Raw genomic sequence first — 140787 nt, forward strand, 5'->3', positions numbered from 1 at the left:
AATCTCGGCTCACTGGAACCTCCGCCTCCCAGGTTCAAGCAATCCTCATGCCTCAGCTTCCTGAGTAGCTGGGATTACAGGCACCCACCACCACATCTGGCTGATTTTTTTTTTTTTTTTTTTTTTTTTTTTGTATTTTAGTAGAGACGGGCAAGTACCATCTTGCCCAGGCTGGTCTTGACCTCCTGAACTCAGGCAATCTGCCTGTCTCAGCCTCCCAAAGTGCTAGGATTACAAGCATGAGCCACTGAGCCTAGCCAACAAATTATACCATTGTTATTGTTATGATTCCTGTTTTCAGGGGAAAAGTAACCAGCTCCTAAGTTTTATAATTTTAAAGGAATGATTATTTAGAGGTAATGTCTGCCTTTTCTGCCGACCTTTGTCATTAAATAGGATTTTTGGTAGTTGGGAAACAAAAAATTGCCTCCATAGAGAGTGTGGTTACTATGTTTATGTGGGGAAAATGAAATTCTTAAATCTAAAACTTGGGTTATATATGTCAGCACAAAATAAAATTATAATTAAGAGAACTAGTTGATGAAAGCATTGTCAAAGATCACATACATAATAAAAAATGAAATCATAATCTAAGTATTGCAGTGCAGTATACCCTGAGTATTTTCTTTTATCCAAAAGTATTTCTGGGTGCTATAATCACATGTTCATGGATTTATTTTTAGCAAACTTTGGTGATATATTTAATCAAATGCTGTTGACTCAGGTATTCCAGTAGTCACTGTAGTAATTGAGATTCTTGGTATGTTTAGCACTTCAGATAATTTCATTTTGTTCTTCTCTTGCAAAGACCCGCTCTTAGAGCATAGAGCCCATTAAACGTCGCTGTTAGGCTACATGTGTTCTCTATTGTGAAGAGTTGGCTTCTCCCTTTCAGGGATTACCTAGCCAGCCAACTTCTTATCTTAAAAATACAAACTCCCTTAGTCATAGCTCCAAGTCGTTAATTAGAGGCAGTGTTGGCAGAATTTTATCATTGGTATCTTGTTACTCTTAGAAAAATTGACATTCGGCTGGGTGTGGTGGCTCACGCCTATACTCCTAGGACTTTGGGAGGCCAAGGTAGGTGGATCACCTGAGGTCAGGAGTTTGAGACCAGCCTGACAAGGTGGTGTATGCCTGTAATCCTAGCTACTCGGGAGGCTGAGGCAGGAGAATCGCTTGAACCCAGAAGGCAGAGGTTGTGGTAAGTCGAGATCACGCCATTGCACTCTAGCCTGGACAGTGAGAGAGAAACTCCATCTCAAAAAAAAAAAAATCTAACATTCATAACTATATGATGGTAATCATCTTGAAAATATTATAAAACTAAAAATGAGTGAATGTGAGAGAAATTAATTGCTCAAGAGCAGTAAGTAGGCAGTCTTATCCTTCTGCCTACTAAAAATGGGAAAAAACCCAATTCGTGTGTAATGTTTGTTGCACACCTATTGTTTGCCTCTTTAAATACCTTGTGTAATGGCAATGTGTTTTTTTTCTTTTAGGGGAGGGAAAATCTCCCTTTAATTCTACAGTTAAAATTTGTAATAATGTAAGAAGAAAGTAAATATATTTTATTTTTCTTTCTCACATTAGAAGTACTACAGGTTGAGCATTCCTAATCCAAAAATCTGAAACTTTGAGCACTGACATGACCCTCAAAGAAAGTACTCATTGAAGTATTTCAGATTTCAGATTTTTGGATCAAGGATGCTTAACCAGTAAGTATAATGCACACATTCCAAAATTCAAAACACTTCTGATCCCAAGCATTTCAGATATGAGATGCTCAACCTGTAGTTGGCTGGTTTCAGATAAGATAAGCATGTTCCACTGTGGCTTTCCCACTGAATGCATGGAGCAGCTATTCAAAGATTCTGAAAAGAATATAGTAGCAGGTGGATTGGGGAGGAAGATTAGAATTGGAAGTATTACTGAACCAGTGATGAGTCTACCATTTTTCCCCATCTGGTATTCCCCAGTCTGAACTCAACACATTGGAAACCTGGAAGTGAGTACTGGGATGCAGAGAAGAGTGCTAGAAACCTTCTAGGTCTGGCTCAAGGAGTAGAAAGGGAAATTCTACTATTTAGAGCTTGCAGAAACCCTTTTCCTCTGTTTGCTTTTTTTGTGTTCTCTTACATGCCACCCTCCAAGCAATCCTGTGGTGGTGACAGTGTTGACTGCTGGCAGTGAGAACATTCAGAAGTCAAACTCTGAGGGAGAAGATCCTTTATCTCTCTCCAGTAGAGCTGTGGTTCCAAGAGGGGAGAGCCAGCCTCCATGGCACTTTTTATTTCTGTCCTCCATCAGTATGGCCCTGGAAACAGGGAGTGGCAAAAGCACACAAATTTTTTTTTTATTGCATTTTAGGTTTTGGGGTACATGTGAAGAACATGCAAGATTGTTGCATAGGTACACACGTGGCAGTGTGATTTGCTGCCTTCCTCCCCTTCACCTATATCTGGCATTTCTCCCCATGCTATCTCTCCCCAACTCCCCACCCCCCACTGTCCCTCCCCTATTTCCCCCCAACAGACCCCAGTGTGTAGTGCTCCCCTCCCTGTGTCCATATGTTCTCATTGTTCAACACCCACCCATGAATGAGAACATGCAGTGTTTGATTTTGTGTTCTTGTGTCAGTTTGCTGAGAATGATGGTTTCCAGGTTCATCCATGTCCCTACAAAGGACACGAACTCATTGTTTTTGATGGCTGCATAATATTCCATGGTGTATATGTGCCACATTTTCCCTGTCCAGTCTATCATCGATGGGCATTTGGGTTGGTTCCAGATCTTTGCTATTGTAAACTGAAAAGCACACAAATTAACTAAAGCCTCAGTCTTTCTGCCAGAGAACCAGTAGAAGGAACTGGAAAGTATTGGGAAGATCACAGAGAGGAAGGAACTCTGTCACCAAAAACTGACACCAAAAAGTTGTTTATGAACTCCTGGGTTTGCCTCAAATCTGCACATGTGTGATCTTACTCAGCATAACAAGGACTTTGAGAAATCAACTAACAGACCAACACCCAGATCCAGAATGGCAACTTGGAGATGTTCACATGGGATAGATAATAGCAGTGCAACAGTTTTGAAAGTTGAACCAACATTGTAGTCACAGTTCACAAGAAGGTAGGGTGGGACTTGAGGCCTGAACCTAACCAGATTGCCTGCTGAATCAAACTCAATATTCTCCATAGTTTTAAATGACCTAGAGTTTAATAACTATTCAGAATGTCATGGATATAATGCAAAATTTCTCAGCATACCAGGAAATGGTAAAATATCAACTCTTAAGGGAAAAGACAACAGATCCCAGCACTGAGATGTCACAGGTGTTAGCATTATCTGACAAAGACCATTAAAGCGTTATTATAAAAGTGCTCCAACAAGTAATCATGAACTCTCAAAACCAACGGAGAAAACATTTTAGCAAATAGATAATGTAGAAAACAAAATGGAAATTTTAGAACGGAAAAAACACAAGAGCCAAAATTAGAAATTAACTGAGTAGTCTCTAGCAGAATGGAGGAAAGAAGCATTGATAAACCAATATAATTTATCTAATCTGAACAACTGAGAAAAAGACTAGGGGGAAAAGAAGATGAACAGAGCTTCAGAAACCTGTGGGACAAGAATAAAAGATCTGACATTTGTGCCATCGGAGTTCCAGACGGAGGAGAAAATGTGTTGAAAAAAAATGTTTGAAGAAATAGTCAGGCATCATTTAATGGCAGGAGAAATGCATCATTAGGCGATATTGTGTACATCACAGTGTATAGTTAGACCTAGATGGCATAGCCTACTACACACCTAGGCTATATGGTATAGCCTGTTCCTCCTAGGCTACAAACATGTACAGCATGTTAACTGTATTGAATACTGTAGGCACTTGTAACACAATGGCAAGTATTTGTGAATCTAAACATGGGAAAAATACAATAAAGATACAGTATTATAATCTTACGGGATTGCCATCATATATGCTGTCATTGACTGAAACGTGGCACGTGACTTTATTTTCCCGATTTTGTGAAAAATCTCTAGATTTAAGAAGCTCAAATCTACACCCAGACATCATAATGGAACTTGTGAAAACTAAAATGATACTGAAAGCAGCAGGGGCGGGGGGGAAACACATTACCTTCAGAGAAACAATGATTAGGATAACTGAGTTTCTCATCAGAAATCATGAAATGGCACAACATTTCTAAAATGTGGAAAGAGGCTAAGCGCAGTGGCAAACACCTGTAATCCCAGAACTTTGGGAGGCTGAGGCAGGTGGATCACCTGAGGTGAAGAGTTCAAGACCAGCCTGGCCAACATGGTGAAACCCCATCTCTACTAAAAATACAAAAATTAGCCAGGCTATAGTGGTACACATGTGTAATCCCAGCTACTCAGGAGGCTGAGGCAGGAGAATCACTTGAGCCTGGGAGGTGGAGGTTGTGGTGAGATGAGATCATGCCACTGCACTCCAGTCTGGGGGAGAGAGTGAGACCCTGTCTAAAATAAAAATTAAAAAATGCGGAAAGACCTATCAGCCCAGAATTCTATATCCAGTGAAAATAGCCTCAGGAATGAAAGTGAAATAAAGATATTTGTGGATCAGAGAAAATGAAGATGTTATCTAAAAGAATTGCTTTAAGAAGCTCCTTCAACAGAAGGGAAATGACATCTTAAGGAAAATTGAAATATTCAGGAATGAAGGAAGAACAACAGAAATGGGTTAAAAGAACAGACTAGGCCGGGCGCGGTGGCTCACGCCTGTAATCCCAGCACTTTGGGAGGCCGAGGCGGGTGGATCACGAGGTCAAGAGATCGAGACCATCTGGTCAACATGGTGAAACCCCGTTTCTACTAAAAATACAAAAAAATTAGCTGGGCATGGTGGCGTGTGCCTATAATCCCAGCTACTCAGGAGGCTGAGGCAGGAGAATTGCCTGAACCCAGGAGGCGGAGGTTGCGGTGAGCCGAGATCGCGCCATTGCACTCTAGCCTGGCTAACAAGAGCGAAACTCCGTCTCAAAAAAAAAAAAAAAAAGAACAGACTATTGAGTTCTTAAAATATGCTTAAGACATTAGTAACATAAAGATGGAGGGTAAAGGTGCCTAGATGGTAAGTTTTCTACATTCCACTTAAAGTGGTAAAATATTTATTCTAACTAGACTAAGAAGCTCATTGTACATATTCTAATCCCTCAACCAGCCACTGAACTATGCAAAGGAATATAATTTTTAAAAGATAAAACGAAATAATAAAAGGTCTTTAAGGCAAAGGCAAGAAAAGGGAAACAGGAAAAAAAAGGAAACAAATGCAAAAATAATAAAATAGTAGACGTAAATGCAAACATCAGTATTTCCATTCAGTGCATATGATGTAAGCACACAGAGGTCATCAGAATGGCAGAAGCATGAAACTGGACCCCTATTTCATGATATATAAAAATCAACTCAAGATGGGGACTGAAATGTAAGAAAATGTAAGACCTAAAACTATAAAAATGCTAGAAGAAAACCTAGGGAATATTTCTGGGCATTGATCTAGTCAAAAGAATTCATGACTAAATCCTCAAAAGCACATCCAAAACCAAAAAATAGACAAATGGGACTTAATTTAACCAAAATAAATAATGAACAGAGTGGACAACCTGCAAAATGGGAGAAAATGTTTGCAAATTATGCATTCAACAGAGGATTAATATCCAGAATTATCTATCTACCTACCTACCTACCTACCTTCCTACCTACCTATCTATCTGGAGTTTGAGACCAGCCTGGGCAACAACACAGCATGAGACAGTGTCATGCTACATGCCCAAGCTGGTCTCAAACTCCTGGCCTCAAGTGATCCTTTTGCCTTGGAATCCCAAAGTGTTGGGATTACAGGCATAAGCCACCACACCTGGCCTGATATCCAGAATTTAAGGAACTGAAGCAACTCGACAACAAAAAAACCTAACAATCCCATTAAAAAATGGGCAAAGGGCTGGGCACAGTGGCTCACACCTGTAATCCTAGCAAAGAGATGCACTTCAGCCTGGCCACAGAGCGGGACTTGGTCTCAAAAAAAAAAAAAAAAAAAAAAAGTGGGAAAGGACATAAACACACTTTTCTGTTTGTTTGAGATGGGGTTCCACTCCGTTGCCAGGCTGGAGTGCAATGGTGCAATCTCAGTGCACTGCAACCTCTGCCTCCTGGGTTCAAGCGATTCTCCTGCCTCAGCCTCCCGAGTAGCTGGGACTGCAGGCACGCACCACCATGCCCAGCTAATTTTTGTATTTTGGGGTAGAGATGGAGTTTCGCCATGTTGGTCAGGATGGTCTCGATCTCCTGACCTTGTGATCCACCCACCTCGGCCTCCCAAAGTGCTGTGATTACAGGCGTAAGCCACTGTGCCCGGCCAAACACATATTTTTTTAAAGGCATACAAATGGCCAACAGGCATATGAAAAAATGCTCGGCATCACTAATTATCAGAGAAATGCAAATTAAAACCAATGAGACTTCATCTTACACCAGTTATAATGGCTTTTAATAAAAAGACAAAAAATGACAAATGTTGGCAAGGATAGTAAAGAAGAGACAACTCTTAAACACTGTTGATGAGAATATAAATTAGTACAACCTCTATGGAAAACGGTATAGGATTTTTCAAAGTACTAAAAATAAAACTACCATTTGAGCCAGGAATCCCACTACTAGGTATCTACCCAAAGGAAAGAAAATCATTTCGAAAAGATACCTGCACTTGAACGTTTACTGCAGTACTAGTCACAATAGCAAAGATATGGAATCAACCTAAGTAAGTGTTCATCAACAGAAGACTAGGTTAAAACGTGTGTGTGTGTGTGTGTGTGTGTACACTATATATGCATATATACACACAATGGAATACTATTCAGCCATAAGGAAGAATGAAATCTTGTGTTTTACAGCAACATGGAGGGAACTAGAGGCCATTATTTCAAGTGAAACAAGTCAGTCACTGAAAAACAAATGCTATGTGTTCTCACTTAGAAGGAGAAGCTAAGTAATGTGTACACGTGAATAAAGAGCGTGGAATGATAGACAATGGAGGCTCGGAAGGGTGAGGGGGATGATGAGAAATTACCCAATGGGTATGTTATTTGGGTGATGGGCGCCCTGAAAGCCCTAACTTCACCACTAACATATGACAAAATCATACTTTACCCCATAAATGTATACAGAAGTGTTTTAAAGACTTTTTCAAACGATGTAACATTTTTCTTAGTTATAAATAATTCATAGTTATTTTGATAACAGGGAAATGTAGAATATTATAGAGCAAATATACAATTCACTTACAATCACTCCACCTGGAGATAAACCCTCATTAACATTTTGAGACATTTCTTCCTAATTACATGAGTGTGGCTAGGCCGTCTTTCAGCAAACTTTTGAGTACATGCTATGGGCCAGACACTTTGCTATGTAATAGTAATATAGCAGGGAACAGAACAGATTTTTTAAAAACTTTGCCCTTATGGTGTTTAGATTCTAGTGGATGATATTTAAAGACTGTAAAAATACAAAGTTTAAAACTAGGGAGAAAAACTCACTTCAAATATAACGATACAGGTAAATTAAAAGGATGGAAAAGGATATACCATGCAAACACTAATCAAAAGAAAGCGAAGTATGACTATATTATTATTCTACAAAGTAGGCTTCAGAGCAAAGAACATTTCCAGGGATAAAGAGGACAATATATTGATAAAAGGGTTAATTCACCCAAAAGGCACAATTCTAAATGTGACTGCGCATAAACAGAGCTTCAGATGCACAGAGCAAAAGCTGATAGAACTAAAAGAAGAAACAGAAGTCCACAGTTATCGTTGGAAACTGCAATGCAATTCTGACACTAAATTAGTCTGGAATTAACACAGACTTTATAGGTTAAGGGCAAAGTCTAACATGAGGCTCCCTCACTTCAGACACAAGCTGCAAGCTCTGGGATTCCCAGGCCATTCACACTTTTGACCAACAACCTACACATTTAGGTGTTCTTACTACCCCTTCAGGTTCAATACTTCAATAGAATGACACAGAACTCAGGAAATCACTATACTTATGGTTACAGTTTTATCATAATGGACACAAACCAGGAGCAGCCAAAAAAAAAAAAGAGACACATATTGTAAGGTCTTGGAGGGTCACTTAAATGCAAAGCTCCTGTATCCTAGGACAAGTCATCCTCTCACACTGATGTATCATGACCAACTAGGGGAGCTCACACAGCTTCAGGTGTCTAGACTTTTGACTGGGGTTTCATTAGGTAGGAATGATCGAAATCATTGGCCACTATTGAACTCAATCTTCATCCCCACTTTCCCTTCCTGGAGGATGGGCCGACACCACTTGGCTTAAAGCACCAACCCTCTAATCCTATAGTTGGTCTTCCTGGCATGGCCAGCCCCCATCCTGAATCATATTATTTTTGCTTAAACTCAGGTATGGTCCCAGTGGTCCCCCATGAATTTAAAAAAACACTTGTATCACTCAGGAAATTCTAAGATTTAGCAACTACCTCCTGGGAGCCAGTGATAAAGAACAGACAAATTACTATTGTATACATATTATAATATATAATAAAAGTATATTTTTATATATTAGAAATATATAACAAAATCACACTTGTACCCCATAAATGTATACAAAAATGTTTTAAAGATTTTTTATATATTATAAATATATGTATTTAAATATATTTATAATATATAATATAAATGCATATTATAATATTGTATATGTATTATACAATATATATTATAATACAATATATAATATATACTGTAATACAATATATAATATATATTATAATATGTATACTATATATAATATGTATACAATATTGTATAATAAAGCTCCTCCCAAGGGCCAGGCACAGTGGCTCACACCTGTAATCCCAGCACTTTGGGAGGTTGATGCAGGAAGGTCACCTGAGCTGAGGAATTCAAGGCTGCAGTGAGCTGTGATCACACCACTGCACTCCAGCCTGAGGGATAGAGTGAAACCCTATCTCAAAAACAAAACAAAACAAAATCTCCTCTCAGTAGTAGAACTAATTCATAGAAAATTAGCAAGGATGTATACAAAGTAAACAATACTATCAACCAAGTGGATCTAATTGACACTTACAGAACTCTCAACAGCAGAATACAAAGTATCTTCAGTGCATACTTTGAGGCGGAGGCTGCCGTGAGCCAAAATCAGGCCACTGCACTCCAGCCTGGGCAACAGAGTGAGAGTCTGTCTCAAAAAAACAAAAAAAAGAATATAAAAGACAGGATATTTTAAATATCATCAAAGATATATAAAACCTATGCGCTGAAAATTACAAAACATTGCTGAGAGAAATTAAGAAGACTTAAGAGTGACATATCTTATTCATGGGTCAGGAGAATCAGTATCATTAAGATGTCATTTTCCCAAAAATTGATCTATAGATTTGATGCAATCCCAGTGAAAATCCCAGCAGCCTCCTTTTTTTTTTGTTTAAATGGAGTCTCACTCTGTTGCTCAGCCTGCAGTGCAGTCGTACAATCTCGGCTCACTGCAACCTCCACCTCCTGGGTTCAAGGAATTCTTGTGCCTCGGCCTTCCAAGTAGCTGGGACTACAGGTGCACTACCACGCCCAGGTAATTTTTGTATTTTTAGTAGAGACAGGGTTTTGCCATGTTGGCCAGGCTGGTCTCGAACTCCTGGCCTCAAGTGATCCACCTGTCTCGGCCTCCCAAAGTGCTGGGATTACAGGCATGAACCACCATGACCAGCATAGCAGGCTTTTTTTTTTTTTTTTTTTTTTTTTTTGGTAGAAATTGACATGCTGATTCTGAATTCATGGGAAAGTAGAGGACCATGAAAAGCTAAAACAAGTCTGCAAAAGGATACTTCCAAAAAGTTGAAGGACTAACACTACGTCTTCCTTCAGGTCTTGTAACATAGCTACAGTTATTAAGACAGCATCGATGGGGCCGGGCGCAGTGGCTTACGCCTGTAATCCTACCACTTTGGGAGGCTGAGGTGGGTGGATCACCTGAGGTCAGGAGTTCAAGACCAGCCTGGCCACGATGGTGAAACCCCATCTTTTAAAAAATAAAATAAAATAAAATAAAAAATAAGACAGCATCAATGAAATCAAGTAGGTCAATGAAAAAGAACAGAACCCCAAAAGAGACCCACACACATATGGATAACTGACTTATTAAATATATCAAAGGTGTGAAGGCAAGTTAATGGAGATAAGAGTCTATTCAACAAATAGTGGTGGAACGACTAGATATCCAGATGTTTTTAAAAAGTGAACTTTGAGCTCTACCTGTACTATATACAAAAAATGTAAAACCATAAAACTTATAAGAAGAAAACAGAAATTTTGTGACCTTGGTTCGGCAAAGATTTAGAAACAACAACAAAAAAAATCTGTAAAAGGAAAAAAAAGATAAACTGAACTTCTTTAAAATTAAAATCTTCTGCTATTCTAGAGACACTGTTAAGAGAATGAAAAGACGAGCTACATATTAGAAAAAAATATTTGCAGCTGGGCACAGTGATGCACACCTGTAGTCCCAGCTCCTTGGAAGGCTGAGGTTGGAGGGCAGCTTGGTCAACATAGCTAGACCTTGTCTTTAAAACAAACAAAAAAAGAAGCCTGGCATGGGCTTACACCTGTAATCCCAGCACTTTGGGAGGTCAAGGCGGTCGGACACAAGGTCAACAGATCGAGACCATCCTGGCCAACATGGTGAAACCCCGTCTATACTAAAATTATAAAAATTAGCTGGGCGTGGTGGTGTGTGCCTGTAGTCCCAGCTACTTGGGAGGCTGAGGCAGGACAATCGTTTGAACCCAGGAGGCGGAGCTTGCAGTGAGCCGAGATTGCCCCACTGCACTCCAGCCTGGTGACAGAGTGAGACTCTGCGTCAAAAAAAAAAAAAAAAAAAAGAAGGCCAGTGTGGTGGCGGCTCGCACCTGTAATCCCAGCACTTTGGGAGCCCAAGGCAGTCAGATCACTTGAGGTCAGGAGTTCGAGACCAGCCTGGCCAACATGGCAAAAGCCCATCTCTACTAAAAGTACAAAAATTAGCCGGGTGGTGGTGGGCAACTGTAATCCCAGCTATTTGAGAGGCTGAGGCAGGAGAATTGCTTGAACCCAGGAGGCGAAGTTTGCAGTGAGTTGAGATCATGTCACTGCACTCCAGCCTGGGTGACAGAGCAAGACTTAGTCTCAAAATAAATAAATAAATAAATAAAAGTTATATTAATATATACATCTACCATGTGGCCCAGCCATTTTACTCCTAGGTATTTACCCCAAAGAAAAGAAAACGTGTTTTCTTGTACATAAATGTTCATAGCACCTTTATTTGTAATAACCGAAAACTAGAAACAACCCAAAAGTTTATCAACAGGTTTTTGGATAAACAAATTATGGTACTACTCAGTAATGAAAAACAAAAAACTGTTTATTGATACACATGATAAAGTAGATAAACCTCAAAATATGCTTAGTGAAAGAAGCCAGGCATAAAAGAGACATACTGAATGATTTCATTTTTATAAAATTCTTAAAAGTGCAAATTAATCCATAGTAACAGAAAGCATCTCCTCCCTTGGGGAATCAAGGTGTTGGCATGGTTGGATCCTTCTGGAAGCTCTAGGGGAGAATGTTTCCTTGCCTTTCCCAGCTTCCAGAGGCTGTCTTCATTCCTCAGCTCATGGCTCCACCTTGTACCATCTTTTCCACCCCTGCTTGTGTTGTCACACTGCCCCTGTCTTGGAAGGATCCTTGTGAGTACACGTAGCAGCCCACCTAGATAACCCAGGGTAATCTCCCCATTGTGATCAAATCTGCAGTTTCCTTTGCCATGTAAAATAACATTCACGGGTTCTAGGGATTAGGATCTGGATATCTTTGCGGGGAGCATTATTCAGTCTACTATGGATATCTTTTATTATACAGAACTGTCAAACTTTGGTATAGTCACTTAGACTCTTTTTAGACCATTCCTTTTGGCTTGACATGAATCTTAGCATTCGTGCGCACGCAGCCCAGAAATGCAGGGAAGCTAAAGCCTGTGAGATCACCCTTGCCCAATGTGGGATGGGAGCTGATACTTCTTTTTGTCTGCTGGGTGAACAGTTCTGAGACTCATTTTACGGAGCAGGAGATCCATCCCATAGAACCATGTACCAGTTGCCCAGAGCGTGGCCAGGTTGAAAGCACATCGTCGTATTGTCTTTTCCTCCCTTTACCTTTCACCCCCCCAAGCCCTTCCTCCTATTCCTGGGATCACTGCCTTGTATACAAGTCTTTGTCTCAGGATCTGCTTTCGGAGAAACCTAGATTAAAGAACAAAAGTCAGCTCTAAGAAATTAACATGATAGCTAAAATAAAAAAGTAGAAGTGTGAAAAAATGCAGAAATATCTCAGAAAATAGTACCAAAAAGTAAAAAGAGGTTACAAAAAAAAAAAAAAGAGAGAGAGAGAGAGAGAGAGAGAAAGAGGACATGAAAAGCCATTGAAGGTTTGGCTAACGAGAATTCCAGTAAAAGAAAATGGAGTGGAGGAAATCGCCAATACGGTTAAAAAATTTTGGCTGAAGACCAAGGTGGGCAGATTGCTTGAGGTCAGGAGTTCAAGATCAGCCTGGCCAACATGGTGAAACCCTGTCTCTAGTAAAAATACAAAAGTTAGCCAGGTATAGTGGCACACTTCTGTAATCCCAGCTACTTGGGAGGCTGATGTGGGAGGATCAGTTGAACCCTGTAGGCAAAGGTTGCAGTGAACTGAGATCACACTGCTGCACTCCAGCCTGGGTGACAGAGTGAGACTGTCTCAAAGACTACTGGTACTACTACTAATAAATAAATAATAAATAAAGTATGTGCATGTCCAGATTGAACATGTGCTTCTAGTTCCTTGCATGAAGGGTGAAAATAGATCAAAAATCAAGACCAATGATTCCAGAATTTCAGAACAGTGGGGATGAAGATAAAATCCTCTAAGCTTCCAGAAAAAAGAAGATTAGAAATCAGAGTGGCTTTGGACTTCTCAGTGGCAGTACTAGAAACTAGATGATTGTGAAGCAATGCCTTCAATATTCTGAAGGAAAATTCTGTTCATCCTGGAATTTTATATCCAGCCAAACTATTAATTAATAGGAGGCATTATCTAGAGACATTTTCCAGACACATTCAGATTTAAATTTTACTGAAGTAACAACCTCCAAAATCTCAGTAACTTGAAAAAATTTTACTTTTTGCTCAAATTCCAGGTAACTATGGCTCTAACGCCCTCCTCCTGCTCCAGTATCTTCATCCCAGGATCCAGGATGAAAGAGCAGAATCTTGGAACAGCTCTTAAAGCTTCTGTTCAGATGTGGCATCATATTCTATCAATCAAAGCAAGTCACATGTCCAAGCATGAAGTCAGCAGCATGGAGAATTCTATTCATCCACTGGGAGACACTGGAGGTCACATGGAGAAGGGCAGGAATATATAAGCAGTAACTCCCTGGGAACAATAATTTACACAGTGTAGGCCCAGCACTATGGGAGGCCAAAATGGGTGGATTACTTGAGGTCAGGAGTTCAAGACCAGCCTGGCCAACAGAGTGAAACCCTGTCTCTACTAAAAATATATAACTTAGCTGGGCTTGGTGGCACATGCCTGTAATCCCAGCTACTAGGGAGGTTGAGGCAGGAGAATTGTTTGAACCTGGGAGACAGAGGTTGCAGTGAGCTGAGATCGTGCCATTGCACTCCAGCCTGTGTGACAGAGCAAGACTGTCTCAAAAAAAAAAAAAAACCCCAAAGGCTGAGTGCAATGGCTTACACCTGTAATCCCAGCACTTTGGGAGGCCGAGGCAGGTGGATCATGAGGTCAAAAGATCGAGACCACCCTGGCCAACATGGTGAAACCCCATCTCTACCAAAAATACAAAAATTAACCAGGCGTGGTGTCACACACCTGTGGTCCCAGCTACTCGGGAGGCTGAAGCAGGAGAATCTCTTGAAACCGAGAGTCGGAGGTTTCAGTGAGCCGAGATGGCGCCACTGCACTCCAGCCTGGTGACAGAGCGAGACTCTGTCTTTAAAAAAAAAAAGCCTCAAAATACACAATGTAGCCCCAGCACTTTGGGAAGCTGAGGCAGGCAGATCGCTTGAGCCCAGGAGTTCCAGACCAGACTGGGCCACATGGAAAAACCCCACCTCTACTAAAAATACAGAAATTAGCCTGGCATGGTGGTGCACACCCATAGTCCCAGCTACTCAGAAGGCTGAAGTGGGGCGATCACTTGAGCCCAGCAGGTCTAGACTGCAGTGAGCCAAGATCACACCACTGCACTCCAGCCTGGGTGACAGAGTGAGACCCTGTTTCAAATAAATAAATAAATACTCTACACAATGTCTCAAAAATTTTCCCTGCCCCATGCCGTTTTCAAGAAGCCACTCAAGGATGTGTTCCTCTAAAACAAAGGAGTGAACCAAGGCAGAGGAAGCTATGGGATAGAGGAAGCAGGATACCTAAGACAGGAGGGAGCAGGAAGGATTCTGCAGGATGGTGGGGAAGGGAGAGCTTGGGGTGAGAGCTGTGGGCTGGGCATGGAGCAACCAGACCAGATGGGAGGCAAGCCAGAAGGCTCCAGACACACTTCTTTAGGAAAATGAAATTGAACAAAATCAGATGTTGATTGATTTACTATGAAGAGGTTTTTAAAAATAATTTAATTTTTTGCAGAGATAGGCTCATTATGTTTCCCAGGCTGGTCCTGAACTCCTGGGCTCAAGTGATCCCCCTACCGCCTCTGCCTCCCAAAGTGCTAAGATTACAGGGGTGAGCCACCGTGCCCGTCCCTATGAAATAACTGGTGGAGGTGTTAGAGTTGAAGTAGTGATTCATGCACAGAAAAGTAAACAAATGTTTAAAACATTAATTCTAATGAAAGCAAATTGTTATACAGGAAAAGAAAATTACTCATCATTTACTATGGATCAGCCCTGAGTTGCCTTCGTATTAAGAAAACACTGAATGTTAACGTTGATATGACTATGCAATGAAGAATGTGCCATCCCAAATATGTCAGATTAATATATTGATTATTCAAGTTGAAGATACTGGAGAAATTGTAGTTTCAAAAAGGGCGAGCTGACCTGTCTCTTTCTGCATGCAGCAAGCCATAAATAGATGCCTCTGAGCAGGGGTGCCCTCACCCTACCATGGGCGAGAAAATAGTCCTTATCACCCGAGACCTGGAACAGGCACCTGCAATGGACCTACATAAATCTATTAATGAAGTCATCCTTATCTCCCAACTGTTTCATACCCGCTCCTCCGTGTATGTCCCCAGTGACTCCCCTAGAAAATTTGCTGCTTAGGCCGGGCGCAGTGGCTCACACCTGTAATCCAAGAAAATTTGCTGCCCCAGCCAGATTTTCTTTGTTGTGCCATTTCTTCTCAAATGTATTGTTCTTTGTCTAAAATGTGTAAAAGCAAAAGCACCTTGCTTTGGCCACATCTTTGGACTTCACTCTCTTATGAAGAGCCCACGTACATGTAAACCTAATAAGTGTGTATGTTTTTCTCTTGTTAATCTGCCTTGTGTCAATCTGGCTTCTAAATTCAGCTAAGGGACACACTAAGAGCTAAAGTGGGGGATGAGGTGATCTCTGGCTCCCCTACACAGAAATAAACAATTTTGAAACACACAGGAAGATGGGAAATCTGTGCAGTGAGGTCAGTTGAGAGAGAGCTGGTTTCTATGTCTGTTGAGGTCTTCAACAGATAGTGCCTCAAATGAGGTTTAAAAAACAACAACTAGGCCAGGTGCAGTGGCTCACACCTGTAATCGTAGCTCTTTGGGAGGTGGAGGCGAGCAGATCACCTGAGGTCAGGAGTTGAGACCAACCTGGTCGACATGGTGAAACCCCATTTCTGCTAAAAAACAGCAACAACAAAAAACAAATTAGCCAGGCATAGTGGCAGGTGCCTGTAATCCCAGCTACCTGGGAGGCTGAGGCAGGAGATTTGCTGGAACCTGGGAGATAGAGGCTGCAGTGAGCCGAGATTGTGCCACTGCACTACAGCCTGGGTGACAGAGTGAGACTCCGTCTCAATAAATAAAATAAAATAAAATACAACAACTAAAAGGAACACTGCAAGCATGTTGTTTGGAAGTGTGGGAATAAATATCAAAAGAATCAGCTAAAAAGGTTACACATGGTTTTACTCTTCAAGAAGCGGAATGGGTATGGGGAAGCTGAGAATCACTATCGTCTTAAAAACCTTGTACAGCCAGTTGACACGTCAAACAATTGACAGATTAAAACGCGAAGTTTAAATTACAGCTTCCCCCTCCCCTCACTCCCTCTCAACCGACCCTCTGCAAAACAAGAACAAGAACAAAATGATTATCTTACTTAAATAAGGCATAGTCATGATGCAGCGTCCAATGCAGGCCGATAGGGGGCTCACTCAAGATGGGCTTTATCGTGGCCAATTGCCACAACTTGCAGTTGTGTTTACAGACTAGCTTCTTTATCTTTTTCTGTTGACCTTTCATCTTCACCCTATTATGTTGTTGACCACTTTTCTTCAAATTCTGGGACCACAGTATAGTGTGAGATATCAAGAATCCTGGGAGACAGTGATATGGAGAGTCAGTGTGAAGCCGTTTAATTTGCAGGATTGGGTAAGTAATAACATACCCTTCCTTTCTGTGGGCAGAGGAAAAGTGCTTAAAAATTCAACATTTTGCATCTTTCCTCTTCATTCACATCTTTTATAAACTATGAAATTTATGTAAAATCGAAGTTATTTTCCATGTGTAGTGATTCAGTTCATAGGATATGTTATTTTGTTAGTTTTCTTTTTGTTTTCTTTTTTTGAGACGGAGTTTTGCTCGGTCGTCAAGCTGGAGTGCAGTGGCGCAACCTCGGTTCACTGCAACTTCTGCCTTCCAGGTTCAAGTGATTCTCCTGTCTCAACCTCCCAAGTAGCTGGGACTACAGGTGCCCACCACCACGCCGGCTAATTTTTTTTGTATTTTTAGTAGAGATGGGGTTTCACCATGTTGGCCAGGATGGTCTCGATCTTGACCTCGTGATCCACTCGCCTCGGCCTCCCAAAGTGCTGGGATTACAGGCATGAGCCACCGTGCCCAGTGTTAGTTTTCTGATATTTCCCAACAGATATCTGTGTAAATTATCTTGGCCGTTTTACTGGGCAAATTTCTAGAAACTGGCCATTCTGCTTAACTTGTTATTTGTTGGTTGGTTGGTTGGTAGGACCACAGTCAAACAGGTCATTGGTAACTATACTGTACTTGATTACAAAAATATTGAGGAAACACAGATATGAAACAATTCTATGTAATTAGCATTCTTATAAAATGCTCTCACTTTAGGATATTTTGCAAAACAGCCATTTGGTATCCCTACCTCCACCCCTTTAATCTGCCAGTGGATTTGTAATTTGTTAATCTTGAAGTAGTTAATATTTTTCTAGTAAATAGCAACTGATATGTGCTTTTGAGAATCTAACCATGATAAGATGCGCAGAGTCTACTGCAATCAATGACCTTTAAATTGCCACATGGTAAGGAAGTGATTAGAAAGTATGGAGAGCCTCCAGAGAGGATAGTGCAGAGCAAGAGTCCAGTGGTGAATAAGAATGAAGGAGGCCAAGTGTGGTAGCTCACGCCTGTAATCCTAGCACTTTGGGAGGCCAAGGCGGGCAGATCATGAGATCAAGAGCTCGAGACCATCCTGGCCAATATGGTGAAACTCTGTCTTTGCTAAGAATACAAAAATTAGCTGGGCATGGTGGTGCCCACCTGTAGTCCCAGCTCTTTGGGAGGCTAAGGCAGGGGAATCACTTGAACCCAGGAGAAGGAGGTTACAGTGAGCTAAGATCATGACACTGCACTCCAGCCTGGCGACAGAGCAAGACTCTATCTAAAAAAAAAAAAAAAAGAATGAAAGAAAAGCCTGAGGTGAAGAACAGAAGGAAAGAGCAGGTTATTGAACTGATCTGAATGCTGGAATTGGAAAGAGTGCAAGACATGTTTTAGAATACAGACGAAAAAGAAGAAAACAATCAATACAGGGGTGTCTGCACCAGAAAACAATATTTTAAAATTAACTTTTCTTTCTACTCATGCACATTTTTTAAAAAAATCAAATAATCAAGCCTTAGAATAAAAATAATCCCCTGTTCCTCTTTTCCTATTCTACTTTCAAGTCTTTTGGTCTTTATCTCTGTATAAATATTATGCTTATAATTCATTTTTCTTACACTAAACCCTACTGCTCCCACTCCAACCTCGAAATATAGTAATAATTTTTGTAAAATCAATAAGGTCTTTTTTTTCATTTGAGACAGTCTCGCTCTGTCACTTACACTGGAGTGCAGTGGTGCAATCTCAGCTCACTGCAGCCTACACCTCCCAGGTTCAAGCAATTCTCGTACCCCAGCTTCCGGAATAGCAGGGATTACAGGCATGCACCACCAAACCTGGCTAATTTTTGTATTTTTAGTAGAGACAGGGTTTCACCATTTTGGCCAGGCTGGTCTCAATCTCCTGGCCTCAAGTGATTCACCTGCCTTGGCCTCCCAAAGTGCTGGGATTACAGGTGTGAGCCACTGCACCAGGCCTAAATCAATAATGCCTACATAATTATGATTATATAAATATTGTCCATTATAGAGCCAAGCAATGTGCCATTATTACATTTTCTTTCTCAATTTTTCATTTTTTCCTGTAGTTTTTTCCCTTTGCTTATTTTTCTATGTATTGTCTTAATTCTTCCCCCAATATACCGTCAGATGTGACAAATGTCCATTTATATTATTTTCCAAAAACTTTATCAGTTAATGCATTAATTCTTTCTTTCCCGCCTCACTTGAGACCTGCTTCCTGGCACCCTTTGTCTTTCTCTCCTTCCCCCTCCTTGTCTTCTTCTTCTAATCTGGACAAGTTGCTCTCTGCTCTTTCGGTACAGCTGTCAAGCTGAGACTCCCCTTTGCTGATAATCTGTGTTAGATCCTCTGTTTCCCAAAAACCACGTCTTCCCCTTTTATATTTTAACTTTCTTGTTTTGCTGGAGTATATCCTTTAGTAAGTTCCCAAGACAGAGTGCATGAGAAGTAAAAATGTTTTTAGTCCTTGAATGTTTGGAAATGCCTTTAATTTGCCCCCACACTTTATTATAGAATAGTTAGAAACACTTTGCCCGTAGACTTTTCAAGGCCTTGCTGCACTACTTTATGACAACCAGTGTTGCTGTAGAGAAGTCTGATGATCTTTGTGTTAACCTTTTTGAAAATCTTTCCCTCTCTCTAGAAGTTGTTAGGATCTTCCCTTTTTTTTTTTTTAACAGTCTAAAATTTCACAATATCTTGCATTGGTATGGGTTTTCTAACTTTTGAGTGTGCCTTTTCGATCTGGAGACACATGTCCTTTGGTTTGGGAAATATGATTGGATTATTTCTTTAATAATTTCCTTGTTTGGTATTCTCTTTCTCTCTCATAGAACTCACATTAGCCTGGGTGCTTCCTGGATTGGTAATCTATTTTCTTTTCCTTCCCATCCTCCCCACTGTCCATCTCTTTAATATAGGTTCTGTTTTTCTGGGAGAATTCTCAATTCTATCTTCTGAACTTTATATTAGAATTTTTATTTCAAAAAGTATTGTCTAATTCTCTGAATCTTTCTTTTTTTCAGATTATCTATTGTCCCTGTTTCATAGATACAATACTTCTCATATCTTTAAGGGCATTATGATTTCTTTGAAGATTTTTCTGCTTTTTGCCTTGTCTCTGTTGCCTGTGAGCAGTTTTTCTCTATTTTGGGCTTTGCCTTTCATATCGCAGGCTTTGCCCAAGTGTCTGGTGATCCTTCAATATTTAGAAGTGAGGCACTAAAACATCAGTTGGAAGTTGTGTGTGTGATGGGTAGTAACCTGATTGGCCTCAATGGCGGGTGATAAAATAGAGTCAGTTGTTTTGTTATGTGGTGTTCCAAATGCCAGTAGCCATGGGTAATGGTAGCTAATGGCAGTAAACTTGTAGTTATGTTGTGAGACTCCTATACGTGTTTTACCCAGACACTAATTATTAACACTTTGCTGCATTTGCTTTATAATTCAATATCACAGATATACAGTTCCTATGTATGTGTACATGCTGAACCATTTTAAATTTCAAACATAATTCCTTAAATATTAGGTTGGTGCAAAAGTAGTTGCAGTTTTTGCCATTGGAAGTCATGGCAACACTGCAATTACTTTTGCACCAACTGAATACTTCAGTGTATATTTCTTAAGATCAATGATATTCACTTAGGAAACAATTCGATTTTCAAAAACAAGATATTTAACATTAATATAATACTATTATTGAATCTACAGACCTCCTTCAAATTTTGCCAATTGTCCCAAGAATATTCTTTATGGAACCTTTTTCTTTTGGGCCAGGATCCAAGCTAGTACAGAGCACTGCAATGAGCTTTCATGGCTCTTTAGTCCCCCTTAAACAGAAACAGCTTCTCAGCCTTCCCTTATCTTTTATGACATTGCCCTTTTTTTCACACTGACATTTTTGAAGAGTGTAGGCCAGCGATTTTGTAGAATGTTAATGTGGGGTTTGTCTGATGCTTCCTCATGATTATATCCATTTTGTTCATTTTTGGCAATAAACAATGTTGTTTCCTTTTTGTTGAATCAGGAATTGGTCTAAATTTTTATCCAAGATTGCCTCCCACACATTATTTTTCATTCCACCTGATGTACCTGGAAATGCTCCAGACGTTTATGCAGAACAGCCTTGCTCTGATTTTTTTTTCTTTTTCCCATTATCTTTATCTTAAATTGCTCTGATTTTTTACAAAATATAATTTATTCTAAAGATCACACTATACTCATTCTTTTGCTCCATAAACCTTTCAATGGCTTTTAGCTAAAAGCAGTGAAAATCTGTCTAAATTTTGCCCTGCTGAGTTGGACTCTGCTGCATTTGCTTCTATACTGCCCATATGTAGACTGTACTTTGAAAAATCTTGCACTATTTGAGATTTCATAGCCCAATGCTGGATGGATGATTAACCAAGGAGGAGGGTATTAGGATACAAAGGTGAGGCTGCCGTCTCAACACAGTTTTTAAAAAACAACAGCTTTGGCCACACGTGGTGGTTCATGCCTGTAATCCCAGTACTTTGGGAGGCCAGGGCAGGCAGATCACTTGAGGTCAGGAGTTTGAGACCAGCCTGGTCAACATGGTGAAAGCCCATCTCTACTAAAAATACAAAAATTAGCCGGGTATAGTGGCAGTTTCCTGTAATTCCAGCTGCTCAGGAGGCTGAGGCAAGAGGATGACTTGAACCCAAGAGGTGGAGGCTGCAGCTGAGATTGCACCACTGCACTCCAACCTGGCCAACATAGTGAGACTCTATCTCAAAAACAAACAAACAAACAAATAAATAAATAACAACTTTATTGAGATATAATTCACATACCCATAAAAACTCACCCTCTTAAAGTATAAAATTTGGCTTTTTTTTTTTTTTTTTTTTTTATTTTTTTGAGAGAGAGAGAGAGAATAGGAAGGAGAAAAAAGGAAGAGAAAGAGAGAGAGAGAATGGGGAGGAGGGAGAAGGAAAAGAAAGAGGGAGAGAGAATGGGAGTATTGCTTTCTTGCCCAGGCTAGAATGCAATTTAGTAATGGGTATTGAAAACCTCTTTTATACTGATAATTATACTTAATGATGTAATCAGGAAGGAGTAAGGGAAGAAGATAACAAACAAACAGCCAACCAATATTTAATTTAAACCTATGAAATGCTATGCGATTACTGAGGAGTGATTTACTTCCAATTATATAGTCACCTTTGGAATAGGTGTGAGGTGGTAATGTATGTTTTGTGTATTTGAAGTGGAGAGTACTATAAATATTTATTAAGTTTACTTGTTCCGGGTCTGAGTTCAAGTTCTGAATATCCTTGTTAATTTTCTATCTCGTTGATCTATAGAATCGTTAGCTCTTCTTGTTGGATTGATCCTTTTGCCATTATGTAATGTCATTCTTCGCCTCTTTTGATCTTTGTTGCTTTAAAGTCTACTTTATCAGAGGTGAGAATTGCATCTGCTGCTCTTTGTTTATTAGTTTATTTTTACTCTCTGTTCAATTGGTAAATCTTCCTCCTTCTCTCTGAGTCTTTGTGTATTGTTTCATGTAAGATGGGCCCGGATGCAGCATACGGATGGGTTTTGGCTTTTTATCCAATTAAAATATATGTAAGTTTAATACCAGCATTTGATGCTAGCTGGCTGTTTTGCCCATTAGTTGATGTGAATTTTTTATTGTGTTAAAGTTCTTTGCTTTTTGATATATTTTTGGAAAGGCTGATATTGGTTGTTCCTTTATATGTATAGTGCTTCTTTCAGAAGCTCTTGTAAAGCAGGCCTGGTGGTGGTGAACTCTCTAAGTACTTGTTTGTTCGCAAAAGATTTAATTTTTCCTTCGCACATAAAGCTTAGTTTGGCTGGATAGGAAATTCTGGGTTGAAAGTTCTTTTCTTTAAGGATGTTAAATATTGGTCCCCACTCTTTTCTGGCTTGTAGGGTTTCTGCTGAGAGATCTGCTGTAAGTCTGATAGGTTTCCCTTTATGGGTAACCTGAACTTTCTCTCTAGCTGCCCTTAGTATTTTCTCCTTCATTTCAACCCTAATAAATCTGGCGATTATGTGCCTTGGGGTTGGTCTTCTTGAAGAATATCTTTGTGGTGGTCTCTGTATTACCTGGAGTTGAATATTACCCTGCCTTGCCAGGTTGGGAAAATTTTCCTGAATGATATCCTGAAGAGTATTTTCCAACTTGGATTCATTCTCTTCATCACATTCAGGTACACCTATCAAACGTAAATTAGGTCTTTTCACATAGTCCCATATTTCCTGGAGACTTTGCTCATTCCTTTTCATCCTTTTTTCTGCATTTTTGTCTTCTCGTTTCATTTCACTGAGCTGGTCCTCGACTTCTGATATCCTTCCTTCCGCTTGATCAATTCGACTGTTTAAACTTGTGCATGCTTCGCGAAGTTCTCGTGTTGTGTTTTTCAGCTCCATCAATTCACTTATATTCTTCTCTAAATTGTCCATTCTCATTAACATTTCGTTAAACCTTTTTTCAAGGTTCTTAGTTTCTTTGCATTGGGTTAGAATAAGTTCTTTTAATTCACAGAAGTTTCTTATCACCCACGTTTGGAAACCTGCTTCTGTTATTGGAATACCGGTGTAATCTATTAAGCCTTGTTCCGTTACTGATGAGGAATTGCGATCCCCTGTAGAGGGAGAGGCATTCTGATTTTGAGTATTCTCTACCTTTTTACGCTGGTTTCTTCCCTTCATTATATATTTGTCCGTCTGTCGTCTTTATAATTACCGACTTTCTAACTGGGTCTCTGACGTCCAACTTGTTGATTCCCTGCGCCGAAATCTGAGCAATCCACTGAGCCGGCCAAAAGAGCGGTGTTAAGATTGATGGTGCTTTTCTGCCCGGGAATATCCGGACTCTGCACCAAGAACTGGCGTGCTAAGGCACCAGCAAAACCGCCACGCCGGCCACAAGAGTCGCCCTGGCGACCCGTGGAGCTCCTCCACTGGGAATCTCATGGTCCGTGAGCAACTAATATTCGTCTGAAAGTGTGGCGTCCTCTCGTTCTTTGCGCTTTCACTGGGAGGTACGTGCCCGAGCTGCTAATCATCGGCCATCTTGGATCTCGTTTTTTTTTTTTTTTTTTTTTTTTTTTTTTTTTTTTTGAGACAGAGTTTTGCTCTTGTTGCCCAGGCTGGAGTGCAATGGTGCCATCTTGGCTCACTGCAACATCCGCCTCCTGGGTTCAAGTGATTTTCCTGCCTCAGCCTCGCAAGTAGTTGAGATTATAGGCATGCACCGCCACACCCGGCTAATTTTGTATTTTCAGTAGAGACTGGCTTTCTCTATGTTGGTGAGGCTGGTCTTAAACTCCTGACCTCAGGTGATCCCCCTACCTTGGTCTCCCAAAGTGCTGGGATTAGAGACGTAGCCACTGCGCCTGGCTGAGAAGCGTTTTCAGCTTTGTTCAGGAAAGAATTCAAGAGTCAGTGGTGGTGTAATATAGCAAGTTTTATTGAGGCAGTGGTGTCCAGCAGCAGCAGAGGCCCTGCTCCTGTAGCGCAGGGCTACCTCACAGGCAGTGTGCTGAGAGCAGCAGCTCTGGGCAATTCTGCAGTCATGTTTATTCCCACTTTTAGTTATATGCAGATTAAGGGGCAGTTTATGCAGAGATTTCTAGGAAAAGGGTAGTAACTTCTGAGTCGCTGCATCATTGCCATGGAAGGGGGGTGTTAACTCGGCAGGGCGTGCCATGGTACACTGACACAGCACACTGGTGGACACATCCCTGTTTTAGCTAGTCCTCAGTTTGGTCTGGTGTCCAAGCCGCACCTCTGGCGTTGAGTCCTGCCTCCTACCTGTTTCACCATCACTGCAGTTTTAAGATGACTAACAAATTTGAGTCCCCTGGTGAAGTGGCCAGAGGCAGAGCTTCTGTGTGAACTATTTGGGGGTGGGGGGGTGGGGAGGGCGAAGGAACTCTCCCAGACTGCAGGTTCTGAAAGGAGCACAGAGATGTCAGAGACTGCAGGCACAAGAGAATGCTTGTACGGGAGGGTGTCCAATTAAAGGACATGAGGACCCCATGTATGGAAGGAGGAGGGCATCCTGTCCAGCTGTACTGCAAGAGCAAAAGCTTGGAGGTGGGACAGAGGTGAGTGTGTCTGCTGGCCAGATAATAGCCTGTCTTAATTAAAATGGAGAATTCTTGGGCCAGGATGAGCAGCAAGTTTAGAGGCCAAGGGAAGGCGGGTGGGGCTGAACCTTATCCTGAAGTGCGCAGGGTGACAGCTTAAAACCCTAACCACAGGCCCTGCATGTGGCCTCCTAGCTGTAGTCTGTCAGCCGAGATCATGAGGAGGCTGGTGGTTGAAAGAACTGCACCTCTGAGCAGGCGTAGTTGGGGGGGGGGGGGCGGTGATGGCAGGGGTGACAGCAGAGGCGATGGGGCAGGCTTTCTAAAGATGAGGGGCTAAGGATCAATGCTCTCACGGAAGCCACAAGAGCCCCAGCAACCACCCGCCTGGGCCCTGAGCTCCCTCCAAAGCAAGAGCGGATTCACTAAGCAGTTGCTCTCCCGGCACTGCATTCAGCATCCTATGTTGGTCCTCATCATGAAGACCTCCAAGAGTGCTTCACACTATTGCTTCTCACATTGTAAAGACACAAATTTGTTTTTAAATTTCCGAATCTATCACAGACCAATACGTTTGTAAAATACACTAAAAATGAATTGCTAGAAAGATTAAAATTAAAAAGACATACAGCGCCAGGTGCAGTGGCTCACGCCCATAATCTCAACACATTGGGAGGCGGAGGCAGGTGGATCGCTTGAGCCCAGAAGTTCAAGATCAGCCTGGGAAACAAAGTGAGACCCCCGTATCTACAAAAATTTAAAAAATTAGCCAGGTATGGTGACATGGCCTGTAGTCCCAGCTATTCTGGAGGCTGAGCGGGGAGGATCATTTGAGCCCAGGAATCGAGGCTGCAGTGAGTCGAGATCGCACCACTGCATTCCAGCCTGGGTGACAGAGTGAGACCCTGTTTCGGAAAAAAAAAAAAAAAAAAAAGGACATACATCATCCAAGTTTGGATTTTTGTTTTTAGATTCAACTGACAAAGTTTCAGAATCAAATTGCCTTAAGAGTTGCTAAATGCTTCATTTCTGACCGCAGGGCCGCGGGCCGCCCTTTGACTAGCCCGTTTTATCTCTGGCGGAGGTGGAGCCTTGAGGCGAAGAGATTTTCCCGGGAACCGAAACCTGGTCGTCGAGGCCGGGGAACGCCCCGTGCGGAGGCCGGGCTTGGGCGGAGACTGCGCCACGGCGGCGGGAGAAGAGCCAAAGGGAGCCGGGTAGCCGGAGGGACCGCGCGCCTGCCGCCGCCGGAGCCTGCGAACCGAGACCGTAAGCGCCCGGGGCCGGCCAGGCCCGCTCTCTCTGGACGCAGATGCCGTTCGGGCTCCAAGCGGGCGGGGCGGCAGGGGCGGGCGGCGGGCCGGGGCGCCGAGGGTTCGGGCCCGCGGGGGTGCAGAGGGATTTGCAGGCGGGCCGGCCCCAGCGTCTGCCCCGGCCGAGAGACCGCGCGCGCCTCCGTCTGTCCGTCCGTCCTGCTGGCGCGCGGCCCGGAGGAAGGAGCCCTGCAGGCGGCCGCGGGTCACTCTTGCAGGGAATTCCGCGTCCCGACGGCGGGCGGACGCCGCAGGGCCGGACGCTCGCGACCCCGGGAGCGCACCGCGTCCCCTGGCCTGGGCGAGCTCCGCTTCCAGAGCCGTGGCGCGCTCCGCGGTGAACTGCACTTATTTGTCAGCCAAGTCCGAACACTGATCACACCTTTTAGTTGAAAAGCGCTTTCAGGCCGGGCGCGGTGGCTCAAGCCTGTAATCCCAGCACTTTGGGAGGCCGAGGCGGGTGGATCACGAGGTCAAGAGATCGAGACCATCCTGGTCAACATGGTGAAACCCCGTCTCGACTAAAAAATACAAAAAATTAGCTGGGCATGGTGGCACGTGCCTGTAATCCCAGCTACTCAGGAGGCTGAGGCAGGAGAATTGCCTGAACCCAGGAGGTGAAGGTTGCTGTGAGCCGAGATCGCGCCATTACACTGCAGCCTGGGTAACAAGAGCGAAACTCCGTCTCAAAAAAAAAAAAAAAAAAAAAAAAAAGAAAAGCGCTTTCATCTCCGCCTGCCGCCCCAGCGCGCCGTCCCGCACCTCCCGCTCTGGTCCCGGGAGAGGAGGCCAGCCCTCTCCGCTGGCGGAACAGGAAGCTTGCCCTGGAGTTCACCGTGTGGTCCAAGCCAGGGACTGTGGTCAACCTGAGCAGGAGCGCCACGGAGACCGAGTCGTTGCCTGCCTTCCTCCCGGGCAGGGGTTGGTTTTCCCTGAGCTTCTAGCTCCTTCCTTGCCCTGGCCGGCTTCCGAGGAGGGGTGCCTAGCAGTGTTGTAATCCTAATTTCGATCTTTTTTTCTTAAAATTGAATAGCCCTCCATGCCCCACCTCCCATTGTTTAAACTTCAGTTTCCACAAAGCCTGGATCCGCCCCCGCAGGCAATACTCGCTTCCCTGGCAGCTCTGTGAGGGCTCAGCTTGTGGCTGGAGGTGGGAGGTAGGGGGGGACCCGTGCACTTGGCAGGCCAGATTCCAGGACAGCCCTTTGCTGGGATTGATGAGCTGTTGGTGGAAAATTGTTGAGGACCTTGGGGCTGGTGCCTGATTCGGTACCATTGTGCAGCCTCCTCTGAATCAAGCATAATTTAAAATAAACATTTTCAGGAAGCCACACTTCTCCAGAAAGCAACATTGTTTTCTGGTGTAATGGTTGCCTCTTTCAGGGAGCTGGGCTTGGGAGATATTAAGGGGCCTTTCACTGTCCCCACTTGGTCTGACTTAGCAGCAAAAACTCTGGGAGTGTTCTGCAAGCAGTTTTTCTTTCCCAAATGTCCACACCTAGAGGGCCATATGTTCCCTGAGGAAGCGTGGGTGGTGCTTACGGCCAGCACACTGTGGAACTGGGGCGGGGGAGCTTGCCCTCATGGGACTTGCAGTTCTAGGGGCAGAGAGGATAATAAAGTACGTTTGTAAAACATAAAGTATGTTAGAAGATGAAGTGTGCCATGGAGATAAATACAACGTGAAAGAGGGAAGAGGAGTGCCAGGTGGAAAGAGAAGGCCTCACTAAGGGTGACATTGACACAGACCTGAAGAGTTAGGGAGCAGCCAAGCTGCTGCCTGGAGTGCAAGTACAAAGGCACGGGGGCAGGAGTGTGCCCGGCTTGCATGGCCTGATGTGTTTGCAGAGTGTGGGTCAAGCTGTGACCTACTGGATAAACTGAACTAGCTCAGCCTGTAAGCCAGGGGACTCCCGAGCTTTCTGCGGCCTTCTTCCCAATTCCAGGAAAGGAAGGACCTGCCACACAAAATAACTGCTCAGCAAGGCAGTCGGGGTGAGCCTCAGCACCATCTTCGGCAGGCCACAAGCTCTCTGCATGATCGCGCCTGCCTCTCAGCTGTGCCTGAAATACAGTAGCTGGCGCAGACTTAGGCGGGTGGAATATCTTCAGGAAGCCCTGAATGAGGGCTCTTCGGGCAGAGGGACCTTTGCAGAAAGGGCATCTTGACCACTGCAGGAGGCAGAGTGGCTCTCTGTTCAGGCTTCTCCTGGGGTGCCCTGGTTCTTGACTGATGTCTTAGTAACTGGCACTTTCAGGGAGCCCGGGGTCACCCATGCACAGTGCCTCTCCTCTTGCCCTGAGAGCCTGTTAATTGGTCACCTGGCACCTTGACTCCCATTCTGGTTTCTTGGCCCAGGCCCAGACACGTGAAGGCAGGGGCTACCGAGACTCATTTTTCAGTTCTTATGCCAAGAGATTCAAAAGCATGGAACACGACTGGGCATACCAGATATGGGAGGGCTAAGCATGAGTTGGTCACCTCTGCTGAAAAAATAGCTCGAAGCCCACCCAGTCGGGGTGGGAGTGGGCACAGATGGAGTAGACAGGTAGTGATGTGAAGGGCCTCTAGGATCTCATACTCAAAACCCACCTCTGCTAGGCCATAAATCCCATCAATAGCAATTCATTCCTTTGAGACCTAAGACAGTGATGTGGCAAGAGGACTGGGCTGGAAAAGAGACTTGGGTCATGTCCCAGCTCTGCCATTAACGTGTCCCGTCTCTGGACCTCATCTGTAAAATGAGGTTCTGCTCAGCCATCTGCAAGGCTCCTTGCAGCTCTGCTATGTGATGATTCTGTGGCTAAGTCCAAAGGGATTTCGGGAAAAGAATCTGTAGGAGGGAAACAGTGAGTTTGGATGGGGCCTCAGCGGGCCCTGTGGCCTCTTCTGGGTCCAGTGAAGACACTCAGTGGAGTGAAGGCCCTGGCCACAGGGTAGGGGAGGCCAAACCTTAGACAGGTCGAGGGCCTGAGGAGGAGGAGGGTCACTGCCTAGCCCAGCTGGCCCACTAGGCTGCCTGTGTCTGGTTCTTGACGCAGACCTGGTTGCTTAGGAGCAGAGTCTCCAAGAGGCTGTGAGGTAAGGTGGGGGGTTGCAGGAGGGAGAACACCCCAGCAGTTCCCTGTTAAGGGACCATAGCGTTGCCAAGGATCCAGCCACACCCCTCTCCTGAGGAGGGAGGAGCTGGTGGGCACTCCAGGAAGAGCTCCCTCTCTCCGAGGAGCGAACTGCGCAATCCAATCCTCCGTTATATAACAACACACGATTGTGCAAACCAAGTTCACGCTGAGCGGCCTCCTCTACTGCCAAGGTTTATTTGCTTTCCCCGGAGAAGTCATAGTTCATCCTTTCTCAGCAGAAATCAGCTATTTGGACTGTCACAGCCTGGCCTACGGCATTCTGGGAGACGGGTTCAGAGACCTGGCGCGGAGTCCTCATGCCCACTGGCCTTGCCGTCTGTCTCTTTCCGTCTGTCGCTTGGTGGGTGAGTGTGGTTTAGTGCGCGATCCAGCGCCCGCACAGCCACACCCGTTCAGCTCTCCAAGGCCTAACTGAGCAGGCTTGCATAAGAGGGAAAAGTGTTCTTTTCTCTGAGGAGTTAAAGAGACTTCTGGAAAATTCTTAGCTACTCCACAAACTAGGATCACAGGCCTTGTTCCTAGATCCGGAGCAGGAGTTTTTGCTGCCTTTAGCATTTGGGAAGTTTGATGAAGAGACTGACTGAACTGGAATGTCTTTTTGGTACTTAAGAGCTGGATTAACTACTTTACATCTCTGAGCTTCATTTGTAATTCACTTTAAAATAGAAAAACTGACTGGGCAAGATGGCTCACACCTGTAATCCCAGCACTTTGGGAAGCTGAAGCAGGTGGATTGCTTGAGCCTGGGAGTTTTGAGACCAGCCTAGGCAACAAAGTGAGACCTCATCTCTACCAAAAAATAAATTAGCTGGGAGTGGTGAGCACACCTCTAATCCCAGCACTTTGGGAAGCTGAGGCAGGAGGATGTCTTGAGCCCAGGAGTTCAAGACCAGCCTGGGCAACATAGCGAGACCCTGTATCAAATAATTTTTAAAAGGAGAAATGACTGTAAGGTTTGTTCTCGCCGAGTTTAAAACGAAGAAACTGAGGCCAGCACAAGAAGATCCAATGTGAAAGGTTTATTCAGGCTCCCGGGTGAGGTTCTACGGTCCGACAGGAGGGGCCGGAGAAGTCACAAGGACTCCTCTCAGACATGGATTTTTATAGGGAGTGAAATAGCTCGATTGGTTTGGGAGAGCAGGGTGTGGGCAAAGCAGGACTACTATTGGGTATGGTTACAGGACTTTGTTTGAAGGTCAGGCTGTGCGAGAAGCGGAGAAGGGAACATGCCCGAGCATGTCCGAGCTTGCCCGAGCTTGTCCGAGCATGTCTGAGCTTTCGGAGAAAAGAAAGGTGGGTGTGTGCGTCCGAGCTCCCGGTGAGGCAACTGGCCTTACAATGACCTCTTCTTAGGACGATTGCAGTATGGGAGATGGTGCATTTGAAGAGTCTCCACGCCAGTGTCACAGTTCAGGGCTTTGCTAGCCTTCCTCACAGTGGTTGTGGGTGCCTAGACACATCCTGAAGTCTGGGCCATGTTCTGAGCGTCTCCGCCATGGGCCTGCCTGACTGGCTTCAGTCCAGTAGCTGCCTGGACTGTGACTCTTGAAGGCTGTGGGAGGCCGGTGACCGGGAGCAGGAGGTCCCAGTGCCTTTATGAAGGGTCAGAGAGCCATGCCGTGCTCCTGAGAGGCCAGAACAGGCAGCCACTGGCCCTCCAGCCTTCGTCAAAGGCCACCACCTCAGCTTGGCCTCTGGCAACTCAGCCTGGGAATTTGCTTTCCCTGTGGAATGAGGGATACTGGCTGCATTGAGGGGTGACTTTCTGGTCCTACAAATTTGTATCCCTCTTTCTGCTAGAACTGAGAGACTTGGATCTTTGGGAAAGTAAGAGAAACCCGTTGGTCCTGGTGCCAAGCCCCAAGGCCGTGTTTGCAGGTGTGAGTATATCCTGCAGTGATGAGGTATGAGAAGCCTGACTCTCACCAGCTCTTTAGGGGAAATGAATATAGTTTCCCACGTTCCGGTTTTTCTGCCTGTGGCAGGACCTGCTTGCTGCCAAGTTGTCCCTGTGGGGAAGTAGCTCAAAAAACATAGCCACCAGGTCAGGGCACAGCCACCAGCTGGGAGAGAGCACCCCTGCCCTCTTCTGGTTCCACATGCACCTCACTGAGGCAAGACTTCCAGACCCTACCAGGAAGGCTGTTAACAGGGTCATAGGACGTCCTTTTTAAATTTTATTTCATTTTATTTTTAGACAGTGTCTGGCTCTGTCGTCCAGGTCAGAGTGCAGTGGCGCCATCTCTGCTGTCTGCAAACTCCACCCCACCAGACTCAAGCTATCCTCCCGCCTCAGCCTCCAAAGGAGCTGGGATTACAGGCGTGCGCCACCATGCCCGGCTTATTTTTGTATATATATATATTTTTTGTAGAGACAGGGTTTCACCATGTTGCCCAGGCTGGTCTTGAACTCCTGGGCTCAAGTGATCCACCTCGAATTATAGGCATGAGCCAGGGCACCCAACCAAGATGGAACATCTTAATTTCAGAGTTGCCTTCAGGACTTTTGATTGAACCCCATAAGTATTTTTAGCGTTTTGGGACTTTTAAATTCCTTTTTTGCAACCTAAACATTGCCACAAGCAAACTAATCCCCACTATGCTAAAACAACCTGGAGTATTCCTCAGAACTTGGACCCTCGTCCTCGGCTGCCCTACAGGAGGCACCCCCAGTCCTCTCGCTGCTCTGCTACATGAGATGGCAAGCTCAGGTTCCTCCGCGAGGCCCGGCTTTCAGTGCTCTCCTGTTACACACTGCAAGGAAGCTTCCAAATCGCGGAGCACATTGTTGAGGAAAAGCCATCTTGGGGAGAAGGGGAAGGTGCAGAGTGTGGTTAATGGTGGGAAGGAAATCCAATAGGTGTGTTATATGATCCACTCCTATTACCCCTGAAATAGGAGCCTCTCTCCACTCAAATAGAGAATGCCAAGGACTGGCTGGGCACAGTGGCTCATGCCTGTAATCCCAGCACTTTGGGAGGCTGAAGGGGGGCAGATCACTTGAGAATAGGGAGTTCAAGACCAGTCTGGCCAACATGGCAAAACCCTTCTCTACTAAAAATTCAAAAATTAGCCAGGCATGGTGGTGGTGGGTGCCTGTAATCCCAGCTACTCAGGAGGCTGAGGCAGGAGAATTGCTTGAACTTGGGAGGTGGAGGCTGCAGTGAGCTGAGATCTCACCACTGCCCTCCAGAATGGGCAATAAAGCAAAGCTCTGTCTTAAAAAAAATTTTTTTTTGTTTTTTTTTAAACAGAGTCCTGCTCTGTCACCAGGCTGGAGTGCAGTGGTACGATCTCAGCTCACTGCAACCTCCGCCTCCCAGGTTCAAGCGATTCTCCTGCCTCAGCCTCCTGAGTAGCTGGAGCTACAGGCATGTGCCACCATGCCTAGCTAATTTTTGTATTTTTAGTAGAGACAAGGTTTCACCATGTTGCCAGGATGGTCTTGATCTCTTGACCTCATCCGCCCGCCTCGGCCTCCCAAAGTGGTGGGATTACAAGCATGAGCCACCACGCCTGGCCAAAAATTTTTTTAAAATAAGTTACTCTAATTTTTTTTATTTTAAAAGATAAAAAAAAATTTTAAAGAGAATGTCAAGGTAATTCCACAGAAGGCAATGCTTTTTCCTCATAGGTGGTGAACTGGGTTCTGCTTGGGTTTTTTTCTCTGGTAATTTAGAACCAACGGAAAACTCAGCAGCTCTCATTTTAATTGGCAGGACGTGAGATGGAACGGGACCTCAAATGTCTCATCTTCTGGAGTTTTGTAACCTAAAGGTTGTGTGGTCTGTAAAGATGGTGGAAATAGCCATCCCCTCTCCGAAGGTGCACAGGGTCTGGCCAGCCCGCCCACGTGGCTTTCCCCTTCCCCTCTCCGGACCCTCCAGAGCAGATGGGCCACTGAGGCCTGGAGAAGTGGAGGCACTGACCTGAGGCTACATGGCTGGCAGGCGGCAAAGCAGGCAGTGGGGGCCTGACTGCCAACGGGCCGGCTCGGGCTGCCTCTACCACATTCACATCCCAGTGCCAATCCCAAATTGTTTTCTTCCTATCTCTCCAGACGGGTAGACAGCATGGAGGTGGAGGGAATTCCCTCCCATGCAGAGGGTGATATGCCCATGTCTCAGGCCCCAGAACAGCACTCTTGCCCCCAAAAGGCTGCCTCCTGACACTTTTTTCTTCTCTTTTACTATCCCCCTGCCTTTTTTTTTTTTTTTTTTTTTTTTTTCCCTGCTTGCAGACTACATTTTTCCCTTCCCTTGGTTTCTGGCTCTAAGCTGTTCTCCCAGGGCTTGGCTCCGGCTCTTGCACGGAGATAAACATGGCCATTGGCCTGGCGCACAAGCCCAGCTCGTCTGCATCCGGCCTCCCCCATCCTGAGTCTCTAGGGGTCCCTGGGGTTCAGGGACAATGGCTGAAGATGGAGAAGCTGGGAGTTGCCCCCAGGGTTTGCTCCCATCACTCTTGGGCCAGCCAAGGGAGTAGAGCTTCATGGTGGCTTTTGGGAAGCCCCTGGGAGGCTTGGCTGGCTGCTGATGGGGAGTTCACAGCAGGAACGCTCCCAGGCTCCCATCCTGCGTTTGCTTGGCAGGCGGGCCAGAAATGGGGGGGAAGCCATCTGTTTTTCCCTTTCCTCTGGATGTTCCCTTCGCCTTGCCCCAGGGAGGAATGGTGAGGCTGGGGTGCTGGGGAGCGCAGGGTGGGGCCAGGCTTGGGACCAGGCCTGCAGAGGCAGCAGACCCTCCAAGCCCGCCTACCTCTCTCACCCGGCATCTGAGCAGCAGGTCGTGCCATGGTTTTTCCTTTGCCCCCTCTGCCCCCACACTTTCCTCCCCAAAGAGGCAGACTGCCCCCAGGAGAAGCACCAGGTTCTCATGCTGCTGAGTCTCAGTCACTATTAGGGAAACTCGCAGTCAGAACCAGGCCTGCCCAGCTGTCCCAGGGCTGGGTTCACCTCATGGCTTTTGTTCTGGAAAACACATGGGCATTCTGCCCTGCAATGCACTTAGCCAAGGCCAGGCACATGGCAAGTGCTGAATCATAACCAGCGAGCACTTTCCTGCAATTTTAGGAGCACTTTCTGACAGTGAGTTCTGACTGCTTGCCTGGCTTCAGGGAGGGGAGTCTTTGGCAGGTGGTGGACCTGCCCCTTTACGATGTGTGGCCAGATCTGAGTCTGACCCCGTCTTTTTAGACCCAAACCCCTGCTATTTGTAGTGTGCCTAGGATACTGGCTCTCCAGTCTTTGTTGGGGTCAGCAGGCTTTCTCCATAGAGCCTCATGCCCCCTACACAATCCTTTCCTGGACCTTAGGGTCTGTCTCTGCCAACTAGGCTAAGTAGGTTGTATTTATTATTCCTCAAGGAGAATTAAGCTCTTCTTGATCAAAAGTTCTGATTAATTTTCTCTGCTCTCATTCAAAGAATTTTTAAATTCATTCATTCATTCAACAAATAATTAACCAGGCATCCACTAGAATGCCAGGCACTGGGAGTCCAGACGGGAGTCAAAGCGGACATGGTCAGTACCCTACAGGAGCTTCTGTCCAGCTGTCAATCACGTAATCACACTGACAAATGTGAGCACGATGAAGGCTCGGACTCAGAGATGTGCCTTGCTGGGATAGGTCAGGAGAGGCTACCCAGAGGAGGGACAGTCAGTCTGAAATCTGAAAGGTTGGTGGAAGTTAAGGAAGTGGGAAGGGGAGGGAATAGCTTTTCAGACAGAGGGATTTGCCTTCATAAAGCCGCACAGTAGGACAGAGCATGGTGAGCACAAAACTAAAAGATCAAGGCGACAGCATGAGAGCCGAGCCCTGAAACTCTCACTTAGCTTTCAAGTAGACTATTTCTCCATAATATTGATACCAGTAGCACTCTGAGGGGCTAGGGGAGAGGTCCGTGGTCAGATCACGCAGACCTTGAAGGCCACATTAACCCCAGGACAATGGGAAGCTCTTTAAGGGTTTCGCAGGGTGTGTGACATACATGATCAGATTTGCATTCCCAAAAATCACTCTGGCCTGGCTCATGACTGATATATAAGCTATTTGGGAGGCTAAGAGGCTAAAGCAGGAGGACCACTTGAGCCCAGGAGTTTGAGACCAGCCTGGGCAATATAGCAAGAACCTGTCTCCATTTTTTTAAATTAAAAAAAATGTTTTGTTTTAAAAAGATTGCTGTGGCTACAGAGTGGCAATTGTGTGGGAAGGGGCAGAGCAGACATGAGTAGACCGGGCAGCTGCTTTGCAGTAGTCCAGGGGAGAGTCACTGGAGCCTGGGCTGGGTTGTGGCGGGGGAGATGGATTTGAGATGTACTTTGAAAGTTGAGCTGCCAGAACTTGCTGATATCTGTGGTGGAGTGAAGGAGAGGGGTTTCAAGGACATTGCCTGGGTTTCTGGCTTGGCAGTAGGAGGGGGGTTAGTGCCAGTTACTGTGAGAAGGAACACCAAGAGAAGACAAAGTTTGGGTGGGGTGGGGGGACAGGATCACAGTGCAATCTCGGATGCACTGGAGAAATTGTGACACAGGTACTATCTGGGCCACAGGTGGCTCTGTTCAAATACGTTTATAGCTCTTCGTCCGCACTTAAGCACTCTGTCATACTTAGCTGTGAGGGGGCCAAGAAATGTAAAGTGTTTGGCTGGTCTTCTCCAACTAAAGTTAAAATTCCTTTGCTAAGGAAGAAGGGGAGGACATTGCTGGCAGTCTGCCACGATGTCCCAATCTGGTGGTTGGTTTGCCGCACCCACCAGCTCATCAAGGACAGCTGTGGTGGATCGTTGAGTTCTGAGTAATCAGTCTCCTGTCTGGACCACCTTTTTCACTCAACCATGAAATCCTCACATTCCCAAGTATGTTTTTTCTTTCTTTCTTTTATTGAGACAGAGTCTTACTGTATTTCCCAAGCTGGAGTGCAGTGGCGTGATCTTGGCTCACTGCAACCTCCACCTCCTGGGTTCAAGCAATTCTTCCTGCCTCAGCCTCCTGAGTAGCTGGGATTACAGGTTACAGGTGCGCACCACTACACCCGGCTAATTTTTGTATTTTTAGTAGAGAAGGGGTTTCACATGTTGGCCAGGCTGGTCTTGAACTCCTGACCTCAGGTGATCAACCCACCTCAGCCTCCAAAGTGTTGGGATTACAGGCATGAGCCACCACACCCAGCCCCAAATATATTTTCTTAGCTCACTCTTTTCAGCATGTAATTTATAGAAGGATAATCTAAATTGTAAACACAATTTCTAAGTTAAAACTCCTGGGTCAGCTCATGATGAAGCAGCAATTGATAAAAGAGATAGTACAGTAATAAATGAGACAACTACACTCTGAAGCGTGGAATCATCAACTCCTACCCGAAAACACCCGAGGAGACGCTTGGGTTTCTCAGTTTACACCATGCACATTCTCACTTCCATCCCATTCCATCCCACATGCTCTCCTTTCTGCCTGGATTATTCCCATCCCAGCATTATTTTCCACCTGGTAAACTCCTATTCATACTAAAATCCCTGCTCAATGACCCTCTTCTCTGTGAGACCTTTGCGGCAAAACTTAACCACTTCTTGTACACACTTCTCTTCCATGTGTGTGCACATAGTGTGGTGTCTTTCACTGGGAGGGTGTTTATCTGTTATCTGTTAGTCTACGCTGCTGGAGTGTGAGCTCCTGCAGGTACAGGGTTGTGTGTGAGTCCCGGTGCCTGCACAGTACCCGGCCCATAGTTACACTCAGTGTTGCTGAACCAACCTCTAGTCCAAAAGCATGTTTATACTTGCTTTTCCAAGGCAGCAATCCAAATCTCTTATTTACTTTAAAAAACAAATAACTTCTTGGCACTTTACAAATGACGTTTAAACAACAGAAAAAGAGTTCATTTGAACTTTATCAATCTTAAATGAATTGTATGTTTTAAAGCTTGTATTTTTATGACTTACTGACATCACTTAAGAGAATTTTTAAAAAGCAAACTTGTATTTTACCCCAGTGTAACAGAAATATTAAGTTCCATTAAATTATTAAACTGAGCTACTTTTTTTTAAATTTTTTTGAGACAGAGTTGTTTTTTTATTTTGAGACAGAGTCTCACTCCATCATCAGGCACCAGGCTGGAGTGCAGTGGCGCGACCTCGGCTCACTGCAACCTCCGACACCCAGGTTCAAGCGCTTCTCCTCACTCAGCCTCCCAAGTAGCTGGGACCACAGGCACGCGCCACCAGCCATTTTTTTTTTTGAGGCGGACTTTCCCTCCAGTTGCCCAGGCTACATCGTAATGGCATGATCTCAGCTCACTGCAACCTTTGCTTCCCGGGTTCAAGCGATTCTCCTGCCTCAGCCTCCCAAGTAACTGGGATTACAGGCACATACCACCATGCCTAGCTAATTTTTATATTTTTAGTAGAGACAGGGTTTCACCATGTTGGCCAGGCTGGTCACGAACTCCTGACCTTAGGTGATCTGTCCACTTCGGCCTTCCAAAGTGCTGGAATTATAGGCATGAGCCACCGCATCCAGCCTGTTTTTCGTTTTTTGATTCTTTTTGTTTTTTTATTTTTTTATTTATTTTTAGACAGGGTCTTGCTCTGTCTCCCAGTCTGGAGTGCAGTGGCATGATCATAGCTCACTGCAGCCTCACCTAGGCTCAAGCAATCCTCCCACCTCAGCCTCCTGAGTAGCTGGGACCACAGGCATACACCACCAAGCCTGGCAATTATTATTATTATTTTTTTTTTGTGGAGACTGGGTTTTGCCATCCTGCCCAGGCTGGTCTCAGACTCCTGGGCTCAAGTGATCTGCCTGCACTGGCCTCCCAAAGTGCTGGGATTATAGGTTATTTTACCTTTTAACTGTGCCAAAGAACCAAGCACCTACTTTATTTGCTCTCCTGTATTTAAAATTGTCTCTTATATGCCAGACGCAGAAAGATAAAACACAAGCAAACCAACAAAATACTCCACTTGTATCATTTGTTGCTCTTTTTTTTAAGTGAACATGATTGCTACATTTATTGCTTTCTGATAGTTTACATTTAGTCCATCTTTGAAGGGTAAAGAGCATCAATTGTGCATCTAACTTCTTGAACTTAGTGTGATTTTTTTCCAAGTTTCACAAATGCATGGCCAAAATTTGACTTCAGTGTAGGATTGGAATTAAAATATATACAATCCCATTTCTTACTGCAGGAGCCAATTGTTCATCAAGTTCCCCTCTGAACTCAGTATCTTGTAGCTAAATGACCACTGTCTGCCAGTCGTGTTTTTTTAAAAATCATGCTGGTTTGCAACAAAAATTGTATTTTCTTTACTAGGCAAGTGAACCATTTTGTTGGGAAGAGTACCTTGACTTCAAGAAAAAAATGATTTCATTCTGAAAGACTTCCCCTCCAACTTCCTGCCCCTCAAACCCTCTCAGTCCAGTAACTCGTCAGTATTCTGGAAAAGTGCATTACAAAACAAAAACCCTAATCAGGTAAAATAGCTCTCTGGAACTTTTGGGGCAGATCAGTGAAGCTCTGATTTCAGGTACTAGCAAAATGAAGCAGACACTCTCTCGTTTTGTATTGTTTTACTTCTGAATTTTTCATGGCGTCTCCTAAACCCTGATGTTTTCAAGAAACTGCTACATCAGCAGGAGCTGACCAGGGGAAGAGATAAATGTAGCTCTCCTTGGAAAGGTGAAGGCTTAGCCACCAGAATTCTGCCCCTTGATGCTGAGAATGCACCTTCTCTGAACAGATGGAAAAGGGGTGGGGACTACCCCAGGGACATGTCTTGCAAAATACTGATAGCCAAAGATGTACATAGCCTTCTGCTTTTGGTCATCCTCCCACATCACATCCTTGGTGAAGGCACACAGAGAGGAGAGCAGATGCTCCCAGACCACAGTGCCTGATGCCATGCACTCCTTCACACCCAGCCTGTTTATGTGCACATGGCTGCAGCAGGACCTTGGGGTGTGGGCTAAATAATCTAACAGGAAAAGGGGCTCCTCTGGGGCCTGTTACAATGCAGAGATCCTCCACAGTAATTAGGAATTTCAGGGAGGGGGAAGGAACACACATGTTGATAATAAATAGTTCCACATTATTATCCCCATTTTACAGATGCAGCTACTGAGCTTGGAGAGGTTTGATAACTTGCCCAGAGCCCCTCAACTAGTAAATAGTGGAGCTGAGATTTGAACTACCTGAAGAGGAAAGCAAGCGAGAAGCCCCTTTATTCCTTTTTTTTTTTTTAAGGTGAGGGTCAGGCCAGGCACAGTGGCTCATGCCTGTAATCCTAGCACATTGGGAGGCCAAGGTGGGTGGATCACCTGAGGTCAGGAGTTCAAGACCAGCCTGGCCATCATGGTGAAACCCCATCTTTTTTTTTTTTTTGAGACAGTTTCGCTCTTGTTACCCAGGCTGGAGTGCAAAGGCGTGATCTCAGCTTACCGCAACCTCCGCCTCCTGGGTTCAGGCAATTCTCCTGCCTCAGCCTCCTGAGTAGCTGGGATTACAGGCACGCGCCACCATGCCCAGCTAATTTTTTGTATTTTTAGTAGAAACGGGGTTTCACCATGTTGAACAGGATGGTCTCGATCTCTTGACCTCATGATCCACCCGCCTCGGCCTCCCAAAGTGCTGGGATTACAGGCGTGAGCCACCGCGCCTGGCCAAAACCCCATCTTTTATTAAAAAAAAAAAAAAAAAAAAATGAGGGTCTTGTTATGTTGCCGAGGCTGATACTGAATTCCTGGCCACAAGTGATCCGCCATCTTGGCCCTGCAAAGTGCTGGGATTACAGTCATGAGCCACCACACTGGGCCAAAGCCTTCTTGTAACCTCCAAGATGTTTTCATTTCTAAAGTCAAAGGTCGTCAGAGTTGCTGATTTGGGGGAGCTACGGGATGGGAAATCTCTGGGAAAGCCAGGCTGGCTCCTTAAGTGGCATCACCCAAGTTGGCCACCACACTTCCCCAGACTCAGTCATTTCTCGGCCCCCTGTTTCCCCAGCTGCGCAACAGGGGTTTGGACTCGAGGCTGCTGAGTTCCTCTCCAGCTTCCATGCCCCGTGGCTGTGACTTATCGACTGGCCCACCCTGTGGATGTAGGGCTGATGCAGCCCTGATCGTCTTCTGAGTGCCAGGTGGCCATGAGAGAGGGAGGACATGAGAGGGAGGGGAGGCCTCTGTCATCTGCCTAGCGCCACCCCCTCTCCAGCCCACCCCAGGCCCGCTGCTGTCTTGGGTTCCAGCATGAACAGTCCTCCTTGCTGTGGGCAATGTTCAATTTCACCACCCCAACCCCAAGGAGCCCACCCTGGGGAGGATGGAGGGAGTCACCAAGCCTCCACGCCCGTGTCTGCTCTGTCGGGGAGCTGGGCAGGCAGAGTGGCACCCTCTTGACTGAGCCTCAAACCTTTGCTTTCCTCTTACTTTAAATAAAGCCGCAGCCCTGGCGAGGGAGCCCGGAGGCCTGAGGACATCCTACTGGGCACCTGGCACTCCCTAGACCCTCCCTGCCTGGGCGGTGGGCATCTGCAGTTCTCCCACGCTGGTAGCTGCAGAGCGTGTGGGCGGAGTCAGGCAGATAGAGATTGGGTGCCTGGACTCTGATTGGTCAGACTCTAAGACCGCCCCCCGCAACCAACTCCTTCCCAGGGCTGGCTGACCCACCAGGAAGGGGAGGATGTTGTTTCTTGTTATTAGGTTTTTTGAGAAAAGCTGTGCAGGCCTGGGAAACATCTGTGGCTCCCATGCAGTCATGGCTGGTCTGTGCTCTGGGAGTCCCTTCTGGCCTGAAGGCTCAAGGCTGCAAACAGGTGCTGAGAGGGAACAAGAAGGGGAGGCGGGGGTGCAACATGCCCCATGACAGACCAGGAGTGAGTTCTGTGGCCACAGATTCTAATCCTCACAACTGCAGTGTGATTTAGGGCAAAGCCCTTGCCTACTCTGATTCTTGCCTTAAGTGAGAAGGAAAGTCAAGTTCAATGAACTGTGGCTCTTTAGTGGGTGGATTTGTATGTACCATGGTTACATGTACCAGGGTCTAGGGAGTGCCAGATGCTCAGCAGGATGCCCTCAGGCCTCTGGGCTCCCTCTCCAGGGCTGCAGCTTTATTTAAAGTAAGAGGAAAGCAAAGGTTTGAGGCTGAGTCAAGAGGGCGCCACTCTGCCTGCCCAGCTCCCTGACAGAGCAGACGCAGGCATGGAGCCTTGGTCCGTGTGTCCTCCCCAGGATGGGTTCCTTGGGGTCGGGCTGGTGAAAGTGAGTGTCGCCCGAAGCAAGGAGAAGGACTGTTCATGCGGGAACCCAAGGTGGCAGTCGACACCTGCTGTCACACCAGGCTAATCTAGAACATCTTTCTTGGGTGCATTAAATACCTGCTATTAAATAAAGGGCTGTGACTAGGTGGCAAAGTAACACCCTGAAGTAGACCAGAGGCTGTAAGGCGCCATCCTTGAGCCAAGTACTAATATTCTTGTTACTTAATTAGAATGTAACATCACGTTTTAAAATTTCTCCTTGAATCTGTCACTTTGCCCTCCTCTTCCTGGGCGATACCCAGGGCAGTGCTGGTGGGGGCCATCATAATGCCCCTTGTCCCAGATTCCCTTTTAGATGGGACTCAGCGCTGATCATTTCAGCACTTATCTCTGGGGTCAACGTGGTTCAGTTTGCTCTGTGAAGGCCAGGGGAGATAACCACGCCGTGCACACGTGAGATTGGCTGAGTCAGCAGGACTGTGCAATTGTCAAAAGGCCTGCACCCTGCCCTGCCTCTCCCACAGGCCCCTAGAGCATTGCCAGGTGCAGAGCTCCACAGCTCTCCTTCCCAAGGAGTGATCAGAAGGTGAGAACGCAGAGCCCCGGTGGACAGGTAAAAGCACTGGGATCTTTCTGCCCAGAAAAGGGAAAGTTGCATGTTTATATCCCAGAGGGAAGTGACAGAACTTCCTCTGGGCTGAAGTTCAGGTAAGGAGCGTGGTTTGTAAAGCTGACTGGGAAGGGTGATCCCTCTTTATTGTTCATTATGCTTGCAGCCTCCTTGGCAACATCGTGCAAAATGTGTCTCACTAGCTTCTGGTGCTTATGCAGTTGGCACAAGCATTGGTGGAGCTCCTCACTGTGCTGAGGCAGTGACCAGGGCTGGGCACTGGGGGTCAAGGCAGTGACCAGGACGGGCATAGCCCTGCCTTCCCAAACTGTGTTTTATTGTGGTGGGATCTGGCGGCCCTGTGAAGTGTGTTCAGCTGCTCCTGCTGCTGGGGGTTCTGCTCTCTGCCTTCCGCTGCCTCCCACGCGCTCTCCATGTGTGTCCTAGCCCCTAACCCCTAGTCCTGCTTTCCATGTCGCAGGGGCTCGTAGCTGACATTTCCCCATCTTCTTAAAGGGCAGGATTTCCTGGCAGAGACATAAGGTCTTTCTGGAAATGAAAGAAGCTGATGCATGTGTTTTCTTTTCTGAATTCCTTAAAATAAGAGGAATTCATTTCCAGCTATTCCCTGCCTTGCTTTTATTGTGGGAGTGCTGGTCCCAGCTGCCCATCTGATCGGCTGACATATACAGGGTACTTGGGACCCAGGCACTATTGCTCCTTGGGATTGAAAGATGAAAGCCATAGGGCCGGGCGCGGTGGCTCATGCCTGTAATCCCCGCACTTTGGGAGGCCAAGATGGGCAGATAACCTGAGGTCAGGTGTTTGAGACCAGCCTGGCCAACATGGTAAAATCCCATCTCTACTAAAAATACAAAAATTAGCAGGAGATGGTGGTACGCACCTGTAATCACAGCTACTCAGGAGACTGAGGCACAAGCATTTCTTGAACCTAGAGGCAGAAGTTGCAGTGAGCTGAGATCGTACCACTGTACTCTTTGAGACTCTGTCTCAAGAAAAAAAAAAAAAGAAAGGAATGAAAGGCACAACCTGACTTGGCTGCAGACGGAACATGCATCAACACATCCCCTGCGTCTCCATCAGGGATAGTGAAGGCCTACCCCCAGCACATGGTGGACTGAGTAAATGTTGATCAGTGAGGCCTTGAGGCACTTCAGAGTTTCACAACCCATAGAGGGAGATGTATTGGAAGTTCAAGTGTGGACACCTGGGCATGGTCCCAGGAAGAAGGCTGTAGTGAGTTCTAAGAAGTGTGCTGGTGACTATGAGAGATGGGGGTGGAGGTTCCTCTCTTGAAAGCTGTCTCGATAATCACATGTGGGGTGATAAGGGCTCTGGTCCAGGGGAGGGGTCTAGGCATAGAGGGGGCTGAATCTGATGGCATCAGGACTTGGCGATGGGGTGTGGGGGCAGAATCGGAGATGACTTCAGTGCCTGAGGGTGGAAACTGGGAGATCACTGGGATCACTGACAGAAATGGGGAGCTGGGGGGTGCTAGGCCAATTTTCCTGATTAGATTTCCTACCGAACCGCAGGAGTAAGGTGAGAGCCATCGCCCCGGGTGGGTTTCTGTTGGGAGCTCTATCTCTGGACCACTGTGGACAAGTATTTCTTAGAACAACCCCCAGTGGCCCAATTGTAGGTTTAGAGGGGCAGCTCTTGACAGGAGCAAACGCCAGGTCCTCTGCAACCCCCCCAGCAGAGTCCCAAACATGTGATGTATAGCCAGTGGAGGCCATGAAAGTGGTGGGGTTCCCAGCAGGGACCGGCTCCTGCCTTGGGTTTCCAAGACAGAGTCAGGGGTGCTGCTTCGGGGTGGTCTGTGGGGGCCTCATCTAAGACACGATGCTTTCTCCTCCGCCTGGGTCCTACCTGCACTGCATCCGGCACAACCTCCTCTAACTCAGGCATGAGGACGGCCCACATATTCATGCAGGTTACTCTGAACAACAAGAGCCTGTGAGTTACTTCCCTGGGAATGAGGAAAATGAGGAACTAGATAACAATGCCGGCCTTGTATCTGCCTGATAGTGCTTTGCCAAGACTAAGCTTTCTTCCCCTTCTGAGCAGAACAGAAACTGGAGTCAGACAAATGGGAATTAAAACACAACTGAGTTGATATGAAGTGTAATAGGCAACTCTGTGGACACAGAAAGTAGATTAGAGGCTGCTTAGGACCTAGCGTGGAGTGGGGCAGTAAGGGGCCATAGCTGAAGGCTGTGGAGTTTCTTTGTGCTGATGAAATGTTCCACAGTTGACTGGTTGCACATGGCTGTGAACATCCTAAAAACCAGTGGAGTGCACACTTTAAACAGGCGAATTGTACGGTATACGAATCGTGTTTCAATAAAGCTCTTACACACGGAGCTAAGATGTGTGGCCGTGGCTGGGCTTCCCACAGTGCCCCCCCCCACCCCAAACTGAACTTACTGTCCCAGCACTCGGGCCTGCCCATTACTCTTTGTCTTCCCTGAGGACAAGCCCCTCTCCAAGAGGGACAGAGCAGGGGCCATGGGCCACCACTCAGGAAAGGCGCTCCTCTCCCCCGGGTGAGGGAGGCCAGAGGGCATGGACAGAGCCTTTTCAGTCATGCAAAAAACATGGGGCCTCAGAAATGCAGCTCCCAAAACCCCCTACCCAGGGCCATGCAGAAGCCAACCCAGGTTCTTATTTTCCCAGGATGATGAACAGTTTCCAAAGCTTAGTATGATTGTGGGTGATATGTCTCATGGCCTGTTGTTTTCCCACTTTTCTGTATCTCATATATATATATACTTAGGTCAAATGTAAATAAAATCAGGGACGGGGTTGGAGTGCAGCAGGAAAGAGCCTGCTGGTGGGAATCGGAGTCTCTGGGCTGTCGGGCCAGGCTGGGTGGGCTCTCTTGCTGATGGCCTCCCCCTGGTCTTGCAGGAGCCATGTGGCTAGAAATCATCCTCACCTCAGTGCTGGGCTTTGCCATCTACTGGTTCATCTCCCGGGACAAAGAGGAAACTTTGCCACTTGAAGATGGGTGGTGGGGGCCGGGCACAAGGCTGGCAGCCAGGGAGGACGAGAGCATCCGCCCTTTCAAGGTGGAAACGTCAGATGAGGAGATCCACGTAAGGCACCTTGGGCCAGGCCTGGGTGGGCAGTGGGGAGGGTTCGGAGACTGGGGTTGGGTCTCAGGCCAGGGGCAGGAGGGGCAGGGGATTGGGAGTGTGTTTCAGTCTGCTCTTCCCCTGCTGACCACGTGCAGGTTGCTTTGGAGAGATGTGCTCAGCCCTCCCACTTCTTCGCTACCCTAGGCCCAGCAGCTCAATCAGGGGAGGGGGTGCCAGCAGACCCAGTTACCTGCATCGAAAGTCACAGAAAGCAACCGTCATCACCTCCTCTATGCTGCCTGAAGCTTTGGGAGTGGGGTTGTGGGAAAAGTGAGCAGGTTCCCTTTGGGGGTGGGGCAGGGGTGGGAAGCACTGAGAAGGCAGGGATGGTGCTGGTTAGGCACCGGCTGTGTGTCAGCCTATCCTGGTCACATTCGGTCCCTGCGGTGATCCTGCGGGGTGAGGACTGTTGTTCCCATCCTGCAGCTGCAGAAACTGAAGCTCAGGGGTATAAAGCAGCTGGTTCAAGGTGGCCTAGCTAACAAGTGGAAGAATTTAAAGTCAGGTCTAACCCCAAAGCCACTGCCCCTCCTCTGCACAGGGATAGAGAAAGGAAGGAGGTGATGGGGCAGGTGGGGTGACCTGAGAATGCAGCCCTGGGGAGGAGCAAGGTTTGAGTGGGGACCAGGAGGGTAGGCAGTCCTGGCATAGCCCTGCCAGTCCTTTCTTTCATTCTGTGGATTTTGAGCACCTACTCTGTGCAGGCCCACTGAGTGCTTGGGAAAAGAGAGAGCCCCTTCTGTCCAACAGTATACAGTCCAGTGGATGAGAAAAGGAATGTGCACAAAGAAAAGTGGACTAAAAGATGAATAAGGATGGGCCTGGTGTGGTGGCTGACGCCTGTAATCCCAGCACTTTGGTAGGCCAAGACGGGTGGATCACCTGAAATCAGGAGTTCAAGACCAGCCTGGCCAACATGGTGAAACCCCATCTCTACTAAAAATACAAAAAATTAGCCAGCATGGTGGTGGGCATCTATAATAATCCCACCTACTCCAGAGGCTGAGGCAGGAGAATCCCTTGAGCCCAGGAGGCAGAGGCTGCAGTGAGTTGAAATCACACCAATGCACTCCAGCCTGGGCAACAAGAGCAAAACTCCGTTTCAGAAAAAAAAGATGCGTAAGGATAAGTATCACAAAAAGCATGGATAAAAAGTCCTGACAGTTCCAAGGAGGAGGGGATTTAAAAGCAGAGGCTGGCTAAACCCAAGAGAAACCAGGCTGAGGCTGGCTGGGTGGGACTTGCTTGCAGCAGCCTTGCTATTTAAAGCTGAGGCTGAGCCCTGAGGAAAACTCCTTTCGGGAATCAGTCTCCTAAGGAAGTCTAAGGTTTCTAAAATCTGTTTGGAAGTAACTAAAGCACTCGGGAAGAAGCCTGGGAATGGTGACACTTGAGAGCTCCATGAGCTGATATGAACTTCCTCCCGCTGGGGCTGGTCTTTTAGCCTAATGAGACTTGCCCATGAGACTTGCACCCAATCTCTTGGAGTGCAATTTTTGTTTTTTGTTTTCGTTTTTCTTTTTTTTTTTTGGGAGACAGGGTCTTGCTCTGTCACCCAGGCTGGAAGTGCAATGGTGTGATCTTGGCTCACTGACACCTCTGCCTCCCAGGTTCAAGCAATTCTCCTCCCTCAGCCTCCCGAGTAGGTGGGATTACAGGCACCCGCCACCATGCCTGGCTAATTTTTTTTTTTTTTTGAGACAGGGTCTCACTATGTTGCCCAGACTGGAGTGCAGTGGCTATTCAGAGGTGGGATCCCACTACTGATCAGCACGGGGGTTTTGACCTGCTCCATTTCCGACCTGGGCCAGTTCACCCCTCCTTAGGCAACCTGGTAGTCCCCCGCTCCCGGGAGGTCACCATATTGATGCAGAACTTAGTGCGGACACCCGATCGGCACAGCACACTACAGCCCAGAACTTCTGGACTCAAGCAATCCTCCCACCTCAGCCTCTCCTGAGTAGCTGGGACTACAGGCATGTGCCACTGCACCCAGCTAATTTTTGTATTTTTAGTAGAGACAGGGTTTCACCATCTTGGCCAGGCTGGTCTTGAACTCCTGACTTCAAGTGATCCACCTGCCTCGGTCTCCCAAAGTGCTGGGATTACAGGTGTTAGCCACCACACTGGGCCTGGTCTAATTTTTTATCCCAACTGAGTTATAATGTATCATTCACTGTTACATATCACAGGTCAGCAAACCATGGCCCATAGACCAAATGTAACCTGTACCTGTTTTTGCACAGCCCCATGCCAAGAATAGTGCTTACCTCTTTAAATAGCAGAAAAACATCAAAAGAATAGTTTGTGACATGTGAAAGTTATGTGGGAGTCAGATTTCAGTGTCCGTAAATAAAGTTTTATTGGAATGCACCACTCCTATTCATCTGTGCATTGGCTGTGGCTGCTTTCACACTAGGAAGACAGTAAAATCGTTGCAGCCTGCAAAGCCTAAAATATTTACTACCTGTCCCTTTACAGAAAAAGCTTGCCAACTCCTGCCATAGAGAAGCCTGAGCAAATTAAACATGAGTATTATTTATATACTTAAAGAATAAAAGATGGGCTCAGCTCAGTGGCTCATGCCTGTAATCCCACCACTTTGGGAGGCCAAGCCAGACAGATCACTTGAAGCCAGGAGTTAGAGACCAGCTTGGCCAACATGGCAAAACCCCATCTCTACTGAAAATGCAAAAATTAGCTAGGCATGGTAGTGCAGCCTGTAATCCCAGCTAATCTGGAAGCTGAGGCAAAAATTGCTTGAACCTGGGAGGTGGAGGTTGCAGTGAGCTGAGATCGCACCACTGCACTCCAGCCTAGGCAACAGAGTGACACCCTGTCTCCAAAAAAAAAAAAAAGAAAAATGCAAAGTCTGCAGTGAAGAAGGAAGAAGGGAAGAACGCATCCGCTTTGGGACTAGCCAGTGATGTGGGAAACTGCTTTGCTGCTACCATAGTGCAGTGTCTTGTGGCTGCAGGGTTTGCTGTGTTTTCTGGAAACAAACTTTTCTCTTGTGTTCTGCCCTATCCATCCCTCTCTCCTTGGGGGTCCCACATTTTGCTCTAGGACTTACACCAGAGGATCGATAAGTTCCGTTTCACCCCAGCTTTGGAGGACAGCTGCTTCCACTATGGCTTCAACTCCAACTATCTGAAGAAAGTCATCTCCTACTGGCGGAATGAATTTGACTGGAAGAAGCAGGTGGAGATTCTCAACAGATACCCTCACTTCAAGACTAAGATTGAAGGTATGTTTGCAAAACGCCAGCCACAGAGGGATGTGTGTCATGAGAACAGCCTTCTTGCACAATGACTTAGAGTCAGATAAAGTTGGGGAGATTCAGAACCAAATTACAGGTCACTGCGATGTACTTATAAATTGTAACCTAACTAAATGCAAAAATATTGCAGTCACAACAAATCTGTCCATCTTTAGAGCTAGGCAGGAATACATATGTGTAATTTAAAAACCAAAGAAATACAGCATCCAGTCCAATGATGTTACAGTCTTTGAGAGGAAGGATGGAGATAAGATTTAGCCCTGGGCAGGGCCCTGGTCAGCTCAACCCATTCTTGGAGTTTTGGAGTCCATGACATCATGACTGTTCAACGATGCTCATCCTGTCAGTCAAGATCCTATGAAATGCTGACCTGTCTGTCTGCATCTCTAAGCCTCATGTCCCAACTGTATCACAGGTTGTCACACAATGTCACCAGGAAGGGAAGGTATCTTTCAGAATTTTCTTGGGAAGGTAACCCCAGGATTATTGGGATGAAGTAATAGTTTCCTTAGTGAAAAAGCATTTTTCTAACCCCAGAAAGATTTAGAATCAAATATGGGCCAGGTGCTGTGGCTCACACCTATAATCCCAGCACTTTGGGAGGCCGAGGCAGGCAGATCACCTGAGGTCAGGAATTCGAAACCAGCCTGGCCAACACGGTGAAACCCTGTCTCTACTAAAGATACAAAAATTAGGTGGTGGCAGACACCTGTAATCCCAGCTACTTGGGAGGCTGAGGCAGGAGAATTGCTTGAACCTGAGAGGCAGAGGTTGCAGTGAGCCAAGATCGCGCCACTCTAGCCTGGGCCTTGGAGTGAGACCCTGTCTCAAAAACAAACAAAAATATGGAAATGCTTTTTTAGAAAATCAAACCCATACTATTAATTTTAAAATTTTTATTTATTTTTAATTTTAGTCAAATGGACATAACATAAAATTTACCATCTTAACCACCTTAAGATATATTTCAATAGCATTAAGTATGTTCACATTGTTATATAACCGTCACCATCATCCATCTTCGGAACTTTTTCATCTTCCCAGACTGAAACTCTGTACTTATTAAATGCTAACTCCCCGTTCTTCCCTCCCCTAGCCCTTGGCGACCACCACTCTTTCTGTCTCTATGAATTTGACTACTCAAGTAGTGGATAGAAATGGAATTATACAGTATTTGTCTTTTTATGTTTATAGCTTATTTGACTAAGCATACTCTCCTCAGCACTGATATTCATCCACATTGTAGCATGTGTCAGAATGTCCTTCCTTCTTTTGGCTGAAGAATATTCCATTGTATGGATGAGCCACATTTGGCTTATCCATTGTCTATCGAGGGACACTTGGCAATGGTGACTCATGCTGCTGTGAACATGGGTGTACAAATGTCTCTTCCAGACTCTGCTCTCGGCTGGGCGCAGTGGCTCATGCCTGTAATCCAGCACTTTGGGAGGCTGAAGTGGGCGGATCACCTGAGGTCAGGAGTTTGGGACCATCCTGGCCAACATAGTGAAACCTCATCTCTACTAAAAATACAAAAATTAGCCGGACTTGGTGGCGCATGTCTGTAGTCCCAGCTACTTGGGAGGCTGAGGCAGGAGAATTGCTTGAACCTGGGAAACGGAGGTTACAGTGAGTCGAGATCGCGCCATTGCACTCCAGCCTGGGTAACAAGAGTTAAACTCCCTCTCAAAAAAAAAAAAAAAATGTCTTGACCAGGCGTGGTGGCTCATGCCTGTAATCCCAACACTTTGGGAGGCTGAGGTAGGAGGAGGCCAGGAGTTTGAGGCTAGCATAGGCAACAGCGAGACCCTCTCTCTATTTTTAAGAAGTCTTCATTTAAAAAATTCAAATATTTAAAATGTAAAAAGCACACAAGGGAATACAGTGAGAAGCAGCTCCGTCTTGCCCCCGAGCCGGCCAGTGGCAGCTGTGTTTTACTCGTGCGTCCTGGGAGAGCCAGTGCATCCACAAGTGTGGATGTGTATTTTTTCTCTAATTTAAAACTCGAATGACAATGTGGTAGAATTTGAATTAAAAAGAATCTCACATCATGCAGTGTGTTCTAAGGGAGATAAGATCACCTACTAAAATAAACTTTAGAATGGGAGTACATTTAGCAACATAGAAGGACACCCAGGATATATTGTTAAGTTTTAAAAAAATGAGTTTCCAAAATAGAATGTATGTATGGTTCTATTTTTGTTAAAAGTTATGTTCTCTAAGTCTTTTTTAAAAGTCTAAAGAGACATGGCACCTCAGCGGAGTGTGGGTCCCACGTGGGATCCTGGAGCAGAAAATGGACAATTAGGGGTAAAACTAAAGAAATCTGGCTAATATTTTGTTGTGTGTAGATACCAGTATTATCCAGGCTTTAAGAAAAAGGAAATTGGCCAGGCGCAGTGGCTCACACCTATAATCCCAGCACTTTGGGAGGCCGAGGCCGAGGCAGGTGGATCTTCCAGAGATAAAGACCATCCTGGCTAACATGGTGAAACCCCATCTCTACTAAAAATACAAAAAATTAACCAGGCGTGGTGACACACACCTGTATTCCCAGCTATTCGGGAGGCTGAGGCAGGAGAATCACTTGAATCTGGGAGGTGGAGATTGCAGTGAGCCGAGATCACGCCACTGCACTCCAGCCTGGGAGACAACAGCAAGACTCTGTCTCAAAAATAAAAAGTGGAAATCCTGGCTGGGCATGGTGGCTCACACCAGTAATCCCAGCACTTTGAGAGGCCAAGGTGGGAGGATGGCTTGAGCCCAGGAGTTTGAGACAGACCAGCCTGGGCAACATAGCGAGACCCAATCTCTACAAAAAAAAAATAACAAAAATAAGCCAGACATGGTGTTGTCCACCTGTAGTCCCAGCTACTTGGGAGGCTGAAGTGGGAGAATCGCTTGAGCCTGGGAGGTTGAGGCTACCCGTGAACTGTGATTGTGCCACTGCACTTCAGCCTGGGCCACACAGTGAGACCTCATCTCTAACAAAAGAAAAAAAAAGGAATTCCTGCAATGTGTGACAACATGGATAAAATGAGGAAATAATGCTAGGTAAAATAAGCCAAGCATAGAAGGACGAATACCACAGGATTCCACCTGTATGAGGAATCTGAAATAGTCAAACTCACAGAAGCAGAGAGTAGAAGGGTGGCTGTCGGGGCTGGGGAAGAGGGGAAACAGCGCTGCTGATGGCGTGTGGAGTTTCAGTCCTGCCAGCCGCATGTGTCCTAGAGACGTGCTGTACAGCAGAGCGCCATCGGTGTTGGGCACTCACCAATCTGTTAAAATCCATATTAAGTGTTATCGCCATATAATAAAAAGTTTAGGCTGGGCACGGTGGCTCACACCTATAATCCCAGCACTTTGCAAGGCCGAGGCAGGTGGATCACCTGAGGTCAGGAGTCCAAGACCAGCCTGGTCAACATGGTGAAACCCTGTCTCTACAAAAAATACAAAAATTAGCCAGGTGTGGTGGCGTGTGCCTGTAATCCCAGCTACTTAGGAGGCTGAGGCAGGAGAATTGCTTGAACCCGGGAGGCAGAGGCTGCAGTGAGCCAAGATTGGCACCACTGAACTCCAGCCTGGGCGACAGAGCGAGACTCCATCTCAAAAAAAAAAAAAATGCTTAAACACTAAGGAAATCAGACTATGGACTTTATAGTTAATAATATCTCAGTCCTAGTTGTTCATTAATTGTAATAAATGTACCATGCTAACATAAAATGTTAATAATAGAGGAAACCTGGTGGGTGTGAGGTATATGGGAGTTTTCTGGACTCTGCAGTTTTTCAGCAAATCTAAACCTGTTCCAAAATACAGTTTAGACAGACAACACCATGTTGTCTTCAGAGAGTGGGATTCCATGTGAATCTTCCCCCTTTGGCTTATCTGTGTTTTCTAAGTTTCCTACAGTAAACGTACTATTTGTATATAATTTTTTTAACAACAGAGCAGAACATTAGCTAGACCACGCTGACTGCGCCAGCCCTGGTGGCAGAGGGTTCCGGCCATGGCAGCCGCCCTCACTGTGAGTGCCATGAGGGCCCAGGTGCTGTCCAGGGCACTGGCCTGGGAAGGGGCTGCTCTCTTTTGATATGCAGAGGCCCAAGTCAGTCCAGAGGAGACTAGAATCCGTTCACTTGCCCTTGGCTATGATGATGTTTCCAGCATTGCACTTAGAAAAAGAAATCTTCCACTTTATTTATCCTATTTTTTTGAGATGGAGTCTTGCTCTGTTACCCAGGTTGGAGTGCAGTGGTGTGATCTTGGCTCAATGCAACCTTCGATTCCAGGTTCAAGCGATTCTCCTGCCTCAGCCCTCCGAGTAGCTGGGATTACAGTCGCCCACCACCACACCTGGCTAATTTTTGCATTTTTAGTAGAGATGGTGTTTCGCCATGTTGGCCAGGCTGGGCTGGAACTCCTGACCTCAGGCGATCTGCCCGCCTCGGCTTCCCAAAGTGCTGGGATTACAGGCGCAAGCCACCACATCGGACCCAAAAGTCTTCCACTTTAAAGAAAAGGTTATTTTATAATTAGAAAAAGATAACATATTGTCAATGTGTATGAAAAAAATTATGTATTTAATACCTGTTCGTTGTAGAAAAATTGGAAAGTACCAAAAACTCAAAGAGAAAGTAAAAGCACCGGAATCTACTGCTCAAGGAGATAAGCTTTTTACATTCTTTTTTTTTTTTTTTTTTGTGAGATGGAGTCTTGCTCTGTCACTCGGGCTAGAGTGCAATGGCGTGATCTCAGCTCACTGCAACTTCCACCTCCGAGGTTCAAGCGATTCTCCTGCCTCAGCCTCCTGAGTAGTTGGGATTACAGGCATCCACCACCGCACCTGGCTAATTTTTGTATTTTTAGTAGAGATTTTTAGTATTTTTCACCATCTTGGCCAGGCTGCTCTCAAACTCCTGAAGTCATGATCCACCTGCCTTGGCCTCCCAAAGTGTTGGGTGGGGTTACAGGCATGAGCCACCGTGCCTGGCTGCTTTTTAGTCTTGGAGTTTATCCTCTTTTAAAGTTCACCAATACATGGTATAACTAGAGTATACGCATACATGACTTTTTATAAAAGCTGGGTCACATAATGGATGTGACTTGATAATTTGCTTTTACCTCCCAGAAATATCTACTGATCTGTTTTCTTTTCTTTGCTTTTTTTTTTTTAAGACAGAGTCTTGCTCTGTCACCAGGCTGGAGTGCAGTGGCACAATCTCAGCTCACTGCAACCTCCGCCTCCTGGATTCAAGTGATTCTTCCGCCTCAGCCTCTCAAGTAGCTGGGACCAGAGGCACGTGCCACCACGCCCAGCTAATTTTTTGTATTTTTAGTAGAGACAGGGTTTCAACACGTTGGCCAGGATGGTCTCGATCTCTTGACCTCGTGATCCACCCGCCTCAGCCTCCAAAAGTGCTGGGATTACAGGTGTGAGCCACCGCGCCCGGCCTACTGATCTGTTTTCTATGTTAAATACATATACATCTTCACTGTCCATTTAAATGACTGTATTGTACTCCAGTACACTGTCAAGCTATAATCTACTTGATTAATCCTGTATTGCTAGATATACGGGGCTTTTCTCCCTACCCCCCAAATTTTAAATTATTGAACAAGTATTTATGGAGCCCTGCTGTGGGCCAGGAGCTGTCCTGAGCCCTGGGAACCCAGCAGTGCCTGCACAGACCTGGCCCTGCGTCAGGGGGCATCTCTGAGGAAACTGGGAGGTGGTCATGTAGCTCCCTTGCAGGGAAGCCTGAGTGAGGAGATTGGTGCATCTGGAGCCAGTGTGAGTGTGAAACCAGTGTCAGCCATGATTACTGTCATCAGTACCATGGCGGGGGGCACTAAGGGTGGCATTACTCAATATCCAGGCTCTAGGGGGTGCCAGAGCCTGACTGCACAGGGTCTTCTTTCTCCCCCCACCCTGACTGTGCTTTGTTCCTCCAGGGCTGGACATCCACTTCATCCATGTGAAGCCCCGCCAGCTGCCCGCAGGCCGCACCCCGAAGCCCTTGCTGATGGTGCACGGCTGGCCTGGCTCTTTCTACGAGTTTTATAAGATTATCCCACTCCTGACTGACCCTAAGAACCATGGTCTGAGTGATGAGCACGTTTTTGAAGTCATCTGCCCTTCCATCCCTGGCTATGGCTTCTCAGAGGCATCCTCCAAGAAGGGTACGGGCTGCTAGAGGCTCCGTAACTGCCCCGTCCTCACCCAGGGTGGGCCAGGTGTTCCCACTAGGCTCTCCTTCCGGGAGGGTGAGCAGGGAGTTGGCCAGAGGAAGCTGGGAAAGGAGGGGCCTGAGAGGCCGGCCCCAGGCATACCGCCGTCAGGGCTGGAGACGCCACCCCTCCGGGATTCCTTCTTGCCTCAGAGCTCTCCTCATCGCCACCTGGGGGGAGGCAGGCCTGAGAAATTTCATAGAACACCCAGAGGGCCCAAGGAACAACCTGCCTGTGACTCTGTGCCTTTCCCCATCACGGCCAGGGTTCAACACGGTGGCCACCGCCAGGATCTTTTACAAGCTAATGCTGCGACTGGGCTTCCAGGAATTCTACATTCAAGGCGGGGACTGGGGGTCCCTGATCTGCACCAATATGGCCCAGCTGGTGCCCAGGTGAGGTCACTCACGGGCGTGGGGGGTGTGTGTCCTCTAAGAGGGGGACCTCTGGGCAGGTGAGGGGAGGGCACGTGTCCTGTCACTCAGCGGTGCCTGGGGCACGTTGACTTGGATTCTCCTGTCTATAATCCAGGGTAGCGGCTCTGGGCCAGGTTCCCAGGCAGAGAAGGCCTGTGAGAGGAGGGGAAGGTCAGGCACTAGACCTCTCTGCTGGACCAAGCTCTGGGACAGCCCTGAGCAGAACTCCCCAGAAACTGTGATTTTCCTCCAACCTCCCTCCCTCCAACTCCCGTGGCCTCCCCAGAGGGGCTGGTGCTGAAAGGGGCTGGTGCTGTGCTGGCTCAGCCCCAGGCCTGTTCCTCCTCCGCCACCTCTCCCCTCCCCCTCTCCTTGACACCAGCGGAGCCTCACCTGGGCCCCTCTCTCTGCCCTCAGCCACGTGAAAGGCCTGCACCTGAACATGTGTTTGGTGTTAAGCAACTTCTCCACCCTGACCCTTCTCCTGGGACGGCGTTTCGGGAGGTTTTTTGGCTACACCGAGAGGGACATGGAGCTGCTGTACCCCTTCAAGGAGAAGGTCTTCTACAGCATAATGAGGGAGAGCGGCTACATGCACATCCAGTGTACCAAGCCCGACACCGTGGGTGAGCGTGCTCGGGGAGCCCTGCCCACCACCAGCTTCACTGGGGTGGGGAGGCACCCTCGGGGGAATCTCACCACCCCACCCCAATGCTGCCCACAGGAGGAAGCCTCTTGTAAGAACCTCCCAGCTCTTTAGATCTTCAAACTGCATTTTCCTATAGAATCAAGAGGATGGACCCTCATGAGATCCCTAGGCCAATTTAGCAACTCTCTTTAGCTGACTCAGTATTCATAGTGGCTTTCACCCCTGATCCCCCACCCCTGAGTCTACATCCCACACTGAGAAGCAGGGGGATGGAGAGGGTGGGGTAGGAGAAGCCTGGGGGTGGGCAGCTCTGGGGCTGCAGGGGAGAGGGGAGAGAGTACCCTGGAGCCTTGGGGAAGAAGTTCCCAGGCAGTGGCTGGGCACGGAGGCTTATGTCTGTAATCCCAGCACTTGGGAGGCCAAGGCAGGCAGATCACCTCAGGTTGGGAGTTCGAGACCAGCCTGACCAACATGGAGAAACCCTGTCTCTACTAAAAATACAAAATTAGCCAGGTGTAGTGGCACGTGTCTGTAATCCCAGCTACTCGGAAGGCTGAGTCAGGAGAATCACCTGGGAGGCAGAGGTTGCGGTGAGCCGAGATCGTGCCATTGCATTCCAGCCTGGGCAAGAGCGAAACTCTATCTCAAAAAAAAAAAAAAAAAAGTTCCCAGGCAGTGAGGGAGGGTCCAGCAATCACGTCTGCCAGCAGGGTCCTGTTCAAGGACAATATTTTTTCAAAAAGATAAATTGATGAACCAGTAGAATTTTAACAAAAATTCAAAGACAAATAGGAACACTGAAATTAATTTGCTAACAGACACAAAACTTGTCAACATTCACAGAGTAATATCAATTAAATCTCTATGGGACAAAATTCACTGGCCTCTCTATGCACGAGAATCATTCCATTACACTCAGTTCTCTATAGTTCACAGAACTGCAAAGTAGCTCAACGACAAGGAAAGACGGGACCCCTATAGAATCCCATAAGTCCAGAAGGGTCTGCTGGTAACTCCCCAGATCCCATTCAGAAGACACCCAGCAATCGTCTTGCCCATTTCCAAGTTCTTTATGGTCTTCATGGCAATCCCATGCCCAGACACATCTGGCATCTCATAATCATCATAATGGCACTTTATAACACCAGTATTTTTCTCTGATTATAAAATACATGTTCATTGTCAAAAAGCTTAATAATGCAAAAAGTACAAAACATGAAAGACAATCTCATGTAACCTCTCCCCCTCCCCACACTCCCTCTCCTTCAAAAGAACTTGTGAACATTTTGGTGGCGGATTTTCACAAGGGAAGTACATCCATATCACCGACATGGCCCCAACACTCCAGATGCCCCTTGGGGCTCTCTTCCAGGCACTGTCCCCAGTCACCATGCTCTGACTTCTGACTGAGATGGTTTTGGTTGTACCTGTTTAACTCCTCCTATGAATGGAATCACAGAGTATGTACTTTTGAATCTGGCTTCTTTTGCTCAATGTTAAGTTTGTGAGATTCATCTATGTTGTTGTCACAGCCATTTTTTTTTTTTTTTTGAGACTGAGTCTCACTCTGTCACCCAGGCTGGAGTGCAGTGGCACGATCTCGGCTCACTGCAACCTCTGCCTTCTGGGTTCAAGCAATTCTCCTGCCTCAGTCTCCCAAGTAGCTGGGATTACAGGCACCCACCACCACACCTGGCTAATTTTTTGTATTTTTAGTAGGGAAGGGGTTTCACCGTGTTAGCCAGGCTGACCTCAGGTGATCCACACGCCTCAGCCTCCCAAAGTGCTGGTGTTAGAGGCATGAGCCACCATGCCCAGCCTGTCTCAGCCATTTTTAATGACTGCACAGTATTTTGGCTTATGAGTATATCAATATTTACTTGTAACTGCTCCCCTATTTTAGACCTTTGTAGGTGGCTTCTCATGTTTCATGAATCAGCACAGACTGAAGAACCCCACCTTTTTAAAAATAGCGCTTGTATATACTTCTCAGTGGGACCCCACCATATGCAGAGGCATGGACCCTTCAGTTTGAGGGAAGCTGAGCAGGCAGTGTGCAAAGCGCTGGGAGACAGTAGGAAAGCATCCTCCCTGTTTATCAGATGAGGAAGCCGAGGTAGAAAGTTGAGGAAGCGAGGCACATGAGCACCCAGGAGTTAGGGCAGGCCTGTGTTCAAACGTGGCTTCCTGCCCACAGCCCCGCCCCGTGTGGCCAGTGTCACACCTCACACCTGAAGCTCCAGCTCCCTGGTCCCCAGGCCTGAGTCTCCCTTCTCCCCACACCAGGCTGTGCTCTGAATGACTCTCCTGTGGGCCTGGCCGCCTATATCCTAGAGAAGTTTTCCACCTGGACCAATACGGAATTCCGATACCTGGAGGATGGAGGCCTGGAAAGGTGAGACCCCGGTCCCAGCAGCCACCCTCACCCTCCTCACCTCTTCATCCCCATGTCTGGTTGCTTTGCATGGGGTGCTCGGCAAATTGTTTCTATTGTTGGCTTTCTTACAAATCCTTACCCCGTGACTGAGGTAGCTGCATTTTGTGGGTGAGGAGGCCTGGTGAGTTGCTCCCAGCCTCACAGTGGGTGATCAGGACTAGGTGCAGGCTCACCTGCTTGGGCTGCTTTTGCTGACCAGGCCCCTCCGGGGATTAGGGAGCCCAGAGGGCAGTAGGTACCACATTATTGCCAAGAGCATCTGGGCTTTTCCTCCTAACTCCCTGGAGAGCCTGGCATCGGGGCCACATGACTGCATGTTCCAGGAGGTGGTCACAGAAAGACAGGGGAGGCTGTCACATCTCCCAGAACCTTAGAGGCTTATCCTCGACATGCCTGACTCCATGTCGGCTCTGTAGCCTGACTCAGCCTTCACCAAGGTCAGCTCTGACCCGCCCTTTCCAGGGCCCATCCCTTTATTCCTTCAGTGACACAGAGAGTGCTGGGGATGGGAAAGAGAGAGCAAAATGAGACTGAATCCCGCCTTGGAGGTAGGGATTCTGTCTTGACCATGCTCTAGCCCTATCACCTACAACAGTACCAGGTAATAGTGGGTGCCCAGTAAATAGATGTTGAATGAGCTTGGAAGATACATGCAAAGGACTGAAGTCCAGTGGAAGGAGAATTCTCTTTGTCTAAGTGGCAGAGAGGGGAAACAACCGGGAGAATGTATCCGATTTGGGCCTTGGAGGATGAGTAGGAGTTTGCTGGATGGAGGAGGGAAATTTAGGCAAAGAGAAAAGCAATAAAAATGCAGGGAAAGGGTGCTTGGAAAGGGTGACTTGTCGAGAGGTTGAAGCAGGTACGCTGGGGCCAGACCGCAAGCAAACTCATTCCTGCAGGCAGGTCCTCGCCTCCTCCAAGAGGCTCAGCAGGTCCTTTCTCTGGGATCTTCCTCTGGGATCTGTTTCCCCTACCCTACATTCAGCAGGACCCAGGAGTTGATGGAGCTCCTGCAGGACCACCTTGGCAAGGGGTGTGGCCTGCTCCTTGCACACAGATACCTGGAGCCGGATGTGAGGCCTCACCAGACTATCCCACTGGGCCACTCCTGCAGCTCTGGCTCCAGGTTACAGGGAGCAGCAAAGCCCTGAGCAGCGGGGGACAGGATATGACAACAGGAACACACTAGGGTGGAAATGGCGGTTGTAGTTTTCAAGCTGCGGGCAGAGCTGAAAGGGAGATGGAAGCACTTGGCCGACTTGCAGAAAGCCAGGTCACAGAGTTTACGTGTGTACTGTAACGAGCTTTCATTGACCAGTTTTCATTTTGCCACCAAAATGGCGTTGAAAAGGCTGTTCCCTTAATCTCTGTCCCTGCCCAACGCTGCTGTTGCTAGAGGCCAGGGTTTTAGAGAGGAAGGTGGGGTTGGGAGCGCCTGCTTTGGGAAGAGTGGAAGGTGGGCTGTGGAGTGTGCATCCTGGACCCAGGCTGCCTAGGTTTGGATTCTCCACTTAATAAGGAAAATGGAGATAGTAGTACCTATGTCCCATAGGCTGCTCAGAGGAAAACATGAATTAAATGAAGGTAAGGAGCTTAGAAGATGCTACCTGGTACGGGGTCACCCTATAGCTGGTGCCCTGAGCAGTTTCACGGTGCAGGGTTGAGGGGAGGGTAGGAGAGGTCAGCGGCAGGAGAGAGGGGATGGGTGTGTAGAGGCGAGGCAGGTGGGGGAGGGCCTTGGGGTAACAAGAGACACTTCAACTAAATGCATGCTCTCCAGTCTGATGCCAGGGGCGCAGCCTGCCTGTGACAAGAGGATACCACACACCTTGCATGAGGTCTCAGGGAAGAAGCCGTGTGGGCAGGGCCTGGCATGTACAGGACTGTCTGGCTGCCCTTTGTCACACAACTGCATCTGTCACTGAGAGGGGGGCCTTGTGTTCCCAGGAAGTTCTCCCTGGACGACCTGCTGACCAACATCATGCTCTACTGGACAACAGGAACCATCGTCTCCTCCCAGCGCTTCTACAAGGAGAACCTGGGACAGGGCTGGATGACCCAGAAGCATGAGCGGTGAGTCTGGCCGAGCTGAGAGCAGGGGACTCAGGCTGGGGGCAGGGGGTGGCCTGTCTTGAACTCCAGGAAGGGCATTTGGTGGTGGGATAAGTGTAACCCTGCCTGCAAGTGTCCCAGGGGCCCTTGGATAAGAACACTAAAGGTGGGGGTGTTTGGAGAAAACCTTTGTGGAGGGATCACATGCCTGGCTCCCAGGTGGCCCTTAGTGCCTCTCCCCAGTCCAGGATGCTGGTCTGGTGTGGCACTGATGGTTCTGGGATTTCTGAGTCTCACATGGAGGCCCTCAAAGGTGGGGAGTTAGAGGCTGTCCCATGTCCTTGCCTGTGTGGTCCTCCCAGAAGAGAGAGGGCCCTTAATGAGGGGAGGATAGTTGAGACCCTGAATCTGTCCTTTTCTCTATGGCTCCTTGTGGGTGGCCGGTTGATCTTGCCCCTCAGGCCCTTGAACCCTCTGCTGTGCAGGAAGGGAGGAGGGGGTTGGGGGAAGGTGCAGGGCCACAGCCTCATCCCTCCATGGGATCCCTGTCACTTCCAGGATGAAGGTCTACGTGCCCACTGGCTTCTCCGCCTTCCCTTCTGAGTTAATCCACACGCCTGAAAAGTGGGTAAGGCTCAAGTACCCGAAGCTCATCTCCTATTCCTACATGGCTCGTGGGGGCCACTTTGCGGCCTTTGAGGAGCCGGACCTGCTCGCCCAGGACATCCGCAAGTTCCTGTCGGTGCTGGAGCGGCAGTGACCTCCTCCCCGCCCCGGCCCCCAAGTACCCTCCAGGCTTTTCTTGGGGAAGATACCTTTTTTCTGAGGAATGAGTCTGCCTCCGTCCCCTGCCTGTGCTGGGAGCCCACACTCACCCCCTCACCCCTCCAAACTCACTCCCCAACCCCCCCACCCCATGTGGTAAGCAACATGGCCTTCCTTGATGATAAATGACTTTATTTCTAACAGCAGCTGGAACGCAGTGACGTGAGCGTACCCCAACCCCACAAGGGGCCCCTTGTCCAAGCAGAGCTGGCAGGCCCCTCCTTGCTGGCCAAGGCACGGGAGGCTGGCTGGGGATGAGGCTGCTGGCCAGGGCTATGCTGCACCCGACCCATGGCAAATGCCCCACCCCTTCCAGCGCCAGGGGGTGTGGAGCAGAGGCAGCACTGGCCGCACCACGGGGGCAAATCGGCGCCAAGAGGGTCCCCGAGTGATAAGGCCCAGGCCCACAAGACCAGCAGACAGGTTCAGGCAGGGCCTGCAGAGGCACCAAGGCCCTGGTCCAGCTGGGCTGCAGGGAGGCTGAACCTGCTCTTCCGCACCCCCTCCGGCCCCTACCGCACAGGCTTGCGCCTTGGTGCCCCCTGGAGACAGCAGGGAGGAGGCTTCTCAGGCAGAAGGTCAGTTACATCCCATCCCCAGGGATCCCCGGGAGATAGAAGAGGGACAGCCCCTCCTTCCTGCCAGAGCTGCAGCTCAAGGGCAGTGGGATGGCCTTGCACCCAGCCCAGGCACCCCCTCCTGTGTGCCGACCATGCTGTCCTTTCTGCCCTCCACCTTGGAGGGAGGGGGTGAGTGAGTGCTGCACAGAGCCTGCTGGAGATGCAGACTCACGCAGTCAGCCCCCAAGAGGTGGGAGAGGCTGGATCTTAACCGTGGTCTAATGGGCACTTTTTGAGTAGTCCTTGTCCCTGCCTGTGGGGTGACCCTGACCCAGCCAGAGTGTCCCCGACAACATGATACAAAAACACAGAACCCTAGCAGGATGCGGAGGTGTGTGCACAGCTGCAGGAGCACTGGCCGCCTCCCAGTCTGCTCCCCACAGCTCACTCCTACCCTTCCGAATCCAAGGCACACAGGGCCTGGGTGCAGCCTGGAGGGGCTGCCAGGCTGGGGACGGACTGGCCGTGGAGTGGGGAGCTGGACGCCCAGCCAGACCTCAGACTGGACTGCAGCATCTCTTTGGTTATCAGTTATGTGTGTGCCTACAGAGGGGTGGGCAGTGTGTGTGCTCAGAAGGGAGGAGGCCTTCCCCTGGTTACATCTCTCTCCATATATTCTCCTGGATTCATCAGTCTGGGGAGCAAAAGTCCACCACATGGTTTTGGCGATAAACCACTGGGGATGTTCCCCCAGCTGCAGAGCTGGAAGCTTGTGCCGGGGGGTAACTGGGGTGAGCAAGGGAGGGGAGAGGCCTGCAAGCACTCCGCTCACCATGGCTGGGACCAGAAAAGATCGGCACCCAATGGCTCAGCTGGGCAGTCCCAACACGTTCCCACTCAGCCAAGGGCCTGAGCCCCAGGCCATTCTGGTTGCATCTTTTCAGAGCAGAGGGACCTAAAACAGATGGGAAGAAGTCATGAACTTGAGAGTCAGGCTGCTTCACCTGTCTCCTCACCCCACAGGCTCCCCTGAGCCTGGCCCAGCTGGCAGCTCACCCGGCCTCAGGCCTCCTGGGGGGTAGCAGCCACATTGTCCACAGGGCTCTGGGCCGAGCACTGCCCCAGGAGAGTTCCGCTGATGTTGTGGATGGCACCATAGGTCTGCTGCTGCTGTGGGGACAGCGCCGTCCTCTCTGAGGCCAAGCCGTTCAGAATCCGAGGCACGTAGGGCTGTCAGCAAATGGATTCGTGCTTGGGTTGGGGCAGAGATGAGATTCCACACTGGATCCCTCCCCTCCTGCCCTTCTCCCAACAGGAGGACACAAACAGTGGCCATAAAGGACATATGAAGAAACAGCAACATTAATATAGGACATTAGGACCTAAAATATGCCACCTGCAGAATTTCCTAGCGGCCAGGGCAAAAGAGAAAGCACAACTACACAGTTCTCATGATCACAGAAGGAAGCACAGGCGGGCAGTTTCTCAGAAGAAACAGAACTTCCTGGCCCTGGATTCCAGGAGGATTTCTCACTTTATAGAACAAGTCTACCTATACAGGTGGGCTTCGATCGCTGCCCTGGGACCCCCAGGATGCTCAATGAATCTGTGTGAGTTTCATTTCCTCCCAATCCCAGCCTCCAGCCACTGACCCAGGGCACAGAGCCCTGCTCCAATCCTCCTGAGACCCTGGCTGAGGGCTTGACATTATCCACCTGTCCTGCATGTTCCCTGCCGGGCCAGCACAGCCACAGGTGTCTCTGGGTAATGAGTCTTTTTGAGGCCCTCCCTCTTTTGGGGCTTGTCCAAGGACAGACACTGATAGAAGAGCCTGAAACCTGGGAGGCAGCCACCAGAAAGAACCCTGCAGATGAGGTCAGCTCTGTCCTGGCCCCAGCTGTCAGGAAGGCCAGTGGTCACAGCTCTGGAACCCTGGGGCTCTGCTTTCCCTTCCCAGCCCCAGCCTAGGAGCAGGACCCTGGAGTCTACGTGCAGGGAGAACCAGGAAGGGAAGGAGCCCTGTGTCTTTCTTCCATTGGGGTCTTCCTCTGAAGCAGGCGCAGTGCTCATTTCTTGAATTCAGAGGAAGTCTGTCTGACACCCTCTTGGAGCCTAGTGGAGGAACTCACACAGGCAGGTTCATCGCTGATGATAAAGCTTAATCAAACACTAGCACCTTACAATGTGCCTTCACTGACGCCCCAACTCACCAGGCATTAAATATGCAGAGGAAAGAGAGCAGGGAACTGAAACCAAGGGGGATGGGCACGAATCCAGACAAGACTCATTATCTCAACAGTTTCAAATATGCAGGTTAAAACACCCAGAGGGACTGGGATTCCTTCTCTGCCATTAATTCACAAATCTCCCTGCCATGTGATCTTAGCAAGAGATGATCAAAGCACATTTGCCGAGGCCCATCTGGCTGGGACTGTTAAAACCAGACAAGAAAAGGGCGACAATCTCATGGGCTGAAGGGCTCAGTGGGGTGAAGGGCACAGACGACTTACTGTGAACGGTGGGGGCATGTGGGCCTCTGCCTCACTTCCTTTGTCGCTTGTGGGCTCTTCTGTCTGCAGATAACAGCAAAAACTTGCAATGATAAACAAAACTGATCCCTGTGAACGAACACCCTCCAAACACACAGACTATTAACACCCAGAATAATAGTACCAGCTGGCACCAAGCTCCCCGGCAGCCCGAGAGAGGATGGGGTGGGGGAGTGCAGGGATGAGGGGAGGAAGGGAAGCTACACATGGCACCCAACCACCCACGCCTTTCCCACGGAGAAGCAGAATCTGGAGAAGGCTGCTGCTGTGTTGAGGGTGGGAGGGGTTGAGAGTGAGCCTGCCCCACCATCTCCTCCCAGGGCCTGTCCAGGCAGTGGGGACAGGGGACTTTACTTTGTAGTTCAGAGGGCTGAGGTGCTTGAAGCATCCAAAGCAGGTGTGAGCCAGGCAGACCAGGATGGTGAGCAGCACCACCAGGAAGGTGAACAGAGTGGCAGGGGCCTTCAGACCTGGGGACAGAGGGTGGCTAGCCTTGGGGGTGGGTGGGGAGGGGCTGCCACCTACCTTCACCCGGCTGAGGAAGGGCCACACCTGGTGCCGAAACTGCCCGTGACTTCTCCCTCAGGCAGAAAATCAAGGCAAAGTCTAACCCCCCGCCCCCACCCCTCAACTCTAGCAGCAAGGATGGTGTCTTCACAGCCAGGAGCACACAGAGGGACCCACTGAATGGCTGGCATCATCCCTGGTCAGATTTCAGGTACTGGGACACCAAGTCAATGGCAATTTGCCAGCCTTTTTGCTTGGGTCCATTCCCTCCAGTCTCCCGTGCCCTGGGCTAGGTAGGATGGACACTCCCACATCCCCAGTCTGACCGGGGCAGACATGTCTTTTCCCAGGAGTGTCAGTTTTCCCTCCTCCATGTCCCCACCTCTTCCATGCCAGGAGGTACAGGGAGCTGGGCCCATCCACCACCCACAAAGGGCAATGTGGATCAGCTTCCCCATCTCCTCTGGTTCAGTCCCTGCACAGCTGATAAAGGCAGTCTTCTCTCTAGGGATGCATGGGACAATTGACCAGGCCTTCACAAGGGTTACACCTGCACTTGGGCTAGCTTAGGAGCTAGGCTGTCAGCAACACACCCAGCCAGCCCTGACCCTGAGTATCATGTTTTGATTGGATGCCTAACCAGTCCTTACTCTGGGCACCACGTTCTGATTGGACACCTAACCAGCCCTCACTTTGGGCACCATATTCTGATTGGACACCTAGCCAACCCTCACTCTGGGCACCACGTTCTGATTGGACGCCTAACTAGCCCTTACTCTGCGCTCCACATTCTGACTAGATGCCAAACTGATGCATGAAAACTGGCTGGTGTGGATGCAGGGATGGGAGGCCAAAGGCTGGCCCCAGGTTGGAAGGGCTGCTCACCCAGGCGCAGGAAGGAAAAGAAGTAGAGCCAGAAGAGGCACAGGATGGGGGCCGCCAAGGCCTGGTTCACAGCAGCAAAGTGGATCTCCTTCTCCAGCTTGGCCGGGAGGTAGACGAAGTAGAGATTATGCCGGTCCACCATGTGCTTGAGCAGGATGTAGATGAGGCCTGCAGGGCATGGGGCTGTGAGCTGGAAACCTCACGGGGTCCCAGGGGCGCCTCTGCCCTCTTCCTCTTAGGGGCGGCTATTTTGCCAAGGAGCTAGGGCTGGCTCTACTACTTGAATACAAAATGAGGCACCCTGCACCTCTGGCTGCTAGTTTTTTCTCCTCCTACCTGCTTCCTCACTTCTCTGTGACCCCAAGGGCATTGCAGTGTCTGTGATCCTGTCCCCAAGGAACACTAACATTCCAGGATCGTCTTGGAAAGAGGCTGTTTCATAGTCAGATACCTGGCCTCAATTCCTCCCCAGCCCTTCCCATGCTGAGCCCCCGAGTATGTCGGTGCTCCCACACCCCCAGCCTTCTCCCACTCGGCTGACCCCCGCCCTCATCCGTCAACAGAGAATGAGGCCCAAGGGTCTTACCCCAGTGGTGGCAAAGAAGCATAGAGCAGGAACCACCAGAGGTGGGTGCTGCCTTTTCTTTTATGCCAGTTTTTTGTTGTTTGTTTTTGAGATGGAGTTTCGTTTTTGTTGCCCAGGCTGGAGTACAGTGGTGCAATCTTGGCTCACTGCACCCTCCACCTCCTGGGTTCAAGCGATTCTCCTGCCTCAGCCTCCCAAGTAGCTGGGATTACAGGCATCCATCACCAGGCCTGGCTAATTTTTTGTATTTTTAGTAGAAAGAGAGTTTCACCATGTTGGCCAGGCTGGTTTCGAACTCCTGACCTCAGGTGATCCACCTGCCTTGTCCTCCCCAAAGTGCTGGGATTACAGGCATGAGCCACCATGCCCAGCCATTTTTTTTGAGCTGGAGTTTTTACTTTTGCTGCCCAGGCTGGAGTGCAGTGGTGCAATCTTGGCTCACTGCAACCTCTGCCTCCTAGGTTCAAGTGATTTTCCTGCCTCAGCCTCTCAAGTAGCTGGGATTACAGGCGCCCACCATCACAGCTGACTAATTTTCATATTTTTAGTAGAGACGGGGTTTCACCATGTTGACCAGGCTGCTCTCAAACTCCTGACATCAGGTGATCCACTGCCTCGCCTTCCCAAAGTGCTGGGATTACAAGGGTGAGCTACTGTGCCCAGGCCCAGTTTCTTTTTGGAAAAATAAATTTTGTTTTGAAAGTGTTAATACTGTAGATTTTTAAAACTACACAAAAGCGTATACAGAGAAAACTAAAACAATCTCTCCCCCTCATCCTCAGCTATTACTGCCAACAGTCTCTTGGGTTTTCTGTTTTCTTCTAGAGTCTTTCATTCATCTGCCAGTTCCAGATGTTTTATTTCAGTGGCCAGGACCTTGGCCTTTAAAGTCAAATAGTCCTGAGTTCAAATTCTGGTTCTCCTGCTTACTAACAACATATGAAGTTCTTCATCTGTGAAGGGGGAGTAGAAACAGGACCTGCCTTGTAGGATGAGGTGAGAATTAAATGTGGTAACCCACGTGGAGGCAACCATCTGCCAGAGTGAAAGCAGCACAAGAGCTGTGATTGTGACTATGGCACTGTCTTACTTGCTGCTAAAGAAATCAACCATGAACGACGTGGTCAGCGGGCAGAGAACCTCAGACCAGAAGTACTGAGAGAGGTCCTAGCTGGGGCCAGTGGGAGGAATTCATTTAAAAATGAATGGGCTGGGCACTGTGGCTCATGCCTGTAATCCCAGCACTTTGGGAGGCCGAGGCAAGCGGATCACCTGAGGTCAGGGGTTCGAGACCAGCCAGGCCAACATGGTGAAACTCTGTCTCTACTAAAACTACAAAAAATTAGCCAGGCATGGTGGTGGGCACCTGTAATCCCAGCTACTCAGGAGGCTGAGGTGGGAGGTTGGCTTGAGCCTGGGAGGTGGGAGTTGCAGTGAGCCAAGGTCATGCCACTGTACTCCAGTCTGGGTGTCAGCATGAGGCCGTGTCTCAAAACAAAAAAAGAAAGAAATGAATGAAATTTGGTGTCATTGGGTCTTGGGCAGCTTGTGGTTCTTGTGACTATGGTTTTGGGAACATCGTAACGCCCTGGTGTTAGCTGTCTCTGAGAGGCTTGGTGCAATCAGCCGTCCACATACCCTGGGACAGGCTCCAGGGCCACTCACCAAATGGCGCAATGATGGGACAGGTGATGCTGTAGGCCATGATGACAGTGAAGACGCACAGCATCCATGCATACATGGCTCCAAACTCGTACTGGAAGGCCTGGTTCTGGGAGGAGGAGGTGGTGAGGAGCTTGCGGGCTTGTTCCACCTCAAACACCCTTTTGTGCTCTCCAAGTGGTGAGGGGAGAGCAGGGTGGAGGAGGACTTTGGAAATAGATACGTGGCTCCCCGCCTCCCGAGGTCCTTCCTATCCCTCCCAGCCGCCCCACTTCACTCAGTACACCCAGCCTTCCTGGTGTTTGCTAGTGCTCCCTTTGTTCCGATCCTGTCCACCCAACAGACGTTTGCGCCCCTGGAGCGAAGAGGTGGTCGGAGGATGAACTGTAAGTGACTCCTCGCGATTCCAGCCCTTCTAGGACGGGATCTGGGCCAGCTTACTTCATGCCTCTTTGAGATAGGGATACTAGCAGTGCCCAGCTCATACGGGGACTGAGGATGAGATGAAGGAATGCAACACTTCTCCCACGTTCCTCACACAGTGCCCACCGTGGCAGAGGAGAATAAAAGGGAATCCTTGAATAAATGCCACAAGCCAAAAATGCCTTTGACATCTGGGGTACGACTAAGAATTTACACAAATGGGTGCGCGTGGAAAAGGAGTCTGTTGGTTTGAGTTGTTTGTATGTGTGCAATCGAACTGTTTCAAATGCCAGAGTCCCAAGCTCTCTCCTCCAGCCTGTGAGCTAGAGCGGAGGCTGGAGGAGGCCACGCCTGAGTGGGCCTGGGTTTGAGAAACACTTAGCCCAGTGCCCGCCCTAGTGGGTGGCTGGGTAAATGCTATGCACTAGTGGGGGTAGTGGGGATGAGTGGACCTCAGGTCAGGGAAGGGGGACAGGGGAGGGAGTCAGAGGCACAGCCCTGGGCCCAGGGGAAGGCACCTGCTTGACATTCCTGCGGTCGGCAGCCGTCTTGGCCACGATCATGCGGAAGGTGTAGAGGATGAGGCCCGGCAGCCGCAGCAGCTCCATGCCATTGCCGATGAAGGCTGAGGCGATGACATAGTTCACAAAGAAGGCGCCCTGGTCCGGCAGGAAGACGCACCTGGGGGAACCGGGGCCCAGGTCTGTGAGCTGAGAGCCGCTCTTGGAGGGAGAGTAGGGGCCCCTAGGCTGGGCAGGAGCAGAAAGCCCCTGGGAGGGCCCAAGACTCTTCCCTTCATTCAGCACATATTTGGGAACCCTTCTAGGCACTGAGAACAGAACAGTGCCCCAGCCCTCACCCACTCCCTTGAAGTTCACATTCTAGCTGGGGGCACAAACAAGCAAACACACACATATTCCATATGCCGGGGTGGCGAGCGCTGCAGAGGAAATAAAGCAGGGAGGGTTTCTACATTACACAGGGGTCGGAGGAGCCTTTCTTACTAGGTGATATTTGTGCAGAGATGTGAAGGAAGTGAGGAAGCAAGTCATCCCAAAACCTGGGAAGACAAGATTCCAGGAAAAGGGAATAACATATAAGTCGATGTAAGTCGCCTGAAGAGGCTCGGTGGCACATCCAGGAAGAACAAAAGGGCAGGTGGGGCAGGACAGCAGGGGGCTGGGGGAGGCAGGAGACATGGCTGAAAGGGGCTGGGGCCCGGCTCAGGGCAAGGGATCTGTTCCGATGGGGTCAGGGAGACAACACAGATGGTTGCTGTGTCATCCCCATACGGGATGAGGGTGGTTGTGATGGAGGTGGTGAGATTCTGGATCTACTTGAGAGAGAGAGCGGTCAGGATTTGCTGATAGGCTGGGTGTGGCATGGGAGGGATAGAAAGGAAACAAGGTGAACCTCAAGGTTTTTGCCAAAACAATTGGAAAAACATCATGGAATGGGGAAAGTTGTAGAGCAGCAGATCTGGGGGTAAAAGTCAGGAGTCTGGTTTTGGCAGGTAACATCTGTGGGACCCCAGGCAAACTCCAAGTGGAGTTTCAGGTGGGCAGCTGGGTTATCAGCCCGGAGGTACAGGCTAGAGACATAAATGTGGATGTTGTCCATATCAGTTAATTCAGGAGCAGTCTCATGGCATGGAAGCCGTGGGTTCAGCTGAGGTCACCTAGAGAGGTGTGGACCCAGAACTGGGGGCTGAGCCTTCAGGCAGCCAAAATCTAGAGTTGGGGAGATGGGAAAGCACCCACCAAGGAGGCTGAGAAGAAGACGCCGCGGGATGAGAGAGCCAAGGCAGAGCTTCGAGGAGGGAGGCTCGGAAAAATGTGTCAGATGTGGCTGACAGACCACAGAAGATGAGGACTGAGGTGGTCACTGGATTTGTCTATCTAAAAGTCACTGTCAACCTAGACAATTGCTGGCTGTATGTATGTGTGTCTATCACAGCCGCCAGCTCCCAAATCATCAGCTTACTCAGCAAGAACTCATTTAAAACAATTCACCCCATCCTTACAGGTAAGCACATTCTTTTAGGAAAGTCAGGCCAAGCTTTGGGCCTATATTAAGACCTAACATATAGTCTGTAGGGGCTGGGGTTGAATCCCAGCTCTGTTCCTTAACTGGCTGGGTAAACTTGGACAAGTTATTCAACAGCTCCAAACCTCAGTCTTCTCATCTATAAAATGGAGAGAATACTAGTATCTTCCTCATGGCTCGTTGTAAAGATTCAGTGAGAAAAAGATGCATCAAGCATTTGGCATACTCCCTTCTTAAACAATAGCTATTACTATTAAGTGGGCATGGTATAAAATACATCAGGAATAAGTTTAATTCTATTGTGGCAAAAATAATCCCCAGAGCCCAGAGGCATCCTGATTGCCATGTGTAATTATTATTCTCCTTTCCCCACTCCCTGGCACCACTGAGACCCAGCAATTCCTTCTCCCCATGTGACTATGTCTCAGTTAAGTTTCAAAGAATGAATGAGATAGCTGCTAATTGAGTTCTGGCCTAAAAAATTAACCACATTTCTGCAAGTATAGCACAAAGTGGGTCAGCTCCCACGGTGTCTACCAGGAACCTGGCAGGGTGGTGGTGAGGCCCCGAGCGCTGCTGTCTGGGGGAGGCAGAGGCCTGTTCGGAAGCATAGACTACGACTGCCCCCTCCCGTCCCACTGCAGCCCCAGCCCCTGTGGGACTTTCACCCAGGGCCATGGTTCCACAACTCAACTTGGCAATACTCACTCCAACCTGATGGAGGTCTCCGAGGAAGTTTTGTCAAAGAGCCACCGGAAGAAAAAATCTAGACTGAAAAACAAAGGAATCCCCTAAGAGTTTATTTCCAGCATTCCATGTCGTCACTACACAGGCTTTCACTTTTGCTCTAAAAACAGGCCAAAACTTGAGATCGACTTTTGTTCTCAGTGACTCCGGTTACTACGGCATGACCTGTCACGGTCTGCTTTAACAGAAACTTCCTTCCTTGAGATAAACAAAGCCATGACGAGACCCTCCCTAAGTGGAAGGTCCTTGATAAGTTTCATTTTCTTTTCTTTCTTTTTTTTTTTTTATTTTGTAGAGATGGGGTTTTACCATATTGCCCAGGCTGGAACTCCTGGGCTCAAGCAATCTGCCCACCTCTGCCTCCCAAAATGCAAGGATTATAGGCATAAGCCACCATGCCTAGCCACGAAATTTCCAAGCTTTTTCTTTTCTTTTCCTTTTTTTTTTTTTTGACACAGAGTCTTATGCCTGTAATCCCAGCACTTGGGAGGCTGAAGTGGGTGGATCACCTGACGTCAGGAGTTCAAGACCAGCCTGACCAACATGGTGTTTTCTTTTTTAAAGAATAATCATCATATTGCCAGAAGAATCAGTGACCAGCCCCACTGTATGCCAAGTGGCTGCGACAGGCTTAGATATTGTTAGAGGTTTGCTTCTGCTACCAAACCATTTTCATTCTCCTAGAGACAATGCTCTCCTGATGTGACTGATTCTGAATTTAGAGGAGGTGGTGGCAGCATATACCTGGTGAGACCCAGGGAGGGCAGGATCAGCACCATGAAGATCAAGAATATGTAGACTTTGGTCATCATGATCTGGTTTTCCCCCGACCTGCAGGAAGTCAAAGGTGAGCACTTGCAGTCCCCAAATGCTCCAGGTACCCCCAGTGAGGCCTCTGCCATGTGCCCATTGCCTGAGCAGCTGGGGGAAGGGTGTGGACAAGGGAGCGATCAGAGACATTCTTCTTAGGGGCAGGGCCTCGGGGCTCCCGGGCACTCACTTGGTCCAGTGGGACTCCAGCAGTGTAGAGTAGTAGACGATGGAGGGGAGCAGAGCCGAGAAGGACCACAGCAGGAGAGTGGGGAAGAACTGGCTGATGATCGGGTTCTAGGAGAAAAGTCCACGGCAGAGAGAGTCACAGGGGCCGTGGCCCACATCGCTCTGAGGCCATGACCTGTTAACATGGTCACTCAGGGGACTCCCAGGGTAGAAGTCTGTCACCTCTGACCCCAGAACCGACACTATGCCAGGTACAGAGTTGGTACCATAAATGTTGGCTGAATAATCAGTAACAGCACCTTATATTTGTATAGCTCCTCACAGCACAGCAAAGAAAGCAATTTCACATACAACTAAACTCCACTTATCTGACTAACCAGACTAAATAACCTTCTCTGTTCCCTATACAAAACCAATGACTGATCCCACGGGAAGATTGAAGACTGAAGGCCTGGAGTCCTGGCGGGGGGTGAAGGGGGCGCTGCGCCTGCCTGCCTGCCTGCCTGCCTGCCTGCCTGCCTGCTCAGCTCCCACTGGTCCAGCTGCAGCATATCAGGGCTCCACTGTGTGTGTCCACGAGTCTGCTCTTTGTTACTGTGATTACATGATCTGATTGACTTATTACTTTCACTGATTAGATGAACATAAAAATAGAAATTTTCTTTGAAAACTAAGTTGGGGCCGGGCGCGGTGGCTCACGCCTGTAATCCCAGCACTTTGGGAGGCCGAGGCGGGTGGATCACGAGGTCAAGAGACCGAGACCATCCTGGTCAACATGGTGAAACCCCGTCTGTACTAAAAAAAATACAAAAAATTAGCTGGGCATGGTGGTGCGTGCCTGTAATCCCAGCTACTCAGGAGGCTGAGGCAGGAGAATTGCTTGAACCCAGGAGGCGGAGGTTGCGGTGAGCCGAGATCGCGCCATTGCACTCCAGCCTGGGTAACAAGAGTGAAACTCCGTCTCAAAAAAAAAAAAAAAAAAAAAAAAAACTAAGTTGGATACTTTGGCAGACTTGATAAAGGTCAATTTCTAAAAAAAGATGCTGTTAATTAGATAAGAGTAAATTAACAATAAAAGATCAAGGGATATGAGATCTAGGAAGTTTCTATATTCAGAATGGCTCTGCAAGTATCTAAATTCTTCCTTTGCTTTAAAGAAGCCAACACTGGAACCACAAAACAATGAAATAAGGGTGTGGTTTATGTAAAATAGACAAAGGGAGCTCTTTTCAGCAGATTCATCCTCAAAAGAATAGGCCAGACCCTCTATTAAAAGATTGGCAAAGGAATGCATATTTATAACACCTGCTTTAAATCTTAAACAAAACTGCTGAATTTAGAGTGAATTTAGGTAGTTTAAAACATTCTATGGAGTCAGATAAGAGCTTCAACCACACATCAGTTCATTGATTATCAGACAACAACCTCATGTGCTGTGTAATAGGGCAGGTGTTTTAACTTCAGTTCTTGGATGAAAAACTGAGGCTCAGAATTCATCAGATAGGGAATGGCAAAGTGAGGGCAAGGAGGCCCTCCTGCCCAGTGTGCTTTCCCAGAGAATGATTAACCACATGCAAAGTGAAATTTAAAAAGAAGACATTTAGGGAGATGGTTTGGCAAAGCTGCTTATGAGAACCCAGTATCTTTTTGAGTAGATGCCAGTTGAGGGCGTGTTTAACTGTTATCTCATTGTTTCATCTAAGATTTTTGAAAATAATTTATAACCTATGCAGAATAAATAGTTTTATAACAAGGTCATTAGCAACTAAAATGTAAAGGAAATAATTTGTGATCCTGCCACCCTAATCAATGAAGCTCTTTTCATTCCTTCCTGTCCCCTCCCGGTAGTGTCCATGATAGAGATGCCCCACTGGCACATCCCTGCTTCTTCAGGAGCCCTGCATGGGAGCCACAAAGTCTGCACAATTTTTAACGGATGCTTAACATTCCACCAACTTGAATATACCTCATTCAACTCAAATATCTCCACCATTGTTTAAAGTCTATTAAAATATGTACGCGTGTGTGTATATATCTCTGTGTGTGTGTGTACATATATATATATGTGTATATATATATGGCATTATGATATAGACATTGTAATAAATGTGTCAATGCCTGCTTAGAGGTTAAAAGCAAGGATGAGAACTGAGCAACTTGACCCCCTGGTTCCCCACACACATCCCACTCCTGTCCCCACTTCCTTCCCCACCCACCAAGCCTTCTTCTCACCAGCCCTCCTGGGAGGGGCCTTGCAGAACAGTTACTCACATTCAGCGCATGGATGGGTTTGGTGACATTGAACTTGTCCATGGTGGACAGGATGATGGAGGGTGTGGTCAGGAAAAACAGCCCCAGGAAGAGGGTGAAGTTGATGCCCAGCCACTGTAGCCACCAGCGGAGGCCCTGGATAGAGAGGTTCTTCCTGCAGGGGGAGAGAGGACACAGGTCCTGAGGCTTATCTCCCAGTGCTTATGGCTTAGGTAGATCAGAAGGTCAGATTTAGGTAGACCAAGAGACTAGCCTGGGGGCAAGTTCTCCACACTGACCTTCAGCTACAGAAAGGCTAAATCTTAGGTCCCTGTGAGCTCAGAGGGAACAAAGGCTATTCTCTCAGATGTGGTTCACCAGCTAGAGTCTGGGGGCCAGAACCTACCTAAAGAGATGGCATGGGCACCCAAGCAGACCAAACAAGGCTCCAGCATGGCACTTATTTTTTCTTTTTTGGAGACAGAGTCTGGCTAAGTCACCCAGGCTAGAGTGCAGTGGTGTGATCTCAGCTCACTGTAAATTCTGCCTCCCAGGTTCAAGCAATTCTCCTGCCTCAGCCTCCCATGTAGCTGGGATTACAGGCAACAGGCACCATGCCTAGCTAATTTTTTTTGCATTTTTAATAGAGACAGGGTTTTACCATGTTGCCCAGGGTAGTCTTGAACTCCTGAGCTCAGGCAAACCGCCTTGCTCAGCCTCTCAAAGTGCTAGGATTACAAGTGTGAGCTTGGCATTTCTTAGACACATCTGCAATGCTTTGTGACTAACAACACATTCTTCCCAAGGGGGCTGTGGTGCAGGGAGGAGGAAGGCAGGGACAAAGGATTGAAGGCACAGCTGCAAGGAGCTGAGGCAGGGCGGGACAGGCAGCACGCTGGGTGCCCTTACGCTTAACACAGTGCTGGAGGCTCACCATGGCCCCCGTGGACACAGCTCAGCTCACCAGCATGGCTCCAGGCTGACACTGGACCTAAATAAGTCTCTGCACAAGCCACATGCGGCAATTGAACATTTGAAATGTGGCTAGTGTGAATTGAGAGGTGCTAGAACTGTAAAATACACACCATATTTTGAAGACTAAGTGTGAAAAAGAGAATGTAAAACATGTCACATTTTTCAAAAATTGACTGCATGTTGAAATAACAGTTTGGATATATTGGGCGAGATAAATTATTAAAACTAATTCCAACTGTTTCTTTTTACTGTTTTAGCATGGCCAGTAGGAAACTTAAAATTACATGCAGAGGTGGCATTATATTTCTGCTGGATGGCACCTGAATGCCAGGGAGGAACCCTGGCAGGAAGTGCTGGGCAGACACCCCAGCTGGGCCACATTGAGCACATCATGGCATCACGGCCCAGAGAGTTGCAGATGTGTGAGCTCCACTGACTGCCAGGTCACACCTGTGCTCCAGGTGACAGGCAGCTCCCACCAGGAACCCAGGCCTCCCTCCCATGTCTCCCTGGTCTAGGAGCTCACCAGCAGATGTCCTCAGGATCAGCAGCGAAGGTGACTGTCCACTTGGAGGTACAGAGCTCTCTGCTATGGGAGGACGGCTGGGGCTCACCTTTGCACTGAAGGCTCTGACACTTGCAGGCGTTGAAATCTTTCAGGATGCTGCCAGGAAATGTAGAAACAGCCAGGCCCAGGCTACTCCGGTGACCACGCAACATGTGGCAAGTGGGGACTGAGTAGGAGTGGGAGGCAGTGGCACAGGACCTTTGCTTTGTTGTCATTAGTGTATTATAAGTAATGCTATGTAACAGGCACCATGCTAGCACACTGTGTGGAGAATTTTGTTTTATCCTCACACCACCCAGCAAGAAAGGGAGTACTATTCCCATTTTACAGATAAGGAAACTGAAGGCAGCACACCCCAACACACTGCTCTTCCACAGGGCCACCCCCCTCCACCCTGCCTGTTAAGCTGGAGCTCTGATCCAATGCTACTGCCAGGCCAGTGGCTCACCTTTTCTTTCTGTCACTTCTTCCCCAGGCCCAAGGGTAGCGTTAGACCACATTACACACTGCCTGTTCCCGAACTTCCCTCCTCAGGGCTCCCACCTCGACCCTCACCATCTCAACAGATCACAGGCTTTCCTCCTTTAGCCTCCCATAAGGAGCCCAGCAGCCCCCCTCCTGCCTCAGATGCCTTCCCCTTTCCTCCTGCCCTAGTGTCTGCAGGAAGTCCTGCGTGAGTTCATCCTTAGGGTCACAATGCCGGGGGACAGGTGAGGCAGGGGGAGGGGCAGTGGCTGGACCATCTCCTTTCTGCACCCCTCTTCTGACCCACCCCCTGCTGCTCCTAAGGCGAGATGACACAGAGATCCCAGGCATGAGAGCCCAGAGCCCCATGCCAAGGGCCACTGTGAAAAGCCACTCCCCAGGCCAAGCTCCCCACTGCAGTGAGTGCCCCAGCATGCCCCAGGGGTCTTCCCCACAACTTTGCATTTGTGGGAAGCAGGGGAGCCACACACAGAAAGATCTTTGGTCCAGAACAGATGTCTGGAAGGAGGGTGTCTCCGTCTCCCCTGGGGGAAGGCTGGCACACAGAGCCCACAGGATGGGTCCAGGCCAGCAGGGAAGAGCAGGCAGTGAGGCCAGGCTGCATCAGCTCAACGGGGTCAGCCAGAATCACCCACTCTGAGGCTGCTGCCCATATCCCCACCACCTGTCACACAAACATGGGTTGGGCTTGCCAAAGTGAGTGTGGGTGGCTGAGGGAAGAGAAGGAAACACCACAGATAAATCCCAGGGATGGTGGGTGAGCAGTACCATCTCTACCCAAGAGGGACAGCGAGTTATCTGGAGGGAAACACGTAGTTAGCCAAGAAGGGGACTGGGTTGTGCCCACACTCACTAGGTGGCCATGGACTTCTCCAGGAAGGTGACGAAGGCCATTCCCAGGGGCTGGTCCTGGACGTGGAGTTCTTCCTCTGTGATCTTCTCCAGCAGCCTGTCCTTCATCTGCGTGTAGTAAGAGATTGCATCCTCCTGCCAGAAGATACATCCCATTGGGATGACATGGCCCCGTGCAGGTGTCTGGGGCACCCCCATGCCAATGCCTGCGCTCCCAGCCAGGGAGCAGGACCCATACCCACTCACAGCCCTGCACTTCACAGCAGCAGAACTGGCCACAGGGCTTGGGGTTGATGAGGGTCTGCCGGCCTGTCTTCACCTGCAGGTTCCTGTAATAGGTCAGGCTCTTTTCTGTCTTCTTTCTGCAGAAGTGGGAGTGGGGGCATACACTTCAGATTCATAATCCTGTGGCAGGGACCCCCACACCCACAGTTCAACCATCAGCCAGGGGAGAAGGAGGAGTCCAGGGCCACCCTCCTCCCTTCCTCGCTGGGAGATGCGAGGCCAGCAAGGAAGGAGTGGGCGTCTCGCAGGCCCGCCTACCACCCACCCTCACCTCTCCTTGCACAGGTAGATTAGCTTAGCCACATTGTAGCACAGCTGGACGTCCACCACCTCACACGTGGGATACGCGTCCCTGTGGCCAAGGAGAGAAGGAGGCAAAAGACGCCGTTGAAAAGAGAACCCCAAGCAGGAGACAGGCCCATGGATCCAAGGGAAAGGATGGCAGAGTGATCTCGCTGGTGGTTTCTGTGCCAGCAAACATCTCTCTTCTCTTTGTCTTTTATCCTCCAAAAGGGGGAAATTTTGAAATTTAATACAAAGAGGGCTTTTGTTTTATTTTGTTTAGAGACGAGGTCTCTGTCACCCAGGCTGCAGAGCAGTGGTGCAATCATGGCTCACTGCAGCCTCAACTTCTGGGCTCAAGCAATCCTCCCACCTCAGCCTCCCGAGTAGCTGGGACTACAGGTGCATGCCACCAGGCTGATTTTTATTTTTTGTAGAGACAGGGTCTTGCTATGTTGCCCAGGCCAATTTTGAACTCCTGGCCTCAAGTGCTCCTCCTGCTTCAGCTTCCCAAAGTGTTGGGATTATAGGCATGAGTCACTGCACCCAGCCAGCTTTTTTTTAATAGTATGAAGCTAACTGCCTGGAACTGACAAGTTTATACCCACTTGGCTTGCAGTCAGCTGGCACTTCTGGGAAAAAATGAACATATCACTATCCCCTCTAAAGAACCAAAGGAATAGATTTGTTATTTGTGCTAGGTCAGTATCTACCTCGAGCCACCACTGAAATCCTATTCAGGTAGGCTTTTTGAAGGTCACAGACTTTTCAGAGGGTCTAATGAAAGCAAAGGACCCTCAAACCAGAAAATGTCTACACATATATTAACCAGCAAGGCCAGGCGTGGTGGCTCACACCTGTAATTGCAGGAATTTGAGAGGCTGAGGCGGGTGGATCACTTGAGGTCAGGAGTTCTAGACCAGCCTGACCAACATGGTGAAACCCCACCTCTACTAAAAATACAAAAATTAGTGAGGTGTGGTGGTGTCCATCTGTAATCTCAGCTACTCAGAAACTGAGGCATGAGAATTGCTTGAACCTGGGAGGCGGAGGTTGCAGTGAGTGAGCTTACCCCACTGCACTCCAGCCTGGGAAACAGAGTGGACTCTGTCTCAAAAAAAAAAAAAAAAAAAAGCAAAATACATCAATTTATTTAATCCTTATCATAACCTATGAGTTTTGTCCCCATTTTACAGATGAGTAAAATGAGGCCCACAGAGGTAAAGTGGCGTGCACCAAAGATCACACAGCTAGCAAGTGTCTGAGCCAGGAGGTGAAAATAGACAACCCCAGCTGATGGCCACGATGCAACACCCCCTCACCACATGTGCAAAATTATACAAACAATTCCAGAGGATTCAGAACCATGTGAATCCCTACCTACCACCTCCCAGGCACTGTTCTAGGTGCTGGTAACAGGGCCTGGATGTGCTTACATTTTAGTGAGACAGAGAGAGCCCATAGGCATGTCAATCATGAAATTAAACAGGAAGACAGAGCTGGGTGCCGTGGCTCACGCCTGTAATCCCAGCTCTTTGGGAGGCTGAGGTGGGTTGATCACCTGAGGTCAGGAGTTCGAGACCAGCCTGACCAATATGGTGAAACCCCATCTTTAAAAAAAAAATTTTTTTTAATTAAAAAAAAACAGGAGGACAATTTCTGGTCCCAATAAGAGCTGTGAGGAAGAAAACTGCAATTTAAGAATCGCTGTTTGAAAGGCAAATTCATACATCAATCCCCACGACTGCAATAGTGTCACTAAAAGGCCTCCTAAAATAGGGGAAAGCATGAGTCGTGTAATGTTTCTGAGAATGAGGGGACTCTTTTTCTCTTTAAAATTATACATTCAGTGGAATTACTGTTTCCAGGTGTTGCCTAGCAGGCAACTTTGGGGAGTTGCTCCAAGGAAACAGAGAAAAATGATTCTGGTATCGAGTATTTACATATTAGTAAATATTTCTAAACTATTTAGAGTTTCTGAAGAAGTTGTTCAAATTTTAAACATTCAGTTTACGATTCTGTCTAGTAATTTGCTTAGCAAGTGCTTTCTTCATAAATAGTGCAAAGTTAAAGTATAGCCAACTCCTAGTTCATGCAACAAATTAGCGGCTGCTGAATTGATAAGGAATGAAGAGAGGCCACGCGTGGTGTCTCACGCCTGTAATCCCAACACTTTGGGAGGGCAAGGCAGGAGGATCACTTGAGCCCAGCAATTCAAGACCAGCCTGGGCAACATAGCAAGACTCTATCTCCACAAAAATTTTAAAAATTAGCTGGATGTGGTGGCATGTGTCTACAGTCCCAGCTACTTGATAGGCTGAGGCAGGAAGATCCCTTGAGTCCAGGAGGTGAGGCTTCAGTGAGCTATGATCACACTACTGCACTGTAGCCTGGGCAATAGAGCAAAACCCTGCTCTAAAAAAATATGATAATTAAGGCCGGGTGCGGTGGCTCAAGCCTGTAATCCCAGCACTTTGGGAGGCCGAGACGGGTGGATCACGAGGTCAAGAGATCGAGACCGTCCTGGTCAACATGGTGAAACCCCGTCTCTACTACTACAAAAAATTAGCTGGGCATGGTGGCGCGTGCCTGTAATCCCAGCTACTCAGGAGGCTGAGACAGGAGAATTGCCTGAACCCAGGAGGCGGAGGTTGCGGTGAGCCGTGATCGCGCCATTGCACTCCAGCCTGGGTAACGAGCGAAATTCCGCCTCAAAAAAAAAAAAAAAAAAAAAAAAAAAAATAATTAAAAAAAAGGAATGAAGAAAGAATAAAATGTCAGCCCCTGACTGCAGCCTTCAGGTCCTCCAGCAGGGTCCTGGGAGCCTCCCTGGCCTGCGTGCCCCACCCCCACCCCATCACCTTTCCTGATGCTCTGTGCCTTTCCATTCCTGGCTGTACACACAATCTCCTCACAGGAAAGCCTTTTCTCCAGCCTCCATCTGCAGGAATTGGTGGTGCAGATACTCAATGGGGGCTGCCGGAAAGGAGGTTCTACCAGGGAGAGCCTGGACTCGGACACAGTGCTCACTCAACAGACACCTGCTGAGTGGGTGGATGAACCAACGAACACAGAGATGGCCCCGAGGTCCTTCCACCTGTGAGACCCTAGCCCTGTGGGTCTGTGCAAATGCTCAGCTCACGTCTCTCTTATTCTGCAAAGCTGATCTAAGAACCCCAGAGTGAACAATCTTTTTTTCCCTGTATACTCTCAAGACGCTTATTTGCACCTACACCACCCTGGCCTGTGCTCTGGACACTGTGTACAAGGCTGCTTAAAGAGGACAGGCCACCACGGTGCCATCTATTGCACAGCACCTGCAGAACTGGCACACGGGAGCCACTCCATACATGTGTGGCAGGGCCAGGTCCTTCTCAGATCTCACCTGGATACCCAAGGGAGAGACAGAATGTGCTCACCTAAGGTGCCTGCCCCTTGGGGGCTGTGCTGGTCCTACCTGGAGGGGGCTCAGCTCCCCTCCCACCCCACCAGCTTACCGGAAGTGGCTCTCCACAGTCTCCTTCCTGGCATCTCTGGGGAGTCCTGTGATGAACAAGGTCCGCCTCACCTGTCGGGGAAACACAGCAGGGAGAGAAGTCACTGGTGAGCCAGTGTGCGGGTATGCTCAGGTTTCCAACCCACTCCAGCCTCTGCAAAGTAAACAATGGGAAATCAGAAGGCTCCGGTTTTCTCCTTCTGCGGCCTGGGGGAGCCCTGAAGCATGTCATTCACACAGCATCATCTTCCAGGCTATACAAAGAATCCACTTCCAAAGCAACTCTATGAGCTTTCTTTGCATGGCAGGAGACTGAGAAAGAGGGCAAGTGACTCGAATGCATTCACACAGCAGATCGGAGGAGGACCCAGGCCTGGAACCAAGCTATAGAAGCTCCTTTCGCCTGTGAAGCTTTGGGTGGCAAAGAGAAAGGGCTGCTCTCAACCCAAACTTCTTAGCACCAGTAACTGTCTAAATCTTGAAAGAATCCACCGTGAAACTTTTTTTTAAAGATCATGCCAAGTGTGAGTAAGAATAAGCAAGCTGGGCTCCTGAGGCCATCCCAGAGCTCACTGCTGTCAGGGCGTGCCTGCCGCAGAGCCCCGGTTCCCACCTGAGCCCCGCCCAGCATGTGTCCCCAAGCCCCGCCTCACTCACCAGGCTCTCCTCTTTGTACTTAATGGACTGAGTATGGTGTCGCATGAAGCCCACAGTGAGGAGGAGGTAAATGACAGCGAAGATGGTGTGCAGCCAAAGGAGGTCATTGCTGAGGGGGAAACCGCCTGTCATCAGGGCTGGGATCCCAGGGAGGGAGCTGGGGGCACAGAGCTGGGGCCTGGTTACCCTCAATGGGCACTGAGCTGAGGACCAATGGTTTCACTGCAAGAGATGCCTCCCAAGTGTGGCCAATGCCCCTCAGCCCATGGTGAATACTTCAGAGGGGTCCCTGTCCACGTCCCTGTCCTGACAAATGAACTCCAATCCACAGAACTCTCCATGTTTCTTAAATCCCTGGCAAAACAGTGGCTGCCTGTGCCATGTTATGCCCACAGCTCAGCAACACACCAGCTGAAGGGGCCTTCAGACACCTGCCAGCCCTCTTTGGAGTACCTCTGGCTGCCCCGGGCTCCCGACCTGCCTTCTCCTTGGTCTCACCCATCGGCACCTATCCCCACCGGCTCCATACTCACTCAGTCTGCAGATTTGCTATTGTCGTCCTCCCAAAACTGTAAGGGTCTTTGCCTGCAGAGAAGCACAGATACTTAGTTCCAGGGTCACGTGGGGAAGCAGGAGGGAACGTAATCAATCAGCCTTGGTTTGTGGAGCTCGGGGGAGGAGGAGCATGTCCAGACCAGCAGGAAGACAACAAGGGCTGGCTGGTCTTTCCAGAGCTACACCATCAAGGCCTCTGCTTGACACCAACATGCTCCCTGATAACTTCTCAACCTTCCGTTGCGGGGAAAGGCAAAATGTAAATTCATTTTTGAGAAAACTACAAACATCCTACGTTGTTACAAAACCAACGTTGGGAACCACTGAGTATCCTAAGTGGATTCATGTTGGCATTTTGGAAGCTGGATTCTTGCAGTTGCCCTTAGATATAATGCCACACTCTGATTCTGACTAAGTATCACAGATATCTTCTGGGTCCATTAATTGTGACCTCCTAATTTGGGTGAGGGCAGGAAAGTATAAAACTCTCTGATATCCTCTGATTCTGTACATCTTGGAGGGCTTTTTTTCCCTATTTATATAGAACCAGAAATTGGTATCAGGCCCCAGTTTTAGCCTATGTTTGGGGTAGATTATTCTCCAGATCTTTAATAGATGGAAATGTTCAGAGAGTCACTCTGAGACCATCTTACATCTGGATTGGAGCATAATTCCTGGGATTCTGGTCTACCACAGAGAGCCCTTTCCCTAGGACTGCCACTCTGCCCCATTACAACATAGACAAGGGTGAGAAGGGTTATTACCCAGCAAGTCCCCCGAGAGGTTGACAGGCAGGATGACGCACAGGGACAAAAAGCTGACCACCACCAGCAGGAAGATGATGTGCCTCTGGAAGGACAGGTAGTGGATGGCATCCTCCCCACACCACTCCAGGATCTGGTCATCGCTGGCAAAGACACATGTGGAATCTTAATGAGCAGTGGGAACAGGCCAGGCCCTCGGGGCTCTGCATGAAATGTCTTATATCATCCTCACCACAATCTTATGAGATGGTTCAGTTGTTATCCCCATTTTTTTGTTCACATATGAGGAAATAAAGGTACAGGAAATTTGCATAACTTTCAGGATCTCACATGATATAAATTCCAGAGCCCACCATCTTAGGCCCAATACCATCCTCTAGGAAAAGCAACACCAGCATTCCATCTGATGTTGCTAGAAACATCTGTGCCCAAGTAACGTGTGTGGGAAAGGTATGTAAATACAGGTATCTCACAGCCCCGTCCTGCTTCTAAGGAATTACATTCAGAATAAAGTTGGGGCTTGGTGCAGTGGTTCACGCTTGTAATCCCAGCACATTGGGAGGCTGAGGCAGGTGGATCACCTGAGGTCAGGAGTTAGAGACCAGCCTGGCCAAGATGGTGATACGGTCTCTACTAAAAACTAAAAAAATTATTCAAGCATAGTGGTGCACACCTATAATCCCAGCTACTCCAGAGGCTGAGGCAGGAGAATCACATGAACTCGAGAGGTGGAGGTTGCAGTGAGCTGAGATCACAGCACTGCACTCCAGCCTGGGTGACAGAGTGAGACTCCATCTCAAAAAAGGAAAAAAATAAAATAAAAAAAAATAAAGTTGGGAATATGCCCAGGCCCCGGGCCCCCACCTGTCTCCTGTCTCCCCATCAGGTAAGCTGGAAGCAACAGGTGGAGCCAAGAGTCTCAGTCCATCCTACTGCCCAGCCTCCTCCCTCTGTCCCCAGAGAAGGGGAGGTGACCTGCTCCACCCTTTCCCACCCTTGCAGTGCTACACTTGGAGGCTCTGGGGCCACTGAGGACTCAGAAAATGCCAGGTTCACACAAGCCAGACTTCTGTGCTATGAAGGGAGAAGGGGCAGGGCAGTCCGATCTTTCCCACTCCCTGAAGGTGCTGCTTCTAGGCTGGGAAAGCAGCACATTGGGAAGAGCTCAGGGAGGCAAGGGCTGCATCCTAAAAAAGCAGATCTGAAAGATGTCAGCGTGGGCTTTGCAGTCAGACCACAGTGGAATCCAGTGTAGCTGCCTCCACCTGATAGCAGGTCACATGGCTTACCTGCCTCTGACCTCAAGCAAGGAAACTGCCCACTGCCTACTTCATCGGCTTAGCAGGGGCTCAAAAGAGATAAAAAGCATCAAACACCCAGTGCTGTACGTAGTATCAGCAGATGCTCAGAAATATGCCTATTCATATGAGTCCTGATTACTATTTATCTAGAGGGCAAAGCTTTGCAATTAACTACATTGTTCTTGCTTCTCAATAAACTAACTCTCCTCCTGCTTCCTCTTGTTCCACAACAGAGTTGACTGTCTCCCACAGGGCTCTGTCTCCTGCCAGTTCCCTTGGGAACAACTCCTACCAAACCGACCATTTATAACATGCTCTCACATTATTAGTTCCTATGAATTAGGCTGAATTCGTGTTAGCCTCAGCCTCCTTTTACAGTTGGGGAAACTGAGGCCCAGAAAGACGGACTTACTCAATATCCTATAACCACCATATTTCATCAATTTTAAGATGTCCTTTTCATATTTCAACTCCTCTGAAATGAGATGTACCTATTGTTATGGCTGATGGTAGCTTAGCTGGAAACATATTCTTACTGCTATATAAAATAACATGCATCTTACAATGATGACTTCTTAGATTTGATGGAATATGGCACAACGTAAGAGCCAAGACTCACATCAGCCCCCACCTCCTGGCTCCCTCCACCACATCAGAGGTAACTAACAGGCTCTTAATCACCTTTAATCATTTTTTTTCTTTTTGAGACGGAGTTTCGCTCTTGTTGCCCAGGCTAGAGAGCAATGACACAATCTTGGCTTACCGCAACCTCCACCTCCCGGGTTCAAGTGATTCTCCTGCCTCAGCCTCCCAAGTAGCTGGGATTACAGGCATGAGCCACCACGCCTGGCTAATTTTGTATTTTTAGTAGAGACGGGGTTTCTCCATGTTGGTCAGGCTGGTCTCAAACTCCCGACCTCACCGAACTCCTGATCTGCCCACCTCAGCCTCCCAAAGTGATGGGATTACAGGCATGAGCCACCGTGCCCGGCCACCTTTAATCATTTTTTAGATTTCTCTCCATGGGCCTCATTGAAAAAAAAAAACTTGTAACCAAATGAATTGACTGTGTTATATTTCTTCACTTTTCATTAATTCAAAGACATGCAAACCTGCCTAGAAGAGATTAATTGACATGTAATCGGTGTTAAATATTAAGTAGAATAATTAAAGCAAAAAAATAGCTTTAATTATCTTGTGTAGTACTATGAGAGATGAACATGATTTCCACTGAATATGTTGAAATAAATAAAGTTAATCTCTATCTTCAAGAACTCTTGGGATCCACCTCAATTTTGGAAGCCCCAGGCTCTAGCAGGGACTGTGTACCCTCCAGCATGGAGGCTCCAATCCTACAGGCCTCCTCCCCTGCTGCCCCGACCCCACGGGCTGCCTGTCCACCTTGATTCTCAGCCCTCACATACTGCTTTGGACCTGAACTGAAAAGTATCTAAGAGACCCCATCTTAGGATCAAGCATCTTGGCTCTTTCCCCTAGATTGGCCAAATACCCAAAAAAAAACAGCCCAAAGGCCCCCCAACAGCTGCCCCATGGTGTACTCACTGCAGACGGAAGATCGCAGTCAGCCAGGGACAGCATCCCTGGAAACAGAGAGAACAGGGATTAGCTTCCAACATCTGTGCCTTTGGGAGGCAGATGTAACCATTGTCTTTGACATTAAATAACCATTTAATCTCCTGTTGTACAAAATCAGTGATTTTGTCCCATATTCAGCAAGCATGCGCCCAGTACTTCACCAATATACCACATGCCTGGAATTCTTGCTAAAATCTCTTGACAATTTCGTGATCAAATCATGAAACTTAGATCAAAAGCGGGTGAAAGCTCAGGGCAGCTCTGGGGCAAGTGATGTGGGCTGCTGTTTGATTGTTTACAATCACTGACCAGGAGATGGGACAAGAGAGGAAGCAAGCCTAACGGACGGTCCGCTGGAGTGGGAGTCAGGGGAAAGGGTATCTGGAAGTTTCACCATCCTTCACATCTCTTAAACTTAACACCCTTAAAGCTGGGCTATTATCCAGCTAGGAAAGACAAATATTTGTTCAATAATTCATTCAACAATGACTAAGCACCTGTTAGGCATTAGGCACTGGGGAACAGGGCTGGAGAAGGCAGGGCTCCTGCCCACATCTGGCTTATAATCCAGCCGGCAAGTTCATAATTAACTGTCACACAAAGCCATGCGTGTAAGAGAGATAAGTGCTGGGGAAGCGAAAGGGATTCCGTAACCGTTCCGGCCTGCAAGTTCCTCCGGTCTCAGGATCCAGGGTCATCCAGCTGCCATCTCTCTTAGGGTATTTCCCAAGTGCAGGTGCCTTCATTGATGCAGAGAAACACTTTCTCCAGCACTTGTCACTCAAGATCCGCCCTGCTCCCTTCCCAAAACCATGACTGCCAGTTTCCACGCCCTGGTCATGACCACAAGGGTTCCTTAGATACCAACCAGCTCATTTTCAAAGTCTTGTTGCCCTGAGGAGGAAGTCGATGACAATCTCTGAAATCTGGACTCACTAGAGACACAAAAAGAAAAAAATGACAGATAATTCTTAAAAAAAAAAAAAGTCAAAAAGATCATGTCCAGTATTTTGCGGCCTCTTAGAGCTCAGAACTAAAGCTATCAGTCATCAATGGCTTGAACAAAAGATAACTCACTCAGTGAAAGATAGAGACAAGGACAATGACCATTCCCAGGTGTGGTATAAAACTCTATGTTACATGGGACGAACGGCAAGGGGTCAACAGACCACCTGGGTGTCCCACACCCAGAAACCACACCACTGTGACTGGTCCAGCTAAAGTGACTTCAAAGTGTTGCCTATTTTCAATATATTTCCCAATATTATCAAGTAAAACTTGGAACAGTGTATTTTATCAAATCTAAGATACCACTGGTTTTAATTTGCATAATTATTTTATGAACCACTAAAGAAAAAATGCTGCCAAGTAAACTATAATCACCATCAATAACAAGATGCCTCCCAGTTTCAGAGATGAGAAAATGCCAAAACATATGTTTTAGAGTTGACAAATGATGACACTTTATATTGTGGCATTTTCATCAGATCCTTTCTTGTCAGTACTCCCATAAAAACACCCCATGCACTATATGTGACTGCTTTTCTTTTTGAGACAGAGTCTCACTCTGTCGCCCAGGCTGGAGTGCAGTGGCACAATTTTGGCTCACTGCAACCTCCACCTCCCAGGTTCAAGAAATTCTCTGCCTCAGCCTCCCGAGTAGCTAAGATTACAGCTGCCCACCACCACACCTGGCTAATTTTTGCATTTTTAGTAGAGACGGGGTTTAACCATGTTGGCCAGGCTGGTCTTGAACTCCTGACCTGGTGATCCACCTGCCTCAGTCTCCCAAAGTGCTGGATTACAAGGCATGAGCCACCATGCCTGGCTGGGACTGCTTTTCTTTAGTCTCCTATTCCTGGTTCTACTGTCCCCCTTCTAATGACAAAAAAACATGATAAAAGCCTTTGCAGAGATACTGTCTCTTTTGACCTTCACAGTGACCTCATGGGGAAGAGGGTACAGGAGGAGACCAACCCTAATAAGTCTGGGGACTTGACGAAGGTCACACAGCCAGGGATGCAGCAGGGTCCTCTAATCCCCAGGTGGTCTTTTCTACCAGAGTATGTGGCCCCCACTTCCAGCTGAATGTGCCGTAAAGGCATCAGATGTTCCAAAAGGCTCTCCCCAACAGTCCAAGGTCATCACCTCAGGCTTTGGCAAATGCCAGAGCAGAGATCACGGGGAAGAAGAGTGCATTTACAGGTATACCTCCTCTTCCCAGTTCAGAGGACCCTGCCGCACAGGCCACATGTCAGGAGGTGCCCAGGAGTGGAGGGTCTGCCTGAGGGGCCCAGGGGAGGCTCTGGGTAGCAGCTGGGGCCAGTCCCTGAGTTTTCATCACTCACTTCCTATTGCCACATCTGACACAAGATCCTGGGTGCAAACAGCCAGCTGGAGCTGGAACATCTGGTTGTACAGATCCAGAATTCACTGACATGCTTCAGGTGGCATGAAGAGAGAATCCTAGAGCCCCAAGCAGAACTGAAAGGACCTGAGGCCTGGCTGAGGGAGCCCGTGCTTTGTAACAGACTCATCCAAAGCCAGCGCTGACCTGGCAGGAGGGTGGGGCAGCTCCCTGAGGGCTCTGCTGCCCTTCTTGATCCTCACCCAGTCCTGACCCCATGCTAATTAATTTCAAAGATGATCACTTAAAAAGAAAATGGGCATCCTCTTCAGAGGATCATGAAAGCCCTCAGTATCTAAAGCAACCAGTCTGAAGCCAACAAGATTCGTGGTCTTGGCCCAACAGAAGCCTTGAAGGAGCTGAGCATCTGGGCCTAAGGTTTTGTATTTTGTTTTGTTTTGTTTTGTGAGCACAATAAAGGTAGAAGGGCCAACCTCGTGGGTCTGTGGTGAAGAGCAAAGAACAACTATTGGTACAGGCTGGGCAGATACACTCAATGAACACAATCTAATAGCAATGTCATGTGTGGGTCCTGCCCACACAAAGGGCTTCATAAGCCCACAGCCCATTCCAGGGAGACACACACACACACACACACAATACACATATACATACACACACATGCTCATAGGCACACAAGTACATATACACACTCACACATACACACATGCACGCTCATAGCCTAGGTGAAGTCTTTACCTGTCTGCTTCTGACACCAGGGCAATGCGGCCATAGTCCCAGAATCTTCTTCTTATGATGGAAAACACCAAGATTAAGAACTAAAAATAGAAAAGAAACCAAGTAAAAGCATGTTGGATGGCTTCTCATTAGAAGAGACAGAGGTCTCAGGGGCAAAGCCCACCCGCTCACACTCAACAGGGCTAGAAGGAAAACATTCAGGCCCAGAAAGGGCACTGAGCTGCCCAAGGCCACACAGCTCAGTAGCCCGGATGCTTTGCTCACCCCCTTCACCAGCTCCCATCACCTGTGCTCACACCGCCAAGGCTGCCAGCACTGATGCCAAGCTTGCCTGGAGTCTGCCTAGTCATACACGTCATCCCTGTCCCTTGCTCTCAAGGCAGCAGTGACACCACAAGGCCCCAGTCTCAGGCCTTGATCTGCCTTCAGTGGCCCCTAAACAGGAAGGTAAGGTCTAGCCTCACAGCAGCCCCAGACACCAGGGTCCTTTTTCACTTTACAAAAATTTCTTTCTTTTTTTTTTTTTTTGAGATGGAGTCTCACTCTTTTGCCCAGGCTAGAGTGCAGTGGCACTATCTCAGTCACTGCAACCTCCACCTCCCAGGTTCAAGCAATTCTCCTGCCTCAGCCTCCTGAGTAGCTGGACCTACAGGTGCCCACCACCATGCCCAGTTAATTTTAGTATTTTTAGTAGAGACGGGCTTTCACCACGTTGGCCAGGCTGGTCTCGAACTCCTGACCTCAGGTGATCCACCCGCCTCAGCCTCCCAAAGTGCTAGGATTACAGGCATGAGCCACCACGCCTGGCCAGAAAATTTCATTTTTAATTACAGAACCAAGGTAGCAGAGCCTCCGCAGGCTGAGCCAGAAATGGTCAGAGTTTTCCTGAGTTTGGTTCCCCTGACAGCAGGCCCTGCAGACCCCCGGCACAGAGCACACAGGCAGCGAGGCCCCACAAAGACCTGTGTTCTAGCTGGCTCAGCCTCGGTAAGCTGGGACACCTCAGCAGGCTTGTGTCCAATGGCAATCCCAGGGTTGGACTAAGCTGGTTAGCTCCAGACATCTACACACTCTAGACTGTCCTCACTCCCCACAGTCCACCTTGGCAGGGTCCCTGTCATGTTTCTGCCTCTCTTCCCTCCCTAGACAGGGTCTCTCACTTTGAGGTTCGGGGAGGTAGAGAAATACATCTTAGTAAGCACACCCCTACCTGCTCTGGTCAGAAACAGGGGTTTTGAAGGTGGGCTTTGTTTTCCTAAAGGAAATCCAGAAGACCTGAACCCCAGGGGCACTGAGTTCTCATGGGATTTTCTCCAGGGGAATCAGGAAGTTGGTGACATATTTTCAAAGACAGGTGAGTCACGTTGTAGGAAAACCACGAAACCTGCTCGGCAGGTGCCTGCCCTCCCTGTCCACGGTGGCTGCTGCCCGCCCTCCCTGTCCACGGCAGCTGCTGCCCTGGCCTGTGCGGTGCAGATGTTTCCCACACACCCATGCTCTCCAAGGCCCTCCGGCTCTTATGTATACCCCGCCACCTCCAAAACTTCCTGCAAAAAAATCCACCCCTGGCCAGGCACGGTGGCTCACTGCTGTAATCCCAGCACTTTGGGAGGCCAAGGCTGGTGAATCGCTTGAGCCCAGGAGTTTGAGACCAGCCTGGGCAACATGGTGAAACCCCATCTCTATCAAAAATACAAAAATTAGCCAGACATGGTGGCATGTGCTTATAGTCCCAGCTGTGCAAGAGCCTGAGGTGGGAGGATTGCTGAGCCCAGGACGAGGAGGTTGCAGTGAACAGTGATTGTGCCACTGTACTTCAGCCTGGGAGACAGAGTGAGATGCTGTCTCAAAAAAAAAAAAAAAAATTCCCCTTCACCAGCACACTCCAGTAGAGAGTGACTCTCTTCTCAACCAACACTGTTGCAACAATGCCCACCCAACCCACCCAGTGCCCCTGCCCAGGCCCCCTTCTGTACTCCTCACCTTGGCCAAACTTTCCCCACCCTGAAGACCCAGGGCCACCCTCCTCTAATCCCACCGACTCTGAAATCCACCCCCACACCCCTGCCCACTCCTCCCTGCTACCCTAAGCCACCCTCCCCACATTCCCCACCCAAGCCTAGTCTCCAGCTCCAAGCAGTCCAAGGGTGTCTACTCCATCACAGCCACCTGCCCCCTTCTCTCAGATGGTCTCTGCTACATGTCAGGAGACAGTATCAACAGGCACTGGCCAGCCCATGGCATTTGTGAAAAGAGGGGCACTTTAACCCCAATAAATCTCAGCCAGTCAACATTCAGTCTGCATAAGGAAGAATAATGACATATTTCAAATTGGAGGCATCTTTGTGAACAAGGAGATCTACGTTAAAGAAAGACTATACCTGCTGAGGGTATGCTCTGAGAATCAGCTTCTGATTCTTTTTTTTTTTTTTGAGACAGTCTTGTTCTGTTGCCCAGGTTGGAGTGCAGTGGCACAATCTCGGCTAACTGCAGCCTCCGCCTCCCGGGTTCAAGTGATTCTCCTGCCTCAGCCTCCTGAGTAGCTGGGACTACAGGTGCATGCCACCACGCCAGGCTAATTTTTGTACCTTTAGTAGAGACAGGGTTTCACCATGTTGGCCAGACTGGTCTTAAACTCCTGACCTCATGATCCACCTGCCTCAGCCTCCCAAAGTGCTGGGATTACAGGTGTGAATCACCGTGCCTGGCATTCTAATTCTTTAAAAACCCCAGGGATGCCAGAAGGGAACAAGAGGTAACACTTGGGAATTGCAGCTGCTTAATTCTAATCCATATTCTCCATTCACATCTCTCAACTCAACCCCATGAGATGACCCTTCCCAAGGTCCTTAAAGACAGGACAGGCTGAGAGCTCTGCAATCACGGTAATACTTACAGGCATGGCTATGTGAGTATTTTACACACATGGCCTTATCTAATCACCAAAATTCTCTGAGTTAGGAATTATGATCTCCATTTTCCAGAGCAAAAAGGGGAGGTGCACACAAGCTATGTAACATGCCCAAGTCACAGAGCTGGTAAGCAGCAGAGGTGGGCTTTAAACGTAGTTATGTCTGACTTCTTATCTAAGTTTCCCAGAAGGCCCTGGGTGGGGGATTTATACAAATTACTGAGGCTGGGGGACATGATTCATGAGGGCTCTCACCAGGAAGCAGCTGACGTCTATGAGCAGGACAGTGGGGATGCCACCAAAGGTGACCCCCTGGAGCACGGTGCTGTTTTTGGCTGAGTTGTAGCAGTAGGAGTCATTGGGCTGGTCCCCGAGGCCCAGTCGCTCACGGATGGTCACCGCCTTGGACTGCCACAGCTCCAGGAATGGGGAGTCTGTCATCGCGTCTGTCTTCCCTGGAGCACAGGACAACAGAACAAGGCAGATGTTCAGGGCTTGAATCTCTTGCAGTTTCCCACCAGTGCTGGCAGGGCCAAAGGTGGGCGTTTCCCCAGGGACTGGTGGGGCATGGGGAGCCAGCAGCAAGGAGTCCGGGAGAGCAAGACATTGGACCTCTGCGTGCCTGGCATTGTCCACAGAGAATGGCTCCATTGTGGGAGAGTCCCGGGGAATCAGATGGTCAGGGTGAATGGCTCACCCAGGACACAGCAGGCAGATCCCCAGAGGGGGTGACATGGAGAAAGAGAGAAACAGAAGTTACTGCAGCTGCTGGCTTAAGAGGTCCTGAAGTTCCTCTAGCCTCAAGGATTCGTGATGGGAAAATCACTCTTGCAGAAGCCACTGGCAGATCTGGAGTACAGGCAAGGGAGAGGGAGAAAGGACACAAAGGCAGGAAGAGGAAAACACAAGGATAAAAAAACAGGGAAGAAGGAAACATCCAAGTATTCACAATGGTCCATCCACAAGAGCCGCAGACACCTCACTCCCACTAATCACAGAATGCCAGAGCTGGAACCCCAGACATGGGCCCATCTGCTATACTTGGAAATTAAGGCTCAGAGGTTTAATAATCTGCCCCAAGGTTAAGGAGCTGGTCAGGACAGAATTGAATCCCAAACCCAGTGTCCTGACTCTTAGAGGCCAGTTCCTCTTCTTACTTTGCCTCAGAGGAGAAAGCAAAGGGGGTCATCCAGGGTACGGAGCGGGAGGGAGTCGGGAGTCTCAGGGCCTCCTCAGGGACCTCTGGGTTCCCCCCAGCTCCACCCTTTCACACACACATACACCTCCTGGGTACCACCAGTCTAACTGCAAGGCCCAGCATTTCCAGAGCAAACACTGCTCCAGGCTGCGTTGCAGACCTTCCTTCCCGAGGCTCCTGGCACCCCTGGTGAAGCTAATGGAAATCTCCGGTGTCTGTCCCCTGACACCAGAGGCCCGGGAGTTAGTGTCCAAGTTCTGGCCAGCTTCTCGTACTGTGGGTGAAGGGCCAGAAGACATGTTCAGCCTGGCCTTGTTTAAGCTCCCACCTGCCCAAATCTGGTGAAACTAGAATTCCCAGGAGATTTCTGCTAAGTCTGGTCCTTCTAGCTGTTACGGGGACAAAGATCTTGAGGACAAGAAGAAAAGATACAGAGAACCCAAACAGATGTTTGGATACCTGGTAGTGCTGGTGGGGTGTGTGCTGGGAAAGCCCTGGGCCTTCAGTGCTGGGGACAATCACACACGGACACCTACACACGCACACACAGACACACACGACCGGAAGTACAGGAAAGGTGAACGATCGGAAGGCCCAAGGTAATGGGAGCATCCCTCAGAATGCTAAGTCACTTTCTCGACCTTCTAAGAGACTTGGCAATGGCTGGAGGCAGTGGGGGTTGTGATGCCAGAGTCACGGAGCTGCTGGCTCTGAACAGAGTCACAAAAGTGGCCTCTGGAACACAGTTGTTCTTGGCTTCCCTTTACACCCCACCCAGTGGCACTACCCAATGGAACACCCCAGCCCAACACTTCCAGGCCAACACCTACCCCTCCTCCTTCCTGTCCCCACACTTACCAGACGCCAGGGGAAGGAAGGACTGCCGAAGGGCCCGTTGGAGAGGTCCTCAGTGGGAGCTGTCTCTGGTAAAGGCAAAAGCAGCCCTGGCCACCTTCCAAGCTGCCAAGGGCCAGGCCTCAGTCCCAATACTCATTTCCTGCCGGGCTTTCCTGAGCAGCGGGTCCTGGGGTATCAGCCTGTACACTTTCCTGAAGGATCACAGACACCTAGCATCACATGGTAGCCACCCCTTTCCAGTTAGGGATCTGGATGGAAACCCTCCAGCACACGTCCCTGCACACATGCTGCCCATACGGAGCTTTAGGTTCTGCCCAGTGGGCTCCCTCCTGCCTGATCTCTCCCCAAACTCCCAGAACGGGTTCTCCATCGTCAGTGTTCCTCTGTGCAATCGGACCCCTTCCTCAGCCCGCACCACCTGCGGCCCCAGCCTCTCTCCTCTTCGCCAATGGTCAAGGACCTGCTGGGGCTAATGGAGCAGCCCTCTCCCACAGGAGCCCTGGAGGCTGTGGGCTCCTGGTAGGACCCCAAGCAAAGGACTTCACGTGGGCCCTGAGGGCTAGTGCTGCTGGGGAGGTTCCCCAAGGTTTCCCAAGAGTTAGAATTAGGAAAAAGGAACACAGCAGCATGAACAAGGAAGGCTTGAAAAGTGAAGTGGAAAGAAAAAACATCCCCATAAAATGCTCACAGAGGGAGCATTGTCCCTGGAAAGGGGAGGGTGCTGGGGAGGTGCTAGGAGTGGCACACCCTCGCCAGAGCTGCAGAGGAGAGAGGCCTCCTTGGAGGGAAATACCTGCGGCTCCTCGTCCCCCTCCAGCCCCAGTCATGCCTCTAAGTAACTTTCCTCTTGCCAAATCGGCTCTCCAGGGTGGTTTGATAAAGTTTAATAACAACTCAGGGAGGTAGCTGGCAAATACTATCAGCCTGGGATGGAGGTAAGGCCAGTTGGCCAGTCCTGTCTGCCCTCTCCAATGAGCACCCAGGTTAGGGCACAGCTCTGGGGATCCACAGTCTCTCTCAGACCTTTCAGCTCAGTCCCAGCCTGTCCCTGCCCATTAGACACCTAAAGTCCAGATCCCGCTGAAACAGCTCCATCCCTCTGGCTCTCAGCAGGACAGCTCCTCTGCATCTTCACAAACAGGCATGCCCTGCGCAGGCAGCTGGGAACACAGCCACCATGGGACAGCGCTGCCAAGCTGAGGAGAAGGCAGGGGGAGGGGAACACCCAGCTGGCAGGATGTGGAGGAGGCCAAACCAGTAACCAGACACTGTGGTTGCAGTGGCACCACCTGGCTGAGAACCCCTGGCAATATTCAGTCATCCTAGATGTGTGTGAATGCCCAGCACTTATCTGTGCCCTCCAGAAATTCTCCATTCAGCCCATATTCCTAGCCAATATGCCGAGGGTAGGAAAGCCAAGAATTACTGCTGAGACCCAAGAGCCAGAGCGGGCAGCAGGTGACCTCACTCTTCCAACCCAAAGTTCAGCCCAGGTGCACCCAAGCGTCTGATTGTGGAAGCGGGACAGAGCTAAATCTAACAGCTGGTCTGAATTTGCCAAAGTCAACCACTAGTGCTAACCCACTACCAGTCTCCACCAGGCAAGGACTGGCCTGGTGGCCAACGTGACGAGCTCTAGAAATGCCAGCAGAATGTTGCAGGAAGTAGGTGGATATTGTTGGTTCTTGCAAGAAGGCCCTGTACAAATTCAGGGTAATTTTATCATCACCAAATCTTTCAATCCTGTGATGATGAGAGCAAAACTACAAGCAGCTCCAGGCCTTCGCCTCAGGAGCTAACTCTGGTCTTTCAGATGCACATTGCAAAGTAAAGTACAAACTTCTCCTTACGGCCACACCAAACAGACCCAATAACCTGGACAACTGTTTACCTCTATCCTGGAGCACAAAGGGAATGACACAGCCACTGGCTGAAAGGAGAGGCAGTGTGGCTCAGGGATTATGCGAGCAGGCTCTGGCGTTAAGGTCTCAGTAGCACGCAGTTCAAACAAGCCGCCTAACCATTCTGTGCCTTGGCTTCCTTCTCCAGGAAATGCAAGTGGTGACTTTCTCTCATGGGGCTGTTGGGAGGCACACACCCAAAATAAGACCCGTAAAGCACTTAGCCAGGCCCTAGCAAGCAACTAGGAGCTGTCTGCCTTTATTTTAAGTCAGCCCTCCAGCTAATGGGAAACACAAGGGCAAGACCCACCTGGCGTCTTCTCTGTTAGATCCCAGTGAACCGCCAGGAGAGACCTTTGCCCCCACACTAAACAAAGGAGTGGGGCGTGTGAAGGAAAAGGAGCCTTGGCTTCCCTTCATATCCCCTTGAAGGCACAGCAGACTTGAGGATAACCTGACAGGTGTCAGGGGAGGGTCAGTGGGTCCACCACTCTGTCCACCTCTGTCCTTGAGGGCACCACCTGCCTGGGGCTGAATGACTGAGGCCCGGCCTCAGGTACCGAGTCTTATCAGGTGCTGGAACCTCTGCGGATTTGGTTTCTTAGCAGAGCTCGCCTCACTCTTCCCGCCCCCGCCCTTCTCTCCAGTCCCCCAGTCCCGGAGTCCCCAAGTCTCCAGCCTCCCTCCTCAGGACTCTGCCAAGGTTGCAGGAAGTGGTCATCCAGGAACAGCCCGAAGGTGGCCTCTGCCTTCCCAGGGTCAGGAGACTCGGACGCCCGGCCCTTTCCCAGCGTGGCCCCGCACAGGGTCCGAGGAGTTCATGGCTGCGCTCCTAGTTAGGTGGGAGGTCGGACTCCGCTGACAAATCCCAAAGAGAGGGGTGGGGAAGGAGTCACCAGCCCTTAAAGCGAAAAGCTGGAGCCTCAGATGAGGGAAGGCCTGAAAAGCCGCCAGGAAGTCCCGAGGAGCGCGGGGCTGGAATGGGGGCGCGAGGTCCCCTGCCCTGACCCTCTCCTCCCACCCAATCCCGCGTGGTCACCCCCTGCTTGGGGTCGGGGGGTTTGGGGTCTGCTAAGGCTAGGAGCCGTTCCGGAACCAGACACTTGGCGCGCACCCCGGAGTGGACCCGGCCCCGCGCCTCCCGGGAAAGGCGGAGGACGACAGTCCCCCTCCTCACACCCCCTGTCCCCTGTACCTGCGGCGGCGGCGTGTCTGGCGGGTCCTGGCCGGGCGGGTCGTGTTCCGACCACTTAAAAGTTACGAAGTGAAACTCTGGCGCCTCCTGCACATGCGCAGAGCTGCGTCCAACGCTTGCCCAATTTGGAGCTTTCGCCCGCGCCGGCGCGAGCCTGGACGCCGCCGACTGCGCCTGCCGCGGTGGTCCTCGCTGTCCTCGGCCCCGGCCTGGCCCCCTGGTCGCCGCTCAGCCCCACAGCTGCTCCCGGAGGTCTGCAAGCCCCGGCCCGGCCAGCTCACGTCCAGGGGCCCAGAAGGGATCCGCCGGGGCGCACCCTCTTTCTTATCCCGGCGCGAGCCCACTCTGAACGCCTCCGGGAGACCCGGGCCAAGCACAGGGTAGTCATGGCGCAGGGAGAGCATCTGCAAATGTTGGTCCCTGTAGTACTTTGAATTTTCCCGAGGAGCTCTCAGGCCCGCCCTGGGGAAGTCGGGGTGGCGGGATGGCAGCATGGAGAGCTCAGCCGGACTTAGCCCGCACCTCGGTTCGGGGCAGTCGGGGACCGCGCGGAGCACCCTGCAAGAGGCCGCGGCTCCTCTGCCGCTGTAGAAGGCCGGACTGTGAATGATCGGAGGGTCTCCGTTCGGGCAAAAATGGGGGTCGCAGCATTTCCAACGCTCCCTAGGGCCAAGCCCGCTACTGCCCGAGCCAGGGCCGCCAAGGGCACCGACTCCAGCCCAGCTCTGAGAGCGCGGAGAGCCTTCCCGGCCCAGGGCCAGGTGTTTCCAGGGAGCCGGTGGCCTCTGCAACTGGACAGCAAGCACGCGAGGGCAGGGCCGGCCCGCCGCGCAAGGTGCTGCTGTGCGCTGCGCAGGAAGCGAGGCGGGGTTCCGGGAGGACCGCGCGCCCTGGGCATCAGGGAGCAGACTGCCCCCTCTGCAGGTCCCGGTTTCCCTCTCTGTAAAATCAGCGATTGGACCAAAGCTTCCTCCCTGGTTCTTTCCAGCACCAAACCTCTCTGAACTCTGAGCAGTTCTCACCCCGCATGCACAGCTTTGCAGGTTCTCCGACCTCTCTTTCTTTTCTGAGCTTTCATCTTTTTCTGTAACGATGTAAAAATATCCTCCTTACCTCCCTGTCCCTGATTCTAGCGCCAGTCTCTGGCTGTCCAGGGGTGGGGTGGGGAGAGTCTCTTCCTGCCTCTCTCAGTTCTTTTCTGTCCCATCTGGCTTCCTCCTTCTCTCCCGAAACCTCTAGCCACTAGTTATTTCCCAGTTTTTCCTCTGTGCCCCCCACCTCAGTATCATCTCTGCCCTTGTCCCTGTGTAGCTGCGCCTGGCCATCTCCCTTCCCTGCTCTCTTATCTCCTGCCAAGGACCCCACATCTGACCTTCTGCAGGGTCCTGGGTGTGGCCCCTGGACTCCCCGTTGGCTCCTCAGACTGGCCCTGTCCAATCTTCTTTCCACTCCCCACTCCCGCACTTGCCTGTCCTCCTCCCTTCCCTGCCTCAATGAATGGTGCCCCCACCTATCTGATCTGTGCCATGGGTCCAGGCAAGTGCAAGTTTCCAGCCTTGGTAATTAGAATGCTGGAACCACTGACAAAGATTTCAGAGAGAAAAAGGATTTCTAAATTTGTTCTTGAGTAGGTTAAGGTTATTTCAAAATCAAGAAAAGATCTTGATGGATCAGAATGTGAGTTGAGATAGCCACAGCCTTTGTTATGTCAGTTGTGTGAAGTGCTTGTTAAATCACTATTTTACTTTTTTTCTTTTTTGAGACAGAGTCTCCGTTGCCCAGGCTGGAGTGCAGTGGCATGATCTTGGCTCACTACAGCCTTCACCTCCTGGGTTCAAACGATCCTCCCACCTCAGCCTCCCAAGTAGCTGGGATCATAGGAGTATGCCACCATGCCCAGCTATTTTTTTTGTATTTTAGTAGAGACGAGGTTTCATCATGTTGGCCAGGCTGGTCTTCAACTCCTGACCACAAGTGACCCACTGACCTCAGCCTCCCAAAGTGCTGGGATTAAAGGCATAAGCCACCTCACCCGGCCAAAAATGACTACTTTCTTAAATCCCCAGTAAAAGTATGAAAGTCAGGATTGTTTCTATTTAAAAGAGAAGAAAATTAAGCTTTAGATAATCTGGAATTTACAGCTAATAAGAGCTATGCAGACTGGCAAAGAAGCCAAGATGTCCATGTCTCAGGCTGAGACCCTGCGTCAAGTTTACAGCTTAAAAGCCCCTATAATCTTGGCATTCTAACATGTTATATCCCAACATTATGGACATTTGCTCCTTCTGTCTGCTCAGAATCTAAGGGAGTGACTCACATTCTTGGACATCTTGGCTTCTTTGCTAGTCTGCACAGCTCTTTTTTTTTTTTTTTTTTTTTTTTTTTGAGACGGAGTTTCGCTCTTGATACCCAGGCTGGAGCGCAATGGCGCGATCTCGGCTCACCGCAATCTCCGCCTCCTGTGTTCAGGCAATTCTCCTGCCTCAGCCTCCTGAGTAGCTGGGATTACAGGCACGCGCCACCGTGCCCAGCTAATTTTTTGTATTAGTAGAGACGGGGTTTCACCATGGTGACCAGGATGGTCTCGATCTCTTGACCTCGTGATCCACCCGCCTCGGCCTCCCAAAGTGCTGGGATTACAGGCTTGAGCCACCGCGCCCGGCCTGCACAGCTCTTATAGCTAGCTATACATTCCAGATACTTCAAAGCTTCATTTTCTTCTCTATTAAGTATAGATGATTGTTTTGATCACATTTTATTTTGATGCAAGTAGAATTGAAATAAAGCCCAGTCGCTATGCCCAGGAAAGTCAAAGTGTCAAGAGCAAAAAGATTTTTATATCAATTCTGAGAGGACAGACACCACAGATACTAGAATCGGAATGCATTTTATTTTTTATTTTATTTTTGAGACAGAATCTCGCTCTGTTACCCAGGCTGGAGTGGAGTGGTGCAATCCTGGCTTACTGCAACCTCTGCCTCCTGGGTTCAAGCAATTTTCATTCCTCGGCCTCCCAAGTAGCTGGAATTACAGGCACGCACCACCACACACAGCTAATTTTTGTATTTTTAGTAGAAACGGGGTCTTGCCATGTTGGCAGATTGATCTTGAACTCCTGGCCTCAAGTAATCTGCACACCTCAGTCTCCCAGAGTGCTGGGATTACAGGCATGAGCCATTGCATTGGCCCTGAGAGCATTTTAATCCTAGTTTCCTGTATTACTTAATCAAGATCTTTACCAACTCTTGGCCAACTCAGGCTCTTTCCTTAGTTTTATAATCAGGTTGACCTGATTGTAAAACTTCCTTAGTTTTACAATCAGGTCAACCTGTAGAACTTTTGGTTCCTTCCTCAATTTGCAGAACTTTGATTAAAATAGAAAATTACAGCTAGGCATGGTGGCTCACACCTGTAATCCCAGCACTTTGGGAGGCTGAGGCTGGCGGATGACTTGATGTCAGAAGTTCCAGACCAGCCTAGGCAACATGGCAAAACCCCATCTCTACTAAAAATACAAAAAATTAGCCTGGCATGTTGGTGCACACCTGAATCCCAGTTACTCAAGATGCTGAGGCAGGAGAATCACTTGGACCCGGGAGACAGGCTGCAGTGAGCCGAGATTGTGCCACTGCATTTCAGCCTGGGTGACAGAGTAAGACTGTCTCAAAAGTAAATAAAATAAAATAGAAAATTACAGAATAAAATGTGTTTTATTCATGTTTTGCAAAGTCTTTATTATCTGGATTGGGGATGCACAACCCGTACTTAACCCCAGGTCTTAGACCCAGAGTGGTGGTGAAGGAGTTTAGCTGTGATCCAGTGACAGGACAAGAAAACAATGACACATTAGGGTTTCTGCCATTAGGTTACAGTATCTTCACACATGTAAGTGCTTAGAATATAGTGCAGTGAATAATATGAACAGAGAAAACTGAGCAAGTGCTCCCCAGTGGCCAAGGATTCTCATTCCTGCGAAGCAAAAACTAGGTGAGGTAACTTGTCAGAGGAAGCAAATTCAGGGCTCACTACAGATAACAGAGATTTGTCCATCAGCTGTTCAGTCATCACCAGCTCTCCTGGTGCCCTAGAACACTTCAGAAACACATACAGGTCAAGTTCCTCCAGGGGCCTATGGCTGGAGCCTCCTTGGCACGAGCGCCCCATCCGAGGCACAGCTGCACTTCTGCACCCTCATGTTGGGAAGGCTGACCACCTGGGGCCTGGTCCTGCCTCCCTCCTTGATTCTGAGAATCATGGGCAGTGAGGCAGTCTCTGAGGCGATGCACTGTCGCGGCCCCAGAACCGGCCACTTGAAGGCCAGGGCCTCTGGGGGCTGCTGGCAGGTGCCCACACACTCATAAGCCAGGAAGCCCGGGGGCTCCAGCACCCAGTTCTCGGCCCACTTCATCCCCTGCAGGTCAATGTACATCTCCTGGCGGCAGCAGCGGGTGCCCTCAGTCACTGGTGCTTCAGGGTCACAGTCACCCTGAGCTCTGTGGGGGCAAGGACAGGCAGGGTCAGAGGTCAGCTGGGAAGGCTGCGGTCACAGGGCATCTGGGAGGGGGATTTATGATCCGTCTCTTAAGTTCAAAAAGCTGAATATTTGCTATATAGGATGGAAAGCTAGAAATAACTTGAAAATTAATAACTAATATTTACTGAGGACCTCCTAAGAGTCAGAGAAAGAATTTTATACATTGTCTCATTCATTCCCACAGCACTCTGAAAAGCTGTCCATTTCAGAATAAATTGAATTGCCTCTCTCTGCCTCTTTATTCAGGCTCACCAGTTTGATCCTCAGCACCTACCCGTAGTCCCTGAGGTCCAGGGTGTGCAGCTCCAGCTGGGGCTCCCCACGCCCGGGCGGCGTCCCCTGAGAGGCGAAGCGGACCAGCTTGTGGGCTTCGGACGCCCCCGGGCCCAGGTGCTCCCTCTGCACCGACACCTGCAGCAGCAGCGGCTGCCGGGGCCGGCTCAGCTGCTGCCAGAAGTTCACGGCCTCGGTCACGTCGAAGGCCTTCCAGCCGCTCTCGTGGACGGACACCAGCCTGAGGACACGACACACACGACACGGAGACCCAGCGCTGCGTGAGGGCGGGGACTGGAACGGGCCGAGGACCCCGCGCCGCCCCCCCGCGTCCCCGCCCCCAAGCCGGGCCGAGCAGCCCCCTCGCCCCGCCCTGCGCGCCCGCGCGACCCCCACCTGGAGTCGATGAGGGAGGTGCGGTTGGAGCCGTCGTCGCGGACGCTCAGCCACTCGACGGTGACCCGGGCCCGGTCGCTGCGCGGGGACAGCCGCCCGTGCCTGTGCAGCGCGGCCCTCGGGACCGGCTCCTGGAAGAGCCGCAGCACGGCCTGCACCAGCTCGCGGTTGGGCGGCAGCCGCTGCTCCATGCTGAACACCAGCAGGTGCGTGCTGGCCTCGGACGCCAGGAACCTGCCGGCCACCTCTGCGGACAAGAGCAGGGTCAGCGGGGTCAGCGGGGCCTCCCCGGACTCCAGGGGAGCTCTGAGGTTGCAGCGCCCAGGATTTCTCCAGTAACCACAGGGAGAATTTCGGGGCTGAGAAACTGGTGGGCCAGGAAAGACAAAGCGCTCCCCACATACACCCCAATACAAAAAATGCAGTGAAGCCCTGTCCTACAGCGGTCACATGGAGTTGGGGCTTGTTTACTAGCCGCCGCCATCCTCAGTCGGTAGGGGCAGTTTGGAGACCCTGCACAAAGAGCTGGGGCTTCAAGTGGACAGAAACACAGACTTCCCTAGGGGCAGGACTAGAAGGGGAGGGGGAGGGGGAATGGAAAGTGGGAGGCAGAGAACCCGAGTAGAAGTCTGTGATCACCAGCTGAGCTGTGCTTTTCTGAAGGGGCAGAGGAAGAGGCCTGAATGTGCTCTCATTTCCCTCTCTGGTGACAGAGCTCATGCCCAGTGTAATGTCCCCAAATGAAGGAACAGGAGCCAGGTGCCTATAAACTACTTCTGTGGAGATACTGAGCCCTGAGGTCAGTGGCGGCGACCCATGCAACCCCCTCCTCAGAGGTACCAGTGTGTCATTAACACCCGAGGCTCCAGGCTGGCAGCGTGGTCACCTGCCTGTTCAGGACCAGCATCCTCCTGTCCCCAGACACGCAGCTTGCCTGCAGCACAGGATGGTTGTGGGTCTAGCTCTGGGCACTGAGGAGGTGACTCCCAGCCCCAGGGATGTGAAAGGCTGCAGCTGCACCCCTGACTGCCAGGTATGACCCAGGTATTCTACCTAAGTGCGGTATTTTTCAGTTACCCAAACATGTTTCTATTTACAATGACTCATTTTGATGTTCACAATGCTGGAAGATGGGCAATACATAGTTATACCCCAGTTCCACAGGAGCGAATGGTTGTGACATGATTTTAAAGCAATATGCTCCAAGTGGAGCTCAGCCCAGAGTGGCAGTCTGAGAACAGCCCGGGAGTCCTGCCTGCGTGGTTGCACACTGAGGCCCAGCCATCCTTATAGGCCTGGTGCCTCCTCACTGCCCCTTAGACGTAGCCCCCACCCCACCTCCCACAGACCTCTGCAAGGCCAGGAGACCTGTGACACCACCGGAGTGGGCAGAGCTGGCCCAATCCCCACCATGGGACCAGGGACAGCAGGGAGGGAGGGCCTCACCTTGGAAACGCTGGCTGAACCTCTTCCCTCGGGAGCGGTCCCTGTGGCTGCGCTGCAGCAGGGCCACGTACTGGGCCCTCACGTGGGCAGGGATGGCCAGCTCCTCCATGTCGGCCCTGTCCAGGACGGGCACCTCGCTGAGCTGCAGCTGCCTCAGCAGGCTGTCCAGGAGCTGCTCCCCGGTCAGGGCCGCCCCGGGGCCAGCCAGGGGCAGCACCCAGAGTGCCCAGCAGAGCCACAGGGGACGCATGGCACTGCGTGGAAGGAGTGGTGGGCAGAGTGGGACTGTCACCTAAGGAGGTTGCAGGAGGGTCTCAGGCAGCTGGGTGTGCTGAGAGCCAGGCCTGGGCAGCTACCTTTATAGCCTGGGGTGGAGGGAGGAGGGACAGGGGAGGGACGGGGGAGGGAAAAAGGGAGGGAGGTCACACCTCTGGGACCTCCTGGGAGCTCACAGCCAGACAGGTCCCTTAGCTGGGAGGAGGGGGCTGTCTAGATAAGGCAAGTCTGTCTGGGCTATGAACAGCTGGCTATGGCTGTCTGTACAATGGTCATGAACCCCCAATGTGGGTTGCGGCCTGACCAGTTAAATTTAAAAGCTCATCTCCTAGAGTAGAGGTAGGGCTCTCATTCTCTGCAAGAGGCTCCGTTTCCCCAGTTGCTGATAAGTGGACCTAGAGTCCTGTTCCTTGCTGCAACCAATCAACAGGAACTGGAACTGCTCAGGCAACGCCAGGGGTCTCTGACTAAGGGCCAATCCGGCCTGCAGGGATGAGCACCTGGGCTCATGTCAGAGGGTCCTGGGGCCTCATGAGATCCTGAGCTGGTGGTCCCCAGTTGTGAAACCAGACTTCCCACCCCACTGTTCTCGGGGGACCTTCTAGGCCAGGGAGCTCGGGACCAATGGGGTTTTGTCCAATAAGGAGCCTCATCCTCTCCCTCATCTCTGCTGTTCACAAAATTAGAGTTTAGAGTTGAAAGAAATATCCAGGCTACCTTCTCACTCAATTTTTTTTCTTTTTTTTTTTTAGACAGAGTTTCATTCTTGTTGCCCCGGCTGGAGTGCAATGGCGTGGTCTCAGCTCACTGGAACCTCCCCCAATTTTTGAGCTGAAAAAAATCTGAGGCTCAGGGAGATATCAGCTTCCCGAAGCTCACAAAGTTAACGATCAATGTTCATATAAAGTCAGGTCTTGCAATTCCCAAAGTTCTTGGCACACTCAAATTATTTACAGCCTAGTTTTGACCTATGCCCTAAAGGGAGCCAGGTGGTCTCAATCCAAGTGATCAGGTCTAGGCTGGGGCAGGGGGACAATCCCCCAAGACAGGGGACCCCTATCCTGAATGTCAATTTGTGGGCTGGTTGAAGAGTTTTGCTGCGGAAATAAAACAATTGCATGATTAGCCAGGGGTAGGGCTACCAGATAAAATATAAGACACAATTTGGGACATAATTATACTAAAAAATTATTCATTACCTACCTGACATTCAAATTTCACCAGAGTCCTATATTTTTATTTGCTAGATCTGGTCACCCTAGTCCGAGGTCAGAAAAAGAAAGCGAATGTGGATTGGGAGACTGTTTACAATGGTCTGAAGTGTTGCCAGGAGGGAGGGCAGCCCCACCCTTTGTCATGCAGAAGAAGGAGCCTGGCTTCTCCAACTACCCTGCGTGGGTCTGCCCTGATTGGACTTGAGATGGTAAAGTGGCTTCAGAACCAGATCTTCTGTCTCAGGGAGGAGAGCCGGACAAGGGAATGAGTGATTCCTAGCCTGACTCAGTACACATGTGGACCTGGCCCTGGGCCCAGAGCTAAGGACACTGGAGCGCAGTGGGCTGGCCATGCTGGGGAGTGGGAGAGGGAGCTCAGGTAGGAGGGTGGTTGAGGAGTGGGGCCTGTGTCTCAGCCACCCTCCTGCTCCTGATGGGCCAGGATGTGACCCCAACCAGAGGCCAGTCTACCAGGTGAGGGCCATGGGAAAACATGAAGGTCAGAGGTCATCCTGAGGCCTCCATGGGTGGGGACAAGCTGGACTAGGCCTGGGCTCTGAGGTCAGTGACTCTAAGAGTCCAGGAGTAAAGTGGCTTCTAGCTCAGAGCCCAGCAACTGCGGTCTTCAGGGTGGCTTTTGTCCCCTTCCTGGGCAGGGACAGATACTTCTGAGAGTGTGCAGGAATTGCCCCAAGGCCAGTCCAGGTGTTCTGGACTGCCCCAACCCACACCATCAACATCCCTGACCCCAGGCCTGGGGGCCCATGTGGCTCCTTGGTGGTTCCAGGCATGCCCTATGTGGGCCCTTCCTGTTCTCCTAGAGTAGCTCAGACTCTGGCATCATCAGGGGGCCTTCCCTGGAGCTCCCTCTGGGCTGAGGAGGGTGGGAAACAGAGCAGGAATAGGGACCCGTTTCAGTTCATCCGGTGCCTTTGCATGGTAGGCATCTCTTGCCAGACAGCAATAACTCGAGCACGGCCTGGGAAGGACCCTCTCTCCCTTGGTGATGTTTGTTCAGTGTTCCAAGCTATGGACGCTGGGAATGGCCAACCCAGATGTTTAACTGTGTTTAACTATGAAGAACATCGGGCCCATGGCCCATTCCTTGGAACACAGTTCCTACAAGGCACTGAGGTCCATTGTTTTGAGGTAGGTGGAAGCTGCTCAGTAGAGGTTGCTAGGTAGAAGTTGCAATGTGAAGATTTTGGGCTGGGTGCTCCCACCTATAATCCCAGCACTTTGGGAAGCTGAGGTGGGTGGATCACTTGAGGTCAGGAGTTCAAGCCCAGTCTGGCCAACATGGTGAAACCTTGACTCTACTAAAAATACAAAATTTACCGGGCTTGGTAGCAGGTGCCTGTAGTCCCAGCTACTTGGGAGGCTGAAGCAGGAGAATCACTTGAACCTGGGAGGCGGAGGTTGGGGTGAGCCAAGATCACAACTTTGCACTCCAGCCTGGGCAACAAAAGCGTAAAACCAATTTGACGAATATCTGGAGCAGTGAGAACTCTCAAATATCACTGGTAAGAGCGTAAAGTGCTATACCACATTAGAGAACTCAGCAGTATTTACTGCAGTTCAAGATACTGTGTAAACTTAAGACCCAGTGGCCAGGCACCATGGCTTATGCCTATAATCCCAGCACTTTGGGAGGCTGAGGTGAGAGGATGGCTTGAGGCCAGGAGTTCAACCAGCCTGGGCAACATAGCAAGACCGCATGTCTACTATAAAAAAAAAAAAAAATCAGTCAGGCGTGGTGTCACACACCCGGAGTACTCCCAGCTACTCAGGAGGCTGAGATGGGAGGATTAATTGAGTCCAGGAATTCGAGGCTGCAGTGAGCTGTGATTGCACCACTGTAATACACCAACCTGGGCAACAAAGCGAGACCCTGTCTCTTAAAAAGAAAAAAGGAGTCCAGCACGGTGGCACATGCCTGTAATCTCAGCACTTTGGGAGGCCAAGGTGGGCAGATCACCTGAGGTCAGGAGTTTGAGACCAGCCTGGCCAACATAGAGAAACCTTGTCTCTACTAAAATTACAAAAACTAGCTGTGCATGGCAACGGGCACCTATAATCCCAGCTACTTGGGAGGCTGAGGCAGGAGAATCACTTGAACCTGGGAGGTAGAGGTTGTAGTGAGCCAAGACTGCGCCATTGTACTCCAGCCTGGGCAACGAGAGCCAAATCTGTACCAAAAAAACAAAAACAAAAACAAAACAAAACAAAAAAAAACTGGGGGCTATTGTGTGGTGGCTCATGCTTTTAATCCCAGCAGTTTGGGAGGCCAAGGCAGGTGGATTATCTGAGGTCAGGAGTTCGAGACCAGACTGGCCAACAAAGTGAAACCCCATCTCTGCTAAAAATACAAAGATTAGCTGGGCATGGTGGTGGGCGCCTGTAATCCCAGCTAATGGGGATGCGGAGGCAGGAAAATCACTTGAACCCCGGGGGGCACTGAGGTTGCAGTGAGCCAAGATTGCACCACTGCACTTCCAGCCTGGGCGACAGAGTGAGACTCCATCTCAAAAAAAAAAAAAGGCACAGTCATTCCGTTCAGTTAGACAGAAATGCATGCATAAGAATGATGATACAGCAGCATTGTTTATGAGTCCAAACTGAAGCAACTCACCAAAAATATCCATCACCACACAAATAAAATGTGGTATAGTCTTATAGTGGAATACTTTGTGGCAAAGAAAATGAATCAAAACTGTCTACAACACTGGCAAATGTCACAAACGGAACGTTGAACAGAAGCCAGACATTAAAGATGAATATGATTCCATTTATTTAAAATTCAAAACCATGCAGCACTAGAGTGTGTAGAGATGTATTTGTTTGCTTTCTTGGGAAGGATGAAAAGTCATTTGCTAATTAATAGTGATAATTCTGCTACTTTTTTCTTTCTTTCTTTTATTTTTATTTTTTTTAGAGACAGGGTTTCACTCTTGTCGCCCAGGCTAGAGTGCATGGCACAATCTCGGCTCACCGCAACCTCTGCCTCCCAGGTTCAAGTGATTCTCCTGCCTCAGCCCCCCGAGTAAGTAGCTGGGATTACAGACATGCGCCACCACATCCAGCTAATTTTGTATTTTTTAGTAGAGACAGGGTTTCTCCATGTTGGTCGTGTTGGTCTCGAACTCCCGACCTCAGGTGATCCGCCCACCTCGGCCTCCCAAAGTGCTGGGATTACAGGCGTAAGCCACCGTGCCAGGCCCTTTTTTCTAACATTTACACCTCTTTTACAGTTACTCATTTTGATTATTTGCAGTCATTGCATACAAACTTTTCAGGAAACACCCTCAGGCATGTAGAGAACTAGAGGTGGAAATTATAAGAGGACCTATGTCCCCTATATTCAAGGACTTTTGTCACCAACACTTTGCCCTCCTAGCCCCAGGGCCTCATAGGGATGTCTCTCTCCTGCCTGAGCCACCACAGTCCAGCCTGGCGTTCCAACACCACCAGTGCTGTCGGCAACAGAAGCAAGTTGTCCTCTGGCAGATGAAGTGGGTGCCACTGGCTTGCTGATTTCCCTAGATCCAGGCCTGCCGTGTGTGTGGGGAGCTGCCCTCAGCTGCCCCGGCTTATGAAGTGAGGCTTGGTTGGTTTGTTCTCTTTGTGGTTTAAGTCATACCTCAGCTCCACCTGTCAGTGAACCACTTCCTGTTAGGGAAAACACCTAGAGACAGTAGTGGGAGTGTTTGGCCCCACCACATCTCTATGGCTGCATAAACGTGCACACTGCCTTGTGCCAGAGCAAAAGTGATTTCACGATTGACGGGCTGCTCCTGCCACTCTCCACAGCTGACACTTTAGCCTTGACTTCCCCTCCTTCCAGGCCTCCTGAAAGCTGCTACTTCCCAGCAGCTCTGTCCAAACACCACCTTTCCCTTTCCAAAGAAAAGACTTTCCAGGATTGAGAAATGACAAAGAAGGCTGGGCGCAGTGGCTCATGTCTGTAATTCCAGCACTTTGGGAGGCCAAAGCGGGCAGATCACCTGAGATCAGGAGTTTGAAACCAGCCTGGGCAATAGGGTAAAACCCTGTCTCTACTAAAAAAAGACAAAAATCAGCTGGGCATGGTGGTGGGTGCCTGTAATCCCAGCTTACTTGGGAGGCTGAGGCACAAGAATCGCTTGAACCTGGGAGGGAGAGGTTGTAATGAGCTGAGATCACATCACTACATTCCAGCCTGGGCAATAGAGAGAGATCCTGTCTCCAAAAAAAAAAAAAAAATGTTCAAAAAGGAAAACACATTGGTATACAACCCCCGACTGGCTTTAAAAAAAAAAAAAAAAAAAAGGAAAACACCCACATAAACCAATCTCTGTCCTCAAATCTTGCCCTGAAGAAGGACCTTCTAGAAGTCATTCAACTCCATAAGCGGCTCTTCCGGCCTCCCTTTCTGTTCAATTACTTAAGCAAATATTTGTTGATGATTTTGTCCCTTTTCGGTATCCCGGATGAACCTGAGGGGACAGAGGCAACCTCAGCAACAGGAAGTGCAGATGCAGTGTGGGGACCCCAGAGAGGCAGGCACTCTGCAAAGGCGAGCTCCGGAGCCCACGGGTGCCCGAGATGCCCTTGCGGTGGCTTGTTCTGCAGTCACTTTCAGCCAGCTTGGTTTCTCCCCTCGCTTCACTTACGTCTCCTTTTCTCCTTCACTCTCCCTCACGCCCTGAAGGAAGGCATTGTTGACATTTCTTGAGGGAGACTCAGAGCCTCTAAGATCCTTGCCCAAGGTTGAAGATTGTTAACAAGAGCACTGTGGGGAGCCAGGGGAGGAGCGATCCGAGCTAGGTGCCCGTGGATGAATTCACTATCTGCCAGTGCCTCAGCTTCCCTGTCTATGAGATGGGGATATCAATTCTATCTATGCCCCAAGCTCATAGTGAGGCTTACATGCACGCCAGGCAACCACAGGGAGCTGTCTTGGGCAACAAGTTCCAGCCACCCTTGGCTGTTGGGGCCTGGCTTCGAAGCATCCTCCCTTGCCCTCCTTCAGAATCCAGCCTCTCCTGGCTACACCAACTGACTTGCAGACAGCCTGTCGGAGGGAGGGTCAGCAACTTGTCCAGGGCCGCGCAGCTGGTGAGTGGCACACTGGAGACTGAACTTAGAATTCACTCTTGCCAGGAAGGGACTGGATGACCTGAAACGTGGGTCTTTATTCCTGCCTTGTTCCCAACTGTCCTCCATGGGAGTCTGAGCTACTGGGGACAACAGGGAGGGCCCTCACAGGGCGTGTCTGGAAACCCCAAGGAGCCACATGGGCCCCAGGCCTGGGGCTAGGGAGGCTGATGGTGTGGATTGGGGCAGCCCAGGACACCTGGAGCTGGCCTTGGGGCATCTCCTAAGCACTCTCAGTAGTGTGCCCAGGCCTGGATCTAGGGAAATCTGCCCCTGCCCAGGAAGGGGACAAAAGCCACCCTGAAGACCCCAGATGCTGGGCTCTGACCTAGAAGCCACTCCACTCCTGGACTCTTAGCTTCGCTGACCTCAAAGCCCAGGCCTGAGTCCAGCTCATCCCCACCCACGAAGATGCCAGGATGACCTCTAACCCCCATGTTTCCCCATGGCCCTCACCTGGCAACCTGGCCTCTGGTTAGGGTCACATCCTGGCCGATCAGAGGCAGGAGGTGGCCAAGTGAGCTTCCTCTCGTACTCCCATTCTCTGCCCCCTCCTGACCACCCCTACCCACCCACAGGCCCGGGAGCCCAGGCTCCTTCCTCTGCATGACAAAGGCCGGGGCTGCCCTCCCTCCTGAGGACAAAACAGCCCACTGTAAACAGTCTCCCAATCCACATTCCCTTTCTTCTGGCTGATTGCCCAATTATTTTATTTCCCCAGCAAAACTCTTGAACCCATCAGAAATCCACATTCAGGAAATAGGTCTGTGTTTGCAGAGGGATAATAGGTCTGGGGGGCTTTGCCCTCAGTCTGCCTCTACTGATCCCCCTTGCCCTGGCCCATACCCTATCAGTCCCATGCATTGATTAATGGTCTCTCACCTTCTCTCCAACCCCTGGCCAGAAGGGCCCTAGGGTGTAAACTGCATGTTGCAAACAGCCAGAGGCCAGGGAAAGAGCCTGCTTCTCTTTTCTCCTCTATACCAAGTGCCACTTCATGTGCCAGTCATTCACCGCTGCCCCCATGCTCCCACCTCCAGCCTGGCCTCTCCAAAGGGCACCAGAACCATCTACCCAAATGCCGAATGCCCTTCCACTGCCACCTGTTCCCATCTCAGTACACCCAGCCAGGCCTCTCCAGACCTGGGGCTCATTCTGGTTTTTTTTTTTTTTTTTTAAACAGAGTTTTGCTCTTGTTGCCCAGGCTGGAGTATAGTGGTGCAAGCTCGGCTCACTGCAACCTCTATCTCCCGGGTTCAAATGATCCTCCTGCCTCAGCCTCCTAAGTACCTGCGGATAACAGGTGTGTGCCACCACACCTGGTGAATTTTGTATTTTTGGTAGAGGTGGGGTTTCACCGTGTTGGTCTTGCTGGTCTCGAACTTCTGACCTCAGGTGATCTACCTACCTTGGCCTCCCAAAGTGCTGGGATTACAGGTGTGAGCCACCGCACCTGGCCCTGGGGCTCATTCTTGATTGCTTCCTATCCCACATCCCTCAGAGTCAGTCCCCAGCAAGCATCTTTGATCTCACTTCCGAAACACGTTTGATATCCATTCGCGACCCTCCATCACCTGCCAGGGCAACTGCAACTGCCTCCTCCTGCTCCCATTCTCCATCCTCATAGTTAACAGCAGTCTGTGACAAACTTTAATCAGAAGACTTATTCTATTAATCAAAACTCTCCAAAAACTACCTCAAAATGGATCGTACACCTGCATGTAAAACACAAAACTATAAAACTCCAAAAAGAGAACATAGGATAAAACATAGATCATCTTGAGTTTGGTGATGATATTTTTTGACCCATGAAAGGAATAATTGACACAAAGTTGGACTTCATTAAAATTAACCTCTACTCTGCAAAAGATACTGTCAATCCCTCAGTCATACGTTTCAAGAAGAAAAAGAAAAAGACACAGTCGAGAGAATGAGAAAAGCCCCAGACAGGGAGAAAATAATTGGAAAAGACGTATCTGATTAAAAAATATATATATACAAATAACTTTTTTTTTTTTTTTTTTTTTTGCAGAGTCTTACTCTGTCACCCAGGCTGGAGTGCAGTGGAGCAATCAGGGCTCACTGCAGCCTCAACCACCTGGGCTCAAGTGATCCTCCCACCTCAGCCTCCCAAAGTGCTGGGATTACAGGGGTGCACCATTACACCCAGCTAATTTTTGTATTTTTTGTAGATGGGGTTCAGACCTGTCTCAAATTCCTGCCTCAAGTAATCCTTCTGCTTTGGCCTCCCAAAGTGCTGGGATTACAGGCATGAATCACTGCGCCTGGCCCAAATAACTCATAAAGCTCAACAATAAGAAAACTAACCACCCAATTAAAAAATGGCCAAAAGACCTGAACAGATACCTCACCAAAGAAGATATACAGATGGCAAGAAAGCATATAAAGAGATGCTCACCAGCCACTTGTGGTGGCTCACACCTGTAATCCCAGCACTTTGAGAGGCTGAGGCAGGCAGATCACTTGAGGCCAGGAGTTCAAGACCAGCCTGGCCAACATGGCAAAACGCCATCTTTACTAAAAATACAAAAAATTAGCTGGATGTGGTGGTGAGCACCTGTAATCCCAGCTACTCGGGAGGCTGGGGCAGGAGAATCTCTTGAACCCAGGAGGCGGAGGCTGCAGTGAGCCGAGATTATGCCATTGCACTCCAGCCAGGGCGACAAGAGCAAAACTTCGTCTCAAACAAAACAAAACAAAACAAAAATCAATACCAAAAAAAGATTCTAACCATCATATGTCATTAAGGAATATGTCAGTGGGGAACAACAGTGAGCTATCACTATGCAGCTATTAGAATGGCCAAAATCCAAAACACTGACCACACCAAAGACTCATGAAGCATCAGGCAGAGCAGCAGAAACTCTACTTGTTGCTGGAGGGAATGCAAAATGGTACAGCCACTTTGGAAGACAGTGTGGCAGATTTTTACAAAACTCACCATACTTTTATCACATGATCCAACAATCACTCTCCTTGGTATTTACCCAAATGCACTGGAAACTTACGTCCACACAAGAACCTGCATACGGATGTTGATAGTAGCTTTATTCATAACTGCCGAAACTTGGAAGATGTCCTTCATTGGGTGAATGGATACATAAACTGTGATACATCCAGACAAGGAAATATTATTCAGTGCTAAAAAGAAATGAGCTGTAGGGGAGGGAAGGTGGGAAAAAAAAAAAAAAAGAAAAGAAATGAGCTGTCAAGCCATGAAAAGACATGAAGGCTGGCGGGACGCGCTGGCTCACACCTGTAATCCCAGCACTTTGGGAGGCTGAGGTGGGTGGATCACGAGGTCAGGAGTTCAAGACTGACCTGGCCAGGATGGTGTAACCCTGTCTCTACTAAAAATAGAAAAAAAATTAGCCAAGCATAGTGGTGGGCACCTGTAATCTCAGCTACTGGGGAGGCTGAGGCAGAGAATTGCTTGAACCCGGGAGGCAGAGGTTGCTGTGAGCTGAGATGTCACCACTGCACTCCAGCCGGGGCGACAGAGCAAGACTGTCTCAAAAAAAAAGTGTCTGTGTAGGTTTGTCAAATTTAACAAGTGTACCAGGCTGATGGGGACATTGATAGATTGATAGTGGGGGAGCTTATACAGGCAAGGGGAGAGGGTACATAGGAATTTTTTGTGCTTTCCTCTCAATTTTGCTGTGAACCTAAAACTGCTCTAAAAAATAAATTCTATTAGGAAAAAAAAAAACTCCAATGGCTTCTTATTACACTTTGAATAAAATTCAAATTTCTTCCCATGTCCTTAAAACCCAGCTGACTTGGGCCAGGCTCACCTTCCCACCTCAGGTCCCACCTCTCCCCACTTGCTCTCTGAGAACCATCCACGCAGGCCTCCTTACTCTCCCCAGACGTGACAGTTGCACCTCAGGGCCTTTGCACAGCTGTTCTCTCTACTTGCAAGGGTCTGTGCCCAGACCTTTGCAGGTTAACTCCTTCTTATCATTCAGGATCAAATGTCACTTCCTCAGGAAGGCCTCTCTTATCTGTGTGTAAATATCTGCATGTTCCTTCCTGCTTCTACCAATTACTATCTCTCTTATAATTTTGGTTTATCTTCCTCATGGTACTTAGTACTATCTAAAATTTTCTTCTCCACCTCTTTTACCATGTATTGGCTGCCTCCCTGCTGGAGTGTTGCTTCCAGGAGCTCAGTAAATTTGTCTAACCTGTTTCCTGCTATGTCCCTGTGCCTAGAGCAATGACCAGCATAATGAGGTGTCATGGTAGATACTTCATCAGAATTTGTTGAATGAATGAATTAATTAATTAAAAGATCAGCATTCTCACTGTGCAAGCTTGGTGAGCGTCTCTGGATCTCAATCGTTTTTGTAAAATGAAGGAGATAGATGAGATGATTCCTTTCAGCTCTAAACCAGTAGGAGAGAGAAAAGGGGCGGTGGGGCTTCTCTCTGGACAAACCCCCATTGGTGCTAAATGCTGCCAGGCCTCTGCCAAGGAAGGTCTCCCAGGACTGAGAAGGGTAGTCAGTTTCCTAAGTGGGGCCAGCTTTCCAGAGCCCGGCGAGCCCCAGGCCCATGCCTGCAGGCCAGATTGTTTCTCAGTCAGCAGTCCCTGGTGTGGGCTGGGAAGTTTCTGTGCCATCCAAGGCTCAGCTCCGGCAAGGAACAGGATTCAAAGGCCACAGTTAGCTCTCCCCACCTGGCCTGACCAGCATCTGCCGCCTGTGTCTTAATAAGAAGTGGGCTCCACTCCATCTCCTTCTCTGGAAAATAAGCTTTTATTTATTTATTTTGAGATGGAGTCCTGCTCTGTTACCCAGGCTGGAGTGCAGTGGTGCAATCTAGGCTCACTGCAACCTCCATCTCCTGTGTTCAAGGGATTCTCCTGCCTCAGCCTCCTGAGTAGCTGGGACTACAGGTGCCCACTACCAAGCCTGGCTAATTTTTGTATTTTTGGTAGACATGGGGTTTCACCACGTTGGCTAGGCTGGTCTCGAACTCCTGGCCTCAAGTGATCCACCTGCCTCAGCCCCGCAAAATGCTGGGATTACAGGCATTATTACTTCATTAGAACCCAGAGTTCAGAGTTTACGTTAGCGCCTGGCCAGCTTTTAGTTTAAGTGTTGGTTTCCCTAGACCCAGGGAGGAGGGCTCTGGCCACCCAGGAATTTCCAGGGCATCTCCTGACAGGAAGGCACCTAGTCATTGTTCATGGACCTTCCTGTGAGGGAGCAGCAGCAGTGGCCTGGCCTCCTCAGCTCAGTGACAGCAGGTCCTTGTTGAAACCAGCCCATGTGTCCAGCTCCAGCAAGTCTGGATGCTGGGATGCTGGGGAGAAGCATGGCTTGCAGTGTCAGACCAGGGAGACCCTGGAGACTCAGATTTGGCATGGCTCTCTCACTGACTCATAAGCAAGACATTCTGCACCTTGGGTCTGAGGAACAGAGATCCTATAATTTCAAAAATAAGTAACTATCTCCATCCTTTCGGAGCAAGAAATCTGCACAGTGTGGCTGAGAAGGGAAGTGGATCAAGCTATTTGTGGGGAGCCAGGAAGAGGGTCCTTCCTCACCCTGACTTAAGGCCCATCCTTCTGGTCCCAGGGCCAGACCTTGGACTTGCCTGGAACCATGGCATAGACCAGGCGGTGGAGTGGGGAGGGTGTTGGGGTCACCATTCATTGAGGCAGGGAAGGGAGGAGGACATTCAAGTGTGGGAGTGGGGAGTGGAAAGAAGATTGGACAGGGCCAGTCTGAGGAGCCAATGGGGAGTCCAGGGGCCACACCCAGGACCCTGCAGAAGGTCAGATGTGGGGTCCTTGGCAGGAGATAAGAGAGCAGGGAAGGGAGATGGCCAGACGCAGCTACACAGGGACAAGGGCAGAGATGATACTGAGGTGGGGGGCACAGAGGAAAAACTGGGAAATAACTAGTGGCTAGAGGTTTCGGGAGAGAAGGAGGAAGCCAGATGGGACAGAAAAGAACTGAGAGAGGCAGGAAGAGACTCTCCCCACCCCACCCCTGGACAGCCAGAGACTGGCGCTAGAATCAGGGACAGGGAGGTAAGGAGGATATTTTTATCATGTCAGTAAAAGATGAAAGATCAGAAATGGAAGGGAGGTCAGAGAAGCTGCAAAGCCATGCATGCGGGTGAGGACTGCTCAGAACTCAAACAGGTTTAGTGCTGGAAGGGACCTGAGAGGAAGCTTTGGTCAACTGCTCATTTCACAGAGAGGGAAACCAAGGCTTGCAGAGGTCACCCCACTGTAGATGGTGAACTAGGCTGGAGTCACGCGTCTATAGGTTACAGGATCCAACCACATCTCCAAGGCCCAGACCTCATCCAGCCTCTGGAGCCCCTTGTTCTCCTTTGGGAGAACAAAAATCAAATTAAAGAGCTAATTATTTCTGGCTTAGCGTGAGAGGCTCTGCTACCTTGGTTCTGTAATTAAAAATGAAATAATACATAAGTGAAGCAGAGAGCTGGTCCCCAGGGCTGCCGTAGGACCAGCCCATTTTCCCAGACAAGCAGCCTGGGTCTCCAAAAGCAGAGGGTGATGTGGAGAACAGGTTGAAGGCTGGCCATGTCACGTTTCAGGCTGGGAAGGCCCCACTTCAGATCAAACCCCAGGCTGCTGTGCCTTGGGAGGGAGCATTAAGTGAGCCTGCTTGTGGGTCAGCATTGACAGAGGTAGGCCCGGGCTGGCCCGCGTGACTTGAGAATAAGCTAAGGGAGCCTGCAAGGAGAGTGGATGGCATAGGGCCGTGAGCTGTGTGGCCTTGGGCAGCCCAGGACCCTCCCTGGACAATGAGGGATTTGACCTGTACCACGTTCATGTCCCTCCAGGTCTCTGGATCTAAACTAGAGCTGTCTCCACTAATTGGGAATCACCCCGGTGTAAATGTTTGATTTCCACTTTCCATGTTTCCTGTTGGTGTCTTCCATAAAAAGATTCCAAGATGTGTTCCAAGTCAAACAAAAGCATCCTACAGGGTGTGTGTGCATGTGTGTGTGCGTGCGTGTGTGTGTGCACATGTGGGAGTGTGGGAGTGCATGTGGGTGTGTCCATGTGTAAGTGTGAGGCTGTGATGTGTGGGAGTGTGTATGATCCCTTCCCGGACCGCGAGCTGACCGAGGGCAGCGCTGAGGCCAAGGCTGGCTCTGTGGCAGCCCCAAGCCCAAGGAGCAGGCTCCTGAGGGTCCCGCAACATGGTTTTGGATTTTGTTAATGAAAGAAGCTGGCCCTTGGGAAGGTTTCATCCTCCTGCTCAGTACCCAGAGGACCCCAGAATGTGTCCAACAACAGGATTCAGCCTTTTCCTATCTCACAGCCCACGGTCCTTGGGCCACCAGATGAGAGTCGCCAAAGGCCAATTCCAGACAGGCAGCAAGGAGAAGGAAAAGAACCAAGCGGGCCCCTTCGGAGGTGAGCAGGATGAGGGGCGCGCACAGTGGTTCACAGTGGGGTTGAACTGGGACTCTGGGTCCTGCGGCCGGGGGTTCAGGGGTTCGTGGCTACCTTTGTCCCAGGTGTGGCCTGGGCCTGAAGCAGACCCCTGTGAGGAGTGGGAGGGCTTGCCTGAGGAAGCCGGCTCCCGTGCAGCCTGGTTCCAGCTGGTCAGCGCAGCAGGGAAGGGGTCAGTGCGGCCTGAGCCCTGCATGCCACAGCTCTGGGGAACGGCCTTTACTCTCCATGATGAAGACACCCCAGTCCTGGCTGGGGCTGATCCTCCGCCTGCACGGCCGCGCTGACCCTCTGCCTCCACGGCCGCGCTGACCCTCCGCCTGCACAACCGGGCTGACCCTCCGCCTGCACAACCGCTCTGACCCTCCGCCTGCACAACCGGGCTGACCCTCCGCCTGCACGGCCGCTCTGACCCTCCGCCTGCACAACCGGGCTGACCCTCCGCCTGCACGGCCGCTCTGACCCTCCGCCTGCACAACCGGGCTGACCCTCCGCCTGCACGGCCGCTCTGACCCTCCGCCTGCACAACCGGGCTGACCCTCCGCCTGCACGGCCGCTCTGACCCTCCGCCTGCACAACCGGGCTGACCCTCCGCCTGCACGGCCGCTCTGACCCTCCGCCTGCACAACCGGGCTGACCCTCCGCCTGCACAACCACGCTGACCCTCCGCCTGCACAACCGGGCTGACCCTCTGCCTGCACGGCCGCTCTGACCCTCCGCCTGCACAACCGGGCTGACCCTCCGCCTGCACAACTACGCTGACCCTCCGCCTGCACAACCGGGCTGACCCTCCGCCTGCACAACCACGCTGACCCTCCGCCTGCACAACCGGGCTGACCCTCCGCCTCCACGGCCACACTGACCCGCTGCCTGCACGGCCGCACTGACCTGCGTCTTCAGAAGCAGTCTGCCTGACCGGTGCATTTGCCATCCAGCCTCCTTCTTCTCCTGAGCATCCTCCTGTCTCCGGGGTCTGGGTTCAGGAACTGGGCCCTCTTCACACTGCCCCTCTCACCTGGGCCAGCTGGAGCCCCCACTCTACCTGTGTCCTGCAGCCCCTGTGGCTTCCCTAGGCCCACTCTCTCCTTCTCCTCCCTCATCCTTTGAATTTTCATGATCCCCAGGCTGCTTGTCATGTGCTGAATGGTGGACCCCTAATTCAGATGCTTAAGCTCTAACGCCCAGTACCTCCGAATGTGTCTGGACACAGAGAAAATTCAGTTAGATGAGGTCATAGGATGGACTCCAATTCAGTATGCCTGGTGTCCTGGTCTTGGACATCCAGCCTCCAGAACTGTGAGGAAATAAATTCTTTTTCTTTTGTTTTTTGTAGAGATGGGGTCTTCTATGTTGCCTTGGCTGGTCTCAAACGCCTGGCCTCAAACAATCCTCCCACCTCGGCCCCCCTCCCAAAGCACTGGGATTACAGGCGCAAGCCACCATACCTGGCTTTTTTTGGTAGAGACAGGGGTCTTACCATGTTGCCCAGGCTTGTCTAGAACTCCTGGCCTCAAACAATTTTCCTGCTTCAGCTTCCTGAGTAGCTGGGATTGCAGGCATGAGCCACTGTGCCTCGGTTGACAAACACATTTCTGTTGCTTAAGCGACCCAGCCTTGATCACTTACGGCTTTGCTGTAGCAGCCCCGGGAATGTGATGCGCCACTCTGCCTACACGGGTGCGGACTCAGCTCCAAGTCAACAGTCACATCTGTGCCTCTAGACTCTCCTGAGGCCCTGCCTCTGTCCCCATGGGCTGAGAATGGGGAGCCCACCTCCCGTCAAAGAGGAACTCCCGATGGCAGTGGGGCTGAGTGCAGGCTAAGGCCATGGTGCTCATCTCATCTCAGCTCTGGGCAACCCAGTGAGCCTCATTTTTCTCATTCATGAAAGTGAGGGCTGGATAGAAGCACCCACTGGAAAGGGTTGTTTGTGAGGACTGGGGAAGCTTACGCAAAGTCCAGCTCCAGCTTTGACCTGAATCTGGCACTCCATGATCGTAGCTTTTATTTTTATTATTTCTTTCAAACCTATCCCCTTCCAGGATTTTCCAGGTCAGTTAATGGTGTCACCAAGCAGAAGCTTTGGCCTGGTTTCCACACCTGCTTATCTCTCACCTGCCCTCATCTCATGGCTCAACAGTCCCCATTAAATGCCTGCTAAACAACAACCATTGTGTTCCAAACTGAGCAAACAGCAGTGACCCTGTAGATGGACAAGACCTCAGCTTATCTTTTTTTTTGTCACCCAGGCTGGAATGCAACAGCATAATCGCAGTTCACTGCAACCACCGCCTCCCAGGTTCAAGCAATTCTCCTGCCTCAGCCTCCGGAGTAGCTAGAACTACAGGTGCGTACCACCACGCCTGGCTAATTTTTTGTATTTTTAGTAGAGATGGGGTTTCACCATGTGGGCCAGGTTGGTCTCAAACCCCTGACTCAGGTGATCCATACGCCTCAGCCTCCCAAAGGGCTGGGATTACAGGCATGAGCCACCTGCCCAGCCAGCTTCAGCTTATCTGTGTTAAACAAATAGAATTTTAAACAATCATTGATATTGGGGGGTATACTGAGGGAAGCCAAGGCTCTTCCAGCCTTGTGGATTACCCTCTTCAACTGGCCTCCCTCGTCTTTTATACCCAAATGGTTGCAAGACTTAAGGCACTGGTTTCCAGCGTTTCTGGAGCTTGTTTTCCCTCCCTCCCTCCCTCCTTCCCTCCTTCGCTCTCTCTGTCTCTCTCTCTCTTTCTCTCTTTCTTTCTGAGTTTTGCTTTTGTTGCCTAGGCTAGAGTACAATGGTGCAATCTTGGCTCACCTCAACCTCTCCCTCCCAGGTTCAAGCAATTCTCATGCCTCAGCCTCTCAAGTAGCTGGGATTACTGGCATTAGCCACCACACCTGGGTAATTTTTGTATTTTTAATAGAGATGGGAGTTTATCCATGTTGGCTCACTTCAACTTCTGCCTCCCAGGTTCAAGCAATTCTCCTGCCTCAGCCTATGGAGTAGCTGGGATTACTGGTATTAGCCACCACACCTGGCTAATTTTGTATTTTTAGTAGAGATGGAGTTTCTCCATGTTGGTCAGGCTGGTCTCAAACTCCTGACCTCAGGTAATCTGCCCACCTCGGCCTCCCAAAGTGCTGAGATTACAGGCGTGAGCCACCGCGTCCAGGCTGGAGTTTTCTTTCTTAAGCAAAAATTAGGCCTGATCCCTCCCTACTTAAAAACAGGCTGGGCACACACTCACCCAGCACACGCTCTTCACTCCGTCATGTGAAGGATTTTACCAACACTGGGCACTGGTTCCCACCACCCTGCCTAGGCACAGGCAGTGCTCATCACTTAAGGTGCCACTGCTCAGCACCCTGGCCCTTTAAGACTTCTTTAGCTGGAAAACTCCCCCTTACCTTTCCTAACCCAAGTCCAACACAACCTTCTCTGCCAAGTCTTCCTGAACACCTCCTCCCTGCTCCCCATGCTCCTCACGGCCTCCATTTATTACCTTGTCATATAAAATTTGCAATCATTTTTTTTATCCTTACTTCCCTCACCAGACTTGGAACCCCGGTGGGGAACAAAGTGGTCAGGTCTGGTTGTATGCGTAGCGCCTGGTCTGGCCCACAGTGGACACTCAGTAGGTGAAGGCTGAAGTGAATGAATGTGTGTGTGCATGCAGGGCGGGCTGAGGCAGGTGCTTCTTCACCCACTGTATTTTACACAGCAGAGGAAGTTCCAGTTCACAGGAAGGTCAGCTTCTCTCTCTATCCTCCCCGCCAGCCTTACCTCCACATCGCCCTGAGACTTCTCTTTGCCCGGAACTCCATTTCTCAGGGCTGGCCCTGAATGTCTCTGGATATTGACACCCTAACATAGGGGCTCCTGGTCCATGAATAATTTGCATTTTATGTGCCTATGATCTAAATAAATGTATATTTACTAGTAATTACACAGTGTTTCCTCTTCACTTTCTTTCTGGTCTATCTCTCTGGATACCTAGGAACGCCAGCTGCAGGCCACAACCAGTTCAATTCAATTATCAAGCATTTGTCAGGTTCCACAGGCAGTGCCAGGCAGTGCCTCCCACGCCCAGCTAAGGGTCAGAATCTCCAGCGGAACCTCCAGAGATTCTGATTCTAAGCTTTGGAGTGGGAGATGAGGGTCTGTCACATTCAGAGAGGCAGAAAAGACAAGGAGAAGGCATTTCTGGTGGAGAAAATGAAGTGACTGGAAGCAGTGGGTCATATGGTTAAGCACAGGTCTGGTTTTCAGATAGAAAAAGCATTTTGAGGCGTCAAGGGTAATAAGGTTGGAAACAGCTCGATAAATGCTAGTTTCCTCTCTATTTCCCTTAAAAAGGCAGATGATCAGGTTTGAGAACCAGGTCTGGAGCCAGGGGTGCCCTGGGGAACAGGGACGCTGAACCCTCCCAGAGTGGAGCCTGACCTGCTTCCATCAGGCCCCGGCTCTGGGTCCTGTCTTTCTAGTTAACCTCCCCGGGCCTCAGTTTCCCTAACAGTTATAATCAACACAACAGCAACCTCTGGTTATTAGAGCTGTCCTCCTGCCCTACACCAAGCCCAGCCTTGATCTCACTGAATCCTCATCTCAGCCCGTGAGGTGGGAACCCTTCTCATCCTCACTTGACAGATAAGTTCTTGGAGGTTGAACAACTCGCCCAAGGTCACCTGTCGTTTAAGTGACTGACTCTCTAGGCCTAGTCTTGAGCAAGATGAGTGTGTGTCGATTCAGATGGCCCACGGCAGGCTGGACCCCTGGGCCTGGCGAGGCCTGAGTCCCCGGCCTGGGAGAGCCGCTGTGCTGCTCGACCTCCAGTGTGCAGAGGGCGCTGCTGGGGCCGCAGGCGAGACTGCGTGCGGAGCCGGAGCGTGGATTCCAGCGCTTTCCCCTCGATCCATCTCCGAGCTGCTTTGCTCTGTGTACGCAGGAAATGACCTGCCACAACCAGCAGGTGGGCGCCCAGCCGAAGCTGGGGTTTGGATCCGGTTCCTCCCCAATTCGGCCCGGGCAGGCGGCATGGGGAGTTCGGCGGTGGCGCCTGGCGCCCTCTGGCGGCCCGGGGAGGGGTGTCCTCCTCCGCCGCGGACAGCGTGGACCGCCTGCCAGCTGAGAACGGACATTTTTAGAAGCCACCAATGCTGTCCTCGAGGGTCTTAGGAACTCGTCCGTGAGCTGAGTGGGGAAAAGGGGAAAGAAGACTCGAGTCTGCAGTTGAGGCTTTGGCACCAGAGCCCCCAGTCGTCTTGGATGGGCGCCTTGGGTTCTTCTTATGGGGGATGGGGACGGGGACGGGGATGCCCCCTCCCTACCTGCCTCCAGATCTCCGTGGGACTTCTGCTGGATGCGACGAGTGACAGCTCCTTGTCAGATCAGAAGCGTTACTATAGAGCAAAGACTTGTTTTCATGAGAAAAATAACTGACAGTCCACTATGCCAAGGACCAATGGCCCTGGGCCTGGGGGAAGGAGCTGGGGAGAGAAAAGGAGAAGGCAGCAGCCCGGGAGAGGGGGAGTGAGCAAGACCGCGGGGCACTGGGGAAGGCCGTCGTCAGGTTCAGCAGAGAGACACACTGTTTAGGGCAAAGGGAGCGTTATACTGGGATGTGGGCAATGGTGTAACTTTATAAATGCTCATTTATTGTTCCTTTCCCTTAATTCAAAGGGTAGACAGTAATGATGGTTATATTTGTTTCTTTTTTTTTTTTTTTTTTTTGTATTTTTAATAGAGACAGGGTTTCACTATGTTGGCCAGGATGGTCTCGATCTCCTGACCTCGTGATCCACCCTCTTCGGCCTCCCAAAGTGCTGGGATTACAGGCGTGAGCCACCACACCCGGCCGGTTGTATTTGTTTCTACAAAATAAAAAACAGTTAACATATTTGCTTCTCTAAGTGGGTTTCCCAGTGACTTGGGCAAGGTCCCCATGCCACTGTAGGCTGTATGGAGGCCAGTCCCCACCCGCCTCTGTGTTCTGGGCCTTCTTCCCACGCACCTGTCCAGGGACCCTCAAAGCATCACCCTCTGCCTACACCCCACCTTCTCACCTAGCCTAGTTTTGGGGGATCATTCCTTGTGTTCCAGCCAGAGGGCTCCTCAGTGAGAGCAGTGAGGGCAGCAATGCCTGCACATGGCAGGCCAGGTCAGTGCACTGGAAAATGGGTCTTGGTTTTAGACATACCTGGATTGGCACCCAGGCCTTTCCCCTCACTGGCTGTGCTCCCAACTTCTCCAAGCCTCAATTTTCCCATCAGCAAAATGGGAAAATAATAACAACAGTCATAATTATTAAAGATTAAATGAGATCATGAACCTTGCATGCATAGTACCACGTCAGATGCATAGGAAGAAGACACATGTTTGTTTTTAAAGTTTCTACACTTCGGGTCATATACGAGAAGTTACTTGACAAGGAGCATTGGCTGGGCTTCCCATCTTAGGAAAGAGGAAACCTTGCAGTGTGTGATTGTTTCAAGGCATTGTTTCAGATCAACATGGCCACCAGCTGAGGGGCCTCCCGGCTGCACAGTGACCCAGGCTACCCAAAGGCTTTGCCCAAAGCAACTGACCACCCTGAGAGAAGGATGAGCAATTATTATCTATTTCCCATTTTAATAAAATAAGTTGAAACCAAAGCAGACTAATGACTTGCCTGAGGTCACCTGGGCAGTGAGGATTCGAACTCAGGCCTTTGCTCTTACTGTTACCAGAGTTTATTAACTACATTGGCAGAAGGAAAACAATCTTTATTGTAATTTCACTGAAAAGATACCACACGTGAAATTCCAATGTCATATTCACATATCTAAGCATTCAGGGCGGAGCAGTACTGAGAAGCACGTACCCCACTGTTTTCTTCTTCTTGTTTGGTTTGCGCCTCCCAGGTTCAAGTGATTCTCCTGCCTCAGCCTCCCGAGCAGCTGGGATTACAGGTGCCCACCACCACAACCACGCCTGGCTAATTTTTTTTTTTGAGATTGAGTTTCACTTTTGTTGCCTAGTCTAGAGTGCAAAGGTGCGATCTCAGCTCACCCCAACCTCCTCCTCCTGGATTCAAGGGATTCCCCTGCCTCAGCCTCCCGAGCAGCTGGGATTACAGGCATGTGCCACCACACCCAGCTAATTTTTTGTATTTTTAGTAGAGACAGGGTTTCTCCATGTTGGTCAGGCTGGTCTCAAACTCCTGACCTCAGGTGATCCACCCACCTCAGCCTCCCAAAGTGCTGGGATTACAGGTGTGAGCCCCTGCGCCCAGCCTTAATTTTTGTATTTTTAGTATAGACGGGGTTTCATCATGTTGGCCAGGCTGATCTTGAACTCCTGATCTCAAGTGATCCATCCACCTTGGCCTCTCAAAGTGCTGAGATTACAGGCATGGACCACTGTGCCTGGCCCCCCCACTGGTTTCTCAGCCTCTTGTGATCACTCAATATCAAAGTACCTCAATTGACAAGTCTCTGATGTCTAGTCAAACTTCACATGCACCGCTGCACCCACCAGCATGTGTTTTCAGTCACTTATTTTCAAGGAGAAGAGAACATTTATCCACATAATCCTTCCTAAAATGAAAAACTGTTATAAAATTGATATCCATCCCAATCCCTTTTTACTTCGATATTCTTGAGGTATATCCCTATTACCTGAAGAATCCCAAAGCTGTAAGAAATTGGGAGGATGCCTCTGAAGTATCCACATACTGAACAGGCTCTTGGGCAACCCATGGCGGGAGGAGCAGGCGCACTCGTAGAGCACCTCTGAGGCAGAGTGGCCAGGACAGAAATGTACTAGGCTTCCCCACATCCCAGCCAATCAAGCACAGCCCTTCAGTACTCAGTCAATACCCACTGATTGAATAAAAGAAAGTCAAAACCAAACCAAGGCCAGGTGCAGTGGCTCAAGCCTGTAATCCTAGCACTTTGGGAGCCTGAGGTGGGCAGATCACTTGAAGTCAAGAGTTCGAGACCAGCCTGGCCAACATGGGGAAACCTCGTCTCTACTAAAAATAACAAAAAAATTAGCTTGGTGTGGCGGCGGGCGCCTGTAATCCCAGCTATTCGGGAGGCTGAGGCAGGCCAATCACTTGAACTCAGGAGGCGGAGGTTGCAGTGAGCCGAGATTTGCACTGCACTCCAGCTTGCGTGACTCTGTATCAAAAATAAATAAATAAATAAATAAACCAAACCAGGAATGACCAAGTCCAAGGACAGTCTGGGAGCTGCACAGTTTTCACCCCAATAGACCAGAGACCTCGTCGGGCACGCAGGCAACAGCCCAACCTGACATTCAAGCAGAAGAACTGTCATTCATTCAAGCATTCGTTCAGCTGTTTACTGGGTACCATGAACTATGACTGGGAAGATGGCCTACAGCCCACCTCTCATGCTGAGTGTTCCTGTCGGAGTGTTCCCAGACACAGTTCCAGACCAGAGCAAGGCACACAGGGCTCCTGTCCACTGAACACCTGGGGCCATGCATCCTGCTTAAGCACCACATGGCCAGGGCAGCCTGGCACCCCCTAAAGGCTGTCCAAAAGCATTTTGTATCTAAGCAATACCCTCATATGATTCCTAAATCAATACCGTACAAAGAGGTTTGTAATGAAAGGCCTCCGGAGGGAGGCCCCTCCCCATCTGCCCTGCCCCATCTGCCACATTCCTACTGCGCCCCACAACCAGGTGCTGTTTTAGTGGTTTCTTGTGTATCCTTCTAGAGTTTCTTTATCCAATTTTGTATTTTCCCCCTTCCTTACATAAAGGTAGTATGCTACCTACACTAGCTTGGACCTTGAAAAGAGGGTATTTCATTTTCAAAATGCTACTGACTTTACATAATCACAATACCCACTTCTGTGTTTCACCTAGTTTATTGGTAAAAGTGAACACAAGTCAAGGCTTTGCAAGTATTTTGTTCAGATGTGCAGAAAGGACTAGCTCTCCTGCCTGGAATGGTGAGGGAAAGCGCAGCCAGCCCCTCGGGCTCAGGCTGACTCTCGGTGTTTCTTTGGAGAGCGTTGCTTAGTAACAGTTGCAGGGACAGTGTAGACAGGGGAGGAAAGGACGCAGGAGATGAGGAGGGTGTGTTTGTTTTCTAGCAAGGCCATGAGTGGGAGCAGTGGGGAAAATCTTTAGATCCTTTAACCACGAAAATCATGTCTGCTTACTGCAATCAACCAATAATCTAAAGTAAAATAAAGAAATCAAGAAATTAAGTGAAAAGCCAATCTCAATCCCACTTCCCAAAGTAACGATCGTTAATAGTTGGGGCAGTAGTTGGCCCCATTTTACAGGAGGGTAACATGGAGGCAATAGGTAAGGAAGTGTTTTTCTGGGGTCCTAAGAGATGCCCACTGGGAAGTCAGGATTGGGGGCTACTCAAGGCCAGGCTGCCCAGGGGTCCTGAGAGGAGGGCAGGGAGCTGGGAACAGGGAGACGGGGCCGGTTCCTGTGAGCAAGTGGCACCGTTGCCTATGATCAGGAGCAGAAATCCTAGCCCTTCTGCTCACTGAATCTTGTCACTGGAGTTGCCGGGGAAACAGCACAGTCAAGTCCAGGCTTCCCCACTTTACTCATATTAGAAAAGAGCAGCAAACAGCTTCAATGATTGGTGTTGGTCCCCATGGCTAGCGGGTCCCGTCCAGTGGAGCCTGCACACACCTTTCTGTGCTGCAGCAGAAGGACCTTGCCCCTCCCCAGCAGGAACAGATACAGTGGTGGGCTTGGCCAGGTGCCATGTGATACACACTTAAGCAGAATAAAGGAATACACTCCAAGTCTAAACAGGAAAGACACACCCATGCAAGGTGACAAGTCCAGCACAGGCTTGAGAAAGCTTTAGCTCTTTGTGAGGAACGTTCCAGGTCCATTCTTGTGTGACTTCTCAGAGGGGGCAGAAAAGCTGAGGCTGCCTTTCCCAACAGCACGCTCCCCTAATCTCAGTCCACTCCAGGCTGCCTTTCCGGCCTTCCCGTGTTTGCCACATTGCAGTATCCACATCTGTTCTCAGCCCTTGTGTAACTGAACAAGGAGTCTTTTGCTGTTGGTGAGACACGGTCTCGCTCTGTGGGCCAGGTTGGAGTGCAGTGGTGCCATCTCGGCTCACTGCGCCCTCTGCCTCAAGGACTCAAGGGATTCTCCTACCTCTGCCCCAAGTAGCTGGGACCACAGGCATGCATCACAACGCTTGGCTAATTTTTGTATTTTTTGTAGAGACGGGGTTTCACCATGTTGCCCAGGCTGGTCTCAAACTCCTGGGCTCAAGTGATCCGCCTGCCTTGGCCTCCCACATTGTTGGGATTACAGACGTGAGTCATGGCGCCCAGCCAGGACAGTCTTACTGACTAGGGCACACCCAGGCCTCACAGGCACTGAGAGGAGCATTCAGCAAATCGTTATTGAAAAGGCTGCACTAACCCCCAGTGCCAGCTCTTGCAGGGGTATCTGGGGGCTTTCCTGGTGGCTCAGACACTTGATGGGACTAGAATGCAAGCTCTAGCACCTCTGTCCAGGGCCTGACGCACTGGGTCTCTCTTGACACCTCAGAGAGTTGCCAGCCCTCACTGACTGCTGGCAGCTTTGGCCCCAAGGCTGATCAGCCATGTGAGAAGGTGGACAGCTGGGAGGGAAAAGTCCTGGGTACTTCCTGGCCTCCCCAGAGAGGACTGAGGTCTTGGAGAGAGATGACTTGAAATGTTCTCCAAGGAATGGCACTCTCCTCCTCTCCCTGAAGCAGGACCAGGGCCCCCGCCACTCTCATTCCCATCTGGCCCTGACCATACCTGACTGAAGTTCAGAAGGGAAGGGTGGCAGTGCTTGGCTGGTAAGGACACACCTTAGCCGGGGTGACCCCATGCACCAAGTCATAAGATGGGGCCTGGCAGCTATTAGGTCCTCAGTAAATGTATGTTGGTATATTTAGGCCTGGGAAAAGGGGTGGTCTTAACAAGGAATGGAGAGGAAAATGTGGGGAACAATCTCTTATCATCTAGGATGACCTGCCAGCAGGCCTCGCGCAGAGAGGACAGGATTCAGTCCTGGCTCCACTTCCTAGCTAATTAAAACTTGGGCAGCTGATAATCATTTTTAAAAACATTATTGTGTATTATTTACATGCCATAAAATTCACCCACTTTGTGTACAATTCAATGCCCACATGTGCGGAGTTGTGCAACCATCACCGTGATCTTATTTTACATCATTGCCACGGCTCCAAACAGAAACCTTGCACTCTTCCCATTTCCACCACAGTCCCTGGCAACCTCTATTTCTGTCTCTACAGATTTGTGGTTTTTGGACATTTCATATGAATGGAATCACCTAAAACATGGCCTCCTTGTGACTGGCTTCTTTTACTCAGCATGTCTTTCAGGTTCATGTTATAGTCTGTCTGTACTCGTCCCTCTTTTACTGCTAAGTATTCCACTGTGTGGGTGTAACACATTTACCCATTCACCAGCTGATAACCAGTTGGGTTATTTCTACCTTTTGGCTACTATTAATAACACTGTCATGAACATTCACATGCAAGTCTTTCTCTTCAGTGTGTAACTTGGAGCAGAATTGCTGAGTCATTTGGTAACTCCTTTTCCTTTTAGAGGTAGGCTCTTGCTATGTTGCCCAGGCTGGATATGAACTCCTGGACTCAAGCCATCCTCCCATCTCAGCCTCCCAAGTAGTTGGGACTACAGGCGTGCACCACCACACTTAGCTTGTTTAATCTTTTGAGGAAGTGCCAGACTGTTTTCCAAAGTGGCTGCATCATTATACACCCCCATCAGCAATGCACGAGGGTTCCAATTTCTCCACATGCTTGCCAACATTTCCTTTTTTTTTTTAAACCAAGAACAGCCATACTTGTGGGTGTGAAGTGGTATCTTAGTGGGCTTTGATTCGCATTTCCCTAGTAACTATGATAATGTTGAGCATCATTTCATGTGCTGCTTCACCATTTGTTTATCTTCTTTGGTGAAATGTCTGTTCAAATCTTTTTGGGCAACTTGTATTTAACCTTTTTGAGCCTCATTCTATTCTTCTGGGGAAAAAAAAATTATACCCAGCTCCTAAAGCCATGAGATTGTATGTGAAGTGTCTGCAAGGGGCCTGCCACATACTGGGGGCTTTAAATGAGTTTTTAGTTTGCACTTGCTGTGTTGGCCCAGAAAGACTTCCCATGTGCCCTCAGGTTTGGAGTTGGAGCTGGGGCTGCCCTGACTCAGTGGAATGGAACAAGGCTCTCCTCCCTTCTCAGCAGGAGGGTGAAGGAAGAACACCACCTACACAAGGGGCCATGGTGTTCCAGATGTTCTACTGAGCACTGCCTCATGGTCTCATTTAACGCCCACCATCACCTTTTGATGAAGCATGGGCTCCATGTTTATAAGGGATGAAACCCTGAGGTCCGAGAAATTCAGTAACTTCTCCTGGGCTGTGTAGAAAACAGGGGAATCTAAGATTTGAACCTAGAGCTGATGTTGATGCCAATGCCCACACCTTTCTAATAGCCCTGCTGCATAGGCAGGGAGCTCCCGGGAACAAGCACCAGGCACACACTGGCCTGCCTAGAGGGAGCACGGATGTCTGGCTGTGTGCACGGCACGCCCAGCTGTTTCTGGGAGGCTGTGGAATTGATAGCTAAGTACACGGACAGCCCCACCACTGACCAGCAGCACAACTGGGGGTAAGCTGCTTATCCCTCTAGGCCTCAACATCTTCTATAAGTTGAGGAAAAGAACAGTTCCTCCTTCAGAAGGCAGCTGTGGGAATCAAATGCTCACTACAGTGCCTGCCCCACATCGAAGCAGATGGCTTTCCCCTTTATTCTGGGCTGCTGTCCGACACCCCATGCAGCTCACTTGACTCTTCTGTCTTTGGCTTTGGCTCATTCTAGAACAACACCTTGTTCTAGAGCCCCCAGGGCCTGGCCCCTTATCCCTCTCATCCCTACTTCCAGCTCTTGGACAACGCTCCCGCAGAGGAGCAGGGAGGACCTCATAAGGGCGTTGATTTCTGCAGGATGATTATTTAAGATTAAGCCTAAGAAAAGTAAGATATTTAAAAATAAACTTTATTAAAGTACTTAAACTTACCATTAAATAACACTCGTTAAATGGTACACCTATGAAGCAAAGTTAAATATAAACACAGTCTAATTCTGTACACTTGTGATTAATTGTGACAATCTTAAGTTGCTCACTTCTTTCCCATTTACCAATTCAGAGAAAAGCCCCTTTCATGTTTTCTCTCACCTCTTTGCCTTGGCATCAAACTAACCTTGCCTCGGGCTCCAGCTGCAGATCCTCCCCAGCCCTTCTTCCCAGCTGGGCTGACTCCAGTCCCAGACCCACTCTCCGCCAACTGAGGGGGATATGCAGGGTTGTGTCTGGCTTCCAGCATCTACCACCCTTTACAGCATCTTCCAACACGGGGCAGAGAGGAAGCTTGCACTGCTTGCTCTGAACAGATTTAAGGAGGTTTTATCACAAGGACCTGAAAACTACCTGAGCCTGTCTTCTACTTGCACAGCTGAGGAGGGACAACAGAGGGCGGGTGGGTTGGGGGGCAAGGCCTCTCAATTGAGGGCTCTGAATCAGAGGGGGTAGATGCTGCCTTAGTCCTTCTTGGTTCCCAGGGCCGGGCTTCTTGTGAGGAGCTTCCCTGGGCTGGAGGGGGTCAGTGTGGAGACTGCAGGGGATTCCAGTTTCACTCTGTCTAGGAGGGTCTTCTTAAGGGCAGCTGGGGAGATCTTTTCTTGGTCGGCCATGGACTGTAGCTCTCTGCAGACAAAGCCCCAGAAAAATTGAGGGAAGGCAATAAACCTTGGGGCAGAGCTTTGAGTCTCCACTATCCACACAACCCTCAAGCTTGTTGATCTCACACCATCAAAAATTAGAGCCCCAAGACAAATGCTTCCCAACTAGTACATGGGTTTGTCTTATTTATCTCATTTGATCTGAGCTAGACAGAGCCCCAAGTGTTATCTGTGATTATATGGAGAAAGTACAGGGTTTGGAGTCATAGACTGAAATCAGAATCCTGTCTCCATCACTTTTTAGCTGTTTGACCTTGGGAAAATTGTTTCTGAGCCTCAACTTCCCATCTATAAAGTTAATCCTGGCTAGCTGAAATGCAGTGAGCATTAAATGAAGTAAGGCTTGCAAATTCTTAGGTAAACAAAATCTACTATTAAGTCATGGTTATTAACAGGGCACAGACTCCAGCACTGCTAAATGGGACCCAAGACAACAGGTTACACAAATGGTGTTCAACTCAGCCCAGGGGCCAACTATGAATGAAGGACCAGGGGCAGAGGACAGTAGGGTGGACTCACCGTGTTCGGACACAGGAGGCCTCAACTGCATTGATGAGCAGAGACCGGAAGCCCCCACTCTCTAGAAAGTGCAGGGCGTGGATGGTGGCTCCCCCAGGGGAGCAGACATTGTCCTTGAGCTGGCCTGGATGCTGCTCCGAGTCCAGCAGCATCTTGGCAGCTCCCTATGGGGAAGGGCGCAGTAGGAGAAAGCTGCTGGTGCACACTGGGACAGGCTTCCCCACACCCACTGTTACCTCAGCTTCCCAACGAATCCCCGCCCCAGCTCAGTGACCCACGAGAACCCCCATTCCACACCCTGGTTCTGAACATGCAGGGGAAAGATACTGACCAGCAAGGCCTGAGCCCCGAGTCGGACTGCCAGGCGCCGTGGCAAACCCATCTTCACCCCACCATCAGCCAACGCGTCCAGAGCCATGAATGCCTGTGGGGACACTCACTAAGCCCCAGGCCATAGGCACTGAAGGCACCTTTCCTAAGGTCTGCTTACTGATGACTGGAACTAGCTCCAAGGGTCAGTATCCTCCACCAGCCAGCTGTGCCCAAGAGGTGGGTGCCACCCCCTGCCCAAGACTGCCTGCCAGCCCATCTTGCTGCCTGGGTTCCTGGAAAGCTGAGTAAGCAAATGAGGGCCTCACGTAGGCAGGCCCGCTGCCACTGAGCCCTGTGACAGCATCAATGAGGTCCTCTTCCACCTCAGTGCAGAAGCCCACGCTGCTCATAAGCTGCTCCAGAAGCTGCCCATCCTCCACCAGGGCATGGGTGCCTGTGGCGTACACTGTAGCACCCTCCCGCACTACCACAGGTGTGTTGGTCATGCAGCGAATCACTTTGGGGGCTGGCTGGAACGACATCAGCTTCTAGGGTAAGGGAGAGAGCCAAGTAAGTGGGCAGAGCACACCTCCTACCAGCATCCACCCATTAGCTGCCATCCCTGGGTCAACTCTCCCCTCACACAAGGGGCATCAGGGCTGAGACGGGCACCTTCTCCACAGAGCTGATGGTGACACCAGCCGCACAGGAGACCACTATGTGTCTGGCTTGAACGTCGGCCCCAATCTCATCCAGGATGAAGGGGATGATATGTGGCTTCACGGTCAGAAACAGGACGTCGCTGTGCCTCACCGTCTCCTTGTTGCTGCGTGTCAGGTTCACGCCCATCTTCTGCAAGAGGAGTCTCCCAGCTCACAGTGCTGGAGCAGCCTGGCTATGCCAAGGCCTCCCAGGGAGGAGCTGAACCCCTGCCAAACCCATTCTGCCAGCTGCAGCCTGGAATCCTTAGCCCTATGCCCTCAGGGTTCTGCCTCTACCCTAAATGATATTGTTTCCCATTGTTGTTACTGGCCAAGTAAGCACACTCCAGGCAAGTAAGCTTGGAACATGACAAGCTTCTCCATGGCAAACAGGAAGTGGTGCCCTTCTTCCCTGCCAATCTTCTGGCACCTAAGGCACTCCTCTGCCAGGTAAGAAGGCCCCATAGTGAAGAGTTGCAGGGAAAAGGAAAATGCAAATACCTGAGGGTCAGAAGCACAGCTGAGTCAGGCCCTGTCCCTATCCTGGCCACTTGTTCATGGGACTGCACAGTCTTCATGTGGCCCAGGGCCAGCATGGCTACCCATCCCTCTGTAACTCCAAAATGAGAAGCCAGACCCTCTAGTACTGGGGACATCAGCCCATCCTTGGCACAAACACTACTTGTCATCCGCCTCATCAGCCATCCTCTCCCACACAGCACAGGTTTTGGGTGAAGACTTGGAATATGTTTTTGGAGAGCAGAACAACTAACTCACCAGATTCTTCCCAACATGCTCATTCATGACTCAGAATAACAGCAAAGTGGCCACTGTTGTAAATGAGAAAATAGCCTCAAAGTGGCTGAGTACTTTAAGGTCATACAACTAGTCTATTAAGAAAAATGAGTACAGTGTCTCACTTGTAATCCCAGCACTCTGGAAGGCCGAGGCGGGCAGACCACCTGAGGCCAGGAGTTCAAGACCAGCCTGGCCAACAGTATTCTCTACTAAAAATACAAAAATTAGTAGGGAGTGGTGGGTGCCTGTAATCCCAGCTACTCGGGAGGATCGCTTGAACCCGGGAGGCGGAGGTTGCAGTGAGCTGAGATCGCACCACTGCACTCCAGCCTGGGCAACGGAGTGAGACCCTGTCTGGGAAAAAAAAAAGTATTTATTGGGTACCTACTATGTGCCAGGTGCTTTCCTCATGTAATGATCTCAGTTAATCCTCTAACACTCCAGTGTCTGGATCTGACCCCCGGTATGTGTCTGACTGGATGCTCCCACCACACTGAGCTGCCCAACAGAAGGTGGAAAGATTGTGATGTTCCTGGAGTGGAGGTCACCGCCGGCCAGAGACCAGCACAGGGGTACAGGGGCCGGCCGGACTCACTTTATCTCAGATTATCCTTTTCCTGGGCCTCCACCCGCTTCCCGCCCCGCTCCACCTACCCTGAGCGCGGACACCGTGGGCAGGTCCATTTCCGGGGAGCTGGCTATTATCTTGTGAGCCGACAGGATGCCTGCAGAAGACCGGACTTTTCAACTAGGGGTCGCGGCCCAGCCCTTTCTCATGCTTTCCCTGGGAAAGCAGAATTAAAACCCAGAGCCGCCCTAACAGTGCCAGTGTCCCTCTCCCCCTCAACGCCCTACGAGGACAGAAGACGCACTTGCTGCTTAACCAGAGTCTCATCTACCCCACCGGACGCAAATTCCCCTTTCATTCGTTCATGCTGTGGGGCCGGAGGCCCGCTCGGGACTCAGGACCCGGGACTGCCCGCGAAGCCGTCTCCCGCCTCCCGCCTCCATACGCTTGCCTGCAGCTGTGAAGCCCCGCGCCAGCGCACAGGCCAGCTGGCCGGCGCCGATGAAGCCCACGCTCATAGTTCGCAGTTCACGCCTCCTGGCAGCCGCAAGAACTCGCTCAGCGCGGGCCCGAGATACCGCTGGGGGAAGAGTGGACAGTACAGGGGCCAACGGGCAGCGTGCCGAGGGCGGGCGAGTTCCCAGGCTTCTGGGATGGGGACGCGCAGGACTCCTCCGACGGGTGTCTAGCCGGCTGCAGATGGCGCCCTAGGCCATGTGGCCCCGCCCCGTCCGGGCGACCAATCCATGGCCAGGAGCTCGGGGCGGGCCAATCCACGGCGGCGCCTGGGCCGCTTGCCCGTTTCCTCCGCTCGCGACTGGCGGGCGGAACTCCGGAAGCGAGTCCTGGAAGCTCTTGCGACAGTTTGGCGTGAGCACCAGCCGTCCGCCGGTCCGGGACTCGCGATGCCCCACCCCAGGGCTGAGGTCGCGGTTCCTACGCTGCCTTGGTCTCAGAACTGAGGCCCGGCCCAGGCCTGGCTGATATTATTTATGGCACTGGCCATCAATTGCCCCTCGTGGCCCAGAGGAATTCTCCAGATTGCCGATTTGAGGGGATGAACGAGGCCCCCCTGGCGTTACGTTCAGACAGGGTAGCGGAGAGGCGGCACCAGGGTGGTCAACTGCGGCTTATTCACTTGAACTTGGGTGGTTCTGGCGAATTTACCCAAACTAGATAGAAGTAGGACCAGTTCGAGTCTCCAACTCTTCCGCGAGAGCCTGCCACCCCCCAGCCCCTTGCTGTCACTTTCCTTTTTTTTTTTTTTTTTTTTTTTTTCTGAGACGAAGTTTCGTTCTTGTTGCTCAGGCTGGAATGCAATGATGTGATCTTGGCTCACTGCAACCTCCGCCTCCCGGTTCAAGCAATTCTGTCTCAACCTCCCGAGTAGCTGGGATTAAAGGCGCGCGCCACCATGTCCGGCTAATTTTTTGTATTTTTGTTAGAGATGGGGTTTCACCATGTGGGTCAGGCTTGTCTCGAGCTCCTGACCTCAGGTGATCCACCTGCCTCGGCCTCCCAAAGTACTGGGATTACAGGCGTGAGCCACCGCTCCCGGCCTTCAATTTTTTAAAGTTTTGTTCAAATTATTGTGATAAAATCTTTGCCTGACTCATTATTTTCTTAATGTGAATCTCTAAAAGCGAGATTTGTAAGGTCCAGTGGTTTGGGGCTTTAAGGGCTCTCATAGCTGTGATGTCAGCATAGCCTAATGATTACCAGCATAAAGCTCTGAAACCAGAAGCCCAGCAGTTCAAACTGGCTGAAGGAAAAGGGGGACTTCTGTACAGCGCCTGGGAAAGGGATGGGGAGCTCACAGACCAGAAGGGTCACCTACAGGGTACAGGACCTCGGGAATGGAACTAGAACATAGCACTGCCAGCACTTCCCCTCTTCTCCTTGTCTCATTTCTGTTTGCCTGCGTTTGGCCTCCCTTTTGTTGTAGAAGAGTCTTTGTCAGGCAGTGAGGAAGTTGGGGGTCTACCCTCTTTCACAACTCCCTAATGCTGCCTGCTTCTCTGCGGGATACTCATCCACCCCATGGTCCACCAGGGCACTGCAGGGCTCTTTGCTTTTCCTGCCTCTGGTCTGTTGTGGGGAGCTCTGGATCTGGCCTGCAGTACTTGAGGTTGTGCTGAAGCTGAATGTGTGTTTTAGGGTGTGGTGTGGAGGATGCTTGTGTCTCACTCCTTTCCAACCCCTTATACACACCCATCCCTTACCTGGTTGCCTTGATATCTCCCACTTCTACTTCCAGGAGCCAGGGTGAAATAGGAGAATAGCAAAAGCCTAAGAAAGGAGGCCATGTTGGTGACCCCCAGTGTTGGCTTGATCCCCAGGCAGGACCAGCCACATAATAGACGGAGCAGCAAAGGCACTTGCTCTTCTAAGTTTGAACTTAAGTTTTTTTTTTGTAGTAGTAGTTTTGATCTATTATTATTTATTATTTTCGAGACAGAGTCTCACTCTATCGCCCAGGCTGGAGTGCAGTGGCATGATCTTGGCTGACTGCAACCTCTGCCTCCTGGGTTCAAGCGATTCTGCTGCCTCAGCCTCCCAAGTAAGTGGGACTACAGGCACACCACCACGCCTAAGTTTTTGTATTTTTAGTAGAGACAGGGTTTCTCTACTGTGTTGGCCAGGATGGTCTCAAACTCCTGACCTCGTGATCCACCTACCTCGGCCTCCCAAAGTGCTGGGATTACAGGCATGAGCCACTGTGCCTGGCCTCTATTATTTTTTCATCTCCAAAGTTTAAAGTTTATATATACAAAGTTTGTTATCTATTATATTTTAATTTTTTTATTTTAAAAAATATAAAATGGAAATAACAAAAGAGAAAACAACAACAAAAAGTAAAAACAAAGTAAGAAAACAAAAAAAAAATCCAAATACTATATATATATAATAGAGACGGGGGTCTCACTATTTTGGTCTAGGTTGATCTTAAACTCCTGACCTCAAGCAATCTTCCCTCCTCAGTGTCCCTGTGTTAGGAATACAAGCATGAGCCACCGCCCCCCGCCTGTTATCTATTTTAAATGTAGGTAAGCCCATTTTATTCTCTTAACGACCTTGCTAACTCTAAAGGCCCATTTCCTTGGTGCTGTGACCGCTGCCTTGGTCTCCAAGGCAATCACATCTGATGCTTGTCAAGTTCCTCTGAGCTGAAATTGAGGAGAGGAGAGGGGAAGCCCATTGTTCCCGCCCAGCCACCCAAAGGACACCCCCAGCCTTGCATTGCCATCCTGCCATGGGACATACTCAGTCTCTGCTGACACTTGTATCCTTGGACACCCACTATCCTATTGCTATCTCCAAACAGACACGTCCACACGGCTGCCAGGACCACCTACCTTCACCCTTCTACTCCCATCCTCTCATCCGCCAGTCAGTCAGGTTCAGCTGTTCGTGCCCTGCCTCCCTCTTCACTCCCCTTAGTCCTGCCTGATGGCCCCATCCAGCTGTCTCAGACAAAGTGGATGCTGCTTCACTGCTGTCTACTTGTTCTGCTTCTTCACTGTTAGGGCCTTAGGGCTCCCCTCCCAGCCTATCTCTAAACAGCAGGCCAATCTTGCCTAAGAACTGAGATGACCTAGGCAGTGAGAGAGAAGCCTGCGCTCACAGCTAAACAGATGGCAAATGCCTTGGCCCTCAATCTCTGTGTCCTAGGAACCTCTCCAAAGAGGCACATTTTTGGGTTTCTTTTTGTTATTGCATAAATAATCCATGTTTATTTTAGAAAAATTAGAAATGAGATCAAATGGAAGGCCGGTGCAGTGGCTCACGCCTGCAGTCCCAGCACTTTGGAGATCAAGGCAGGCAGTCATTTGAGAACAGGAGTTTGAGACCAGCCTAGCCAATGTGGTGAAACCCTGTCTCTACTAAAAATACAAAAATTAGCTGGGCATTATGGCCTGTGCTTGTAATCCCAGCTATTCTGGTGACTGATGCACAAGAATCGCTTGAACCCGGGAGTCAGAGGTTGCCACTGCACTCCAGCCTGGGCAACAAAGTGACACTCTGCCTCAAAAAAAAAAAAAAAAAAAAGAGATTGAATGGAAAAACAAACATTGCTTTCAATCTCACCACACAAAGACTTAGAACCAATGTGACCCTTTTGGAGTGTAACTCTCTGCAGTTCTTTTTCCTATGCAATAGGCACATTAAAACTTGATTTTGGCCAAGTGTGGTGGCTCATGCCTGTAATTCCAACACTTTGGAAGGCTGAGGCAGGAGGATTGCTTGAACTCTCAGAAGTTCAAGACCAGCCTGGGCAACATGGTGAAACCCTGAATCTACAAAAAAAAAAAAAAAAAAAAAAAAAAAGCCAGTGGGGTGGTACGTGCCTAGAGTCCCAGCTACTGGGGAAGTGGAGGTGGGAGGATCACTTGAGCCTGGGAGGCAGAGGTTGCAGTGAGCTAAGATCCTTCCACTGCACTTCAGCCTGAGCAACAGAGTGAGACCCTGTCTCAAAAAAAAAAAAAAAAAAAACTTTTTTTTTTTTGAGATGGAATCTTGGTGTGTCACCCAGGTTGCAGTGCAGTGGCACAATCTCGTTTCACTGCAACCTCTGCCTCCTGGGTTCAAGTGATTCTCCTGCCCCAGCCTCCTGAATAGCTGAGATTACAAATGTGCACCACCACACCCAGCTAATTTTTGTATTTTTAGTAGAGATGGAGTTTCACCATGTTGGCCAGGCTGGTCTTGAACTCCTGACTTGAGGTGATCCACCTGTCTTGGCCTCCGAAAGTGCTGGGATTATAAGCGTGAGCCACCGTGCCTGGCCGAAACCTTGATTTATTTTATTTACTTATTTTATTTATTTATTTATTTATTTGAGATGGAGTCTCGCTCTGTCACCCACACTGGGGTGCAGTGGTGCAATCTCAGCTCACTGCAACCTCTGCCTTCTGGGTTCAAGCAATTCTCCTGCCTCAGCCTCCTGAGTAACTGGGATTACAGGCATGTACCACTATGCCCAGCTAATTTTGTATTTTCAGTAGAGATGGGGTTTCACCATGTTGGTCAAGCTGGTCTCGAACTCCTGACCTTGTGATCTGTCTGCATTGGCCTCCCAAAGTGCTGGGATTACAGGTGTGAGCCACCACACCCGGCCCCAAAACCTTGATTTTTAAAATAAGTATGTACTCATGCAGCATGTAAACAGGTGATATGCAAAAACTAAAATAATTTTGCTTTAGGATGGTGGAATTATGAGTGGTTTTTAATACATTCAAAATTATCTTTTTTTTTTCTTGAGATGGAGTTTCGCTCTTGTCCAAGCTGGAGTGCAATGGCATGATCTCGGCTCTCTGCAACCTCTGCCTCCCGAGTTCAAATGATTCTCCTGCCTCAGCCTTTTCTTTTCTTTTTTCTTTTCTTTTCTTTTCTTTTCTTTCCTTTTCTTTTCTTTTCTTTCTTTCTTTTTTTTTTTTGAGACGAAGTTTCACTGTTGTTACCCAGACTGGAGTGCAATGGCATGATCTAGGTTCACTGCAACCTCCACCTCCTGGGTTCAAGCAATTCTCCTGCCTCAGCCTCCCGAGTAGCTGGGACTACAGGCATGCACCACCATGCCCAGCTAATTTTTGTATTTTTAGTAGAGACGGGGTTTCACCTTGTTGACCAGGATGGTCTCGATCTCTTGACCTCGTGATCCACCCGCCTCGGCCTCCCAAAGTGCTGGGATTATAGGCGTGAGCCACCGTGCCCGGCCCTCTCTCTTTCTTTCTTTCTTTTCTTTCTCCCTTCCTTCCTTCCTTCCTTCCTTTCTTTTTCTTTCTTTCCTTTTCTTTTTTCTTTCTTTCTTTCCTTCTTTCTTTCTTTTATTTCTTTCTCTTTCTTTCCTCTCTTTCTCTCTTTCTGTCTTCTTTCTTGACAAGTTCTTGCTCTGTCACTCAGGTTAAAGTGTAGTGGCATCCTCACGGGTCACTGCAGCCTCACGCATT

General features: G+C 49.4%; 4 protein-coding genes across 13 annotated transcripts; 1 reads left to right on the forward strand and 3 right to left on the reverse strand.

Annotated features, from left to right (window-relative positions):
• The first annotated feature begins 25981 nt into the window (after positions 1 to 25981).
• EPHX1 (epoxide hydrolase 1) lies at positions 25982 to 61323 on the forward strand. The gene is made up of 9 exons (XM_012459798.3): positions 25982 to 26080; positions 45058 to 45245; positions 48354 to 48534; positions 54526 to 54753; positions 55067 to 55196; positions 55635 to 55843; positions 58153 to 58261; positions 60251 to 60376; positions 60914 to 61323. Exons 2-9 carry the CDS (start codon positions 45063 to 45065, stop codon positions 61113 to 61115), a joined length of 1368 nt encoding a protein of 455 aa, XP_012315221.2. The 5' UTR covers positions 25982 to 26080; positions 45058 to 45062; the 3' UTR covers positions 61116 to 61323.
• TMEM63A (transmembrane protein 63A) lies at positions 61301 to 97467 on the reverse strand. 9 transcript variants are annotated; one of them, XM_012459789.3, is made up of 26 exons: positions 97381 to 97464; positions 96176 to 96364; positions 94285 to 94475; positions 92484 to 93077; positions 89318 to 89397; positions 87080 to 87146; positions 86179 to 86216; positions 83315 to 83457; positions 82529 to 82580; positions 81996 to 82104; positions 81340 to 81410; positions 77832 to 77912; positions 77514 to 77637; positions 77277 to 77410; positions 75896 to 76033; positions 74416 to 74569; positions 72146 to 72252; positions 71890 to 71976; positions 71107 to 71169; positions 68871 to 69033; positions 67933 to 68038; positions 65682 to 65849; positions 64644 to 64759; positions 64251 to 64313; positions 62797 to 62970; positions 61301 to 62695 (listed from the first exon to the last, which is right to left on the reverse strand). In XM_012459789.3, exons 4-25 carry the CDS (start codon positions 92877 to 92879, stop codon positions 62803 to 62805), a joined length of 2628 nt encoding a protein of 875 aa, XP_012315212.2. In that variant the 5' UTR covers positions 92880 to 93077; positions 94285 to 94475; positions 96176 to 96364; positions 97381 to 97464; the 3' UTR covers positions 61301 to 62695; positions 62797 to 62802. The 9 variants fall into 9 exon arrangements, 8 of the variants coding, with proteins under 8 accessions (XP_012315212.2, XP_012315211.2, XP_012315218.1 ...); XM_012459788.3 differs by lacking the exon at positions 97381 to 97464 and adding an exon at positions 96496 to 96812; XM_012459795.3 differs by lacking the exon at positions 97381 to 97464 and having other exon boundaries at positions 92484 to 92683; positions 92926 to 93077; positions 96176 to 96812.
• A 3608-nt stretch (positions 97468 to 101075) lies between these two features.
• Positions 101076 to 104359, reverse strand: LOC105710777 (left-right determination factor 2). Of its 2 annotated transcripts, XM_064383567.1 has the most exons (5): positions 104030 to 104279; positions 102782 to 102830; positions 102584 to 102700; positions 102189 to 102428; positions 101510 to 101873 (listed from the first exon to the last, which is right to left on the reverse strand). In XM_064383567.1, the coding sequence occupies exons 1-5, from the start codon at positions 104277 to 104279 to the stop codon at positions 101510 to 101512; spliced, it is 1020 nt and encodes a 339-aa protein (XP_064239637.1). The 2 variants fall into 2 exon arrangements, with proteins under 2 accessions (XP_064239636.1, XP_064239637.1); XM_064383566.1 differs by having other exon boundaries at positions 101076 to 101873; positions 102584 to 102830; positions 104030 to 104359.
• Positions 104360 to 131176: 26817 nt separating this feature from the next.
• On the reverse strand, positions 131177 to 135530 carry PYCR2 (pyrroline-5-carboxylate reductase 2). The gene is made up of 7 exons (XM_012459806.2): positions 135288 to 135530; positions 134923 to 134993; positions 133442 to 133621; positions 133096 to 133317; positions 132789 to 132881; positions 132458 to 132621; positions 131177 to 131903 (listed from the first exon to the last, which is right to left on the reverse strand). The coding sequence occupies exons 1-7, from the start codon at positions 135352 to 135354 to the stop codon at positions 131738 to 131740; spliced, it is 963 nt and encodes a 320-aa protein (XP_012315229.1). The 5' UTR covers positions 135355 to 135530; the 3' UTR covers positions 131177 to 131737.
• Positions 135531 to 140787: the final 5257 nt, after the last annotated feature.

This window comes from Aotus nancymaae, unplaced genomic scaffold (genome assembly GCF_030222135.1).
Source record: "Aotus nancymaae isolate 86718 unplaced genomic scaffold, 86718_ANA_hifiasm-v0.15.2.pri h1tg000032l_0, whole genome shotgun sequence".
NCBI classification, from domain to species: Eukaryota; Metazoa; Chordata; class Mammalia; order Primates; family Aotidae; genus Aotus; species Aotus nancymaae.

What these genes read in the sequence shown, in the direction of transcription:
- EPHX1 (XM_012459798.3), top strand. Translation starts at nt 45,063, where the DNA reads ATGTGGCTAGAAATCATCCTCACCTCAGTGCTGGGCTTTGCCATCTAC. An exon ending in CGTCAGATGAGGAGATCCAC is followed by an intron (nt 45,246 to 48,353) that starts GTAAGGCACCTT and finishes ATTTTGCTCTAG; the next exon opens with GACTTACACCAGAGGATCGA. An exon ending in ATGGCCCAGCTGGTGCCCAG is followed by an intron (nt 55,197 to 55,634) that starts GTGAGGTCACTC and finishes CTCTGCCCTCAG; the next exon opens with CCACGTGAAAGGCCTGCACC.
- TMEM63A (XM_012459792.3), bottom strand. Translation starts at nt 92,879, where the DNA reads ATGGAGCCATTCTCTGTGGACAATGCCAGGCACGCAGAGGTCCAATGT. An exon ending in AAGTGCAGGGCTGTGAGTGG is followed by an intron (nt 77,411 to 77,513) that starts GTATGGGTCCTG and finishes ATCTTCTGGCAG; the next exon opens with GAGGATGCAATCTCTTACTA. An exon ending in CTTTTCCTTCCTGCGCCTGG is followed by an intron (nt 64,760 to 65,681) that starts GTGAGCAGCCCT and finishes CTCTGTCCCCAG; the next exon opens with GTCTGAAGGCCCCTGCCACT.
- LOC105710777 (XM_064383566.1), bottom strand. Translation starts at nt 104,279, where the DNA reads ATGCGTCCCCTGTGGCTCTGCTGGGCACTCTGGGTGCTGCCCCTGGCT. An exon ending in GTTCAGCCAGCGTTTCCAAG is followed by an intron (nt 102,831 to 104,029) that starts GTGAGGCCCTCC and finishes TCTTGTCCGCAG; the next exon opens with AGGTGGCCGGCAGGTTCCTG. An exon ending in CTGGACCTCAGGGACTACGG is followed by an intron (nt 101,874 to 102,188) that starts GTAGGTGCTGAG and finishes TTGCCCCCACAG; the next exon opens with AGCTCAGGGTGACTGTGACC.
- PYCR2 (XM_012459806.2), bottom strand. Translation starts at nt 135,354, where the DNA reads ATGAGCGTGGGCTTCATCGGCGCCGGCCAGCTGGCCTGTGCGCTGGCG. An exon ending in GTGGCAGCGGGCCTGCCTAC is followed by an intron (nt 132,882 to 133,095) that starts GTGAGGCCCTCA and finishes GTGTCCCCACAG; the next exon opens with GCATTCATGGCTCTGGACGC. An exon ending in GCCTCCTGTGTCCGAACACG is followed by an intron (nt 131,904 to 132,457) that starts GTGAGTCCACCC and finishes CTTTGTCTGCAG; the next exon opens with AGAGCTACAGTCCATGGCCG.